The following is a 143402-nucleotide window of genomic DNA, read 5'->3' as shown; positions in this document are numbered from 1 at the left end:
CAATTGACTGGAGAATGGCTGAACAAATTGTAGTATATGATTTTGATAGAATGCTATTGTGCTATAAGAAATGAAGGGCAGGGTGGTCTCAGAAAAATCTGGGAAGACTCACATGAACTGATACAAAGAGAATTAAGAAGAACTAGGAGAACACTGTACACAGTAACAGTGATATTTTAAGATGATCCACTCTGAATGACTTAGCGGCCCTGATCAATAAAATAATCCAAGACAATACAAAAGGACCCATGATGGAAAATGCTATCCACCTCCACATAGAGAACTGATGAACTCTGAGTGCACATAAGAATTATCTGTTGAGTTTAATTAAATGACAGTGGATACAACTGTAGAAGAATTCATGAAGAATGAATGTACAGAGGGGAAAGAGAAGAGGGTGGAAGGTAGAAGAAATTTAACGCCTCTGGTCCTTCATTTCCTCCTCTTTCAAAGGAAGAAGATGGAAAAAATGCATCCTTTTATAAAAAGAAATGAAATTAATCTTTCCAATTAAAAGTTTATTTGACTAAATGGATTCTAAGATTCTTTCCCTCATAGTCTACTACCTCTAATGGAGTTTTCAGTAATACTCTCTGCCCAATTTAATGATTCTACAGTAAAATCAGTCTTCCCCAGGATGTCTCCTGGCCTCTAGGCAATTGACATTTATTTTTTTGTTAACCCATATCTTCCCTGTTAGAATCAATACTGTATATTGGTTCCAAGACAAAAGAGCAATAAGGTCTAGGCAATAAGGTTTAAAGTGACTTGCTAGGGTCACACAGCTAGGAAGTGTCTGAGGCCAGAATTGATCCAAGGACCTTTTGTCTTCAATCCTGGCTCTTAATCCACTGGGCCACTGGACTGATACCCCAATTGACCTTGGTATCTAGTATAGGGGAGAAGCAGAGACCCACCACTCCTAACTTGAATCCTGAGGGCAATACCACCAATCCCTCAACCTATATGCAAGTAGGTCTCTCTCCCATCCCAGAATGATTTTTCCTTACAGAGAGAGTGAGCCAATGACCTCAGAGACTCTTTCTCTCTTCCAAAGGACTCCCTCAATCTTCCTTTCTCTAGCAAAGTCCTTCCAACCCTTTTCTCTATACAGTTCTTCCCTATAAACTAGAAAGCAACAACATGATCCCTTCCCTCCATCTCTTCTCCCCTCCCCAGCTGGGAGCTTGGACATGAGGAGGAGGGAGGGGTGTTCTACATCTCATTTGTTCTTGGTTATCATGTTACCATTTGGTCTATTTGTTTGGGACCAAGAGGCTCTGGGCACTTAAAAGCAGATTAAGCAGCCAAGTTCTGGATAAGAAGCTAAGACCCCACAGGCTCCTGACCTGCCACTTCTGCCAAATGATTATTCTGTTTACTGAGTGGGGCAGTGAGAAGTGAGGAGGAGGGAGGGACACCCCATTCTGGATGTATATATATGAGAGTCCCCAGTCCCTTTTCTTTAGCTGGGAGTGGATCTCAGGAGCTTGTGACTGTTAGGAGTTAGTGGCTTGAAGAAGAAATCAGCCATGATGAAGTGGCTAATTATTGCCCTTGTCTGCCTCCAACTTGCAGAGGCACATATCATCAAGTAAGTCCTGGGGCTGAGGGTGCTGGTGTTTGGGGAAAACTGATGTCAGGGAAGAGGACAAAGGAGAAGGGAGAAGGAAGCACAATGTATGGGGAAGAGGCCTGAATTTGGTAAAGATATCTTAATTTTCAATGACATGTAATAGCAAATTTCCACCTAAGTTTTCCAAAATTATAGGATTCAGATTGTCTCTCTCCCTCCCATCCCTCCATCCTCCCGGGAAAGAGCCCTGATTTTGAAGTCAGCATAACCCTGGTTGACTTTGGTTGGTGGGGGCTTTGTGGTTGGATTGTGGGTGGGGTTGGTCGAGTCAGGGAGCAGTTGAGTCCTGGGACAATTCCACTGACAGCAGCTCCTGCTACCCCCTGCCAGGGTCCCTCTGAAGAGGTTCAAGTCCATGAAGCAGGTGATGAAGGAGAAAGGCGTGTGGCAAGACTTCCAGAAGAGCCACAAAATGGACCCTGCCACCAAGTACTTCAACCAGTTTGCTGCTGGCTATGAGCCCCTGGCCAACTACATGGATGTGAGTGAGCACCTTCTCCCTGCCCTCAGGCTCCAGGCTGAGCCCCTGCCCTCCTGGGCCCTTGGGATCCGCAGCTCAGTTTGTGACAGTCAGCTCGGATGGGCATCTCGTGGGGGCAGGGCCTGGATTAGAGAAAGAAGGAGAAATGCTGCCCAGGCCCAGGAAACTCCCATTTGGATGGGGAAGGACAAAGTCCTTGCCTGGAGACCCCTTCCATTGGAGTGGGGTTACTGTGCTGAGCCCCGGGATGGGCCCTGCAATGTCCCTGCATCAGCAGGTGGCACAAAGATAGGTGGGAGCGATGAAGAAGTAGGTCAGACGGCTGTATGGGGGGTCCAAGAGGGCTTGGCAGGCTAGAGCTCTGCGCTGAATCCAGCATGATGAAGCTGAATGGAGATGGATATGAAGTCTTAGCCTTGGGGGAAAACAAGAACTTGCTATTCCAGCTAGCTAAAGGGGCCTCCCGTTTCTGCCTCATTGGCAGAGCAAAGATCAGTGGTCGATACTTTGTGGAGGGCCTTTTCAGATGCTGCTTGGACTCGGGTCTCTGAAGACCCTTCCGTGGCTGGAGCTCATGGAGAAGGCCACTCAAAGGAGAGAGTGCAATGGTGCCCCAGCCAGCCCTGCCAGAGGCTGCTAGCCCTGACCTGGGGAGGGCATGGTTTGAGAGCTCAGGCTCACCAGCACTCATGGAGCAATTAGGATGGCAGCCACAGGGCAGGTCTGTGCGGATGCTGACCCAACCTTCCTCCCTAGATGTCCTACTATGGGGAGATCAGCATCGGGACCCCACCCCAGAACTTCCTGGTGCTCTTTGACACTGGCTCCTCCAACCTGTGGGTGGCCTCCATCTACTGCCAGAGCCAGGCCTGCAGTGAGTACCCAGCTGGTGGGAGAGGGGGGAGGGAGGAGGACAACACCCAAGGGCAGGAGATGGGAGACAAGGAGGGACTGCGGGGTCCCCGGGAGAGTCAGAAAGGACTAGCAGCTTCCTCAGGGTCACACAGCCTCGCCAAAGCAGAGCTGAGAGTCACTTTGCTCTCACTCTATTGCAGTCTGCACTCTATGTTTTTTAGATGCCTGCACTGTGGACCTTGGTGGGCGCACAGCAGGATGCAGGAGAAGGATAAGACCTGGTCCTGCCTCTTCCTTCTCCCCTTGTGGACAGGAAAGGCTGAACTGGCTAAATGCTTCTCTTGGTGCTCCCACAGACAGCCAGACTCTACACGAGTTCCTATTTGTCAGGTAGACAGAACAGGCAGAGGCCACTCTGGCTCTGGTCAGTGGCCATGGACTTGGGTGACTGTGGGAGAAGCAGGAAGCTGCAGAAAAGCCAGTTCAGGGGGAAGAGAAAGTGTGGGCAGGCATAATGGTGGCTGAGAATGGACAGAGGGGGCAAAGAGGAGGAAGCTGCTGCCCATCCCCACAAGGAGAGGGGATTCTGGATCAGTCCTTAGATCAGCCCAGTTCCCAAGGCTTCTGGGGAAGAATTTGGGCTTCTGGTTCATTCAGATTGTGCCACCACCAGCAAGTGACTCTCACTTTTTTAAACCTCTCCCTTGTGTCTTAGAATCAATACTGAGTCTTGATTCCAGGGCAGAAGAGTGGTGAGGGCTAGCCACTGGGAGTTAAGTGACTTGTCCAGGGTCATACAGAGGTAGAAGTGTCTGAGGGCACTTCTGAACCTTGGACTTTCCATGTCTTTGCTTGGCTCTCCATCATTTCATACTTTAACTGCTAAGAGGTTTCTCTTTTAGCCACTACTCAAGAAAGGGAGCACAGGGATTATTATCCTCATTTTATAGATGAGGAAACTGAGGCTTAGGAGCTTTCCTAGAGTCTTATGGCTAATGAATAGCAGAGATGAGACTTGTACCCACATCTTTGCATACCAAGGACACTCTTTCCATTGCACTATAATGCAGAGGAGTGGGAAAATGGGAAAAGGATTCATTGGCCTCCACTGACCCCCTCTTTTTGTCTGAGCAGCCAATCACCCCCAGTTCAACCCCAGCAAGTCTTCCACCTACTCCAGCAATGGACAGACCTTCTCCCTGCAGTATGGAACAGGCAGCCTCACTGGAGTCTTTGGTTATGACACTGTGACAGTGAGTGGTTATGGGGGTGAAGGGATAAAGGGGAGCATATGAGTGGATACCCAGTGGTGGTGGGGGGGTCCCCTTATGGCTGCTCCAGGCATGGAGCTTGGAACCTGGGAGCAGGGACAGGTGGGAGTCCAGCTGCTAGAAGCCACAAGCTGAGAGCTAAGGGGCCCTTCTAGTTTGCTGAGAGAGCAGCCATGAATGAGGGGAGGCTCTGCCTCCCTGCTTGTTCCTCCTTCTGCAGTGAGCTTAGTCTGACTTCAGGAGCCTCAGGGAGCATGAGGCATGTGAGGAGGGGGTTCAGAGCCATGCTGGTCTCTTGCAGAGAAGGCCTCAAGTCCCCCCAGGTTCTCTTCCCTCCCTAACCCCCTCCCACCACCATAGCTATTTCAGGATGGAGTTTGGGGGCATCCTGACCCTCTCCTCACTTGCCTCACTAAAGTGGGGAGACTGAGCTTATCTGTAGTCCTTGGGGAGGATTGTTTTTGCCCATCACCTTCTTGTGAGGTGGCCCTTCCTGATGGACTTCTTCTGACCCCCTCAGATCCAAGGCATCTCCATCACCAACCAGGAATTTGGCCTGAGTGAGACTGAACCTGGCACCAACTTTGTGTATGCCCAGTTTGATGGGATCCTGGGTCTGGCCTATCCTGCCATCAGCTCTGGTGGGGCCACCACTGTCATGCAGGGCTTCCTGCAAGAGAACCTGCTCAATTCCCCTGTCTTTGCCTTCTACCTTAGTGGGTAGGTGACTTGGTTGACCTCTTCTGCTCCCCTCAGCCACATTCTGACCTTATCCCTTTTCCTGGTTCCAGGGGGGTAAAACTCCCTTTGTCAGAACCTCTTAATCTGGGCTTTATGATTAGAAATGTGTATATACATATATACACATATATAAGCTTCATTTTCATGATAATCAAATTCTTTTGCAATCTTATCACATTTAATTACATGCATATAAAATAGGATTCTGTGAAAAGGTCATAGGCTTCACCAGATCTCCAAAGGGGCCTGTGCCACACAGAGAAAAGTTTCTTTCACTCTCTCCTTTTTCTTTGTTTGTTTGTTTGTTTTCTTATTTCTTTGTTTGTTTCTTCCTTCCTTCCTTCCTTCCTTCCTTCCTTCCTTCCTTCCTTCCTTCCTTCCTTCCTTCCTTCCTTCCTTCCTTCCTTCCTTCCTTCCTTCCTTCCTTCCTTCCTTTCTTCCTGTCTTTCTTCCTTTCTTTCTTCCTGTCTTTCTTCCTGTCTTTCTTTCTTCCTGTCTTTCTTTCTTCCTGTCTTTCTTTCTGTCTTTCTTTCTTCTCTAACCATCTGTTTTTATATCAATTCTAAATAAGAAGAGTGACAAAGGCTAGACAATCAGGGCTAAGTGACTTGCCTAGGGTCACACAGTTAGGTAGTGTCTGATGCCAGATTTCATCCCAAATCCTCCACACTCCAGGACTAGCACTTTATGCACTGTGGTATCTAGCTGCCCTTAAAGCTGATATTTTCCCATTACCCTTCAGCAATGAGAATTCCAACAATGGTGGTGAAGTTGTTTTTGGAGGAGTGGACACCAGCATGTACACTGGAGATATCTACTGGGCTCCTGTGACCGAAGAAGCTTACTGGCAGATTGCCATTAATGGGTATGTCTGGGCAGAATGGATATATTTTCCAAGATTATTCCTACACTCTGGAAAAAGGGGGACTTAGAGGATAGAAGCCCAAAATCTAGGGAGCTAAGTCATGGCTCATATGCACTGATATCCCAAGTCCTTATATAAAAGATATTTAACCCCATAGAGGCTTTGATCATTTCTGTAGGGACAAAGTTTATTATGAGTCCTTAAATAGGGAAGTTGAATGAGAGGAATGGAGATGCTGGACCCCTGTCTCTAATCTAGGAAGAAGACTGTCCTAAATTCTGCTTCATGCTGTGTGTGTGTGTGTGTGTGTGTGTGTGTGTGTGTGTGTGTGTTGGGAAGTGCAGTAGATAGAGATCTTTCGACTTGAGGCCCACCAAGATGTCCCAGGCTGGGAATTCCTTTCCCTGGGTTTCCTCTGAAATGAGTGGAGTGGTGTTTTCTCAGCCAAGGACAAACTGAGATGAATGTGGGGGAGAGATTCTTGAACCCAGGCCAGAGGAGGGAAGGCACATGACCACGACCTGCATTACATCAGGGACTGTCTTCTTACAGGTTCTCCATTGGGGGCCAGGCTACTGGCTGGTGCTCTGGAGGTTGCCAGGCTATTGTGGACACTGGCACTTCCCTCCTCACTGCCCCCCAGCAGATCTTCTCTGAGCTGATGCAGTACATTGGAGCCCAGCAGGATGAAAATGGATCTGTAAGGGAGCCTGGTCTTCCCTAACTTCCTAGGAGCAGGGAATGGAGGGGGCTGGAAGCTAGAGTGAATGACTACAGGGAAAAACATTGAACTTTTCAGGCCAGAAGTCAGAAGTCCTAGGTTCAATTCCCACTTTACCAATTGTGTGAACCTGAGACAACACACATAACCTCCCTAAACCTCAGTTTCCTCATCTGCAAAATGGGAATGCTATAATAACTCTTTGATTCACTAATTCACTGGGTGACTAGGAAGAAATCACTGTGTAAACCTTAAAATGCTATGTCAGTACGACTATCATCATCATTATTGGCTCCCCCAGAGAACCCTACTACTCTGATCCCTGTTTCAGATGATCAGGATCATATTCAGAATCAGGAGTCCTTTGGTTGGGGTAGGGTTTGATCAATGCACTGGGGCAGGTCTGATAGGGAGAGAGTGGAACATGGGAGGTAGAAACTGGGCCAGGAGGTCTTTCTTCTGGACATTCTCTGGAAGCTCTAGAGAATCTTGGTAAGATGGAGATCTCAAGTGCCTCTTCCCCACCCAATATCTATCTTTTTCCTCTAGTATTTGGTCAGTTGCAGCAATACTCAGAGCATGCCCACCATCACCTTCAACATCAATGGTGTGGACTTCCCTCTACCTCCCTCTGCCTATGTCCTTCCGGTGAGTTCCCTTCATTTCCCATTCTGTATATTCTTGCCTTAGTCAGGGGTGTCTCTTGAGCAGGGAATGTATAGGAGGGAGAAACTACTCTCCATTTTGGGAAGATGGTGAATAATTGAGTTGTAAGTTAGAGCAGGGACCTGAGGATTCCCTCAGAAATACCCTGTTCCCTGCACTCCAGGTTCCTTAGGATGACATTTTGAGGGGTTATGGGGACAGAGATTTGGGGAAATAGAGAAAACCCTTTATGTTGCTCTTCCAGGATTTCACCTGATAGAATCCCAGTAATGGAAGCGGCACCACTGATAATCTAGTCCACCTTCCACACAAAACAGGAATCCCTTTTGCGTTATTTCTGTGGAGTAATTGTCAATCATCACCTTGAATTCTCTCAGGGATGATGAGTTTCTTCTCTCATGGGGCAGCCTGTTCTATTGTCCAGGCCATAGACTTGAGGCCAAAACCAGAGAGAGATTTTTTTAGGGGTCATTCCTTTCCCGTATTCATATTCTGGGTTGCTCCTTCTTTAAGGCAGTTTCTTGACTTGACTCTTCTACCCCATTTTGCAAATTCTCTTGAAGAACTATAGGGGCCCAGAGCAAAAGTCTTTAGGTAGGTGGGAAAACAGTTAGGTCAAAAGACAGTGCCTTTATTATGTGCAAGACTCTTCTAAGAAGTTTTGTGTGGTTCTTGTGATGTGCTAGACTGTCAATAACAGACATATAATGAACTTATCATGGTGCTAGGCACAGTGTAGTCATATATTTGTATGTGTGTGTGGTAGGGGATGCAGAGAAGTGGGCTCTTTAGTATTTTCCAATCTAGGCAAAAAAAAATCTCACACAAAGAGAAAGGACATGAATACCAAGCAGTATTCACCAAGTAATATTCAGTTATTTCCTTCACTTTCCTTCCTAAGTCCTTAGTGGCTGTATTAGAACAAGGTACAGACAGGGGCCTGTGAGATGAAGTGGTCAATGAAAGTTTCCTAGAGGTAGGTTAGAACTTTCCCAACTAGAGAAAGAACCTGAAGCCTAAGGCAATTAACTCTTGCTCAATGAATTCCACATCTATACTGTCAAGACCAGCTTCTTGGAGCAAGTGGGTCATCATGAATTGATGAATTCATGTCCTCTTCTTTCTTCTTACCTCCAGAGCAACAGCAACTACTGCGAAGTCGGAATTATGCCCACTTACCTGCCTTCCCAGAATGGCCAGCCCCTCTGGATCCTTGGTGATGTCTTCCTCAGGAACTACTACTCTATCTATGACCTTGGCAACAACAGAGTGGGCTTTGCCAACCTGGCCTAAGCTCTCCTTCTAGCTTTTATCCATTTGCCTGGCTCTTGGGGTTGCTCTCAACTCTTCTTCCCTTCCTCCTTCCATTTGTCTTTCTGAATAGATTCTGGATTGTCAATGTCAGTTCTGGGAGTCTATAAATAAAAATTCTAAACCTTCTTTCATTTGTCCATTCATTCAACATGTAGCACACCCTTACTGCATGGGAAACCACAAACTAGATTTTGGAAGGGCTACCTCCAACAGTCAGACATTGCATGTTTTTACAGCCTTGTAGAGAGATGGAAACACCAACATTGGTAACCACATCATAAATTCATTAGAAAATTGCTTAACAAAATTTTATATGAAGTCCAAAGGGGGTGGGCATAAGAAAGAAGGTAATTACTCTTCATTGGACCAGTATTGCTTCCAAAAGCTCTTTGTAGGGTTTGAGGACCTGGGATTTTGGGGATAGGAAGCTTCAAGAGGTGGATTGGTGTTGGTTCCATTCTTTTGTAGAGTTTGGTTTTAGTGCCAAAAGCTTCAAATTGTGATTGCTTTATCCTGAACAGCTCCATCTACATATCATGATTTATCTTCTAAAGGAAGCTCACTTTTTTGTACTGGGAAGTCTATCAATCAATAAGTTAACAAGATTTTATTCAACACCTACTGTATGTACCAGGCACTGGGTCTCCTCAAACTGTTCCTGTATTTCTTACTCCCAGGCACATATTGCAAGTTCATCTTCAATTCTTTCTATTACCATTGTATTCTCTGCTTCATCAACCAAGCCTAACCAATCAATAGTCTTTAACTAACTCTTTGTCTTCCCCATATAACTCTTGGTCTTCCCACAATTTAATCTTCTCTGCCTCTACCAATCCTTCCTAGAATATGTCTACTGTTTTCTACCAATCCAAGACCCTCCCATCTCAAATATGAGGACCATATATTCCCTATTTCCCTGGGAGATTCTCAAGGGCAGATATTGTCTTCCTGTCTATCCAAATGGGAGGTCACCATGGAAAGGAGCTGTGACTGTTTATTCCATTTGGTAAGGAGCTTTGTAAGGACAAGAACCATGTCAGATCAAGTGAAGAAGTATTTCTTAAACTCCTATTATATTCTAGGTACTGTATGCAGTTCTGGGAATACGAAGAAAGGGAAAAATAATCCCTCATCATGGGATGGGATTGAATGGAAAAATATTTATTGAATGCTTATTGAGCACCAAACACTGTGCTGATGATGTAAATTAAAAATGGTGGCAGTCCTTGCTCCCAAAGAACTCTCATTTTAATTAGGGGAAATAATACATAGAGAAGATTTCAGCTGTAGTACAAAGACCCAGTGGTCCTTAGCATGCAATGGCAGAGCCAGGGACAAATTCTAGGATTGCTTGCATGTAGCTAGTATTCTTAGAGGGAGGAATCAATATCTTGACCCTAAGCACTTTTCCCACCATGATGCTTTTCTTTCAAAGTGTCAGCTTGGTGGTTCAATGGTTAGAACATCAGGATTGTAGGTCTTGGCTTCAGACAGTTCCTTGCTGTGCTATGACCCTGAATGAGTCACTCTGTCTTAACTGCCTAGTTTTTACTCTTCTTCTAGCTTAGGATAAATACTTAATATCAGCTTTAAGACAGAAGGTAAGAGCTGGAGGAAAAAAGCTTTATACGTCATTCTATAGTTACACAACACTTTCTTTGCATGTTTTCTTTTGGATTCACAACAAACATGTGAGATCAGAAATTAATGTACTTTTATCCCCATTTTGAGACTCAGAAATGTGAAGTGTCCACATGAGAAAGTGTTCTATTCCCATTTTACAATGGGAAGAACTGAAGTTCAGAGATGTTAAGTGACTTTCCTGAGATTCCACAGTGGAAGACTTAAATCCAGCTCATTTGACCTTTACTATTACACACACAATCAATGTCAAACAACCTCACATCGTTTCCCTCAAAGAACGTGGGAAGCATCATTTCTTTACAGCCATCCCATTTTAAAATCTGTGCCTTTGGCTATCCTTTTTGCCAGGCTTAGTCCAGAATGATATGAGAGACCACTACTGGTGGGAACTGTCCAGCAGCAATTCAGCTGATAGTCTGGAAGATGGTTCTAGTCTTAGGGAAAAGGGAATGAAAATACCCAGGCCTTATAAAAACACTTGATGAAACTCAAGCGTTTGCTTTTTGTTTTTCTATTGACCAAACCCTTTGTCCTGAGCCTCAGAGGGAAAAATCTCCTTCACACCCCTACTCTGAACTTTGCTTTGATTATAGTGGCAAAAGGTATCTCAACCATTCCATATTACAGGCAATTGACTCTTTGTATAAGCAATCCAATGCTTCTGGACCATTCTTGAGTGGGAATCTCCCAGCTGCCATCTTTCCTTTCTGCTCAGTCTGAGAGTTTTTGACCAGGGGGAAAGTCCAAGGAAAGTAGACAAGACTAGGAGGAGCTGTGCATGTCTGGAATAATGTTCCTCTTGTTGCCTTCAAGATGATTGGTCTGAGATTATTGGTGAGAAGGAGGATAGAAGATAAGGGAGCAAATGTCCCAGAAGTCAAGTGACTTGCCCAGGATCACATAGCTATAGTGGCAGAGGCTGGATTTGAACCTAGGTCTTTTTAACTCCAGATCTGACACTCTATCTACCACACCCACCTTGTTGCCTAGCTTTTAGGACATAAACTAAAACCATCTTCACTTGGGTCCCTTTGCCTATGTTCATCATGAGCCCTGCAAGGTGAATCAGACAACCAAGCATGCAACAAAAGGATATTTCTTGTTGGCCTTAGCTGTTGTTTGAAATTAGCTGCCCTAGCTTCTCTCAACACCTCTCCAAGGAGAGCCTGTGAGCTATCCTTCCAATAGCTGCCATTTCTTTCTCTCTTCTGGATTCAGGGGTAGCAAGAATGTGAATATAAATGCAGTACAGTTACTCTAATAAAATGTCAACATTAAGCATGGATCAAAGATGTCAACTATAGAATGCCAAAAGTCAAAGTAATATTTTAGACAGTCTAAAATCTGTGTAATTTTTAGCTCTCTACCTCTTTTCCTAATGCTTCCCTGCCTTCACCTTGGCAGCAGAAGGGAATCACCTAGGACTAAGGAAGATATCATGTTTTTCTGATTCATGAGTCATCATGGCCAACAAATTTGTCCTCTCTTATGAACCTATGGGTGTGTAGTCTCTGGGTTGTTCTCAAACAGTATATGGAGAGCAGAAGAGCACTCAAATCCTCTCCAGCTTGGGAAAACATTCCAGATCTTGCTTTTCTTGTGTGCAGGCTTCCAGAACCCAGAGCTATCTTTATGTTTCAGTCAGCCACTGGGCTGGGACACATGGTACACTGGAAATTACCCTGATTCTGGAATTACTGCTTAGCAGATTCTTTCCAAGAGGCAACTAGATGTTTCAGAGGATCGAGTGCTGAGCCTGGAGCTTGGAAGATCTGAGTTTGAATACAGCCTCAGACACTTAGGAGCTATGGAACCTTGAGCATCTCTGACTTTGCCTCAGTTTTCCCATCTATAAATTATGAATAATAATAGCACTCTTTCCCAGGTCATTATGAAAATAAATGAAATAATAATTATAAAGTGCTTAGAACAGTGCCTGACATAATAAATAGGAGCTTAATAAAAAAAAATTTGTCCTTCCTCACCAAGATCTCAGGTCATGAGAAGGAATGGCAAAATTGGAGACTAGAGCTTCATAAGAGTATAACATGTCAGAACTATAAAGAATGTTAGAGGGGGCAGCTGGGTAGCTCAGTGGATTGAGAGCCAGGCCTAGGGATGGGAGGTCCTGGGTTCAAATCTGGCCTCAGACACTTCCCAGTGTGAGATTTAAAGTAGTGAAGCCCATAAACTGTAGTGAGTTAAAATGGTGGAAGATATAAATTGTGATAGATATAAGAGAGGGTGAGTAAATTTGACTGCAGAAAATATGTTTCACTACAGTGTCTTGGTTTTTAAATTAAATATAAGGTGGGCACCAGGGAAATATTCCCAATTATTCAAATACCCAAGTCAACTGGGTTTTATAGAGATTTTAATTAATACAAATGTAGAATTAAAGAAAAGAGAGAAAGAGAGAAAAAGGAAATAAGTATGAAGGGCCTTAAGCCAACATGGCCTAGACCTGAGTCTTAAGAGAGAAAGATCAGTCAGTCTTTTAACACTCACTACAAGGTCTGCCTAAGCAAGGGTTCTAGTGACACCAGGCCAGCATCATCTCTTTAATGCTTTCACCAGCTCCCTCCTCCATCTGAATGTTTCAGAATCAGTCCTTCCTCAATCTGAATGTTTCAGAATGAGTCCTCCTCAATCTGAATGTTTCAGAATGACTTCTCCTCAATCTGAACTCTTATTTTTAAGGGCAAAATCTCCTATGTCACCTCCCCTAAGTTCTTCCATCTACCAATCACTGTAGATGTTTTCCAAAGGACAGCCCATTTTGAATTCACAGCTGAGTAGATTAATCTCTTTAGTAAGTCAGAAAAAAAATGCTGCTGTGTCAACTAATTTCATTAAGAGAAAACCTCTGAGTAAGTTTTCACCTTTTAGGTCTAAGTAGTTTACAAGTTGCCCCACCTTTATAGGCACTTAGCATCCCATTGTATCAATTCCAAAAACAGGCATGACTCAAAGAACTCCTTTCCTTTTGTAAACCTTAAAATTTCCCAGACCCTAACTTTATAAGATTGGATTAAGACCATTCCCCATTTGGGCAGAACTCTACTTAAAGCAGGAATGTGAGAATTCTACTTTACCTACTTGGGTCTGCCCTAGGGGAAGATAAAGTTGTAAACTCTTTTCTGAACAATGAAAAGTACTTAAACCCATACTTTTCTTAAGCTAAGTACCTATAAAGGTCAAGCAACTTGTGAATTTACAAGGAACAAAGAACTGGAAAACTTACTCAGAGCTTTCCTGGTGTGAATTACTCAAAAATCCACACCTTCTTAGGTGTGGACTAAGAATGGGTGGTTCTTTAGAAACATCTACAGTGATTGGTAGATGTAAGGACTTAGGGGAGGTGACAGAGAAGATTTTGCCCTTAAAAATAAGAGCTCAGGGAAGAGCTAGGAAGTCATTTCTGAAACATTCAGATTGGAGAGACTCATTCTGAGGAGACTGATTCTGAAACATTCAGATGGAGGAGGGAGCTGGTAAAAGCAGCTGAGATGCTGGAAGATTTAAAGAAAGAAATTGAAATGTTAAAGAGACAATTGAAAAATAAGGGAGAAACTATAGCCCCTTTGAGGGAATTCACAAATAAATCAATAACTTGCCACTTCTGTGAGAAGAAGGGCCACAAAATGATGGAATGTAGAACCTTTCTTAAGATGATTGGAAGGAATACTCAGTTTAATAATAGCTTTAGAAATAAGTATAGAAATGATGATAATGGTCATAGAAACCAGAATTTTAGAAATTCTAGAAATTATAATGATGATTATGGAAATAACTATAATGAACATAGAAATAAGAACTTTAGAAACCAGAATTATAGAAATAGGAACTGGGAAAATAATGACAATGCTCCAAATGAAGAAAATGATAATACTCAACAACAATATATGAGAAATGGCACTCGTCCAAAACATGCTCGAGGTGCTAATGAACCTCAGAGAGGTGCCCTTCAGGAGGGTGCCCAAGAAACTTCCCAATATAATGAAGATGATTCTTCTTAGATTGTATTGATTTTGTTGATGTTAATTAACCTTTTTCAGCTTTTTTTTCTCCACTCTAAATAGCAGGAAAGAATGAACAAAGAACTTAAAACTATGATTGGAAAATTATGCACTGAGACCCATTTAAAATGGCCTGAAATTCTCCCTCTGGCCCTATTTTATCTTAGAAGCAGGCCTAGAGGAGACTTACATATTTCACCATTTGAGATGCTTTTTGGACATCTGCCTATACAGGCTAAGACTTTCTCCCCGGCATATACCTCACTATTAGGGGGAGATATTACTATTGCTTCCTATATACAGGAGCTACAGCACAAACTACGTGAACTTCATGAATCCGGAGCTGCAGTACAAGCCAGACCACTAGACTTTTCTTTGCATGACCTGAATCCAGGAGATAAAGTTTATATTAAGAATTTCAAGCATACTGGAGCAACTCAGACTTCGTGGGAAGGACCATTCCAAATATTGTTAACTACTCCAACATCCATAAAGATTGGAGAGAAGGACTCTTGGATTCACTGCTCACATGTGAAGAAAGCATCTTCTGCTGAGACTGATTGACTGAAACCTATCACATGCATTGGAGATAATAATCCTTAGACAAGTGGATGCTGTTTTTTTTTTTTTGAAAACACATTGAATTACTGATTTTTCCTTATTTTTATTATTTCTTTTCTTTATTTTGATTAGAATATTTGATTTTTCTCATTTTTTGTACTGAAGATACACATAATTAATATTAATTTTTTTCCTGCAGTAATAGAAGTTAATATATTCTTGCTATAATATCAATATATACCTAAAAGCTTTAAACTATGGGAACCTGCCATTTATTGATAAAATATTATAGGACTGTGATTAATGTTTGAATCTGATTCCAGAAATAGGGATAAAAAACAAAGAGCACAGACTTAATCTGAATAGTGCCAAAAAAAGAGCACACAGGAAATACTAATGTGAGACTCGAGGTTGCAACGCTTGACATACGTTAAGTTGTAGGACTTCTTTGTATCTACACTCTTTACAAAGTACTCATACAAGTACAAAATTTGACTATCATGCTGGCTCCCTATATCCCTGAGAATGACAAAAAAAAAATCAGATGAGGGAATGACATTTCCCCATCAAAATAGAATTCTAATTCTTCTCTTCTTATATTATGGCAACTTCCTGTAGTCTTGGCTACAAATGGCTAAGTGAAATATTACTGCATTCTGTCCTACATACTTGTGGGGTAGAAATTACTTTAAACTGGACTTATACAAGGCCTTTTTTGAATTTTTTCTTATGTTTTTGATTATTTTTCTCTTCTTTTGATAATTGACTCATACACCCCCATAACTGAACATTGCATTCTGAGCTAAAACTTGATGTTTTTTAAAGCCTACTTCAGGGGGGATTGTATTTTAATTTAAAATCTAAGAATTTTTAATTTTTTGTTTGAGATTGTATTTTTATAAAAATCCAAGAATTTTGATTTTTTTTGTTTAAGATTGTACCTTTATAAAAATTCAAGATTTGATTTTGTTCGAGAAAAGATCTTCAAGAAAGAAGCTTGAAACTTTTATATCCAGAGAATGAACTGTTGCAGAAAGATACTGGAAAACCTACACTTCATCAAGAAGATCAAGAATGAACTTTGGATATGATTGATTGAACTGAACTTTGATTGAACATTTATTGTAAATGTACACATTTATGCCAAAAGGGACTGCCCCTGATTTGGCTTTCTGTCAATGCACCCAGCAAAACATTGGTTTTGCTTTCTTTTCTTTTCTATTTCCTCCCTCACTATTCTAATTTCTCTTAGAAAATTGAATATTGTGTATATCTATAGTTAGAAGTGCATTTAGAACTACAAAATGATTATGTTAAATGATCAATGGGGAGACTAGTCTCCCAATGATCATCGGGGGGATTGTAAACCTTAAAATTTCCCAGGCCCTACTTTATAAGATTGGATTAAGACCATTCCCCATTTGGGCAGTGAACTCTACTTAAAGCAGGAATGTGAGAATTCTACTTTACCTACTTGGGTCTGCCCTAGGGGAAGATAAAGTTGTAAACTCTTTTCTGAACAATGAAAAGTACTTAAACCCATACTTTTCTTAAGCTAAGTACCTATAAAGGTCAAGCAACTTGTGAATTTACAAGGAACAAAGAACTGGAAAACTTACTCAGAGCTTTCCTGGTGTGAATTACTCAAAAATCCATACCTTCTTAGGTGTGGACTAAGAATGGGCGGTCCTTTAGAAACATCTACAGTGATTGGTAGATGTAAGGACTTAGGGAAGGTGACAAAGGAGATTTTGCCCTTAAAAATAAGAGCTCAGGGAAGAGCTGGGAAGTCATTCTGAAACATTCAGATTGGAGAGACTCATTCTGAGGAGACTGATTCTGAAACATTCAGATGGAGGAGGGAGCTGGTGAAAGCAGCTGAGATGCTGCTGGCCTGGTGTCATTAGAAATCCTTACTTAGACAGATCTTATGGTGAGTTATAAAAAACTGACTGATTACTCTTTTGGGACTTAGGTCTAGGCCATATTGGCTTGAGGCCCTTCATACTTTTTCCTTACTCTCTCTCTCTATCTTTGATTACTCATTGTATTGTTAATTAAAATCTCTATAAAACCCAATTGACTTGGGTATTTGAATAATTGGGAATATTTCTCTGGTGACCACCTTATATTTGATTTTAAACCCAAGACACTGTAGTGAAACATATTTCTGCGGTCAAATTTTACTCACCCTCTCTTATATCTATCACAATTTATATCTTCCACTATTTTAACCACTACAGTTTAAGACCTCAACCATTTTAAATCTCACACTTTATAAGTATGGTTTTCAAGTACTTTCATTGTTTAGCAAGGAGTTTTCTGCCCTAAAGCAGTCTTAAGTAGGGGTGGAGTAGGGATACTCCCATAGCAAGGAGTTTTCACATTCAAGTAGAATTCTCACTATCTGGTAGGGAATTATTTCAAGTAGGGAATTGGAGGATTCCTCAATGTGGAGTAAAATTTTTAACATTCATAAGTCTGTGAAATTTTAAGGTTTACACCAGCTATGTGACCCTGGGCAAATCATTTGACCCCCATTGCCTAGCCCTTACCACTCTTCTGCCTTGGAGTCAATACACAGTATTGACTCCAAGACAGAAGGTAAGGGTTAAAAAAAAAAAAAAGAATGCTAGAGGCCCTCTAGCCCAACCCCTCAATTTGACAGAGATGGAAACAAGACCTCATGAAATGAGGCAATTATCAAAAGTACTCTAGAGATCTTCTGGAGAGACCAACATAGATGTGGTGCTCCATAGCACACTAAAGAGATGGATTCTCCAATCCCAGATGACTGGGACAGAAAATAGTGCCAAGATGCATCAAAAGCATCCTTCCCTGATCTCCTAAGCTTTGGGGAGGCTTACAGGAAGCTACTGGGGCTAGAGATAAGGAGATATGTGGGCACAGTCCAAAAAAGGACATGGCTCATTTTTGAAGGCAATTGACTGGGGAGTCCTAAATGTCCATCTGGGGGACATGAGGAAATGAGGCACTGAAGAGTGTGTTTTTGGAAAGGGCACAGGGAGAGAAGTGGTCCCCTTTGCACCTGGAAGTAGAAATCATGGTTGAAGAAGCCAATAATCAGCATTCATTGGGGGTTCTGAGTCTGAAGTGTTCACTGGCCTTCATTGATCATTAGGAGCAATGCAGTCTGAGGAAAAGAATACTAGCCACAGGGTTATGAGACTTGGGTTTGATTCCTGTCTCAGAAACTTAGCAAACTGTGGGGTGTTGGGATATCACTGAACCTCTCAGTCTGAGTCTCTTCATTTGGAATATAGGCAAAATGATGGCCTTTGAGGTCCCTCTGAGCTCTCAGTCAATGATCCCATGATCCCAGATCTGTTCTGCCCATCTCACAGATGTGTTGTAGAGAAGAGTTTTTTATACTTCAGGATCCACATTTTCTTGAGTTACATTAACTAGAGAGAATGTGGTATACTGCATTAAAGGAGCCAGACTTGGAGACAGGAAAACTTGGGTTCAAGTTCTGCTTCTGACACAACAAATTAGGTGATCACTCTGGGCAAGTCATTTAGCCTTTTTGGATCTTTGTCTACTCATCTGTAAAATGGAAGATGGGAAGAACTCTGAAGTGGAAGGAGTCTGGGTGGAAGGATAAGGAATTTGCACTTATGTGATAGGAACTGTGTTAAGTTCTTTTTCCAAATATTTCATTTAATCCTCACAAAAACCTTATACAGTATTATTCATGCCATTTTACAAATGAGACTGATAGCGATTAAGTGACTTGTCCAGGGTTATATAGCTAATCAGTGTCTAAGGTCAAATTTGAACTCGGTCTTCCCCACTCCAATTTCAGTTCTCTTGCCTTTGTACCGCCAACTGCCTCAGGAATTCCCATGATTCCACTCAGTGGCCCAGGGAATAATTCTCTAAAACTTTGAAGTTGTAAGGGGGATGCTGATCTACCTCAGTGGAGTGAGTTTCTGACTGGCACTTCCTACAGCATCAAGATCACAGGACTGGACCTGTGGGCTTTAAGAAGGTAAGATTTTTAGAAGCCAAGCTTTGGTAGATGGGAAGAATTTTGCCTCCAACATTGCCGCAGCCTACAATTGAGGATTACTGACCAAGAAAGTCTTTTAGGTTCCTTAATTTGTGTGTGTGTGTGTGTACACGTGTCAGCATAAGGGTAGATGTCATATTGGCCAATCTGCTAGGTGTGAGGTGGTACCTCAGAGGTGTTTTGATTTGCATTTCTTTAATTATGTTAAATGAAGTTTTGAAGGAGGAGACAGGGAAATTCCATTTCAGGCATAATGGATGTTGTTCTCAAAGGCAATGAAATGGCACTGGACAGGATTAAAGAGACAAATAGATGATAGTTCAGTTTGTCTAGAACATTGGTTCTCAACCTCTCAATTTGTAGCAATGAGAATACATAATGTATATCAGGTATTTACATTCCGAATCATAACTGTAGCAAAATTACAGTTTTGAAGTAGACACCAAAATAATTTTTTGGTTTGGGGTCACCGCAACATGAGGAACTGTATTGCGGGGTCACGGCATTAGAAAGGTTGAGAACCACTGGTCTAGAATATAGTGCAGAAACTTCTGAACCTGGAGTGAGGAAGACCTGAGTTCAAATCCAGCCTCAGACTTTGTGACCTTGGAAAAGTAATAGCCTCTGTCTGCCTCAGTTTTTCCAAGTGCAAAACAAGATAATAAAAAGCATCTACCTCCCAGGGTTGTTGTAAAGACTAAATGAGATAATATTGTAAAGAGCTTAGCACAATACCGGGCACACAGTAGGTGCTTAGTAAATACTTCTCCCTCAGTATTTAGTTCTTCTGACCCACTGGTCTCCCATTTCTCTTTATTGCCTTCTTTGTCCATCTGTACTTTTATTCTTGTCTTCCAGACATACTTTCCCTACCCCTTATTCTTGGGTCCTCTACCCCAACACCCACACCTGCTACCTGCTACCAATCAACTAGGGTAATCAAATGATGACTCAAAGTTTGATTGCGTGGCACAGGAGAGTTCTCCATTCTGGGGTTATAGGGTAAATGGAAAAACTACCCTCATGCCAACTCCCTCACCCCTGGACCCAGGAAATCAGAAAGAGATTTGCCAGGACATTGGGACCTAAGCCAGGGCCAGGACTGTCAGATATGGATGTAAACAAGACATTAGAGATTTTCCATGGAGGCTGTGACAATTTTCTCTTAAGTCAATGGTGTGCTGGGTCTCTTTTGCTCTGAGCCCTTGTCTGGGCATCCAAAACCCAGGTTCCAATCCCAACTCTATAACCATCAATTCCAGAAACTACAGAGAGCACAATTTGGGAAACATGGTTCCATGTTGTAAGAAGAATCACAGTTCTAGAGGTGAGCCAGGTATTTGCCTAGTGATCTATAGGGAGCCAGTTCTTTTAGATGAAGAAGAAGGGATTTTGGTGACCATCTCTGGAAAGCTTTGGTTAGTTTCTTTCACTAGTGTCAGTTTCCTATCTGATGATATTTGCTTTTGTCTGTATTTCAGAATTCCTCAAAAGTGGGAAATGGTCTGGTCATTTAAGAAATGTACAACTCTGCTTGTTAAAGCTTTGATAGGATGGTCTTTTTCAACAAAGTTTTGTACTTCCACTCATTTTGCACACCTTTCCTTGATTAAAAGTGGGCACCTCCTCCTTTGCCTCCTCCTCACCTGAAGAAACTTCTCCCTATTCCCCTTCACTAGTTGTTGCCACTCCCTGTGAAGTTCCTGCAACTTCTCAGTATTGAGTCCTTCTTTATGCCCTGGAACTAAGTCCATCATCACCATTGACTTCTAGAGACATGGCCTGGCCCAGAGTCCCAATATCCTCCCCCAGTACTCCCTCTAGTAATGGCTTAATTGGTGCTTCTTGAATTTAATTGAATAAAACAACTATTTATTAAGAACTGACTAGATATCAGGTTCTGTCTCAAAGCCTTCAAGGTCCTTTTGAGTTACAGCTTCTGGCCATAAATTCCTCCAGGGAGAGTTCATGGTCTTGTAAGAGACTCTTACCCCCCCCCCCACCCCCAGCTTTATCAATAAGACAAAGGTAGATGAGAGTCAAGTCTGAGACAAAAAAAATGTTTCAAAAATGTCACAAAAGCCACAAAAAATGAATACAAGATGGAGTCAGGTTCTCTACTGTGAAAGAGCTACACCAAGACTGATGTATGATCCTTTGTTTTGGCTAGAGTGGGCATATGCTTCCCTAGATTGAGTTGCCAACAAATTCTAGCAAGAGCATCGAGTTCCAGCAAATGTCAAATACCTCGATGATGTTTTCTCTTCAGAATGTGTGGAATGCCAAATTTAAGAAGTTCTGAAACTATCAAGTACCAAGATTTGGCTGTATACTCCAAAACTTATTAAAATGTGCATGCCTTTTGACTTGGTGATACCATTATTAGTCATATGATTATAATAATAGCTAGCATTTATATAGCACTGACTATGTGCTAGGCACTATATCATGCACTTTACAAATATTTTATTTGATCTTTACAACAAACCTAGGAAGTAGGTGTTATTATTATTCTCATTTTCAATTGAGGAAACTGCAGGAAACAGAGGTTAAGTGACTTGCCCCAGGTCATATAGCTAGTAAGTGTTTGAGGTCACATTTGAACTCCAGTCTTCTTGACTCCAGGTCCAGTGCTCAATCCACTATAATACCTAACTGACAAAGAAATCAAAGCAAGAGAGGAGCAGCTAAGTTAATCAGTAGATTGAGAGTTAAGCCTAGAGAAGAAGGTCCTGGGTTCAAATGTGACCTCGGGCACTTCCTGGTTGTATGACCCTGGGCAAGTCACTTAACACCCACTGCCTAGCCCTTACCACTCATCTGCCTTAGAACCAATACCCAGTATTGATTCTAAGATGGAAGGTAAGGGTTTAAAAAATAAAATAAAGGGGAAGGGGAAAAGTTTTTTTTTTTAATGCCTCCTATCTCCAGAAAGAGAAGTAATGAATTCTGAGTACAGTCTGAAGCATACTTTTTAAACTTTCTTAATTTTTCTGTTGTGTACATCTGTGTGTGTGTGTACATTTTCTTTTGCAATACAGCAAATATAGAAACATGTTTTGTATGATTTCATATGTATGATTGATATATTGCTCAACTCAGTGTAGGAGGGAGGGATGAGAGTAAGGGAGAGAAATTATAACTGGAAAATTTTTAAAAATGAATGTTAAAAAATTTACATGAACTGGGAAATATTGAATGAAATTAATCCATTACATTTAAAGAGTTCCTTACCCCATCAGTTATCATATGCCACATTTCCCAAAGGAGCATGGAGCTATAGTGAATTACTGACGTGTCTCACCCAGAGAAACTTTGTGCCATGTTCTTGCTCCAATTCCCCCCAAAGCTTTTCTTCTTCAAACACACAAGGATGCCCATGGTCTGGCCTCCTGAGTTCCCTAGAAGAAAAAGTCCAGCCTTGGCTCTGTCTTGTTTCTCGACTTCTTTGTTCTCTATTATCATTGATGTCCTTTGACCCCATTGCTTGTATTAAAAAGTCAACAAAATAGAAATTCCTTTCTGGAAATCATGCAAAGGGGAAAATTACACAGAAATAGTTGATATGGAAAGTACAAAATAGGGATTCGGAGGGCACACATACAAACAATTGGGGTGATGGGGTTAGAGAGAGGGTTAGAGCCTTAGCATATAAAAGGGGAAAGTCCATTTTGACTCTAGTAACCAAAGTAGCTTCTCTGCTGTGACGGATCATAAACCAGCACCATGAAGTGGCTTTTGTTGGTCCTGGTTTGCCTCCACCTCTCAGAGGGGATTCTCAGGTGGGTCATGAAACTTAATTGAGACAGAGAAGCAGTCCTGGGTCAAGAGACCAAGGTCACTTGGAAAGGGGGAAAACCTATATGTTCTCTTGGTAGGAAGATAGTGTATCATAATAGGCTGGGCTATTATGGGCTACAGGGGAAACAAAGGGTAATAGCACCTCACATTTCTATAATACAGAATTCTCTTAAGTTTAAAACCCTTTCCTCACAACCCTGTAAAATACAAGAATTCTTATGTCTCTTTTACAGAGGAGGAAAGAGATGAAGAATGTGAAAAGCTATGACCTCTTTTTAGTCCTAGCTAGTAAATGTTAGAGCTGAGAGCTGAACCTAGCTCTCCTAAATCCAAATTTAGTACAGTTTCCAAGGCACTGAACCAATTCTTGGAGGGAAGAGAAGACATGGTCTTTACCTTCATAATATCAGACAATTCTTATGCTTATGGAATTCTCAGTCTGGTGGGGGAGGCGCAGTCCATGTACTAAGTTCATGGTGACAAACCTATGGCACACATGCCAAACATGGCACTCAGAGACTTCTCTGTGGGCATATGCACCATCACTTGTCAGTACTAGAAAGGCAGAGAGAGGGACACCGGAGGAGGTACTTCCTTACTCCTCCCCACCATGCCTACCTTTCCCTCTGTACTTACTCCCTCCCATGAGTGGAGTGCTCAAGCCACTCCCTCCCTTTCTCCCTCTCCTGTCTGGGGTAAAGGGTATGGGGAGGTGTCACTGTCTCTGGTAGGGGGTGGGGCACTGCATGCAATCTGGGGTGGGGCAGGGCGTGGCACAAAGTCTGGGAAGGCATGGTATATGGTCTCTAAAAGGTTTGCCATCACTGTTCTAAGTAAACTCTAAATCCAATGGGAAAAACATAGTCCTTGTCCTCAGGAAGTTCCCAGTCTGATGGGAGAGTTCAGCTCTGTATATGTTCAGTTGTTTTTCAGTCGTGTCTGCCTCTTTGTCACTGAATTTGGAGTTTTCTTGTCAAAGATTCTGAAGTAGTTTGTAATTTTCTTTTCCAGTTCATTTTACAGATGAGGAAACTGAGGCGAACAGGGTGAAGTGACTTGGGCAGGATCACATGGTTAATAAGTGTCTGAGGATAGCCTTGAACTCATGAATATGAATCTTCCTGACACTGTGCCATTTCTCAGGCAGCCTATATGTATTCTAGTGGGGGAGATACCATCCTTGACCTCAGGAAATTCCCAATCTGATGGGGATGTGGAGAAGGAAAGCTATAGATCATGTATATGACTACTTCTTAAGTAACTCTGGCACCATAAGTCTTAGGGAGCAACCCCATTGGCAAAAGTAAGGGTCTTTCTTCTGAAAAAATTCATTTTTCATCCACCTGATACTAAGGGGTTGATTTCCAAGTCAATCTATTTCACTTACAAAAGAGAAGACAGAAATGCGGAGAAAGTGACTTAAGGAGCAGCTAAGTATCACACTGGATAGAGTGTCAGGCCTGGAGTTGGGAAGACTTAGGTTCAAACCCAGTCTCAGACACTTCCTAGTTGTGTGACTGAGCAAGTCACTTTACCCCCATTGCCTAGCCCTTGTCCTTCTGTCATAGAGTTGTTACTAGGACAGAGAAGGTGACACCCAAATTATGCCTCTGGTTAATGATAGAATCAGGATACCCCTAAAAGGTCTCTTCTAAAATACACATTCCCCTGAGAAGGCTAACACAAGTCCCTAATGCTTTAGTGGGAAGGAGATTATCACAAGATCCTTGTCAGGAGGCATCCGGGCAATAGAGGTAAAAGGTTCATCAGTGGTAGAAAACACAGAGGAGACAAGGTCCAGAAGGAATTCAGAGGGAGAAAGGATTTAATACCATACAGAGCTTGTCCACTTTGGCATTTGGAGAAAGGCTGGCATTAGAGATGAATCATGAACAGAATTTCCCAGGAAAGGAAGGACTTAGTCTATTAGTAAGTGCTTCTTGAAACCTTTGTTTTGGGAAAGGGTTCTAGACCAGCCTGGGAAAGCTAGGTGGTACAATACATAGAGTGCCAAGTCTGGAGTCAGGAAGACTCATCTTCCTGAGTTCAAATCTGGCCTCAGACTTTTACTAGCCATATAACCCTGGGCAAGTCACTTAATCCTGTTTGCTTCAGTTTCTTCATCTGTAAAATGAGTTGGAGAAGTAGATGGCCAATCTAGGATCTTTGCCAAGAAAACTCCAAATGGGGTCCTGAAGAGTTAGTTGGACATGACTAAAAATGACTGAACAATGAACTCAGGCCAGTTACCTTTGATTCTCCAGACATGGTTACCATACCACTGCCAGGGTGCCTTCCTCTTCTCCCCTTTTCAGTTTCCCTTTTTTGTTATCTTCTCTCCTTAGAATGAAATCTCCTTTGAGTAGAGATCGTCTTTTTGCCTATATATCTAACCTTAGTGCCTAGCATACTTTTATTGTTGTTCAATTATTTTGCTCACTTCTGATTCATGTTTCTTGGCAAAGATACTGGAGTGATTTGTCATTTCCTGCTCCAGTTCATTTGACAGATGGAGAATCCAAGGCAAATAGGGTAAAATGACTTGCCCAGGGTCACACAGTTAGTAATAATGTAGTAGATGAACTTTCTTGACTGCAAGCCCAGGGCTCTATCCATTGTATCACCTAGCTACCTATGCTTGGCACACATTAAATGCTTTATAAATACCCAACTGAATTTTTGCCCAACTGAATGGGTTAATATGGAGAGGAAAATTTCAGGCATTGAGGGAGAGGGAAAGATGACATCCTACCCTTCATTTACTAATTTCTGCAGAATTCCCTTGAAGAAGGGTAAGTCCATCCGGGAGACCATGAAGGAGAAGGGTGTTCTAGAGGAGTTCCTGAAGACCTACCACTATGACCCTGCAAAGAAATATGACTCCAGGGATTTCAGTGTGGCCTTCGAACCCATGGCTTACATGGATGTGAGTACTCCTTTCTCTGTAGGGACCCAGCTTTCCTGGGCAAAGTCTTCTCTCCGTGTTGTTATTTAGTTGCTCAATCATGTTCACCTTTTCATGATCCATGGACCATAGCTATCCATATAGTTTTCTTGGCAAGAAAATCCAAAATAAAAAAAGAAAATAATTCAGGGGCAATGAGGTGGCACAGTGGATTGAGATCAAGGCCTAGAGATAGAAGGTCCTAGGTTCAAATGTAGCCTCAGATACATCCTAGCTGTGTGACTCGGGGCAAGTCACTTGATCCCCATTGCCTAGCCCTTACCACTCTTCTGCTTTGGAGCCAATACACACTATTGACTCCAAGACAGAAGGTAAGGATTTTAATTAAAAAAAAAAAGACAGTCAACCTTAAGGCCTGTTATTCTGCTACAGAACCTTCCTAGCTCAGGGAAAAGGAAATTGATAAACTTTATCACTTAAGTTGTTGGGAAACTGATAAGAGCCTATCCAGGGGTATGTACATATTAAAAGAGGAACCTAGGCAATGATTAATCCTAAAGAAGTATCTTCAGTGGAACTGTTCTAGGTATGGTGGCATATGGGTAGTAGAGATGTTTAGGGGAAATGTCTTTCTCTTAAGTCTTTCCAACCATACTACTAGGCAACAACTTATTCCAACCAAGAAAAGTCTTCCTTCTAACAAGGATCCTTCAGAATTTCCCCAGTGATTTCCTCCCTCCATTATCTTATCTTGCCACTTGACTTCCATGATGATCCAGCCTATACTTTGCAATCTAGCTGTACTGGCTCCCAGTGCTTGCTCACAGTTATTGTTCTTGTGGTTCCATCATGTCCAACTTTTCATGACCTCATTTTGGGTTTTTTGGGGCAAAGATCCTGGGATGGTTTGCCATTTTCTTCTCCAGCTCATTTGATAATGAAGAAACTTGAGGCAAACAGGGTGAAGTGACTTGCCTGGGTTCACACAGCTATTAACTATTTGGATTTGAATACAGGTCTTCCTGACTCTAAAATGTGTGCTGTATCCACTGGGCCACTTAACTGCCCAACTGATTCTCAATACTCAATCCTTCTCTCTCCCTAATTTTAAGTTCTTGTTGGGTTGTTACACAAACTTGGCATAGCCCCTTTTCTTCTGATTGCTACTACTCCTTCCTACTGAAAGATTAGATCATCCTTCAAAAGGCTGCCTTCTCCACATAACTTTGCAAGAGTGACCTAGCTCATCCTTCAACCAGTCAGCATAATACTTGCCCCAGTCATTTCTACTTAAGGCTCTTTAAGAACTAATCTCCAAGGCAGAGATTCTTATCTTGACCTCTTAGTCTTTACTGCTCTTGCTTACACTGTCCTCCATTGCTAGAAAGCACTTACTTCTGCTGCTCACTCTCTACATACCCTCCATCTTTGCTCATTCATATTTCTCTCTTAAAAATCCAATTCAGGTTCTCCTTGTTTGTGAAATTTTCCTGAGAGCCATTCCACCTTCCCTCCCCCCCCCACCCCCACTTTCAGGTGCTAGTAATCTTATCACCAAACTTCTCATAGAATATTATGGTAAAGGTGAAAACTATTGTTTAGGAGCAAGTAGGTGACTCAGTGGATTGAGAATCTGGTCTAGAGATGGGAGGTTCTGGGTTCAAATGTGACCTCAGATACTTCCTAGTGGTGTGCAAGACTCTGGGCAAGTCATTTAATTCATACTGCCTAACTCTTAGTTTTTCTGCTTTAGAACTTTGTTCTAAGACAGAAAGTAAGGGTTTGAGAGAGAGAAACAGAGAAAAAAGAAAGAGAGAAAGACAGAGAGAAGAAGGAAAGAACAAAAGAGAAAGAGAAACAGAAAAAGAAGGAGAGAAAGGAGAAAGAAGGAAGGAGAGGGAAAGGAGGAAAAAGAAAGAGAAACAGAGAAAGAGAGAAAAAGAAAGAGAAAAAAGGAGAAGGATATAGAGAGAGAGAGAAAGAAAGAAGGAAAGAAAGAAAAGAAAGAGAAAGAAAGAAAGAAAGGAAGGAAGGAAGAAGGAAGGAAGGAAAAAAAGAAAGAAAGAAAGAAAGAAAGAAAGAAAGAAAGAAAGAAAGAAAGAAAGAAAGAAAGAAAGAAAGAAAGAAAGAAAAAGAAAGAGAAAGGAAGGAAGAAAAAGATTATCACTAGATATGGAGTCAGGAGAAGAGTTTAAATCCCAGCTCTGTCTCTTGCTACTTGTCTAATGTACTTCCCTTGTCACCACCCTCTCAGTTAAATCATATGCTATGTAAAGAGAGGGACCATATCTTATTTAATTTTTAACAGAATTGTTTTCAATTAGTAAGCATCCCCCCCCTCTTCTAGCTCCCCAACCCCAATGAGGAGAAAAATGGAAAAACAAAACTCATTTCATTTTGTATCTTTTCTATCATCTAATGATACAGTATCTTGCATGTAGTGCAAAATGAAATATTTGTTGAATTGTATGCCTGCTAATGTGAATACCCCTAATACTTTTGGATGGAGCAAGGTATGAGGGCAGTCAACAGAAGGCTTTCTATTGCCCCCTTTATTCAAGTTACATGGGTGAGCCAGGAGTTTAAGGAGTTTTAGTGCCTCTGGTAGGAGAGATTGCCAAGCCCCTTCAGAGTTCTTCATCCTCCTTTGGTGTCCACCTGTAACCCAGCTCTGCCTTGTGGCACCAAGATGCTGTAACATGTGCAGTGGCCACATCCTGGTAAAACTGTGTAGGCAGACAGGTTGAGGGCCTCAAATCTGTCAGTGAGTTGGGAGATGTGCACCCCAAGCATGTGAAGACATCCTCCAGGGGAATGAGTGGATATGAACAATTTGTTTCAAAGGCCAAAAGCATACACTGTAGAGCACTTAGAGTTTGATCAGACATCAAAGACTCCAATATTATCCATTGCGTCCCAGACCATCACCAGCCTTACTGACTTTTGTCTTGCCACTTGGCATTGATGACTCTGAAAGAGAGAATGAGGCTGACAACTTGGTACAAGTCTCCCTCACTTAAATCCAATTCACAAACAAGTTAAGCTATCACCCTTATGATGTCATTGGTCTTCTTTGAAATGAAGGACAAGGAGTTAGCTAGTTGACTCAATGGACTAAAAGCCAGGACTAAACTTTGGAGGTCTTGGGTTCAAATTTCATCTCAGAAACTTCCCATCTGTGTAACCCTGGGCAAGTCACTTAACTCCCATTGCCTAGGTTTGTTGTTGTTGTTTTTCTCTTCTGCCTTGGAAAATATACACAATATTGATTCTAAAATATAAGGTAAAGATAAAAAAAAAAGAAATGAACGAGCAACATGGGTCTACCAGGATCTTCTGATACTTGGCTTTGTTTAAAGAAATGAGATAAGCTAGGAAATAGAAAAGATCCAGTGCCAACAATCATATTTTTGGGGATGTGCTAAGTTAAGGGTGGGCAACACAAATTTACAACCAGCCCATTGTGGGTGGGAGCATTAATTGGTCTGAACAGGAATAATGGGGCCCTACTCTCTTCTCCAGTCTTCTTACTATGGGGAGATCAGCATCGGGACCCCACCCCAGAACTTCCTGGTGCTCTTTGACACTGGCTCCTCCAACCTGTGGGTGCCCTCCATCTACTGCCAGAGCCAGGCCTGCAGTGAGTACCCAGCTGGTGGGAGAGGGGGAAGGGAGAGGCAAGGTACTGAGGTGAAGAAGGCATGACCTCTATGTGTGAAGCAGGGGAAGACAACCAGAGGAATTTGAGACTCTGAGGGGGCAACTGACTTTCTTAAAATCAAATTGCTTAGCTGGAGCTGAGCCAAGAAGAATCAATCAATTTTATCTCATGCTAACGAACACCCTTCGACATATTTTTATGAAGCATTCATTGTATGCTTATGGGTGGGGAGGTGGGGAGAAGAAGATACAAGAGAGAGGTAAGATATGGTCCCTGCTCCACAGTCTCATTGGGGTATTACAGGTCCTATAAATGCTTGCTCTAGTCCTGGAAAAACCCTGGGTTTGGGGTCACTTTCCTGGAAATATTGGGAATCCAGAGAAAAGTTATCCAGCTTGGCTATTAAAGAGGGCGTGGAATAAGTGGAGGAAGCTGAAGAAAGTGAGTCTGAACCAGCCCTAAATCATCCCATTTCCTAAGGCCTCTGAGAGGACTAAGGTCTCTGTTTGTGGATGAATATTGTGCCAGCCTTGGAAAGATATGAATCTGGGGTCTTTGCCTATTACAAGAAGGAATGCTTAAGCACATGGCATTGTACTAGGAACCAGAAGCAAAGTTTAGCTAAGACTTGGTCCCTGCCGTCAGGGAGTTTTCAGTCTAATGGTGGGGAAAGATACCAACCTAGAAAATTAGAATATAGAATAATACATGATGAATTCATAAGAGAGATGCTATAAGGGTATTATGTATTTTCTTAGGTGAAGAAGTGTTTAAAAACAAAGAACTCTCTGGGCCATAATTCTGAGCTGAAGATCCAAACTTTAATTGCAGATTGGAGATCTTACCACATCTAGTTTGTGATAAGACCCCCTACAGATGCCCCACAGTATATTTTATAGGGTTTTGGATAGCTATTTAGCTTAAGTTGTTAATACAGAAGAATGTACAGAGGAGTTAAGAAACATGCAATGGTGCTTAATAACAAGGGTTTAAACATTCTTTTCCCTTATTAAACCTGAGTTGTCTGCTAGGAAGGCAGGTATCTTAGTTACCATTCTTAGCCCTGAATCTGTCATTTGGGATAGAGGAAGAGAGCAGAAGCCAAGAAAGCTGAGGAAGGAAGCTATTAGGAGCTTTTCTATGCCCCAGACCCTCTCTTCGAGCCTATGCTTCTTGGGTAATAGAAAGAGAACTGAACTTGGGGTCAGGAGAATTAAGCTAAAGGCCTGACTCTATTACTAAATAACTGTGTGGCCCTGGTCAAGTCACTTAATCTCTAGGGGCATCAGTTTCCATACCTGTAAGGCAAAGAAATTGGATGAGATGATCTTTAAAGCCCTTAGAATCTCTAAAGGACCCGAAGTCAAGAAAATCTGCTGTTAAATTAATATCTAAGATACTTAGAAACTGTGTGACCCTGGTTAAGTCACTTAACCTTTGTTTGCCTCAGTTCCTCATCTATAAAATGGCGATTGCATCTACCTTCTACAGTATTATCATGATCAAATAAGTCAACATGTATAAAGTTCTTTGCAAATCTTAATGCACCATATAAATGCTATTCCAGCTCTAACAGATTTTTAATATGAGTCCTCTGGGTTCCTTCTGTAGGTGGCCATGCCCGATTCAACCCCAGCCAATCTTCTACCTACTCCACCAATGGACAGACCTTCTCCCTGCAGTATGGCAGTGGTAGCCTCACTGGCTTTTTTGGTTATGACACCATGACAGTGAGTAACCATCTATCTTTTTCTTCCCCTTCTTCTCTTTCCGGCCTTTTTGAAAGGGCACAGACATACTCTATGACCTGGGACAATTTTATAGGAGGCTGAAAGAATGAAGATACTTGGCTTCAAAAAGAAAAGTCGACAAGGGGTGGAACATGATGGTCGCTTTCTAGTGTCTGAAGATACTGGTCATGTGGAAAAGGGATTAGATTGGATCTGCTTGGCCCCAGATGGCAGAACAAATAATTAATAGAAGGTATAGAGAGAGATTTAGGCTTGACCAAGAGTTGATCAAGGCTTTCCTCAGAAGGTAGTGAGTTCCTCATCACAGAATGTCTTCTGAATAGAGTCTGGATGATTATTTTTCAAGGATTTCTGTGGTTGGGGATGATTTCTTTTAGGGTATGGCTTAGAGTAGGGCTTCAGAGATATCTTCTAATTTTGAGATTCTTTGGCTATAGTATGGATACAGAATAAATGACAGAATCCCAGTGCTAGGAGAGTCAGCCATAGAAGGAAGGGACCTTGATGATTAAATGGGATTTGGAAGATCATAAGATTTAGAGTTGGAAGGAATGTAGGAATCATGCCACCTAACTCTCTCACTTTACAAATGAGGAAACAGAAGCTAGAGAGATCAGGGAGTACATTATGGCCAGGGGGTAAGTGTGAGGAGTGGGAAGGGGCAGATGCCACATGAGTGTGTCGGGGACTTTAGGGACCCTGGGACCTGGGTCCCTCAAAGATGCCCATCACAACTCTCTAAAGACCTTATCTGAATGATTATGCTTTCCCTCATCATCTCTCTTCTCCACTGTGCTTTCCTCCAGGTCCAGGGAATCCAGGTCCCCAACCAGGAGTTTGGCTTGAGTGAGAATGAGCCAGGCACCAATTTCATCTATGCTCAGTTTGATGGCATTATGGGCATGGCTTACCCTGCCCTGGCTGTTGGGGGGGCCACCACAGCCCTCCAGGGCATGCTGCAACAGAATGTCCTTACCAACCCCATCTTCAGCTTCTACCTCAGCAAGTAAGGAACCCAGAGGATACATGGTCCTGATTTCCCTTTCTCTGCTTCATCTAGATCTCTTTTCCAAATTTCTTCCTCCCACTCCCCTGTACTTCCCTCCATTCACATTTCTTTAAAGCTTCCAAAGTCCTCTCACCTTTTCTTTTTTTAAATCCTTACTTTGTTTTAGAATCAATACTGGTAAGGGCTAGGCAATGGGGATTAAGTGACTTGCCCAGCTAGGAAGTGTCTGAGGTCACATTTGAACCCAGGATCTCCTGTCTCTAGAACTGGCTCTCAATCCATTAAGCTGCTCACTCTTATCCTTTTTTATAAACCTTAAAGGACCCTAAAAATCTTAAACCTTAAAGAAATCCTTTGAAGTAGGTGCTGAAAGTATTATCATGCCCATTTTATAGATGAGGAAAGAGGTTCAGAGAGGTCAACTGGTTATAGAAATAGTAAATGTCAGAGCATGTGCCTCTTGACTTCAATTCCACTAATTATGTTTGTTGACTTCTTTTCTGTTGCTTTTTCTACCATTACCTAGAAGTTGGAGTTCCTTCTCGGAGTCTCCAATGTCCAGCCATTATGTACTTTCATCATCATGAGAACTACTGCCCAGCCTCACTATCATTTCTACCCCCTCCTTTTTTTTTTACCAAATTGTAAATTATTTTACTAACAGGCATTATAAACAGATACTAATATTCATTTTTAAAGACCATGAGTGCCATGCTGGTTAATATACGAACATGAATTTCTTAGAACGATTTCTCTTCCATTTTAGAGATCAACACATAGAATACTGAATATTCTGAAAACAGAAGCTATAATAATACATAAAATATATATCATATAAAATAATAAAATGTAACAAATATTATGTTGCATATGTAATACAACATAACACAATATAGTTATCATATGCATTGTTATAATAATTAACATATTAAAATTATACTATTATGCAATTATTTTATAAAATTACATATGAATATGAATTATTAAGAGGTAGCTGTAGATTAGTGGTTAGAGGACTGGACCTGGCATCAGGAAGACCTGAGCTCAAATCTGGCCTCAAATATTTCTGAGCTCTGTTACCTTGGGTAAGTCACTTCACCTCTGATTGCCTGACAAAAGGATCCACTGTATCCACTGGGGGGGAAAGTAGCAAATCATTCCAGTATCCTTATCAAGAAAATCCCATGGACAGTAGGGTCCACAGGGTCATGAGGAGTTGGACATAACTGAATTGAAGCAACAATATGAGTTAGTTTATTTTTCTTCTTTCTTTGCAACATGACTAATATGAAAATAAAACAGATATTATTCAACATATCCAAATAATATATTTAAGCACTGAACATATTATACATAGTAATAAAACATCATATAATAAGAAGTCAGGCAGTGAAATAATGAAAATATATTAAATAATCCGTATTTTTCTAAAATGTTATAAACAACATAATTAATACTCATTGTGCTTAATATATTTTAATGTGGAATTCCCATCATTCTTCCCTTTCCCCAAACACTGAATTGTGCCCTTTGTTCAAAATTAGTAGCTTTATCCTTAAATATCACATTCTATTTCATGACAAATTTAATAAATTGTTTACTAAAATATTTCATTCTTGTGTTCATCAAATATTTGCTGCTGCTAAATATAAATATATTAAAATATTTTATAGTGTATTCATCCTAGCCTGGCTATGGATGATTCTCTTTTGCTAACTCTGCCAAAGAGATATTTATTACTATTCAGAAGACATAGAGAAGTATCAGGTATGGACAGGATGACATTCAGGCCAGCTATCTTGGAACTGACAGAAACTTTCCTCTGGGAATGAGACAGTTCTGATTGAAGCTGACCAGTCTGTGCAATGCACAGAGCAGTTAGAAAGCCCTGTTCTAGGGGAAGCTACTCGGTGGATAGAGAACCAGGCCTGGAGATGAAAGGTCCTGGCTTCAAATCTGACCTCAGACACTTCCTGGATGTGTGACCCTGGGCAAAATCACTTAATCCCCATGGCCTAGTCCTTACTGCTCTTCTGCTTTGGAACCATTATTTAGTATTGTGGTTCAATCATTTCATTCATTTCTGATTCTTTGTGACCCCATTTGATTTTTTCCTTTTTTTAAGCTCTTACCTTCTGTCTTAAAATTGGGGTGGGTGATTGGAGTCAAGCAACTTGCTCAGGGTCACAGTTAGGATGTGTCTGAGGCTGGATTTGAACCTAGGATTTCCTGTCCTACTCTACCCATCAAGCCACCTAGCTGCCCTTCCCATTTGTGGTTTTCTCAGCAAAGATATTGGAGTAGTTTACCATTTCCTTCTCCAGCCCATTTTACAAATGAAGAAATTGAGGCCAGCAGGGTTAAGTGACTTGCACAGAATCTCACAGCTAGTAAGTATCAGAGGTTAGATTTGAATTCACATCTTCCTGACTGGCATTTTATCCACTGTGCCACCTAGTTTCCTTTTATTACATAGTTCTTTTTAGAGCAAGTCTTTAGTTACTCCATCACTATTGTGGTCCTCAAAAACAACACAGTTTCATTGTATAAAGTCACAGATTCCAAGCCAAAAGGGATCTGAGAGCCCATTCCCACTCCTACCCCTTTATTTTACAGATGAGGAAACTGAGGTCTCCCAATTGGGGGTGATTTGCTCTGGTTTACCTAGCTAGCAAGAATTAGCCATAGGATTTGAACCCAAGGCTCCCTGACTCCAGGACCATCGCTCTATCCTCCCTACCATGATGCTTTTCTCCATCACCCTCCTGGGACCTCACAGTTTCTCTTGCGGGTATCTGCAGCGAACCAGCAATAGATCTATCTGTTCCTCTCAGGTCTACTTCAACGCGCCTTGAAGTTTAGCTCTCATCCAGCAGATGGCGCCAATTTCCTTCTTTCCAAAAGATCAGCTTTGCAGCTGCTGATTAGGGTTGACAGTTTCTGGTTTTATCATTATTTATTTATTTTATTTTATTGATATATTTATATTATTAATTATAGTTTGTTATTTATTTTATTATTACATTTAGTGTTATTTATTATAGTTGGTATTGTTATTATTTGCCCTTACCTTCTGTCTTAGAATTCTTAAATACTAAGTATGGGTTTCAAGGGAGAAGAGTGTAAGGGCTAGGCAACTGGGGGGGAGGGGGGATGACTTGTTCAGGATCACCCAAATAGGAAGTATCTGCGGGAAGATTTGAATTCAGGACCTTCTAACTCCAGGGTCTATCCACGGAACCACCTAGATCTCTTTTTTGGTTTTTATTTTGAACAAACCCAGGATTCCACAGCCCCTGCCCTCTCACTGAGAAAAAAGGAAATTTCTTTCCTGTCCAGAGAGCTGATTATAAAATTTGCATTATGATTATTTGCATGTCCAAAATGAGCAAGTTACACACCAGGGCTTGATTTTGTTTTATTGATTGTCTAGACATAGGAGAGTGATAGAGAAAATGTTAATGATGCAGATTAAAATGAAAAATGTGCATGTGCATACATTTCCCCTAAGAGCTGGTTGTTAAACCTTTACCAGTAGTCCACTGCAGACTATGCACCTTATTGGACCAAGTCTGCATTTTATGGCTCCTGGTAAATCAGTCCCTTTTGCCTCCTCCCTTTCATATCTGCTGGCATGTCTCCTACTTATGTTAGCATTTCTCACTGAGTCTTGGGACTACCCAAAGCAATCTCTCCCATTCTGTATTTGTCTTACTCTTTAGCATCTTCCTCCAGGACTGCTGGAATAGAGAATGCAAATTACTTTAGGGCTGCTTCAAGAAACCCTACCAGAGGGCAGGAAAAGAGGAGCTGGGATTAAAGGGAAAAGGACAAACCATCTGGCATGGTGAAAAATTGGGTGTTGGCTTCCTACATCCACAGAGGCATAAAATACAAGGGAAGGTATGATGGGAGTAAAGGGAATATCTGGAGAAAGGACTTTAACAACATTGGAGGAAAGGAGATTACTTCTGATTTAAGGAAGAAAGATTCATGGAAGCAGTCCTCTGTTGCTTATCTCAGGATTTGGTCTTCCCTGATGCCCATTAACTCTGGTTTTGATTTTCTTGGTCATTTCCATGTCTGAGCAAAGCCATTAGCTTAGATAGAGAGATGGTGATAAGGACTTGCACAGAGAGAAAGCCCATCCATAGGGTGTATGGTGTAAACCTCAAAATTTCTTAGACTTATAAATGTTGGAAATTTCACCATTGGGAAATTTCATACTTGAAAAATTTCCTATTGATAGTGGGAACTCTATTGGAATGTGAACCCCATTGGCATGGGAGGTTCCTCCTCCTCCCTTCTTAAGATTACTTTAGGACAGAAACCTTTTGCTGAACAATGGAAAGGGCTTTGACCTATGCTTAAGCATAGAACAGGAAGTTCTTTGAGTCATGATTGATTTTAGAATTGATACAATAGAGATACTTGGAATGACAGAACCAGGTCTTGGAAAATACAATTTCCACCCCACTCAGCCCTAACAGGATTTAGGAAGGGCTGCAGCAAAGGATCAAGATTTAATTATTTGAGAATATGACCTTCAACAGACATGTGCAAGGCCACAAACCTCTGGGCGGTCCTGGGTTAAGCTAGAGCCACCATTGGCACAGGGAAGACATGGACAGTGATTGGTAGATGTGAGAACTGAGGGGAGGGAACTTGGATGGTTTCCTTAAAGAGAGAGGGGTCTGACAACTGAGGGTGGTTGGTTGGAGAGGTTTTTGCTCTGAGAGGTGGTGCTTTGAGAAGTTTGCTCTGAAGGAAGCTGGAGGGGGAGGCCCCTGAGACTGTTTCTCCATTTTGGTCACGTGAGTGATAGGGACTGATCTCTTTTCTTTGCCTCAGCTATCTAAGGGCTTGGGCCTTTTGGCCCAGCCTAAACAGAAGGGGTATTTAAGCCCTATTCTCTTCTCTCCCCTTTCTTTTTTTCTCTCTCTCTCTCCCTCTCTCTATCTCTAATACCTTTCTTCCTCCTGTTTGGAATTAAACTCCATAAAAGGTTGACTGCTGACTTGAGTTTTCATTTAGGAATTACATAGCTGAATTCCTTGGCGACCTTAAATTAATATATATCAGTCTTTTAAAGTGATTTCCTTGTCACAATGGGGTGTATGGGGTGCTCAGGGAGGAGTAATGTCTTTGGTATGGAGGGCATGTCGTGCCCTCCTAGGGCAGCTCTCCAGCCTCTGACCCTCACCTGATACCCAGCTCTCACTTGTGGCTCCTAGTAGCTGCTAGCATGCAGCAGCCGCCACACCCCGGGCAACAGCTTCATGCCACTGGACCCAAGCTTCCAATGCCGAGAGAGTGGGACTATCTCTGTGCATCTACTTTTCCACTTAAATCTTCATGCAAGTGAAGTGTCTTTGTGCACAAAAATGCACAAAGACAATTGTAATCCTCGGTTACCGAGAGACTACTACCAAAGGGCATTCATTTGGGGTTCAGTGACTAAGGTCATATTTGAACCCAGGACATTCCATCTCCAGGCCTGGAGTTCTAGTCACAGAGTCACCTTGCTACCCTGCCAGGTGTATATTTTAAAACATGATACTTAACCACTATTTTGAATTATCTGTTGACTTTCTATTATTTCCAGATTTTCAGGGATTACGTCCTGTCAGCTCTGGATATATCTTCATACCATCATTTACTTACATGTTGTCTTTTTTCTTTAATTTATTTTTAAACTTTTTCCCATGGTTATATGATTCTTGTTCTCTCCCTCCCCTTTTCCCTTACCCCCTCCAGGAGCTGACAAGCAATTCCACTGGGTTATGTATTACCTGCTGTCTTCTTCATTAGACTTTGACCTCCTTGAAGGCAGGGACCATGTTCTTGATTTTTCTGTGTATGTCTCACTCTTTGTGACCCCCTTTGGGGTTTTCTTGGCAAAAATATGGAGCAGTTTTTCTATTCCTTCTTCAGCTCATTTTATAGATGAGGAAACATAGATAAATGGGATATGAAATGACTTGCTCAGGGTCACACAGCTAGTAAGTGTTTGAGGCCAAATTTGAACTCAGGTCTTCCTGACTCTAAACCTAGCACTCTCTCCACTATACCATCTACATGCCCCCCTCCCCAAATGAAAGCTGCCTGATTGACTGATAGGTGTTGTCAGTCTTCTGAAGAGACAGAGGTTCAGGCGTTTTCCCTCCCTTCTGCCCCTCTGCCATGTCTCTGTAATTCCTTTCTCTCTTGCAGCAGCCAGCAGAGCTCTCAGAGTGGGGGCGAGGTTATCTTTGGAGGTGTCGACAACAACTTGTACAGTGGTCAGATCTACTGGGCACCTGTCACCCAGGAGCTCTACTGGCAGATTGGCATCCAGGAGTGAGTTGTGGAGGGGTTGGGTGTGAATGATGGTGGGGGGAGGGGAGCTGGTGAGTGAACATGTGGAGGATGAGAAGAGACTGAGCTCCCTAAGGATAGTGGGAGCTCCCTAAGGATTGAACCTCATATTCTCTACTTAATATTTCACACATCTGGGAAGTGGCAAGTGAAGGTACAGCCTGGCCAGGCAAGTGCACTTTAAAAAAAAAACAAACCCTTATCTTCTGTCTTATGATACTGTGTATCTGCTCTAAAGCAGAAGAGCAGTAAGGACTAGGCAATGGGATTATGTGACTTGCCCAGGGTCACATGGCTAGAAAGTATCTGAGATCACATTTGAACCCAGGACCTCCCAACTCCAAGCCTGGCTCTCTAGCCACTGTGCAATCTAGTGTTTATTGATGGGCCATTGTGTGTGAGTGGGGGTAGTGATAACAATAATTCAAAGTGATAAAGCTCTTTAAGGTGGTTCTGAGAGTAGCGTTAACATTATCCCCCTTTTATAGATTAATGAAGTAAGTTGCCCAAGAGTTACCCAGTAGTGTCAGAGTTGGGACTCAAACCCAGGAATGGGAAGAAAATTATCTCTGCCCTCTAAGAGGCTACAGAAACGGTTTTGACTCTGAAAAAGAACAGGCAGACAGGATTAAGGACAGACAGCAGGAAGAATGAATGTCTCCTATGCCCAGGATAGCATGACTGAGGCAGATGATGGGGATCATTCCCTCCCCCTGTTCTGTGGAAATCTTTTGAAGGAGATATCTGTCTGGACTGACTTGGAAAGAGGCCGTCTGCTAGGAAACAGAGAGGGACCAAGGTGATCTCTGGAGGGTCCTCTGAAGGGTGCTCTGGGATTAGAGGTTATTTTCGGTTTTTAAGTTATAATAAGGGTCTTTCATCAGAGTAGACAGGTTATAGTCTGGGAAGCTGCATAGAACCATAGTCCTGGGACTTCCCAATTGGAGTTGATTTTTAAGAGGTTAATCTTCAGTGGTGCGGGCTAGAACACTGGACCTATAATTAGGAAGACCCAAGTTCCAATCTTGCTTTAGGTATATACCTGCTGTTTGAGTCTCTTAATCTTTCTGTGTCTCAGTTTCCTTATCTGTAGTTCTAAATTCATGATCTTCTGGTGGGACACAGTGAGGCAGTATTAGCCTGGGCTGATCTTTTGCTCGTATAAGATGAGAGGGTTCAACTTAATGGCATCTAAGGTCCTATACAGCTATAGATCCATGATCTTGGTGGTTTTTTTTTGTTTTTTTTTATCCTCACCTTCTGTCTTAGAATCAGGATTGTGTATTGATTGGTTCTAAGGCAGAAGATCTGTTAGGGCTAGGCAATGGGGGTTAAGTGACTTGCCCAGGGTCACACAGCTAGGAAGTGCCTAAGGGCAGATTTGGACTCAGCACTCTCATCTTCAGGTCTGGCTCTGAATCCACTGAACCACCCAGCTGCCCTCATCAAGGGTCTTTTGGTGGACACTGGGAAGGGATTTGAAAGAGGAGTCATTTGCCCTTGTTCCTAAGCTCCTAGGGCTGAAGCTCCTCTTCCTTGGCTACTTCTAGGTTCTCCATTGGAGGTCAAGCTACTGGCTGGTGCTCCCAGGGTTGCCAGGCCATTGTGGACACTGGCACCTCCCTCCTCACTGTGCCCCAGCAGTACATGAGTGCTTTCCTTCAGGCAACAGGAGGACAGCAGGACCAGTATGGACAGGTATGTTTAATTTCAGTTCATATTTATTAAGTGCCTACTGTAAGCAAGTATGGTGTTAGGTGGGAGGGAAATGAAGATTTAAAAAAGCATGTTTCTTGTCCTCCATGAGGTTTCAGGCTCTGCTGGTGGTGAGTATGCCATGCATCCAGATAAGCCTAATGTAAGGTCTCCTGTGATGGGGGCAAAGGAAAGACCTATATATCTTGCTGGCTACTTATCTCAGGTTGGAGTATCTCCTCCTTTCACTTCTGTCACTCATTATACCTGGGAGATGAAGGCCCCAGGGAGCTGGTTACAGGATGTCTGGATGTCTGGGTTCTACGAACAGTTTTTTTTTTCTTTTTTAGAAATAAGAAATTTCATTTATTTTGAAAATTACATGTAGTTTAAATATATGTCATAACAAATTTCTACATAATTTTTCTGAAGTTATCTGATCCAAATTGTCTCTCTCCCTCCCTTCACTCTTTCCTCCCGGAGCTGGTAAGCAATTCAGTCTGGGTTATACATAAACATGTTTCCATATTATTCATTTTTTGTAAGTGAATAGTCTTATCAAACTCCAAATCCCAAACATATATCCAAATAATCAAGTGATCAGTCATCTGCTTTCATCTGCATTCTGACTCCCACAGTTCTTTCTCTGGAGGCGGAGAGCATTCTTTGTCATAAGTCCTTCAGAATTGTCCTGGGTCATTGTATTACCGAGAGTAGCCAAGTCTATCATAGTTGGTCATCCCACAATATTGCTGTCACTGTGTATAGTGTTTGCCTGGTTCCGCTTTATAGGTCTTTTCAGCTCTTTCTGAAATCAGAAAATCAATTCTAATATGTGCTAGCAAGTCACTTTATCTCTCCAATTCTCAGTTTCCTCATCTGTCCTATAAGGAAGTGTCACTAGATGACCTCTAAGTTCCCCCTAGCCTTAAATTTGACGATCCTGAGAAACAAATAGCTAGAGATATATATGTGTATATATGTATGTGTAAGGGGGGGAGTCAAAGAAAGACATAGACAGACAGACAGACAGACAGACAGAGGAAGGAGAGTGGGTGAGAGGAGAGACACAGAGAGAGAGAGAGAAAGAGAGAGAGAGAGAGAGAAAGAGAGAGAGAGAGAGAGAGAGGGAGGGAGGGAGGGAGGGAGGGAGGGAGAGGAATGGGAAATATTATTATTATTACTATTGCTAATAATTATGTTACTCCTCCCAGGAATCTGGGCAATTTAAAAGAGAACACCCAGAGCTTAGTAATAAGGGTTAATTTTGTAGCCCTCGAGTCTCAGAAGAGAATTTTGCAAATTTCCACTCAGTCTCCTGGGTAGTTGATTACCTGCTCTTTCTACTCTTATTTAAAAAAAAAAAAAGATTTTTATTGGCATTTATTTTTTTACATCACTTACATTTCTTAATATATCCCTTCCCAGAGAGAAATCATTCAAAGAACAGAAAAGAAGGGGGGAAAAGTTTTTGTTATAGTTATAGAAAAGTCTGACATCATATGTAATGTTCCATCTATAGCTCTTCATTTCTAATTAAAAAAAAATTTTAAACCCTTACCTTCTGTTTTAGAATCAATATTCTATATTGGTTCTAAGGCAGAAGAGTGGTAAGGGCTAGTGTAACCATGAAAATGTGGTTTCCCAAGACTGTGAATTGACAAAACTGTAAAGGTTTTGGTCAAACTGTAAAGATAATTTTTAGTGTCTTGATTTTAAAATCTAAAATTGTGGTCACCATGGGAAAATTCCCAAATATGAAAATGCCCAAGTCAGCTGGGTTTTATGAAGATTTTAATTAATACAAATGAAGGAATTAAGGGAAGGTGAGAGAGAGAGAGAGAGAGAAAGAGAAAATAGTAGAAAGGGACTAGGCCAAATGGCCTAGGCCTGAGCCTAAGGGAGAGCAAGTCAGTCTTTATCACTCACCACAAGATCATCTTCAAGCAGGCCCCAAACCTCTGAACTCCAACTCCAACTAACTTCCAATCCAAAAAACTAACTGAACTCCAACTAACTCAATTTTGAACTCCCCTTCCTTTTAAAGAAATTTTCTCTTGAGTCACCTCCCCTAAATTTTCACATCTACCAATCACAGTAGACACTTTTTCCCAGGACTGACCATTCTTAGTTCATATCTTATTTTGTTCTCACCTTCTCTGGTTAGGTAAAATCTACTGAGTACTTCACACCTCTTTTTGTTAAGCTTGCCTTTTGTAAGTTGCTTGACCTTTTAGTGATTAATTTAACCTTTATAGGTATTTAGCACCTTTTTGTATTAGATCTAAAAATAGACCTAGCTTAAGGTTTTAGCTTCACTATAAGTATAAGTTAGGGATTTTCATTGTTCAATCAGGAGTTTTCAACTTTATCTTCCCCTAAGGCATTGTCTGAGTAGGGTGGAGTAATTTTAAAAGTTCTCAATACATTCCTGATCAAGTACCTCCATTGTTAAAAAAGGGGAATAGCTTAATCAAATCTTCTGAAGTAGAGTCTGAGCAGTTTTAAGATTCACACTAGGCAATGGGGGGTAAGTGACTTGCCCAGGGTCACACAGCTGGGAAGTGTCTGAGGCCAGATTTGAACCCAGGAGTTCTTGTCTCTAGGCCTGGCTCTCCATCTACTGAGCCACCCAGCTGCCCCCTTACCTCTAATTTTTAGAATCAGATTGAGGCATCTTCTTAGATTTCTTCTATGGGATCAGGCTTGGTCATTATAATTTCATGGCATTACTCTTTTTTAAAACTCATATATTTTATTAATTATGTGCAATAACAATTCTCAACATGTATTTTCCTAAATTATAAGATCCAAATCATTTCCCTTCTTTTCTTCTCTCCCCCCTTTCCTGGAGATGGTAAGTAATTTGATCTGATTTATACATGTAGTATCATATAAAATGTACTTTCACATTGGCCATCACTCTTTAAGAGACTATTCATATAAAACCCAAATTCTAAAATAAAACCATAAATAAACTAAAGTGAAAAATTACATGCTTTGATCTGCATTCTGACTCTAACAGTTCTTTCTCTGGAGGTGGATAGCATTCAACTGATCAGTAAACAATGATCCATCTACTCTGAGGGTGGGGAAAGGGCTGGAAAAGGCCAGGATCAGGATGGATGTGGGACCCATACCCTGGGCTTGCCATCTCTGGGAAAGGTGGGAGAGAAGAAAAGGGGGAGGGTCTGAGCCCAAGCTAGGGCTCTCTCTGAGGTGTTTTCTCAATGGCGACTGAGAAGATGGAATGACATCATGTTTTTATCTCTCCTATTTCTCTCTCTAGTATGTGGTAGACTGCAATAGCATTCAGAACCTCCCCACCATCTCCTTCCTCATCAATGGGGTGCAATTCCCTCTGTCACCATCTGCCTACATCCTCAATGTAAGTAGTCTACCCATGATCTCAACTAATTTGGGGAAGGAGAGAAAAAGGAGTGGAGAAAGGGAGTGAGAAGGGCTTATCATTTTTCAAGGAGTCAGCAAGGCACAGTAGAAAATACTACCCCTAGAGTCAGGGGACCGGAGTTCAAATTTTGACTTTGACACTTCCCGCCTCCATAGCCTTGAGCAAGTCAGTTTGTTTCCCTGGGCCTCAGTTTCTTCATGTATAAAATAGTAGTGGTGGTAGAAAAATTATCCGTATAGTTCCTTTCAGCTCTAAACATATGAAACTCTTATCTTGTACTTTGTTACTTCTTATGATTTTTCTTCTCTATCTCCCATGCTTCAAACCTCCTATCCCAGAAAACAATAAAAGCTAGCCCTAAGATAGCAGAAGGAATAAGAAAAGGAGAAGTCACCCTGTGAGACAGTGAAGCAGGCTTCCAGGGCTCCTGGGTATCAAGGGAAGGGTCAGAGTTCTGAAGAGGACAACTTTGGGCCACACCAGTCAACCTCTCTGCTGTTACCCCTCTGCAGGTTCAGCATGGCTGACTCTCTGCTCTCTTCCACAGAATAATGGCTACTGCACTGTGGGGATCGAGCCCACCTACCTGGCCTCCCAGAATGGCCAGCCCCTCTGGATCCTTGGAGATGTCTTCCTCAGGTCATACTATTCTGTCTATGACATGGGCAACAATAGGGTGGGCTTTGCTACAGCTGCCTAGACTGACTGGCTGGCTGCCCAAAAATCCTCCTTCTCCACTTCTTTCCCCTTTACAGTCCCAACACCACGACACCAGCAAGAAGTTCTCACCCTCTTTCTCTTCCCTGGGCTGAGCCCTCCTCTCTACTGCCTCCTCAGTAGCCCCTCTCTGACTTTGTCTAATAATAAATGAATCCTCAAAATGCTTTTTGTCCAGCTTGCTCTTTTCCAAGCGGGAGCCCCAGCAACCAATACATAGTCTGCCAAGAGCATCAGTTTGATTGGATCCAACCCAAATTTATTAAGTCATGCGAAGTGCTTCAAAGATAGATGAGACTGGGGGTAGCTAGGTAGCCCAGTGTACTAGCTCTAGAGTAAAAGGTCCTGGGTTCAAATTCTGATCTAGAGAAGAGAAGTTCTGGTTCAAATCTGACCTCAGACACATCCTAACTATGCCATCTGGGCAAATCACTTAATTCCCATTGCCTAGTCTTAAATGTTCCTGTGCCTTGGAACTAATATTATATTTGTTCTCCTATTGTATTGATTCTAAGACAAAAGGTAAAAATTAGGGGGGGAAATATAGATGAGACCCAAATTTTGTTTTCTTGGAGGTTATCATCTAATAGCAAGAAGTTTCCCCCAGTCCACTAAAAGAACCAAACTATAAAACAAAGAAGAGCAAGATAACAACAGCAGACTTTTACTAAACACCTACCATGTGCAGAAACCAATACCCCCAAAATTTAGACAAGAAATGGTCTTTGCCCTCAGTGTTTATAATCTAGTAGAAAATAAAAGGAGGAATGATATTTCAGAAGGTAAAGGATCCAGGACTACAATCAAGAAAAACCTACTGAGTAACTCTTCATAAGGAAAAAAAATGGATTTTTAATGAAATGGAAGACTTCTGAGCATTCCTGATGAAAAGACCAGAGCTGAGTAGAAAATCTGACATACAAGCACCAGAGTCAAGAGAAGCAGCCTATAAACATGAGTGAAAAGCCATAAAGGGATTAAACAAAGCTAAACTTTACATTCTTATATGGGGAACTGATACATGGAGCTCCTCAAAACTTCATCATCACAGGTGGCTTGGTGGATAGAGCTCCAGGCCTGGAGATGGGAGGTCCTGGGCCCAAATCTATCTTTAGACACTTCCTAGTTGTGTGACCCTGGACAAGTCAATTAACCCCAGTTGCCTAGCCTTTACCACTCTTCTGCCTTGGAACTGACACTTAGTATTGATTTTAAAACATGAAGTAATGGTTTAAAAAAATTTAAAAGAACTTTATCATCAGCAGGGATCAGAATCATTTGACAGAGGTTCTGGGTGTGATTCTGTTGTATTCAGATGATTTGAAAAGGAGATCAGGATGGATGGGGAAGAGAATTCCCTGGGAAAGATGGGAAGAAGGAAGAAGAATGGGGAAAATTATCTGACAAATAGTATGAGCAAAAAGAGTTTAAGCAATAAGAAGGCAGTGGGAAAGGGGAGAGTGGCAGATGTTTAAACTTCACTCTCATCTGAAAAATAGTTCATAGAAGGAAAAATACACATACGTACACAGATGGGTACAGAAATACATTTTACCCAATACCACATACCCAATATGTGACCCTGGGCAAGTCACTTAATTCTAATTATCTAGCCCTTACCATTCTTTTGCCTTAGAACCAGTACATGGCATTGATTCTAAAGTGGAAGGTAAAGGTTTAAAAAAAATGATAAAGAGATAAAGATGGGGAAGGAAAGCATTCCAGGCTATGAAAAATGAGAGGAGGAAGAGTTTATTTTTACTTGGAAGGCAGAGGAAGAGGTTCAGGAAAAATTACACAAAATAAGTAGCATCTGTAAGAGAAGAAAAGGTCTTCAACAAATTGAAAATGGGGTGCATTCCAGGCAGGGGTGTGGGACACAAGCAAAGAGTTACAGAATTTTGAATGGAAAGGGACCTTAGAGACAAGCTAGTACAATTCCCTTCATTTTGAAGATGAAAAAACAGAGGCCTAAAATTATTAAATGACTCACCAAATGATCGCACTGCTAGTAAATAGCAGAGCCAGGATGCTCACTCACATCTGGCACAAAATCCTGGTATTCTTTCCCTGTTACATCATATTATCTGAGGGTATGCCAAGACCTAGTTGAGAAAGGACAGGATGGATAAGTGAGACAGAAGTGCAGTTTGATTAGATGTGAATAACACAAAAGGGAGTAGCATGCATATGACACGAAACTGGATTCTGCAGTCACAGAGAAGTAAGTGACTTGTCAAGGTTACACAGCTAATGTGTGTCTAAGGCTGGATTTTGGTAACATTGATGGATTTGATCTGAGGTAATCACTTATTCCTTCATGTAATCAAGGGCAGAGGTTTTCTTTTCTTTAAAAGTTTTTAAATCTTAACCTTCTGACTTAGTGTCAATTCTTCACCCCCTCCCCCCCAAAAACCCTTTTATCCTGTGTTTCAGAATTAATACTGTGGGGGCAGCTGAGTGGCTTAGTGAATAAAGAGTCAGGTCTACAGATGCAAGGTCCTAGGTTCAAATCTGTCCTCAGCCTCTTCCTAGTTGTGTGACCCTTACCTTCTCTCTTAGAATCAGCACTGTGTATTGGTTCCAAGGTAGAAGAGCAGTAAGAACTAGGCAATGGGAGTTAAGAGACTTGCCTAGGGCCACACAGCTAGCAAGTATCTGAGTTCACATTTGAATCCATGACTTCTCATCTCTAGATCTAGTGCTTTATCTACTGTGCCACTTAGCTACCCTAGGGCCAGATTTTTCAAGATGGAAATTGGCCATTGGGGGACAGAATTCAGTAAATTGAGTTATTGGATTCATAGAATTGAGAGCTGGAAGATAGTTCTTTGGTCTAGGTACTTTATTATGAGAATGAAAAAAAAAATTTCCAGTCTAGAGAAGAGATTTACCAAAAGTCACAAAAGAGAATGGAGCTGGGTTTTGAACCAAGCCTCCCAATCCAGTGCACTTTCTATTTTATAACACCAGGGGCAGTAGATTGAGTGTCAAGTCTGGAGTGAGGAAGAATCAAAGTTCAAATATAGCCTCAGATACTTCCTAGCTATGTGAACCTGGACAAGTCACTTCACCCCATTTACCTCAGTTTCCTCAACTGTAAAATGAGCTGGAAAAGGAAATGGCAAACCACCTCCAGTATTTCTGCCAAGAAAACCCAAATTCAGGTCAAGAAGAGTCAGACACAATTAAAACGAGAAAACAACATTAGCATCTTGTCCTAACTACTTGAGCTTATTAGCCACAGATATAAGGACACACGGGCACACACAGATTTTTAACCCACTTCTTGGGAAGGCCAGAACATGCATGATTCCTGGCTTACTCAGAATCTCAGGGAAGAGGGGGGAAGACCATGACCATTTAGAAAGGAGTATCATTGCCTTTCTTCATCATCTCCCTCCCAAATCCAATTTGGATTGTGAAATGACTAAGGACAGAATAGGAAGTATCTCCTCATTTGGAGACCCAGCTAGAACTAATTTGGGACTGGAAGAGAAAGACTTTTTGCCCCAGAGGCTGCAGAAAAGAACAGAGAATCCTGGACATAAAAAACCTGGTGGTAATCTCAGAGAAAATTGGGGAGTCAGAAGACCTAGGTTCAAGTTTTGATTTTGCCACATACTAGCTACGTAAACTTGAGTAATTCACTTCAAGTCCTTCCAGTTTCAGTTTATTCCTTTGTAAAAATTAAAAAAAAGGTCACAATATTGATACAACCTACTTCACAGGGTCATTGTGAGAAACAGATGAATAAAATTTGTCAGACACGGAAAGTACCAAGGCTCCAGCTTATGTGATGGTTGGCCTTGGGCAAGTCTTTCCAGCTCTCTTTAAGATGGTATAGTAGAGAGGCAGCTAGGAAGCACAATGGACATAGTGCCAAGCCTGGGTACAAATCTGACCTCAAACATTTCCTATGTGTGATATTTCCTGTGTGATCCTCAATGAGTCACTTAATACCAATTCCCTACCCCAGGGATGGCAAACCTTTTAGAGACTGTATGCCCAAACAGCCTGGCTTTCTAGTAACAAACTCTGGCAAACTGAATTCTATGCTGGGGCCATGGCTCGGGTGCCCACAGAGAGAACTTTGAGTGCCCCCTCTGGCATGTGTGCCATAGGTTTGTCAACACAAGCCCAGCCCTTATCTCTCTTCTGCCTTAGAATCTATGCTTAGTATCAATTCTAAAACAAAAGATGAAGGTTTTTTTAATTGAAAAATTTTATTTAATTTAGAATATTTTTCCATGGTTACATGATTCATGTTCTTTCCTTCACCCCTCACCCCCATCCCACCCCCAGCTGAAACGCGATTCTACTGGGTTTTACTTATGTCATTGATCAAGATCCATTTCCATATTATTGATAATATTTACACTAGGGAGATTGTTTAGAGTCTACATCCCCAATCATATCCCCACCAAACCATGTGATCAAGGAAATGTTTTTCTTCTGTGTTTCTGGATGTTGATAGCATTTTTTCTCATAAGTCTCTCAGAATTGTTCTGGATCATTACATTGCTGCTAGTAGAGAAATATATTATATTCAATTGTGCCACAGTGTATCCATCTCTCTGTATAATGTTTTGGTTCTGCTCCTTTCACTCTGCATCAATTCCTGGAGGTCATTCCAGTTCACATGGAATTCTTCCAGTTCATTATTCCTTTGGGCACAATAATATTCCATCACCAACATATACCACAATTTGTTCAGCCATTCCCCAACTAAAGGGCATCTCCTTATTTTCAAGAGTTTTTTTTTTAAAAGAAAAATGGTGTAAAAGAAAAAATTATGGATTTGGAGTCAATAAACTTGGAGGCTGGGGAGCATGTATTTCATGACCAAGACCCTCAACCTACAGGTTCTCTCTCCCAGAGACCTCATGAGTAATAATTATCATTCTGTTTTATTTAATAACCAGGTGTAAGGATCCATGCCAGGACCCAGACAAAAACCAAAATAGCACCTGCCTTCAGGGACCTTACATTCTAATAGGGGGTGGGATATAATACAAAAAAAATTAAATATAAAAAATATGTAAAATATAAAAGTTATTTCAAGTATTTAAAAAAAGTAGAGAGCCAGTGGGTCTAGGAGGAGAAGTAAAGAGGGTGTAGGTGATGCTTTGAAGGAAGCTGGGAATTTTCAGGGGACAGCTGGGTGGTGTAATGGATAGAAATCCAAGTTAGAAGTCAGGAAAACTTATCTTCCTGAGTTCAAATTTGACTTCAGACACTTACTAGCTGCATGACCCTGGGCAAATCACTTAACCTTGCTTGCTTCAATTTCCTCATCTGTCAAATGAGCTGGAGGAGGAAATGGTAAACTACTCTGGTATCTTTGCCAAGGAAACCCCAGATGGGGTCACAAAGATTAAGATTGAAACCAATGAACAACAATGGATTCTCAGAGATGGAGATGAGGAAAGAGTGCCTCCCAGCCGATAGTTCAAATACAGAGAGATGGGGGTTTGTTAAGAGAGAACACAAATTCTTGAAGAGGTCTAATAGGAACTCAAATGACATGGGAAGGAGGGAGCCAGATTGTGAAGGCTTTAACAGACAGGCTGAGGATTTTGTACTTTGTTCTAGAGGCAATAAAGAGCTATCCACGTTGTTTTTTTCCTTTTTTTTGGTAGATGGGAGAAGAAAGCAGGTGACAATACATGTAACATTTATGAAGTTACACAACAACCTCACACAACAACCCAGAAAGGGAAGTAGTACAAGTCAGAACTAATCTCTTAGGTTTCTAAAATGTAGGTAGTAGAGGTCATCGAATCTCATTTAAAATTAAGACCCAGAGAGGTTCATGACTTGTGTGAGATCTCACCTCTAGTTAAAGGCAAAGCTAGGTAGCTCAGTGGATAGAGCACCAGACCTGGATGTCTTGGGTTCAAATCTGGCCTCAGACACATCCTAGTTGTGTGACCCTGTGCCTTAGTCACTTAACTCCCATCACCTAACCTTTATATAGAAGGGAAGGGTTTAAAAAAAAAAGGGAAAACAAGAGTGGGAACAAATGACTTGTGGCCACTGGTAGTGTAATAGAGACAGGAGTCCGCAAAGCTCTATCAGCCCCTTTGATTCCTAAAACGTTGCACAGGAAGAGAAATTTGGATGCAAAATCCTGGTTCCTCTGAATTAGACAAGGATTTAGTAGGATATGTGGCTGGTTGGGGCTGGTGTGATAGGCTAGAGAAAATACTTCTCCATTGGAGGCTGATACATAGTTCGAGGGCCTGGGTGGAGCAGTCAGTAGAGCAGTAGTCCTAGAATCAAGAATACTTAAGTTCAAATCTTATTAAAAACTTACTGGCTGTGTGACTTTCAGGGAGTCATGTGTCCTCTCTGCCTCAGTTTCCCCTCCACAAAATGGAAGAAATAATAGTACTGAAGTGCTGTTGTGAGTCTATCAGATAACACAAGTGAAGTGCTGGCTGTTATTATTAGTCTGCAGGCAAAAGTATGTAGCATAGGAAGACATGGGTTCAAATCCCACTTCCACTCTTTCCTAACAATAATTTTGGGCAAGTCACTGTCCCTTTCTGGACCTCTGGGTCTGAGATATCTAAGATTCCTTCCATGTTTAAAAATCACTTATTTCTTAAGTTACAATGCACATAGCACATCGTTCTTCTGGGATCCAAACTCAAGTATCCCACAAGGGAATGGACTACAACTCCCAATATGCCCTGCGGAGGCTGACCTCAAAGTCTGACTACAGGCTCAGGAGGACTACGATTCCCAGACTGCAAAGGGGGCGGGGCGGATCAGAAGAGGCCGAGGGGGCGGGTGCTGCCCTCTGCCGGGAGCGGCGGGAAGTGGGCTAGAAGGTGACAGCCGGAGCCCGGGCGCCGGGGTTCGGGGTGACAGCAGCAGCGGCAGCGGCGGCAGCGACGGCGGAAGGGAGAAAAGCGGGAGACTGCAGAAGACCTGAAGGAGGTGCGGCTTCGGGGTTCCCAACGGTAGAGCAGGAGGAAGAGCCGCCGCTGTAGCCGTAGCAGCAGTAGCAGCGGCGGCGGCAGCGGCGGCGGCGGCAGGGCAACCAGTGGACGGGGCGAGCCGCCTGGGCAGCAGCGCCGAGCCCGGAGGAGGCCCCGGCGGGGCGGGGCGGGGCGCGCGCCAGCTCCCAACCCGGGCACCTGAACTTGGACAAGTTGTCGGAGCCACTCGGACCGATTGACCTTCAGGTCGAGGTGAGTGGGGCCGAAGGAGAAAGGGGAGGGGGGTAGGGCTAGGACCTCAGACTCCGGATCGGGGGCCCGCGGAATCGGGACTCCGATTCCTGGCTATCGCATTGGACAGGAGTGTTTCCTGCCTTCCGAGGGTACCGGAGACAGGTGGCTGGAGCTGGGGCAGAGAGGGAAACGAGTTGGATCGGGCGAGAGCGAGGAGGAGACAGGGAATCCCCCTACCCGGTCCGGACCAGGCGAGGTCCCCTCTGTCCCAGTGGGGCTGGCGCTGTCCCGCAGACCAGGGGTAGGGTGGGCGCTCTGGCCTCTCCCCCGGGGCTCGAACAGGGCGGGGGTGGGGTGGGGGGCGGCCGCGCCGGGACCTTATGTAACCAAGCGGGAGGGGCCCGGGGAGCTGCGGGGTGTAAGGGGCGGGAGGCGTGGGAGTGAACTTGGGATGAGTTAGTGGGACTAGACGGGAAAAGACGGTGGCCCAGCTCTCTTCCTCTCCCTCCCCCACACCGCCCCTCCACCCCACCCGCGACCCAGCTGGGGCTGAAGGGGCGGGCGGGGCGCGGGAAGGGGGGCCTGGGGAGGTGTGCGGGGGCTGTGTCCGGCCCGGGCCAGGCTCCGCCTGATGGTCCGGGGAGAGGGGGCGGGCCCAAAGTAGCGTCCCGCCCACCCGGGGGGCCGGGCTCGCAAGGAAGGGACTACCCCAATCCCTTCGCCTTTCCACCCCATCTCCCCTCACCCCAAGCTGGGACAAGTTTTCCTCACTGGTTGCTCCCTTTCCCCAGAGAGTAGCTTTCTTGTCTTCTCCCTCTTTCCCAATGCATCTCGTTTAGTCTTGTCTCCAAAGGGTGCCAGCATGGGAAGTCTGACGAATGCACCCGTCGTCCTCTCCCTCGGAGGGTTCTCTTTCTCTGCTAAGCCCGGAATAACAAGTAGCTAGCCCGCCCGCCCGCCTACCGGCCCAGCGCCTCCGCTTCCCGGAGTCTTGGCTGCTCCGCCCCTAAATCAGTGCGCCCCTACTTCGCTGCCAAGGCCTCAGATTCCGGATACCAGGCTTCCCCAGGGGCCGAGATTCGCCCACTCTCCTGCCACTGTCCCCCGGGCCGATGACAGGAGCTCAGTCCGACCCGAGGCCCTTCTGCCCCACCCCTCTCGCCTCCCCAGACCCAGGCTTTCTATGGCTTTCCGCTCGGCCGCCCCGGGGCCGCTTAGGGCTGTGCGAGCAGGTTCCCGCTGCTGTCTCCCGGCCCGCCCTGGCCGCTGAGTACCTTTTCTTGGGGGCGGGGCAAAGCCCTAAAGAGCTTCAGACCCTACGTCAGCCCCCCGACCTGGCCTTAGTTCCGATCCCTACTCCAGGACCTCTCTGCAACAACCCTCTCACTCCCTGGCTTTTCGTACTCCCTCTCCTTACTCCTTACAAGTCACACTTTCCGGCGCCACCTAACTACTTCTCGGGTCTCTGAGTGAGCCACCCTTTCCTCTGTCTTCAGCGGTATATCTAGGATGTACCTAGATATCACTCCCTCTCGGCCCCTCATTTTGTCTCTAGGGTGTCTGAATTCATACTTGTCTCTTCCAATTTCTGGACTTCCTTTCTGGTCCCTTTCCTCATCGAGGGCTTAGAGGACAGTCTCTGAGGTTCCTCTCCATCTGCAGCAGGAGCTTGGGTCTACAGGTGTTTGGAGAAAAGGGAGAGATAGAAAAGGAAAGAGCAACCTGGGCCCAGGTGCATGCTGGTCTCTGTGACCAGGTCAGCCTGGAGGTTACTATTCCCCTAGCCTCTATCCTCAGGGTGATAGATCTCCTGTTTGCAGCTTTTCAGGCTGCTCCTATGGGGCAAAGATCCCAGAATCGCTAGGACTCGGGGTGGAGACTCCGACTTTAGAGATAGTAGCTCAGTGGATAAAGGGCCTCAGACACTTCCTAGCGGTGTCACCCCGGGCAAGTCACTTAACCCCAATTTCCTTGCCCTTCTGTCTTAAAATTATTACTAGGATAGAAAGTAGGGGCTATCTATAAAAATAAAAAAGAGATGTGTGGTCTGGTACATCTCCTTCATTTTAGAGTTGAAACTAAAGAAAGGCCCAGAGTGGGGAAATACCTTCCATAAACTCACATAGAGAGTTAGTAGGAGAACCTGGACTGGAACCCAGGTCTCCCAACTCCCAGCTCTTTTTACTACCCCAGGCCTAAGGCACTCCCTCTCCTGGTGGCTGTTTTCCTATCAGAACATGAGCCTTCTGGCTGAAGCTAGCTTGATACCTGGTGGCACCAGCTGCCAGAAAGAATGCTTGCACAAAGTAAAACTTAATAAATACTTTTTCATTCATTCATTGATTCATGCTTTATCTTCAGGCAGGCAGGAGGGACAGTGTAACAACTGACATGATGGGGTGATGTTTAGTTAATTGTTTTTCAGTTGTGTCTGACCTCATGACTATTGGGGGGGGGGGTTCTTGGCAAAAATATTAGAATGGTTTGCCATTTCCTTCTCCAGATCATTTGAGAAGTAGAGAGACTGAGTCAAACAGAGTTAAGGGACCTTCACAGGGTCACACAGTAAATAATTAGGTCAGATTTTTACTTGATCTATTTACTGCTAAACTTAACTGCTGTTTGTTGTTGTTGAGTCCTATCTAACTATTTGTGAACCCCCAAACTTTCTTGGCATGGATCCTGGAGCAGTTTGCCATTTCCTTCTCCAATGGATCCAGTGAATCCTTTTGTCAGACCATCAAAGGTTTTGCCCAGGGTCACACAGCTAGATAGTGCCTAAGACCAGATGTGTGTGTGTATGTTTGTGTGTGTACAAATAACTAGGTGACCCAGTGCTGGACCTGGAGTCAAGAAGCCATTGATGTTTTTGAGTCATTTCAGTCCTATCCAATTCTTTGTTGACCCCATTTGGGTTTTTTTGGCAAAGATACTGGAGTAGTTTACTATTTTCTTTTCCAGCTCATTTGACAGATGAGGAAACTGAGGCAATTGGTCAGGGCCACATAGCTAGCAAGTGTCTGAGTACAGATTTAAACTTAGGTCTTCCTGGTTCCAGGGGCAGCACTCTATCCATTATGCTACCTAGTGGCTCATAGAGTCAGGAGTTCAATTTTGGCCTCATACACTGGCTAGTAGGGTGATTCTAGGCAAGTCACAATTTATAATCCCCATAAGGGACCAACCCTCCTCCTTTTACAAATAAGATAACTGAGCCCCAGGATGGGGAAATCACTGACTCAAGAATATAATAGGCAATGTTATAATGAAGGCTCAGATTCAGGTCCTTTGCTGCCAAATCCAGTGCTCCTTTTACCACTCCATGTCACTGTCTCCTTCCTTCCCTGCTCTGGAGGCCCTTCCAGCCTTATGCCACTGCAGTTGAGCAGGAAAATAGATCTATTAGTCAATCAGCCAGTTTTTACTGAGTGCCCAGCATGGTGCTGAGTATGATGGGGGATACAAGACAATCTGAAAGACATTTACTAGCTACAGGAATTTACAGTCTAGTTGGGAGAAAAAAGATCCACAAACAAGAAAAAAAAAGTTGAGATCTGTACTCTCTCTCTTCCTCCTCCCCTCTCCCTTTTTCCTTTTCTCTCTCCTTTCCTCCCTCCTTCTCTCTTTTTTCTTCCCTCCCCCACATCCTTCCTCCTTTTCTCTCATTCCCTCTCCTCTCTCTGTCTCTTTCTTGCTCTCTCTGTCTCTCTCTGCCTCTCTGTCTCTGCCCCTATCTCTCTGTCTCTGTCTGTCTGTCTCACACACACTTACTCAATAGAAAGGCATATTCAAATCCCTTCCCCCACTATTCTCAGTGCCTTAAACACTTGGTTGTTGTTCAGTGTGTGAAGATGGGATTAACTCTCCCATCTTCACTTGCTTCTGGACTCTTGCTTCTGGAGATACAAGTCCCTTTAGTAAGTAGTTTGCGGACTTTCCCTACTTTAGGGTTAAGTAAAGGTGTAGATGATTTTTGATGGTTAAATTTAAAAGTAGGCAAGGGGAGAGTTAATAAGAGAATTTAATTTAAAATCTGGAGTACCAGTACATTATTTTCTCTAAGCCATTAGAGTTCCCTAGAAATTGTGCTAACCTGGGAATACAAACAGCTATGATTTGTATTGATATCCCATCATTTTTGTTTCTGAATAGACACTTTCCCCCTCCTCTCCTTATCCCATGTATCAAATAATTTTTACAAGGAGAATAAAAGTAGTTCCCCCAAAGCACCAGCACATCATGCAAATCTGACAGAATATTCAGTATTTCTCATTCCTTGTTGCCTACCACCTTGGTAGAGCAGCTCTTCTCTTTTAAGTCCCTTTGGGGCAAGGTGTGTTCAGGCTCTCTGATGAGAGCCTCTGCCTCCTGTAGGCCATTCCAGGTCCCTCCCCATGCCACTGTTCAATGAAGTATACCAATCCTCTGAGCTGAGATAGATCTGTAGGTGAAGAACATGACTCTCTGTGATAGGGCAGAAGCTCAAGATTTATCTTACCCACAGAAATGAATGAAAACACATTTAGTAGGTACTTCCTGCCTGTGCTAAGCCCTGGGGATATACAGAAGGAATGTAAGATAGCCCTACTCTCTTGGAGATCTCATTCTAAAGGGTGAACACATATAGAGGTTGTGAGTCAGATGAAAAGGTCTCATGGTCCTTAGGTACAGTGGAGAAGTCAATGGTAATGGCTCTTCTTTAATGCTATGTTCCCTGCTGAAATCAGATCACCTGACAGTAGCAAGGAATTCGGAGGTAAGAAGTTTCTGTTCTCAGACTTCAGCTGCTGAAGCAGTTGGGGGGATGGGGGGGAGGCTGCATCTCCATGGGAGTTGCTTCTCATATCTGACCATTACAATGGCTGGGGTGGACGTAGAACCTGCCTTCTAAGGGATTCTATCAGTCCCAGGGCTCTTGTGTTCATTGGTGGGGATCAGTCAACAATTTGTGTAGGTGGTAGCAATAAAAATAGACTATTTCTATCAATTGCTCCCCTCATCAGTGGCTCTGGGGGACAGATTGGAAACAAGGTCAGTGGTGCAGAGCACATTGCCATGTCCAAGGTTCTTGGGGCCACTCCCTTGGGCTGTACCCATTGGCATCTGAGGGGAGGTAGTAGTTGAGGTGGTAGTGTTGGTTTGGTTCATCTTGTGGATGCCACATTCTGCCTCTCCCCAGGATGCTTTGCTGTTTTAGCTAAATTGGCTTGTCTTGGTGGTGGTTGGTCATGTCTAACTGTGGGATTGGGAGAAAATTTTGAAGTCCTATCTCTAACCACAGCTAAAGTTAAAAATAGTTAGATAAGGAGATGAATATATCTCTAGCTAGAAGAGAGATATGATAGAGAGAAGATAAGTTGATAGAAGATAGATAAATAAATAGAAATAGAAGACAGATGACAAATAGTTAAGAAGATAGATAGAACATTTATTAAGTGCTTACTTAATAGGTAGGAAAGGTTTCTGATCATTTTCCTTGGTGGAATTTAAGCCTGGTCAGAATAAGGAGAAGGGAACATAGGATTTACAGCTTCGAAACCGTCTAATCCAGCTCCCTTGTTTTATCAGTGAGGAGGCAGATCTGAGATGGGAAGTAATTTGTACAAGGTCACACTGGGAGTTAATGGCAGAATCAGGATTAGAACTCAGATCCTCTGACTATGAATCTAACTCTCCCACCATATTAGGCTACTCATGACTGTTGGATTGGGACAGTATGGGCATAGGAGAGGGGAGAAGATAGAGCAGTGAGGATAGGAAGAGGAGACATTTTATATACAAAAGCACCTTGGGAGAACAGAAGTCTGGGGATATTTCAGATGAGGACCTTATCAGGCTTCAGCCCCCATGATCAAGGTAGGTCCAAGAGCCTTAGTTTTCCAATGTTTAGGACCATAAAAGCCAACAATTTAGAGCTGGAAGTGACTTTAGAGGTCATCTGGTCCATCCCCTTCTTTTACAAAAGGAGAAGCAGAGGCTCAGGAAGGAGGAATGATTTGCCCCGAGGTTACACAGGGCAGTATGAGGCAGAGCTGGGATTTGAACCTGCGTCCTAATATACAGTGATAGCAGCACCAGAGGTCAGTCTAAACATCAGATTTTAAAATCTGCCTCTTCCTTACACCCTGTTTGACTTTGGATAGTTCATACCACCTCTCGGTTTCTCCATCTGCAAAGTGGGAGAAGGATTGGACTATATGTTCTCAAGACCCATTCCAACTCTTAAGTGGAAGGATTCTGTGCCTGAGGAAAAAATGCCTATGAATGTTTGGCCATCCTGGGATCCTGAGTGTAGTTAAGAAGAAAGGGGAGCCTTGTGATACCATGGAAAGAAGAAGGGGAAGCTAGGGAGCACAATATAGAGAGAGCGCCAGGCCTAGAGTCAGTAGGACCTGGGTTCAGATTTGACCTCAGAAGGTAAGGGTTTTTGAGGGGGAAAAAAGAAGAAAATATATTGGCTTTGGAATCAGAGGACTTGAGTTCAAACCCTCTCTCTCTTGCCTACTATTTGGGTGACCTTTTATCCCCCCACATCATTCATTTTTAAAAATAGGATAATTTTTTAAAACCAAAACTTTGGGTGACCTTTCAACAAGTCTCTTTATCTTTACTGGACTTCAGCTTCCCATTCTGTAAGATGAGGCAGTTAGACGCTGACTTCTGAAGGCTCTTGCAGCTCTAGAAATCCGATTCCACTTGCTAAGATTTCTGATTCTGATTGGGGACTGTGCTATCTTGGGAAATATGGAGGAAAGGAACCCCAAAAGTGAATGGGTCATGTGGGCTTCTCCAGATCTGAAAAGTACTTTCTCTACTTCAGCATCCCTCAATCAAGTCCTACTACTGTGTGTCCTGCTCTGTACTCGGCACCGTAGGAGCTAAATAGAAGGCATACGAGATAGAGCCCTTGCCCTTAAAGAACTCAAAATCCACCTGCAAAATCACAAGAAATAGAATAAAGATATGTTGATTTTAGAGTCCAAAGTCCTGGGTTCTCATCCTGGCTTTGCCACCTGTGGGGCAGATACCTAAATTTCTCTGGGCCTCAGTTTCCTCATCTGTAAAATGTTGTGGGAGATAAACTACATGGATTCTGAGGTCCTTTCTCTCCGTCCTCAGGTTGCATTTATCCCTGCCTTCCCTTTCCCATCCTTTCTCTTCCCTGTGTTGCTATGAGGTGTGTATTGGTGGAGATGTTCTAGGGAGGGAGTTGGGGGAGGGGGAAGAGTGATGACAGGCTTGTTTTCTCCTGCTGAAGGAGTGAAGTCACAGCCTGTCCTTTGACTTGTTTATTATGGGTTCAGAAACAACAGCTGCTGCAGCTCCTGGTGGTCCCTGTAGGGAGAAGTGTGGCCAGGGAGGTGATACATTATCCTGCCCACTTCAGAACACCAGCCCCAGGGCCTGGCTGCTGCCCTTCTTCCCTTCCTGGGCTTTCTGATGACCTTCAGCTGGCCCTTACCAGGATGGGGTCTCTGGCTGTAATAGCTCTGGGGACTGATTCCCTTGGAGGGCAGAGGAGAGAGATTCATTCCTTTTTGGCATCTATTTTCCTGTCAAGAAAGCTGAAGCTCAAGAGAGGTGGGGCAACTTGTACAAGGTCCCCCTAGAACCAGCTCTCTCTCCAATTTCTGCCCAGTGTTCTTTCCAAAACACCAGATTGCCTTTGTTCTGTTCAATTGCATTAAATAAATATTACAGAGCACCTGCATAGCCAATGTCTATGCCTGGCTTCTAGAGAAGAAAATTAGACTGGGCCGAGGTCAGGAGACCTGAGTTCTAATCTCTCCACTAATGCTTCCCAATTGGGATTGACTATGGACAAGGGACTTCATTCATCCTCAGTTTCCCCACTTAAAAAATGGAGATAATATTTGGATTCCTTCTCTTTGTTTGGGTTGTGGTTTTCCAAGTAGGAGATGAAGGCCAAGTTCATTAGAAGTGGTTTGGAACCAGTTTTATAAAAAGAAAGATGAGTTGTCATTAAATGAGAAAAAACAGAGCTCCCTGGCCTCTAAGAGCTGGATGTCTTGTTGGGCCAACTAGATTAGGATGTCTGAAAAATATATGGAATTTTGTAGGAATATGAAAAATTGAATGGAATCCTCTAGAGAAAAGAGCATGGGCTTTGGATCCAGAGAACCTGGGTTCAAATTCCACTCTAGCATTGACTAGCTTTGTTTAACCATGGTTGGAAAAGTCACTTTTGTGTCAGACTAAGTTTCCTCATCTTTGGATAAGATGGATTCTGATATCCCTTCCAGTTCTTGTAACCCTCTTTCAACTTCAACAGGGGTCAGAAGGGCCCCATCTCCCCACTGCTTGGGATTATCTCAAATTGTAGGCCTGAATTGGCTTGAAAGGCAGCTTTGATTTCATCACATGTTCTCAACTTTAGGCCCAAGATGTGTCTGTCACTTAGCTTAAAGGCTTTAGAGTTTAGGTAGAGCTCTAGAACCCCTGGCTTGGAGTCAAGAAGACCTAAATTCAAGTCTGGCCTTAGATACTTTTTAGCTGTATGACCATAGCCAAGTCATTTAACCCGATTTGCCTCAGTTTTCTAATCTGTAAAATACTATGGAGAAGGAATGACAAACTACTCCGGTATCTTTGTCACAAAAACTCCAAATGGGGTCACAAAGAGTCATTGAACTCAATTTAGCACAAGCATCCCAGGTACATGGCCACAGAGACATCAATAAGCAGAGGTGGATCAGAGGCCATGGAGGACATGACTGAAAAACACCTGAACTGGAACAAAAAAAGAACTCCACTAGATTTGTAGTTAGAGGACCTAGGTTCAAGTACCTGTTACCTATGTGACCTTGGGCAAGGTAATTTATCTCAGTGGGTCTCAATTGTCTCAGTTATCAAAGGAGAGGAATTGGGCTTGATGGCCCTTAAGATTCCTTTCAGCTCTAAATCTATGACCCTTTCATTCCATGAACTCTACAATCCATTGTGAGTTCTGCAGATTACTCTTCTGTCTTCCTCTCTCCTCCATCCTCAAATACCTTCTCTTCCTTTGTGTTGGGGATTGAGGCTGAGAAACAAAGGGCACAGAGAAATGGGCTTGGGAATCCCTCTCCCTTTGGGAACTCTGGAAGCCACCATGGCCTCTGATCCATCTGCCTGCTTATTGGTGTCTTTGTGGCCATGTGCCTGGGATGCCTGTGCTAAATTAAGTTCAATGACTCAGGCATCCTTAGGCTTGGCCAATCATGATCTACTGTCCTGCCCAGCTCCCATCTCTGACCTACTACATCCTTAAAGGACAGCTCTGAGAACACCCACCCTGCTCAAGATCAACTTACTCTTTCCGCCACTCTCCCATTTTTCCTTTTCCCTATATGCCTCAGTCCTGCTCTCTTCCCTTCTTCACTGCAACCCCCTTCTAACTCTCTTTGTATCTTCCTCTTTAAAAAAACAAACAAACAATTTTTAGGAAACTTTTGTTTTTACATCTTCTAAATTTCCCCTAAATCCTTGGGTTCCAGAGAGTCATTCCTTAAAACATCTCTCTTTTTAAATCTTCCTCTCTTCTCCTTCCATTTTCCCCTTTTCCCTCAATCTTCTCCTTTGTCCTTCTCTTCCTCTTCTCCCTCAACCGCCCTCTCCATGTCCCCCTATTTTCCCCAAGTCTCCATTTTCTTCCTTTCTCTGTTTCTTTTCCCCCTCCCCCATGGCCCCTTTCTTCCTGCCCCCACTCCCTTTGCCTCCTCTCTCCTTTGGCCCCTGTCTTCCTCTTTTCTATAGTTCCCCTCTCCTTCAGATTCACTTTGTTTTTTTGTGGCAGAATCTCACCCTGGCCCCATGACTTGTTTAGGAGACTGCTGGAGATTCCTAGAAGTATAGTATCTAAGCCCTATATCTACCAGTTCTCTTTCTCTCAGATCTCCTCATCTCTGCAGTTATCCTTCATGGTTCCAGAATCCCTTGGAACTGTCTTGTCTGCCTATGGCCCGCAGTTACCTCTGCCCTTATCCATTCATTCAATCCTTCGTTCATTCACTCACTCAACGGCAGACATTTACTGAACACCTGTTATGTGTAAAGCTCTGTCCTAGATGCTCTCTACCAGTCCCAAATGGGCTATTGAGTCACCAAAGGCCTGAAACTGTTCTCCAAGCTAAGGATAACCCCTTTGGATTCTTGCTTAGGGGGCAACTAATACTGCTGCCAACCACTGCCTCATATGCCTTCATCAAAACCGTCAGCTCCTCATGTCATACTTTTGACATGCATTGACCTCCCAGGAACCCTAACCCCAGGCTGTGGACCACCTCCTGGGAATGGAATGCCCTGGGACTCTGCACATTGCTAACCTAATCTTCCAACCAGGTGGTGCCAAGAGCCACAGTGAAATAGTCCTGAGGATATTGTAGATAGGAGGGAGTACGTGTGTATGTGTAAGCTCATGTGTGGCACTGGGCAGGAGGTGTACAGGGCCTAATTTTAGGGTACAGTTTTAAAGACTGACTCAGAGCCTCTTGATCAGGTAGGGATGTATGTCTATACATAGAATCTTCAGATTTAGAGCTGAGAGAACTTAGAGATCGTCTAGCTTAGCTCCCTTATTTATTTTATTTTTTAAAAACTCTTTTGCCTTCCATCTTAGAACCAATACTGAGTTTTGGTTCCAAGGCAGTGAGGGCTAGGCAATGAGGGTTAAGGGATTTGCCCAGGGTAACACAGCTGGCAAGTGTCTGAGACCAGATTTGAACCAAGAATCTCCTTCTCTAGACCTGGCTCTCAAGCTACCAAGTCACTTAGCTGCCTTTTCTCTTATTTTATAAAGGAAGAAAGTGAGCCTCAAACAGAGTAAAGGTATTTGACCACAGTCTGTCAGATAACAAGTATCAGAGCCAGAATTTGGACTCTGATCATAGCCTTAGAGTCAGAAAGAACCTTGGAAGTCATCTAAGCCAACTCCTTTATTTTACAGGTGAAGAAACAAAGATTTAGAGGGGTTAAATTAAGATATTCAGATATTATGTATCAGGGCCTGGTTCTGAACCCAGGTCCTCAGACTCACAATCTAGTATTTTATTACTATTATTATTTTTTTACACAATTGACTCCAAACCCAGTGTCCTTTTCACTGTTCTGGTGGTGGTGAGGATGGAGCATTGCTCTGAGGGAGTCCTTCCAGCTTTGGTTTCCCCTTTCAGCTCTGTAAGACCTCAGGGGAGGAGATTCAGGGTTGCTGGCCAAGGTCTGTGATGGTGATGGAGAGGCTGCCCTCACTATCTCCCTACAGCATGTCCAGGGACAAAACTCTGTTTACCCTTGGCTGGTGAGAGATCTGGGGCCTGAGGTAGAATTCTCTCAGCTAGGAATTGACCTTCTGAGATACAGTGTCATCAGTGGGGTAGGATTCCTTCCTGAAGGGCCTGGCATAAACCATCAGAGGAGAGCATTTTTGCTCTAATGGAAGATATCCCATAGGAAGTTTGAGGTTCCCCTGCCTAAAAATGCAGTCTTAGTTGGGGTGGGGATTGAGGAAATACAAGGAGACTCAGAAGACCATGTATTCATGAGTGAGCATTTATTAAATGCCTACCATTGGGACAGCTAGTTGAGAGAGTACCGGGCTTGGAGTTAGGAGTCAAATTTGGCCTCAGACACGTCCTGGCTTTGTGACCCTGGGCAAGTCACTGAACCCCAATTGCCTAGCCCTTTCCACGTTTCTGTCTTAGAAGTGATACTAAGACAGAAAGCAAGTTTTAAAAAAAATTATTTTCTTATGCCTACTATGTTCTCGATACTCTGGCTCTAAAGACAAAAGTATTCATTTTTACCTCTAAGGAAGCTTGAATTCTATTAGGAAATATAGTCTCCCTAGTTAATTATATATATAACAAAATTTTAAGGTAAAACAAAATTTTGATGGGGAAGGAAAGGGACACTAGAACCTGGGAGAACTAGGAGCGACCTCAAGTATAGTTTCTCCCTGATTCCCACCCTGCTAGTCACCCCAATGCAGTTCAGAGAAAAGTATACTGACTCTAAAGTTAGAGGATATGCGTTCAAATTCTGCTTCTGATTCTTCCAACCTATGTGACTTTCAGGCATGTTACTTAAACCTCCTTTGGGACTCCCCATTTGTAAAATAAGAGGTTTGGATTGGAGGGCCTCTGAGGTCTCAGCTATAGATGTATTTGGTCTGATGACCTTTCCAGTTTTGAGGTGGCACGAGCCTAGCCCTGCATCCTGCAGGTCAGCACTGGGCTCTGCCACCAGCTCCCCTTGTAGCCTTTGAGAATGAGTCACTTATGTTTCTAGGCCTCAGTTTCCTCATTTAAAACAGGGATAATAAAACCAGCCCCACCTCTCTTTAGGGGGTTGTTGTGAGGATGAAATGAAATAATGGGTACCTTGAAAAATGGGATACAAGAATAGAAAGGTATCATTATTGCCATTATGTCTTGAGGGGAGGGAAGGGCTTTCAGCAATGGGAGGGAGCTCTCCCCTGCCTCTTTCCCCATGGTCCCAGGGCTCCGACCATAGGTCAAGCCCAGCTTGAGGAGTCAGGTGACTCTGGGCTTCAGACTCAGCAGTTTGCATAGGCTCCAGTCTAGGCTAAGAGGCAGAGGGAGAGGCATCTTGCTGCCTAGAGGGAAGTGAGATGGCCAAGTTCAGAGGGCCCTTTATGCCTCTTGGCCCTTTGGTGAAGACTCTTGAAGTGAGGGGCTCTGAGGAAAGCTCAGGGTTGGAGCAAACCACATCTGACTTTGTTCCTTGGACTAAGGCTTGATAAAATGGAGTGATAAACCAGCCTTATTATGCCCCTTATCTGGGGCCCCTTTGCCAGCCTCTGTCCTGTTCTTCCCTAGATTAGTAATTGGGAAACAGAGGGCAAGAAACCCAGAACCCCTTCCACCCCGTCAAGCCCTTCTCAGACAATGTACCTTGGTCCTAGAGTGAGGGGTGAGGGGAGATGGGCAGCCTCGACTGTGACACATTCTTTGTGCCTTTAAGAAGGCCCACTCTCCCCAGGAAGTGTGCAGAATGGCATATTGAAAAAGAACTTTGGTTCTGAGTCCCAGAAGCTGGCTTGGAAACCTGACTCTGCTACTTACTACCTTTGTGACCTTGAGCAAATGACTTCCCCTCTCTGGGCCCCAATTTCCTCATCTGTAAAATGAGAGGGCTGGGCCAGATGATCTCTAAGGTCCCCTTTCAGTTCTAGTCCTAGTGCCCTCCTGGTAGTAGGTGGGTCTCTTCTAGGTCCCCACCCTTCCCATTTTGCTTCTTTTACCCTGACCCCTCTTTACTGATAGAAGATAAGAGAAACCTAATGCATTCCTCTCTTCTATCTAAGTCTGTTATCAGGAAAGAATCTTCTAGATTCATTCATTCTGAGATAAGTGATTGGTAATGGTTCCTTCTATGACCCATCTCAGGAGTTTCTGCTTTTAATTGAGGGAAATTTTTTTGAGCCAAAAGTAATGAGGTTTTCTTTTGAAATCAGATTTGTTTGGGGTTTTTTTCTCAAAGAGGGGGAGACCTCTGTGCCTCCAAAATAATTCTATAGGCAGTATCTTAATTCATTTATTTTGGCCCATAGGGTCAATTGTGACAGGAGTCCTTACTTTTTCAGGTTGGGCAAATCATTTGAATTCCCTGTGCCTCAATATTCTTGTCTATAAAATGAGGGGGTTCAATTAGATGACTTTGGAGATCCCTTCCAGCTCTAGATCAATGAGCATATGTGATTGAAAGAACTAGAGATTCTTATCCTGGAGAAGAGAAAGCATAAGGAGGACATACTGACTCTTTCCATATTTGCTGAGCTGCCCTATAGAAGAGGGATTAGAGTTGGTCAGCTTGGCCTCAGAGAATGGAACTAGAAGTTTCCAGTAGGAAGATTTAAATTCAACATAAGGAAGTTTCCAAATAGAACTATAAAAAAGTGGGATGGGCTGTTTTAGGAGACAGCAAATTTTTAATGACTTGAGGGCTTTAGACAACTACGTAGATAAAGCATTTATTAAGTACTTGCTATCTGCCAGGCTCTGCACAAACTAAAAAAGGATAGTTCCTGCCTCCAAGATACTTACATCCTGTGGCAAAATTGGGACACTAATGCATTGTTGGTGGAGTTGTGAACTGATTCAACCATTCTGGAAGACAATTTGGAACTATGATCAAAGGGCTATAAAACTGTACATACCCTTTGATCTTGTAACACCACTACTGGGTCTCTGTCAAAAAGATCATAAAAAAAGGGGAAAGAACCTACTTTAACAAAAATATTTATAGCAATTCTTTTTGTGGTGACAAAGAATATAAATTGAGGGAATGCTCATCAATTGAGGAATGACTGAACAAATTGTGGTATATGATGGTGATGCTATACTATTGTACTATAAGAAATGATGAACAGTATGATTTCAGAAAGTGCTGGAAAAACCTACAAGAACTGATACAGAATGAAATAAGCAGAACCAAGAGAACATTGTACACAGTAAGATTATAAGATGAAAGATTGAGCTACTCTCAGCAATACACTGATCTAGGACAATTCTGAAGGATTTATGACAAAGAATGCTATTCACCTCTAGAGGAAGACCTGGTGGAGTCAGAATACAGATCAAAACCATACTATTTTTTCACTTTAGTTTATTTGTGTCTTTATTTGGGGGCTTTGGTTTTATATGAGTATCCTCTTACAACAGTGACCAATATGGAAATATGTTTTACATGATAATACTTGTATAACCTAGATCAAATTGCTTACCATCTCCAGGAGGAGGGAAGGAAGGAGGGGGGAGACAATTTTGATCTTATCATTCCAGAAAATGTTATTGTATATAATTGGAAAAATAAAATATCTAAAAAAAAATGCATCCTAATGGGGGAAGACAAATTATAAATGGAGCTGAAAAGGGGGTAGAATATGTTGAAATATCTTGGAATAGGCTTTGAACTGAAGGAGAGGCCATGTACCCCATTAAGATAAGGTCAAAATTGACCTATCAGAGCCCAAGGACACAGGGGAGGTGCCTCAATTACCAAAAGGAAGGAGATCAAAGTGGTCTGCATAGAGGAAGCATGGTAAGGACAGAGCCAGGAAGTGGCTCTGAGGCCACAGAAGTGAAAGGCTATTGTCAAGAGGAATCTGGTTCAGATACACATTGAACTAAATGACTCTTCCAACTTGGAATTTTTTTTTGCCTCCATCTTTTTTAAATTAAAAATGTTTATTGTTGTCTTTTGTTTTTAAGATTAGATTATTTAGTTTTCAATTAATTTTAATCTGTATTTCCACAGACCTTTATTTAAATATAATTTTATTGTATTATTATCCAAAAAGGAAGCATTTAATATTTCTGCTTTTTCTGCATTTGACTATAAAGTTTTTCTGCCTTAATGCATGATCAGTTTTTGTAAAGGTGTCATGTACCACCAAGAAAAAGGTATATTCCTTTCCATTTCTGTTCAGTTCTCTCCAGATGCCCACTCTTACAGTTTTGCTATCTATTTCCACCTGTAATTCCTTTACCTTTTCCTTTATAAATTTGGATGCTATAGCATTTGGTATATGTATTTTTAGTATTGCTATTACTTTGTTACCTATGATACCTTTTAACAGAATGTGGTTTCCCTGTTTATCTCTTTTAATTAAATCTATTTCATCTTTAACCTTGTCTGAGGTTATGATTGCTACCCATGCTTTTTTTTTTTTACGTCAGCTAAACCATACAAATTCTACTCCAACCTTTTATTTTTACTCTATTCATGTCTTTCTCATTTTAAGATGTATTTCTTATAAACAATGTATTGTTGGATTCTGGGTTTTGATCCATTCTGCTATCCTTTTCTGTCTTATGGATAAGTTCATCCCATCCACATTTAGATTTATAATATTAATTATAGATTTCCCTCTGTACTATTTCCCCCCATTCTTTTTTATTTTTAAACCCTTACCTTCTGTCTTGGAGTCAATACAGTGTATTGGCTCCAAGGAAGAAGAGTGGTAAGGGCTAGGCAATGGGGGTTAAGTGACTTGCCCAAGGTCACACAGCTGGGAAGTGTCTGAGGCCATATTTGAACCTCTGATCCTCCATCTCTAGGCTTGGCTCTCAGTCCACTGAGCCACCCAGCTGCCCCCTCCCCCCATTCTTAATCCTTTTCTCTCTCTCTTTACCTTATTCCTTTTCAAGTTTAACTCAAGTTTAACTCAGAAGTTTAACTCACTTCTGACTTGCTATTTGTTGACTTGGTGGTATCTGTACTTCACTCCTCTTCAGACCACCAACTTGGTAGCTTAGTTCTTTCCAAACATCCTTCTAAGTTATTTTAGTCCAGACAACTGCTTTACTCTGACTTTTTATTGTTTTTACCAGTCTAAAATTTAATTTGAAGTGTTGTTTAAAGTTATTTGGAGGGAAGTTTGGGAAAGTCAGGCAATTTATTGTCTTATTCCTCCATTTTCCCCACAATCCTTCTTCATCTTTTGTTTTTCAAATATACATTGGACTAAATGACTCTTCAAAACCTGATACTCTTTGTTTTTTTTTTAAACCCTTACCTTCCACCTTAGAATCAATTCTATGTATTTGTTTCAAGAAAGAAGAGTAGCAAGGGCTAGGCAATGGTGGTTAAGTGACTTGCCCAGGGTCACACAGATAAGATGTGTCTGAAGTCAAATTTGAATCTAGGACCTCCTATCTCTAGGTCTGGTTCTCAATCCACTGAGCTGCCGAGCTGTGCCCTACCCCGACCCCCAATCTTTTTAAATTTAAAAATTTTATTGTTGTCTTTTGCTTTTATGCCACCTTTATTTCTGAATATGTTCCCCCTTCCCCTCCTTGGTGAGCTACTCACAGTCCTTATAACAAAGAAGAAAAAATAAAGAAGAAAAAAAACCAACAACAAAAACCTCAATTCAGCAAAAGCAGTGTAACTGTCTATCAGTACATGGATTAGTTGGTTGTTAAGAGTTTGCAAATTTTTTGAGGACTCTTTTGATCATATCCATTGGAGAATAGTTCTTAGTCTTATAGATTTGTGTTACTTCTCTCGATATGTTATTTTTATCCTTCCTTTTTGAAGAGGACCAATGACATCACAGGTAGGTGGCAAAGGGAATAAAGTGCTAGACATGGAGTCAGGAAGACTTATCTTCCTGAGTTCAAATCTGGCCTGAGACACTGACTAGATGGGCTTAATGCTTAATGCTGTTTGCCTCAGTTTCCTCATTTATAAAAGGAGCTGGAGAAGGAAATGGTAAACTATTCCAGTATCTTTGCTAAGAAAATCCCATGGAGAGTTGGACACCACTGAAAAATAACTAAAGAACAAAGACATCATGATGTTGAGGTCAAGGTACAGTGTGTTTGGCTGTGACTGACCAGACCAATACAAATTTGGAAAGCTGTCCCATCTGGAAGAGAAATGTCTCTGGGTTTTCACAGTTCACTTTCCCCTTGTGTTACTGAGGTCTCCCCCCCATTTTCTATATTGTTTAATTAAAATAATTTTAATAATAGCTGACACATATAACACTTTGCAATTCACTTGATCCTTGTGAGAGAAGACTGCTACTGAGATTTTGCTTTGCTGATAGGCTATAGCACCTTCTTATATATATATATATATATATGCTATCAAATTCTATCAGAGATAATTGATGCGAGTTTTTCTCCCCAACTGACAATTTCTCTTCTCCTCCTGGATAGATTTTTTGCTTGCAAAAGCCTTTTGATTTTGAATGATTAAAATGATGCTTTTTCATCTTTTGTGATGGCCTGTATTCATTATCTGATTAATTTTATGATCTCATATGAAGCAATGTTCCATGGAAAGAATGCTTGAATTGAAAAACCTAGATTCAAATCCAGGAGCTGACCCTTAGCTATGTGACCATTAGGGAGTTAGTAAAAAAAAATTTTTTTTGGCTTCAGTTTCCTCATCTCTACTTTCATACATTTGCGAATCTATGATTTCTTCCCCCAGGAATTCAGCTGACAACCTAGTCATGCTCTTCTCTCTTGAGTGACTCTTACCTTTTTCTTCCCCTGAATCTGGTAGACCCCTCATTGTTCAGGTTAACAGCTGTTCTCTAGATCAATGGACATTGTATGGATACCAGAAACCAGAAGTGATGGGATCTTGAAATATCCCTCCCTTCCAGGCTGTATGACAGGGCAGATGTGCTCTGCTGGAGAACATTTGCAAAAACTAGTTCCCTTATCTTATCTTCACCATGATGGTGTCTAGATTATTTCCATTAAAATTTTGCAGAGAGTACAACTCCCTCCTTTCTTCTTCTTTCCTTTTCTTCCGTCTTAGAAAGGATACAAAGTTTAAATATCGTTTTTAAGGCACAAGAGTGGAAGGGCTCTGCAACTGAGGATAAATGACTTACCCAGAATCACATAGCTAGGAAGTGTCTGAGGCTAGATTTGAACCCAAGACCTTCAACCAAGACTTCAGGCCTGGTGATCTACCCACTGTCCTATCTATCAAACCCTAATTCCTTCCCTTCTTAGAGATGAAGGGAATCATGGATACAAAAATGAACTCCTTCCCTCCTTAGAGAGGAGGGGAATAATGGATACAAAATGTCATCTACACTTTACAAAAAAAAAAACCAAAAGATAACCTTTGTTTCTAGACACATCTCTTTCTCCTTCTATAGTCTTTCAAGAGAAGCATCCCCGGTAACAGTAACAAAAGAGTAAGAAGAAAAAAAGTCTAGTCAAGCCAGGACAGAAATTCCTAAACCCCCTCCTCTCTAGGTTTGTTGTGAGGATCAAATGAGACAATTTTTTTTTTTGTATCCACTGTGCCTGGCATATAATAAGAACTTAATAAATGTTTATTGATTGATTATTATTATAATTTTTTTTAGGATTTCTTGAAGACAGAAATTATTTCCCTATCTGAAAAATGGCATTAATAATAACTCTGCTCCACTCTCCAGGCCACTCCCTTGAGGTGGGGTTCAAATGAAATTGTTTTGCAAATCACTTTGCAAACCTTAAAGCCCTATAAAATGACTATTGTTAAGCTCCTCTAGGGTAGGAACTGTTGTCTCTTTTTGTACCCCCCTTTAAATGTTTATTGGTTCTTACTGATGTTATGAATGTCAAGATTGTTCAAGATTTCTTGAAGATGGTAATGATTTCCTCATCTGTAAAATGGGAATAATAAAAGCAGTAACTACTTCTTGGGAGTTGGCTCATGATAGTCAAAAGAAGAGGCCGCCTTCCAAGTTCAGAAAGAGCTGGGATTGGAGTCTTGCAAGTCATTTGATATCTCAGTGACGCCAGGCAACTCTTTAAGACTAGAAATTCTGGAGGAATTGCTGATCTGCGACTGTGAAGGGAGTTTCCACACAGAGAGGCCAGAAAATTGATGATTTGTACTAAAAATGAGACCCTGGCTCAACTGCTACCTCTTAGGATTGTTGTGATGATTAAATGAGGTAATGTAGGTAAAGTGCTTTGCAAACCTTTGCAACCTAAGCACTATATACATTCCAGATCTTACTTTTATTATTATTTTATGATACCCAAGGCCCAATTCTTGGTGGCAGATTCTCAGTCTTGGTCACCTGGATTTGGTGCTGGGAGATGAGGGGAGTGTGGCTCTGTCTGAAGAAGGACCAGTGAGTGGGAAAACTGGTCCTATGGTTTGATCAGACTCTGGCCAAGGAACTGACTTAAGCTAAACTCTTATCTCTCTATTCCTGGAGCCTCAGTTTCCATTCATTTTCTGAGCAATGGGAGTCAAGGGACACTCAGGCAGGGCCTCTGGAGGTACCAACATTGAGAGCCACAAAAGTACAGAGCAGGGTGTTCAAATGGTTACTTCGGCCAGAGTATTGGATGAAGAGGATTTAAGGCTGTCTTCTGGATAGGACTTGGCATTGGGATTGAGGGTACCTCTTGCAAGTGGTCCCTGGGGCCCGTTGGAGCTGGCAAGATTTGAATTCAGGGCCAATGAGTATTCAAAGTCTTCCAGGCTTGTGGCTCAGGCTGCCCAGTTAGTAATCTGTGGTCACATTTGTAGCTTGAAACAGCTTGTGCAACTTCCTGTCTTGATGGAGCCAGTAGAGGGTGGGTGAGAAATAGCACCCTGAGAAAAATGAGGAAACTCTGGGCCCCCAGGGAGGGCCTTGAGGGATGTCTGGGCATTGAGTGGGGCTGCTGACCTTGGGCTCCAGAGCCTCATAGACTTGAGCATTCTGGACATCCCCATCCAGGGTATCCCTTTCCCTGTCTGGTGGGCCAGGGAGGGGACATAAGGTACATAGTACTGCCATTGGTCAGTAGGGGAGGGATGGTGTGAAAGAGATAGGAGCCTTGACCAACTAAATGGACTCTGGGATTTCCCTAGATGGCAAAGTGGGGGTTAAGGGAGACCTGGTAAAGAGAATTAAGGCTAGGGAGAGCCTGGGCAAAGGGTGGAGAACTATGGCTTGGGGTACTGTGCCAGAGATGAACCAGCACTGGTTTTAGTGGAGAGAGGAAGTCAAGAGAGAGGCATCAGGCTTATCACCAGCCCCAGCCCTCAGTGACCAAATCTTGGCTTGGATACTGCTTACCACTGATTTTTGAATACACTTGGGAGATTGGAAGGAAGGGTAGTGCTTAGCCTAGAGTAAATATGAGGGTTAGAGAATTAATGTAACTATAACAGGAAGGTGCCTTACAGATCAAAGACTCTTTCTCTGATCTAGGTTTAAAAGGGACCTCAGAAGCCACTGGGGGCCATTCCCTTCATTTTACAGATAAGGAAGCTGAGGCCCAAGGAAGCTCAGGGACTTGCCCAGGATCACATAAGTCGAGAAGGTGGCAGTGTCTTTTCTCTGTATCAGTCTTGATCATAGGATTTGCTTCTGTAAGAGACCTTATAGATTATTTGGATTAGAAGTTCTTTTTTTTTTTTAGACCAGAGGTTCTTAACCTAAACTCTGTGAACTTATATTATTTTTAAAAACCTTTTGGAGGGAATAACTATTTCATTATAATTGTTTTCCTTTCTAATCCTACATATTTTCTTTTTATTCATTTAAAAATATTATTCTACATGAACTGATCGATTTCTATAAGAACTGGAAAGACCTGCATGAACTGATGCAAAGTGAAATAATCAGAACCAGGAGAACATTATACACAGTAACTGAAACATTGTGGAACAATCAAATGTGATAGACTTTACTACTAACAACAGTACAATGATCCAGGACAATTCTGAGGGATTTAAGAGAAAGAATGCTATCCAAATCCAGAGGAAGAACTGTGGGAGTAGAAATCCAGAAGAAAATATATGATTTATCACATGATTATATGGGTAAAGGATTTGAAGTTTGAGTTTTATAAGATGACTCTCTTAAAAAATGAATAATATGGAAATAGGTTTTGAGTGATAATAAATGTATAACCCTGAAAAAAACAAACATTATCCTAAGAAGGATTCTATAGGCTTTACCAGTATGCCAAAGGGAACTGTCACACAAAAAGAGATTAAGAACCCCAATCTCCTCTGTATTTTGCAGATGGGAAATTTAGGCTGGGAAAGGGTAATTGAGTTGCCTAAGCTCACACAGCTAACAGAAACAGGATTCAAATCCAGGTTTTCTGACTTAAAATCTAAGGTTCTTTCCATTGGACAGTGTGGCCTGTCTATCAACAGACACTTCTTAGGGGCTTGCTGTCTCCAAGAAATGAAGCTGGACTGAGTTGGAGCACAAGGAAATGTCAGACACAGCCCCTGCCTCTAAAAATGAGTTTACTGTCTTTGGGGGTAGGGGGAGTAAGACAGGTGAGGCCCTGCCTGCTTCCCATGGACAACTAATGAGCCTAGGTGATGTTGTCTCAGTGTCTAAGGATGTGATCTAATGTCTAATTACTCCTAAGGAGCGCTACAAATGTTCAAGGATGGAAGAGATGCTTTCAACCCGGGATTCGGAGGAGAGGCCTCAGGGAAGGCTTCCAGGAGGATTTGGCATCTGAACTAGGAAAGATAGTCAGGGGAGAAGACAGATTGAAGAGGATTCTGGGATGGGACTGTATGGTCCTTTCCTGGGGGCCAGAAACTGGAGCAGCAGAAGAGTTGTTTTAGGGACAGTGTAATACTATCCCTGACCTGGCCTCCTCAGCATTGTGGATCAGCAGCAATTGCTTTCCTCCCAGAGTAGTGGGATGAGACCTGGGACTGATTCCTCTCCTTCCCTTCTGGACAGGGAGACTAATATCACTGGGTGCCCATTGACTATGGGCAAAGCTAAGGACCTTGTGGTTTGAGCCCCAGTTTTAATAATAATAAGCCTGACCTAAAGTAGACAACTTCATCTCCCCGAGCCTCAGTTTTCTCTCTGTAAAATGGGGGGTGATTATACTCACCCTGCCTGTTTCACAGGCTTTTAATTAGTTACTTTATTTTTGGACTGGATTTGTGATTCCACTGGTACAGGGAACTCCCAATGAGGAAACTCCCTCTCTCAATGCAACTTGGCACCCAGTCTACAACTTATATAGCCTGAGAGTTGCCAGGGAAATGACTTGCCCAGGGTTACATGGACAATCTGTGTCAGAGATGGGACTGGAGCTCGAGTCTTCCTGAGAGAGACTGCCTCTCTAGCCACTCTACCACACTGACTGTCAAAAGAAGCCTCAGAGGGTTGTTATGATGATGAAATAATATACAAATAAAGGCTTTGTAACTCTAAAGCACTATAGATATGTTACTATTGTAGGCAAGTTGCTTGACTCCACTGAAACTCAATTTCCTTGACTGTAACAAGGAGCAAATAAAAAAATCAAAATATAGTGCTTTGCAAACCTTAATAATGATGATGATGATGGAGTTGGACTCAGTGGCAGTTCTTGATCTATGAGCTATGATTTTCTCCCCCAAGGCCATTGGGAGGAAAGTATTTGGGAGACATTATAGCCTTCTAGAAATGGGAGCTATAGTTCTATATTAGGGGAGCCTTGGATTTGGGGGAGGCTTTATAGATTGCTTTCTTTCTTACTTATTCTTTCCTAGGTTTCCATTCAGCTCCAGAGTTCTCTTTGCCTGATTTCCCCAGAAGCAGCCTAGACTCTGAGACTTGTGGCTATGTATGTGAATAAAGATGGAAGGACTGGGGCAAGTCATGGGGAGATCAGCTGCCTTGGCTCAGCCTTCTCTTCTCAACCCCATGACTAGAGTGGTTAGAAGAGTGACAGAGAGAGAGGTCAGGCCCACAATGGGTGGAGAATGCTTTGAAGTCACCCCTGCTTTGTCACTGCTGCAGAGGGAAATACCCCAGCCTCTCTTTGGGCTAAGAGGAAAGAAAGTCATGTTGGAAACTCAATGGTTGGATCTTTCCCAAGAAGGAGAACTTCTGAGTTTGGTTCCTAGGATCCTCCAAGAGCCTCCTAAGCCCTTCCTGTCATCTGGGGCTGGAGGGTTAGCAAGTGAGCCATTTCTGGGCTCCAAAAACCAAGCTTCAGGCAGCCAGAGGACCAAGCCCTGGACCTTGGTGAAGGCTCAGCCAACAGATCCAAGCTATGGTGGATCTGATCAAAGCTCTGATTGTTGGGCCAGTGATGTCTGTATCTTCCAGTGGAATGTAAGCTCTTTGAGGACAGGGATGGTCACACTTTTGTATTTGTATCTCCAGTAACCAGGTCACATAAGCATATGTTTTTTGATTGACTGGTTGATTGGAGGGAGTATTCACATGGAGGAAATCACAGATGCTGGAAGCAAGCATTATACTAGGCAGTGGGGATACAAAGACACAACAAGACTAGCCCTGTCTTCAAGGAGGACAGCTAAGTGGTGCAGTGAATAGAGTATCAGGTCTGGAGTCAGGAAGACTCATCTCCCTGAGTTCACATGTGACCTCTGACACTTAGTAGCTGTGTGACCATGGGCATGTCATTTAAACCCACTTTTCCTCAGTTTCCTCAGCAGACAAAGGAAAAGTATCTCCATTATCTTTGCCAAGAAAATCCCAAATGAGGTCAAGAAGAGTCAGACACAAGTGAAAAATGACTCCACAATAACAAAAAAGTCTTCAAGGAAGCTAGAGGGACCCCCTGCTAAGTTGCCATTGCCTGGGTCCAGTAGAGGTTATCAGTGTCTAGTTTCTAAATTCTAGTGTAGGTACTCTTGCCCTCAGGAAGGCTTTCCCACCACACTGAGTCAAGGAGCATACTTTTCATATGATGGCAGCTAGCTGGTTGGAGAGAAAGGATATCATTCAAAGCTGTGTTTCAGACCTTCTCTGGGATGGTTTCCATATTCTCTGCATCATGGATGGAGTACTAGGTCGAGAACTAGAAAAACCCAAGTTCAAATTCAATCTCAGACATGTATTAACTCTGTGATCCTAGGTAAGTCACTTAACCTCTCTGTCTACCTCATTTTCCTTTACTGTGCAATGGGGAAAGCAATAGTACCACCCTGTCAGGATTATTATAAGGATCAAATAAGAGAACATTTGTAAAATGCTTAATATAGTGCATAACACATATTTTGTATGATCCCATTTAGGGTTTCCTTGGTGGAGATACTGGTGTGATTTGCCATTTCCTTCTTTAGATCATTTTACAGATTAGGAAACTGAGGCAAACAAGGTTAAATGACTTGCTATGGGTCATGGAGCTAGCCTCTGAGGCCAGATTTGAACTCAAGAAGAGGAATTTTCCTAGCACTTTATTCACTGTACCACTTACCTGCCCTGTGCTTAATAAATGTTTATTCCCTTCCATCCTTCTTTTCTTCAGTCCTTTGGACACGAGATCCTCTATATTTCCTGTCATTAGATATGAAGAATTGGATCCAAAACCCAGGACAGACTGGAATCTAATGGATCCCGTTTCTCTGTTAGAAAACAGAGCATATTCAGAAGGACCAGCACTAGATGAGGCTTGTTAGAACTTTAAGAGACTTAGAATTTTGGTGGCATTGTGACCCTAGGCAAGTCACCTAACCCCAATTACCTAGCCCTTGCTACTCTTCTGCCTTATAACTGATACTTAGTATTGATTCTAAAATGGAAAGTAAGGATTAAAAAAAAAACACTCCGAGCCACCCCCACCCCCCGAAAAAGAATCCTAGAACTTTGGAACTGGGAAGGCATTCTAGAAATGGCCTTGATCTTCCCCCTTCATTTTAAGAAAAGTGTGATGGAAAGTCTCAGGACCTAATCCTAGGTTTGCCCTTTGCTACCTGGGTGACCTTGAGCAAAATAATTTCTCTATCTAGACCTTAGTTTCCTCATCTCTACAGCAGAGGCCAGACTAGATGACCTCTCAGTTCCTTTTAGAACTTTGAGTTCTAGATCGCTGACCCTATGAATCATGGTTGAGGAGACTTGGGCTTCAAGAGTGGAGACGACATGCTCAAGGTCACATACTAAGTTTTGGTCTCCAGCCTCCAGTCATTAGCTCTCTGCATTCCCACACACTCCTCTCACTTCCTTCCCCTTCTTACTTTGTCTGGGTTTGTTGCCAATGTTGTCCCGTCCCCCCAGACCTTTCCTTCATCCCCTTGTCCCATTGCATCCCAGCTGTCTGCCATAGAACTCAGGAGCGGATGCTGCTGAGACAAACCCTGACGAGGCAGTCTGGGCATACAGGCACTCTCAGGGAGTGTTTGATGAATGAAAATTAGGAGAAGCATATAGTTGCTTTTGTCCTTTGGAGACAGATTGGAGAGCTAGAAGGGACATTCAAGGATGTCCAATGTCCTCATTTTGTAGATGAGAGAAAAGAAGTCAGCAAGTCAACAAGTCAGCAAGTGCCCATAGATAGAAAGAAAAGCAAAAAAGGCCCTTCCCTCCAGGAACTTACAGTCCAAAGAGAAAGACAATATGCAAACACTTGTGCTCATTGTCTAGAGATAAACTGGAGCTCATCTCAGAGGGAAGGGGGGCTAGTATTAATGGGGTGGGGGAGTGGGATAATGCTTTTTAATTTTACCCTCTTACCTTCTGTCTTAGTATCAATTCTAAAATGGAAGAGCAACAAGGGCTAAACAATCAGGGTTAAGTGACTTGCCCAGGATCACATAGCAAGGAGGTGTCTGAGGCAGATTTGAACCCAGGATCTCCTAACTCCAAACCTGGTGATCTATCCACTGTGCTACCTAGCTGTCTCAAGTTTCCTTATTTGTGAAATTAAAGGAGTTGGATAATTTGCAAGGTCCTTTCCGGCTTTAATCCAACAGTCCTATGATATTAATCTCAGGACACCCCCAAAGAGGGCAAATTCTAGGACAGTAAAAACCTCTTATAAGCATGTTCTTATATGATCATAGATTTAGAGCTGAAAAGGGACCCCCTTTCACCTCCCCCCCATTTTATTGATGAGAATTTTGAGTCTCAGACATATAACTTACCCAATATCACCCAGCTAACATATGGGAGGTTTGGCATTTGAACCCAAGTCTTCTAATTCCATTATAGTGCTTTTCCCATTGAGCTGCCTCTGAGATCTGATTTTTATCTTTATATAGTGTATATATGAATATATTATAAAATATATATTTATATAGCATATGTATTTATATTCTATATTGTTATATCTTTATACAGTATAATCATTTTTTAACCTTCTTTACCCTTGCCTTCTGTCTTAGAATCAATACTGTGTATTGGTTCTAAGGCAGAAGAGTGATAAGGGCTAGGCAATGGGGGTTAAATGACTTGCCCAGGGTCACACAGCTGGGAAGTGTCTGAGTCCAAATTTGAACCCAGGACCTCCCATCTCTGGGCCTGGCTCTTAATCCACTGTGCTACCCAGCTTCCCCCTTGACATTAGTTCTAAGACAGAACAGTGCCAAGGACTAGGCAATAGGGGGTAAGTGATTTGCCCAGGATCACACAGCTAGGAAGTTTTGGAGGACAGATTTGAACCCAGATCCTCCCGAGTTCAGGCCTGGCCTTCTATCCACTGTACTCCTTAGCTGCCCTTCTTTTTGGTATAATTTGAAGCAAATCACTGCTAAATGTTCTCTGAGTCTCAGGTTCCTCCAGCAGCCCACAAGGTAGGATAGAGGGCAGCATCCCTGATCGTCCCATGACACAGAACTCAGGTGCTAGAATGTGCTGCCTCCTCCTCTGGTCCTCTGGCATCCCTCCTCCATACAATGACTCTTTCCCAACTCCTGGATCCTCCTAACCTGGGGCTTTGGGCCGCCTGGCTCATGTGGCAGGAATGTGTGTCACCCTGTGAGCTGGGCTGGTGTTTCTGTCATGGCTCACAATTGGGTATAAATATCCCCCATGCTCAGAGGGCTTTGGAGTGTGAAAGACTGAGTGAGGTGGGCAGAGGCAGAGAGGGTGGAGGCAGGGCCTTTCCTGGCAGGAATCTGGCCCCTTCATCGGGCCATTTGCTGGAGCTATTCATAGAGATGCCTCATTACTGGCTCTATTTTTAACTCCGCTTTTAAATTTTGCCAGCACCTGGTCTGGTGCTCTCTGAAGAGGGGTGGGAAAGGGGTGGGAGGATGAGAGGGTATTGTGGTGCTGGCCAAGGAGCCTGGGTGGGAAGGAAATCAGGAGTGTCTTCTGCTTATGAAACGAACACTAGATTTGAAGACAGAAGACATGAGTTCAAATCCTGGCTTTGCTATTTATTAACTGTGTGACATCTGGCAAGTTATTTAAACTTTATGGGCCTTGGTATCTTCACCTGTAAAATGAAAGGTTGAATCAGATGATCTCAAAGCTCTCTTCCATTTCTACAATCTCTCTTTTTACCTTCTGTTTTAGAATCCACAAGAACTGTTGGTTCCAAGGCAGAACAATGGTAAGGGTTAGGCAATTGGGATTAAGTGACTTGCCCTAAGAATATATATGTCTGAGGTCATATTTGAACCCAGGACCTCCTGTCTAACTGTCTATCAACTGAGTCACCTAGCTGTCCCTCTAAAATCTCTTGATCTTCATCCTAGAACCATAGGCAATTCCCTTAAATGAAATTCAGTGGTGTAGGTTCAGATCTAGCCTCAGACACTTTGTAGCTGTGTGACCCTGGGCAACAGATTCTTTTTTTTCTTTTTATTTTTCTTTCTTTATTATTTATTTTCCCTTGCCAGTTAGGTCTTTATTTAATTCCAGTAACAAAGTGACACATAAATTTTCCAAAGTTATATGATTCATGTCATCTCCCTACCCACTGCCAGAGTTGAAAAGCAGTTCCACTCAGGATAGACTCTAAAGCAGAAGGTAGGGGTTTTAAAATTCAGTGGCTGCTGTGATCATCTTCAAGTCCTATCTTTGGTCTTAGTTTATTATTGTTATTTCAGTTTCCTAATTTGCAAAGTGGGAATTCATTGTCATAATTATTTGTGCTTTAGGGTTTTCAGATCACTTTGAATCTGAGCCTCATAACCACTCTGAGACAATTGCTACAGGAATTGAAATCTATGTTTTTACAGATGGAGAAACTGAGCCTCAGAGAGAGGTTATATGACTTGCCATTATATCACAAAGCCAGGAAGTATTGGAGGTAGGATTTAAACTCAAGTCTTCCTTGCTCTGAATCTAACTTTTTGTCTCCTATATCAATATATTCTGCCCTGACCACCATCCAGGGGAATTCTAAGGAGCAAGTGAAATGACTTTTGGACAGAGTGTTCTAAAGTCTTAGTGCTGTTCTAAGCTTTGTTAACTCTCACCAAGACTTTGGGATACCTTGTATAAGGCACTTTATCAATCAGAAAGAAGAGGGGCAGTTGGGTGGTTCAGTGGATTGAGAGCCAGGCCTAGAGACAGAAGGTCCTGATTTCAAATCTGGCCTCATACACTTCCTAGATGTGTGACCCTGGGCAAGTCACTTAACCCCCACTGTCTAGTCCTTATCACTCTTCTGCCTTAGAAACAATACACAGTAATGATTATAAGTTGGGTACTTCCACTCGGACCCTAACAAAGGGTTTTTTTAAATCATAGAACATTTGAGAAGGAGGATGACACAGGGTGATGGATCATTGATGGGTTCATAACAGAAGCTTGGTGGAGAATGAATTATTTAGTTGATGGAGGACTTGTCTCTTCCAGCCACAGATCTGAGTATTGAGTCATCATGCCTGTGCATGGGAATGGCCCAGGAGTGATTGTTTACTGGCCAAGAGGCATTCTGACCATCCAGAAAGTCAGTGGATCATGTTCTAGGCCTGGCCATTTTTATCCAACAGCTACCCCTCCCAACCCTACTAGGCATGCTCTTCCCCAAGCCTTTCCTCTTACACCTTTGTACAGGATGTTCTCCATGTTTGGCATGCACTTCCTTCTCATCCCCACCCCTGAGAACCTTGAGCCTCCTTCCCAACTCAGCTTCAGCGCCACCTCCTAATGAGGCCTTCCCTGATTCCTCCAGTTAGCATAGGGTCCTCTCCTCTAATTGTTTTGCATTATTTTAATATATGTTTGTATTTCTTCTCAGGTTATGCTGTTTCTGGGTATATGACTCTTTTATTTCTGCCCCTGAATCCCCTGAGCCTGGTGCCTCAAAGAAGGTGCTTAATGAATGCTCAGAACTTAATAAATGTTTGGAATTTAGTTGACCGTCCTCCTGAGGCAACTCCAGTCTTCTTCCAGACCTGGGCCCTGGCAATGCAATAGCTGCAGAGGAAAGGAATCGAACACATGCGGATTGTTTAGAAAGGCAGAAATATGACAGCTGAAGAAGGATGGGGAGGAAGAAGGGCTCCTGGGTGCTTTCCCTCTTGGCACCCACAACCTAGCATTACAGGACAGTTCTGCAGAAACACTAATGCTTGTGCATAGGGGATATACATATATGTGTATGGGAGCCCAATTGCACAGGTGGAGACATGAGGGCCATTTCCCTTCAAGAAACATTACTGTGAGTCATTGATTGAGCATCTCCTGCGTGCAATCAGTAAAGCAGCAGCAATCCATGAAGCACCTGCTATGGGCCACAAACTGGCTTAGATGCTGGGGATGCAACAAGTACAAAAGTGAGATATCCCCTTCTTTCAGTGAGCTTGTACTCTGTTAGGGAAAACGAGATGACAAAATAGAGAAAATGAAAATTCAAAGGAATTTGGAGAGAACCAGCAGCTGAGAGAATCAGGAAAAGCCTCAAATGGAAGATAATAGAAGAGCTGAATTTTGCTAGAAGCCACGGAGTTAAAAGAGATGGGTGAAAGGAGGGAGCACATTCTAGGTATGTTAGACAACCTGTGCAAAGATGTGGAGGCGTGAAATGGACTAAATCTTTTGAAGAATAGTGAGTAGGCTAGATGGAGAATTCATGAAGTGAAGTAATATGCAATAAACCTTGAAAAGCAGACTAGGGTCTTATTTTGTATATGTGCTGCCAAAGCAAGCATTGGAGTCTTATTTTGAGGGGCTTTAAATATCAAAGAAAAGAATTAAGGTTTTATCTTAGAGGTAAAAGGGACCTGGGTAACTTTTTGAGTTGGGGAATGACATGGTCAAACTTATGCTTTAAGAATATATCACTTTCTCAGGAGCCTGCATAGAGCTTTTATTCTACTTGGAGAATAATACCTATACACAAATAAGTATAATATAAGGAAAATTGAGGCAGAACTGCATGTTAACAATTGGGTGAGAACCAAGGAAAGCTTCATGGAAGAGATGCATCTGAACTGAATCTCAACAGAGAATTCCTTCCTTCCTTCCTTCCTTCCTTCCTTCCTTCCTTCCTTCCTTCCTTCCTTCCTTCCTTCCTTCCTTCCTTCCTTCCTTCCTTCCTTCCTTCCTTCCTTCCTTCCTTCCTTCCTTCCTTCCTTCCTTCCTTCCTTCCTTCCTTCCTTCCTTCCTTCCTTCCTTCCTTCCTTCCTTCCTTCCTTCCTTCCTCCCTCCCTCCCTCCCTCCCTTCCTTCCTCCCTTCCTTCCTTCCTTCCTTCCTTCCTTCCTTCCTTCCTTCCTTCCTTCCTTCCTTCCTTCCTTCCTTCCTTCCTTCCTTCCTTCCTTCTTTCCTTCCTCCCTTCCTCCCTCCCTTCCTCCCTCCCTTCCTTCCTTCCTTCCTTCCTTCCTTCCTTCCTTCCTTCCTTCCTTCCTTCCTTCCTTCCTTCCTTCCTTCCTTCCTTCCTTCCTTCCTTCCTTCCTTCCTTCCTTCCTTCCTTCCTTCCTCCCTCCCTCCCTCCCTCCCTCCCTCCCTCCCTCCCTCCCTCCCTCCCTCCCTCCCTTCCTTCCTTCCTTCCTTCCTCCCTCCCTCCCTCCCTCCCTCCCTCCCTCCCTCCCTCCCTCCCTCCCTCCCTCCCTCCCTCCCTCCCTCCCTCCCTCCCTCCCTCCCTCCCTCCCTTCCTTCCTTCCTTCCTCCCTCCCTCCCTCCCTCCCTCCCTCCCTCCCTCCCTCCCTCCCTCCCTCCCTCCCTCCCTCCCTCCCTTCCTTCCTTCCTTCCTTCCTTCCTTCCTTCCTTCCTTCCTTCCTTCCTCCCTCCCTCCCTCCCTCCCTCCCTCCCTCCCTCCCTCCCTCCCTCCCTCCCTCCCTTCCTTCCTTCCTTCCTTCCTTCCTTCCTTCCTTCCTTCCTTCCTTCCTTCCTTCCTTCCTTCCTTCCTTCCTTCCTTCCTTCCTTCCTTCCTTCCTTCCTTCCTTCCTCCCTCCCTCCCTCCCTCCCTCCCTCCCTCCCTCCCTCCCTCCCTCCCTCCCTCCCTTCCTTCCTTCCTTCCTCCCTCCCTCCCTTCCTTCCTTCCTTCCTTCCTTCCTTCCTTCCTTCCTTCCTTCCTTCCTTCCTTCCTTCCTTCCTTCCTCCCTTCCTTTCTTCCTTCCTCCCTCTCTTTCTTTCTCCCTCCCTCCCTTCCTTCCTCCTTTGGATAATTCTGAATTTTCCAAAGGCTGGTTCTTGTTTGGATCATTTGTTATTTCCTGATATATACCAGTTTCCACCCACTCAATTTCATTTTGTTTATCCAAATTGCCTCACAAATTAAGGGCTATTGATCATATATAAGGTCCATATTTTCTTTTTCCTTTGAGGAATGGAAGTTATCTCAGAAAAATTGCTTATTCATTCAACAAATATTACGCACTTACTCTATGCAGAGCGCCATTAGGTATGACAATATCTCTGTCCTCATGGAGCTTATGGTGGGAGAAGACCCATGTACAGACCACTGCAGTAGTATAAGATATAGGTACAATGAAGAGATGCTAAAAATCAGTATCAGACTAGAGTTGGGAAAAGCTTATTACTCAAGAGGTAGGCAGGGCTCTAAGAAGCCTTTCTGCAGGAGGAGATGACATTTGAGTTTGTTTTTCTAGAATTGGTAGGAATTCAACTTGGCAAATAAAGGGAAGGGACAGGGCAAAGGGAACAGCATAAGCAAAGGCCCAGAGAACCTAGAGGCTGGAGTTGTAGTCAAGGCTAGAAAAGGAATGGAGGTAGGAAGGGTGCAAGGCCAGAGAGTGATCTGGGTTTGAGTGGGATGGGATTTCTTACTCTTGAAGTACTTACTAGCACAAAGTTGTTGTTGTTGTTGGTGGTGGTGGTGGTGGTGGTGGGGCAAAAATCAGAGAAATAACAACCATTCACACTTATATTTGGCTTACAGTGGTGCCCAGAAATGTTCCTTACAACAAACCTATGAGGTATCAGTATTTTTGGATGAATTTACAGGTGAATATGGAAATATAAGGAGATTGAGGAATCTGCCCAATCATGAAACTAGGGACCCAGATCTGATTCCAAATCCCATGCTTTTCCTACTGCACTCATAAAGAGGTGGGAGTGATTGGAAAAGGAATAAAACTTGAGAGGAAAGAGTTACCAAAAAATACCAAAAGCAAACCAAGAGAATCAGTCAAAAATCATTTATTTGTAACTGTTGTTCAGTTGTTTCAGTTGTATCCAACTCTTCGTGGCCCCTTCTAGGGTTTTCTTGGCAAAGATACTAGAGTGGTTTGCCATTTCCTTCTCCATTTCATTTTACAGATGATGAACTGAGGTGAAGTGACTTGCCTAGAGTCTCACAGCTAGTCAGTGTCTAAGGCCAGATTTGAACTCAGATTTTCCTGTTCCCAGGCCCAGCTCTCTATCTACTGTGCTACCTAGCTGCCCAAACATTTATTAAGTGCCTACTATGTGCCAGGAACTGTGCTAAGTTTTAGGGATACAAAGTGGGCAAAAGATAGTCCCTGCCCTCAAGGAACTTACAATCTAATGGGGGAGACAATGTGCAAACAAATCTATACCAGGAAAGCTACAAAACAGGATAAATAGAGAATAATTAACTGAAGGAAGAAACTGGAATTAAGAAGGGTTGAAGAAGGCTTTCTAATATAGAGAAGTAAAGAGAAGATGACCTGGATACAAGATGGCTTGACCTTATCTTTCAAGGCTAATTTCAGATCATTCACCCTTATTCACATTTCATTCCAGCCAAACTGGCTTCCTTGTTTTCTGTATACAACATTCCACCTCCCACCTTGGTGCCTTTGCATGGGCATGCCTAGAATGTTCTCCCTTTTTACTTCCACCTTTTGGAATTCTTAGTTTCCATTGAGTCTCAGCTCGGGTGCTACTCTTATTCTTTCCTCATTCTCCCTAACAAGTGGCCACCCAGTTTTTGCTTGTAGACTTTTAGAGATAGGGAGCTCATGACCTCTCAAGGAAACCCACTATTTTTTTTGGACAGCTCTAATTGTTAGAAGGGCAGTTAGGTGGTATAGTGGCTAGAGCCCTGGGCTTGGAATCCTGAAGGTTCATCTTCATGAGTTCAAATCAAGCTTGAATGCTAGGTGATCCTGGGCAAATCACTTAACCCTGTTTGCCTCAATTCCTCATGTGTCAAATGAGCTAAAGAAGGAAATAGCAAACCACTAATAACTTTGCCTGGAAAATCCTGAAATGGGGTCATGGATAGTTCAGACATGATTGAAAATGACTGAAAAACAAATAATTAGAAAGACATTCCTTATGTTGAATTGAAATCTTCTTTATAATTTCCATCTATTGGTCCTAATTTTGCCTTTTAGTACAGCCCAAGAACCCACTAGTTTTTTGGTTGCCATGGCACCCTAGTGATCCCAGCATTCATCCCACCCTGCTAGAAAAAAAATGACTGTATTTATTTTGTCTACACACAGGGGTAGCATGATGCCTTGGCTAGAAGCTGGCCCTAGGGCTAGGTCTCTAATACAAACTGGTTATTCGACCTTGAGGAATGTCACTTAACACCTCATTGCCCTAGACAGCTCTCTACGGCTCTAAGTTGCAGAAAAGTTACTGACCTGAGCTGAAGTGTCTTTCCTCACCAAGAATTCCCTCATTATTCTTATCTTATATTTTGTGATTTACTTATTTGGTTTCCCCACAGTAGATAGAGTATCGACTCCTTGAGGGCGGATGCTTTTTCTGACTCTAGCTCAATGACTGGCATATACTAATTGTAATAAACACTTTTTTGTATTGAATTAAATTGAATATTGAGCTGGGAATAAGCAAACTTGCATTCCTGACCTGACACTGCTATTAACTCATTGCATGATGGTGGACAATTTCTTCCTCTGTAAAGTGAATCAGTTGGACTCTAGTCAATCAGTTGGACAACAGTCATTTATTAGACACTGGTTATATGCCAGATATTGTGCTAGACACTAGAGATGCCAAGACAGAAATGACACCGCTCTGGCTCTCAAAGAGCTTGTATTCTCTGATGTCCCTTTGGTGGATTTGTTTTCTTTGTTCTAAAGTCCTTTCCAGCTACGACAGTTTGTGCTCTGTGTTCTGACTGACATTCAGTGTTCTAAGGTCTAACATTCTATAGTTCGTTTGCTAGCATTCTTTGTTTTAAAGTTCCATCTAGCCCCGACATTCTAGGTAGATGGGATGAGATGTACTCATGGGAGTATGGGAGAGTCTGGGGACCTGTTCCACTTTCTCTGAGATGCACCTGTGCCTTCTGGCCCCGGGTAGGCTTCCCTGAGTGTTTCTATGTAAGACTTAGCGACATGTGCAATATACATCTCCTGGTGACTGGGTGTGTCTGAGGGTAGGCTTTCGGGCATAACTAATTTTTTGGACTTGGGGTCGAGTGTAGGAGGCAGGTGTTCTTGATTGCCAAACATGCCTGTTTACTCTATTTTGCATGGAGCTGTGGTGGATATAGTTGTGACCAGCCTCCCACTAATTTGGGAGGCAACTTGTGGGTATGAGTTTTGTGTCAGGATTCTTGGCTTTAGTTTCTTTTGCAGAGAATAGGATTCATCAGAAGCATGTGACTGCTCTTCATGTTCCTTCAGCTTTTTCTTTTACGAGGATCAAAGAATCAGAGTCTTAGAACCAGAAGGGACCTCAGAAGTCCAATCTGTCCCTGAATAGCAGCAATCTCTTGTACAACTTCCCTAATCTATGTTTGCCCAGCTTTTGCATGAAGACTTTCAGAGGCAGGGAGCTCATGACCTACCCTAAGGCAGCTTACTTTGGTTTTAGACAGCCTTAATTGTTATAAAGTCATCCCTTTTAGGGGCAGCTAGGTAACACAATAGATAGAGTGCCAGACTTTGAGTCAGAAGGATCTGGGTTCAGATGTGACTTCAGATACTTCCTAGCTTCTTGACCAAAGTCTAACATTCTGTAAAACTGAAAAAGAGAAGTTTGTATTCACTGATAATCTGTTCTTTAGTGATTGATTCTTTCTCCTTCCTGGTTCCCAGAGCCCTTGGAACCTTTAATTTCTTTCTTTCTTCCTTCTATCAATACCCTCTCTCAATTCTGTTATTTACACCTAAGAGCCCAGAAAAGGGTGGAAGATTCACTCATTTTAGAACTGGAAGAGACCTTAGAAGATAGTAAATAGATCTATGGCCTTAGAGTCAAAAACTCTGGGTGCCAGGGCAATTAGGTAGTTCAATGGATAGAGTGCCAGGCCTGGAGTTGGGAGAACCTGGGTTCAAATTGATCTCAGACCCTGCTTAGCTGTGTGATCCTGGACAAGCCACTAAAACTCTGTTTGCCTGCCCTTTACTACTCTTCCTTGGAACTGATACTTAGTATCATTTTTAAGGCAGAAAGCAATGGTTTAAAAGAAAAAAAAAAAGAATGCTAGATTCAAACCTTATTCTAGGCGCTTAGTGGGCAAATGGGCAAATCCTCAGATAGTCAATAAACATTTTATTTTATTTTATTTTATTTTTAAAAAAATCTTATCTTCCATCTTGGAATCAATACTGTGCATTGGTTCCAAGGCAGAAGAGTGGTAAGGGCTAGGCAACGGGGGTCAAGTGACTTGCCCAGGGTCGCACAGCTAGGAAGTATCTGAGGCCAAATTTGAACCTAGGACCTCTTGTCTCTAGGCCTGATTCTCAATCCACTGATTGAGAGGCACCCAGCTGCCCCCTCAATAAACATTTTAAAGCACCATCTTGGTTCTGGCTATTATACTAAGTGCTGGGGGTACAAAGAAAGGCAAAAGGCAGTTCCTAAAAATCTCATAGAGAAGACTGCATAGAAACAATGATGTATCATGAAAATATGTACAGGATGAATTAAAGATATTCAGTAGAGACAAGTAGAATTAAAGGGGATTGGGAAAGGTTTCTCGTAGAAGGAGAGATTTTTAGCTAGGACTTGAAGGAAGTCAAGGAAGCCAGGAGAAGAAGAGAGGGAACACTCTAGGCGTGGGGGCCAGGCAGTGAAAATGCCTGGAGTCAAAAAATGGAGGATCTTAATTGAGAAATAACAAGGAGGCCAATGTCACTGGATCAAAGAGTACTTAGAGAGTGAAGAGTAAAGTATAAAAAAGACCAGAAGATTTCTTCATCTGTAAAACAGGGATAACAAGCCTGGCATTACTTACCTCATAGAGTAGTTGTGTGGAAAATGCCTTGCCATCCTGAAAGCACAATGTACAAATCAGTAGTTATTATTTGGTTCATTTCCTCCCATTTTACAGATGGGGAAACTGAGGTCCAGAGAGATGTGACCAAAACCATATCAAGGATAAATAGTGGAAACAGGATTGAGCTGAGGTTCTATGATCCTAAACCCCTCCACTCTTATTATGTTGCCCTGGGATAGTATTTCTCCCTGGGATATTTCTATTTAAAAAAAAACAAAACAATACCAGACATTTATTTAATATAATAGTTCTTTACCCCTCTTGTGTAATGGATCCCTTTGGCAGCTTGGTGAAGTTTTGTCCGAATACTATTTTTAAATGAGTAAAATAAAATACCTATGGGGCAACTGGGTGCCTCAGTGTATTAAGAGCCAGGCCTAGAGACAGGAGGTCCTAGGTTCAAATTTGTCCTCAGACACTTCCTAGCTGTGTGACCCTGGGCAAGTAATTTCACCTCCATTGCCTAGCCCATACCATTCTTCTGCCTTAGAACCAATACACAGTATTGATTCTAAGGTGGAAGATGAGGGTTTAAAAAAATAAAAAGAAAGAAAAAAGAAAAGAAAATACCCAGGATCAAGGTGACTCAATGGATAGAGAGCCAGGGCTAGAGACTGGGAGGTCCTGGGTTCAAATCTGTACCAAGACACTTTCTAGTGGTGTGAATCTGGGCAAGTCACTTAATCGCCATCACCTAGCCCTTACCACTCTTCTGACTTGGAACTAATATACAGTACTGATTCTAGGAAAGAAGATAAGGGCTTTAAAAAAATACATAGGATTGGAAAGGGAATTAATTATTTTGAAATCATAATTATTGAAAAAACCTTTTTAACCAGTTCACAGATTCCAGGTAAAGAATGCTTGGTCTCCAGAATGCTTTATATACATTATCTCATTTGATTCTTATAAATTGTTATCCCCAAATGTGTCATTATTATCTCCATTTTTATGGTTAAGAAAACTAAGACTCCAGGTATCTGACTAGTAAATAACAAATGTAGGATTTGAACTAAGATCTTCCTGATTCTAGGTCGAAGATAAGTGTTCCACTCTATCCACTGTATAGTCTTAAACAAATATAAAAGTCTTAAACCAAAGAGACGCCATGCTTGAGCTTCTTTGCCTGAGCCAACAAACAGATAGAAGGGGATATCTGTATTTTTTAAACCCTTATCATCCGTCTAAGAATCAATACTGTGTATTCCAGCTCCCTGAAATCATTCCATAGAGGGAGTCACTCCAACTAAGGGTGAGGCGGCCTCTCTGGGCATGGCCCCCACTTGGTCCCTTTGTGACAGGCCAGGGAGGGCTCCCCTTTGGAGGGTCAGCCCCAGCTACCCCATCACAGTGGATGTCCTGGGATTGGGATATCTGCCAGGGAAGGGGGAGGAGAGATTCTCCTTGTCCACCCTCTGGATAGGCCGAGTTGCTGCCAGGGCCGGTGACTCATCCCCTGGGAAACTCCACCTGTCACAGAGCAAAGCCCATCTTGGCTTAGCCCCAGAACTTGCCGGTGGCCTGAGAAGCTGCCAGGCCAGGATGGTGCCCAACCATCCTTCTAGCGTCTGTCCATTCCATAGAAGAAACATGGTAGACCCTGACCTCTACCCTGGCCTGGCAGGCCTGTGTTAAGGATGGAGAAGAATGTTGTTTCTATGATGATTTATGGTTTGTGAAGTGATGCCATGGACATCATTCTTCACTGTGAGGCAGGAAGGTGGCTGGTATGGCTCCAGTTTTATAGATGAGGACAAAGAGGTTTAGGGAGGATTGATGACTTACCCAGAGTCCTAGGACTCAAATCGTGGGAGCCTGGGCTTGTGACTCCAACCCCAGTGGACTCTTCCTGACTCTGCTGCCTCTCAAGATCACTGGATGCTGAGCCAAGGGGTTTAGTGGGTCCAAATATGGGAGCAATACAAGGAATTCCCTTGCACTTTTCCCTATGTTGCAGCCCTTCCTGGGATCAGAATAAGAGGTTTTGATCTTGGGAGCTTACTTTAGGCAATTGAAATCAAAGAATAGATAATAGGGCACATAACCCAGGATCAATAATAAGTCACCTTAGGGAGCTGCTGGGTAACTCAGTGGATGGAGAGCCAGGCCTAGAGATGGGAAGTCCTGTGTTCAAATCTGGCCTCAGACACTTCCTAGCTGTGTGACCCTGGGCAAGTCACTTCTCCCCCATTGCCTAGCCCTTACTGCTCTTCTGCCTTAGAACCAATATACAGTATTGACTTTAAAACGGGAGGTAAGGGTTTAAAAATAATAAAAATAATCAGTCGCCTTAGATAACATCTAGCTGTGTGACCCCAGGAAAGTCACTTAACCTTGATTGCTGCTTTTTAAAATGATCATTTATTTATTTATTTGATTTAGAGTATTTTCCCATATTTACATGAATCATGTTCTTTCCCTCCCCTCCTCCCACCCCCCTCCTGTAGCTGGACACACAATTCCACTGGGTTTTACATGTGCCATTTGATCAAGACCTGTTTCCATATTATTGATATTTGCACTAGGGTGATCGTTTATGGTCTACATTCCCAGTCATATCCCCATTGACCCATGTGATCAAGCAGTTGTTTTTCTTCTGTGTTTCTACTCCCACAGTTCTTCCTCTGGATGCGGATAGCGTTCTTTCTCATAAGTTCCTCAGAATTCTCCTGGATCATTGCATTGCTGCCAGTAGAAAAGTTCATTACATTCCGTTGTGCCACAGTGTATTAGTCTCTGTGTACAATGTTCTCCTGGTTCTGCTCCTCTCGCTCTGCATCACTTCCTGGAGGTTGTTCCAGTCTCCATGGAATTCCTCCACTTTATTATTCCTTTGAGCACAATAGTATTCCATCACCAACATATACCACAATTTGTTCAGCCATTCCCCAATTGAAGGGCATCCCCTTATTTTCCAATTTTTGGCCACCACAAAGAGTGATTGCTGCTTTTCTTAGAACTGACATTAAGACAGAAGGCAAGGGTTTAGGGGGAAAAAAATCAATCCATCAATAAACATTTATTAAGTGCTTACTATATACTAAGTGCTGGGAGTAAAAAGGGGTAAAAGACTGTCAGTCCCTTCCCTCAAAGACCTCAAAGGTCTAATAGGGGAGACAACATGCAAGCAAATATGCACAAAGCAAGCTATCTACAGGATAAATAGGAAATAATTAATAGAGAGAAGGCAGGAGAATGAAGAAGGACTGGGGAAGGCCAGTAAAAGATGGAATTTTAGTTGGGGCTTAAAGGAAGTCAGGGAGGTCAGGAGGCAGAGCAGAAGAGAGCTCTTTCCAGGAAAGGAGGTTACATTTCACAGGTCAGAGAGTCTGAAGGACAACAGATGAACTAGATCAATGGAACATAACCTTCTTTGGTCGAGAGACACCTTTTGTAATCTGGGGGAGCCTAGAGACCCCTTTTTTGAAAAATATTTTTAAATCCCTAAAATAAAATACCTAGGATTACAAAGGAGACCAGTTATATTGGAATACAATTCTCAAACTATTTAAAAAACAAATTCATAGATCTCCTGAAATCTAGCCATAGATTTGTGGGAGTTTATGAACCTCAGATTAAGAACCAAGGTCTACTTATTTTAGAGAGGAGTAAACTGAGGCCCAGAAAAGTGGATTAACTTGCTTGAGGTCACTCAGCTAGTAAATGACAGAGATGGGATTTGGGCCCAGACCCCTTTCCAGTTCCCACCATCAGAACATATTGTTACTTTCAATAGAAGTGGGGATGCAGGGGCAGCTAGGTAGCACAGTGGATAGGACATCAGGCCTGGAGGTGGGAGAACCTGGGTTCAAATCTGACCTCAGACACATCCTAGCTGTTTGACTGTGGGCAAGTCATTTAACCCATTTTGCCAAGCCTTTGCCTTTCTGTCTTAGAGTTGTTACCAAGACAGAAAATAAAGGTAAACAAAAAAAAGTTGGGATATATGGGCAGCTGGGTAGCACATTGAATAGAGTACCAGGCTTGGAGTTGGGAGGACCTGGGTTCGAATTTGGCCTCAGACATGTACTAGCTGCTTGATTCTGGGTAAGTCACCTAATCCCATATGTTTTGACTTTGTCTTTTTGTCTTAGAGTTGTTACCAAGACAGAAAATAAGTCAGGAAATAATAATTATAAATAATAAGAAATTATAATAATAATTAATAAGTCAAGAAAAATTGGGGATGCATTTGAGGGTGTGGATGTTGGTAGGTTAGGGTGGTCAGTGGGTGCCATGACTGGTCCCCTTCCTGGGGAGGATGCTGCTGCTTGTGCTGGGATGAGTTGAGCAGTGGAGAAGGAATAGTGACCCTCTCTATGGGGGTGGGGGTGGCTCTCTCCAGGGAACTGAATTCCTGGCCTGACCCCAAGCACTGAGCTGCCTAGTTCCTCTCCTTGGTAGTGCTGGGCTGCACACACAGCACCATTGTGCGCCTGGGCCCTCTGCCCACTGCCGGGGCTGGCACTCAGTCACATCAGCAGCAGCAGCAGGAGTGGCCACTCGGTCCCTTCCCCACCCCCTCTCCTTCCACTCTGCAGAGACAGAACCCTCGGACCCACCACAATGGAGGGAGTTGGGGAGGGAGGGAAGGCCAGATGGGCCCTGCAGATCAGAGATGCCCTAACCTGTCCGTCCTCTTCTGCTCTACCCTAGAGACCTAGGAAATATTTCCAGGAGATGCCCAGAACCATGAGGGAATTCTGGGAGATTCTGAGGGATTCTGGGAGAACGAGGGCAAGGCTATCCCCAGGCAGGATAGTATATGGTTCTTGAGCTCTTGTGTGTCTGCCGTGCCTCATTTTCCCTTGACGTGCAGTATCTCTACCATCCTTTCTTCTGGGATCTTCAGGGGGAAGCGGGCAGGTGGGTCTGAAAAGCCCAGAGACTTTGTATCTCATGGAATGTCAGATGTGGATGTTATCTTAGACAAGAGCTTGCCTCACTTCTCAGGAAGACACTGCCCAAGGTCATGCTGTGTCTGAGTGGAAGAGCCAGGACTAGAACTCAAGCCTCCCCATTCTCCAGTCCTGGGTCCTGTACGCTAGCCCAAGCTGCCTCTCCCTCCAGAGGAATTCTGAGTCTCTGTGCGGACGCCAGGCCAGACCTGGGGCATCTGAGGATAGGGCCCCACCTGCAGCTCCCAGGAGGCCCTGGTGGCAGGGCCTCCAGGGCATTGATGCTGAGAAGATTCCTCCCTGGCTTAACCATCCTGCTCCAGGGACCAGGCTGTGGGGAATAGCTTTAGGAAATGACCCATCTGGGATCCTCCACTGCCCTGGTTTGTTCTGAGAAGCAGCCATGGTGTTTGGAGCACTGGAGCAGGGGGAGAATATAAATCCAAATACTGCCTTGGATGTTAGCTGTGTGACCTTGAGTGAGTCACTTAACTGAGCCCCCCATTTCCAGTAAAATGGAGATAATAATAGTGCTTCCCTCCCAGGGTTGTTGTGAGGTTCCAGGAAACTGAAGTGCATAAGAACTTTGCAGACCTTTAACCTGGTATGAATCAAGTGAATCAAGTTAAATCAGCAAGCATTTTTTTGGAGCAGCTGGGTGGCTCCATGGATTGAGAGCCAGTTCCAGAGACAGAGACAGGGTTCAAATCTGGCCTCAGACACTTCCTAGCTGGGTGGCCCTGGGCCCATTGCCTAGCCCTTGCCCTTATGGCTCTTCTGCCTTGGAAACAGCACACAGTAGTGATTCTAGGGTTTAAAAAACAAAAACCAAACAAAGAGGTGTTGGGATGCAGATACAAAGGAGGGACAGTCTCTGCCCTCAGGAAGCTTATGTTTTGGGGGAGTGACATGGTCAGAGGTTACTAAATCCTGCATTGTCATTGTTGTACTGCTTTCCTCGTAGGGTTGTCATCAGAGACAGATGGGAGAAACAGAACTGCAAAGTATTTTGCAATCACAAAGCATCAACCCATTTGAACTGTTATTTCAGCAGCGTCGTGACTGGCACGGGGCAAACAGGACTTTATCCCTGGGTGCCAGCACAGAGAGTGAACGGCTCCTCTCAGAGACCTCCGTGGTTTCTGTCTTGTGGCACATTCACCACCAGCAGGCATCTGGTATAGGATAAGAACCCTGGATGTGGAGCTAAGAAGAGCTGAGTTCAAAATCTGCCTCAGATGCTTATTAGCTGTGTCACTCTGGGCAGGTCATTTAATCTCTCTTAGTCTATAAAATGAGGATAATAATAGTTCCTACTCCCCAGGGTTGTTTTGAGGATCAAATCAGAAAACACATAGAAAGACATGAATTCTAATTATAGTGCTCTTACAGCAATGACCAACATGGAAGCTTGTTTTGCATGGCAATAAAAAAATGAAAAAAAAATTATGACCTTGAGGCGGTTTTGGGTGTCTCAGTGGATAGAAAGCTGGCCCTGGAGACAAGGAAGCCTTGAGTTCATATCTGGCCCCAGACACTGGCTGGCTGTAAGACCCTGGGCTAGTCACTGAACTTCTATCTGCCTCCATTTCCTCAATTGTATAATGAGGATAATAGTAGCATCTACCTCAAAAGGTTGTTGTGAAGCTTAATATTTAGAAAGGGTTTTGCAGTCTTTGGCACATAGGAGGTATAGTTCAGTCATTTCAATAGTATCCAACTCTTCAAGATGCCATTTGGAATTTTCTTGGTCAAGATACTAGGGTGGTTTGCCATTTTCTTCTCCAGCTCATTTTATAGATGAGGAAACTGAGGCAAACAAGGTTAAGTGACTTGCCCAGGGTCACACAGCTAGTGAATCTCTGAGGCTAGATTTGAACTTGGGTCTTTTTGATTCTAGATCTGGCGCTCTATCCACTGTGCCACCTAGCTGCCCTGACACATAAGTACTTTATATAAATGTGTTTTTCTTTTCTTTCCTTCCTATAACTTCTCTCTAGTAGCTATCTTCCACAAATCATTCACAAAACACATTACCAGTCATCTGTGTGGAGTACAAAGTCACTAAAGGAAGAAATCTCAGCATATTTCTCTTTTTGTCTCTGGTTCTGCCTGTCTGTCTGTCTCTGTTTTATATTTTTACTGCCCCTATAATTCCATAGATGTAGGGACCTGGAGGGGAGGGATGTTGAGACTCCCACTGCAACTTTGCTTTGGAGAGTTTCCTGGGAGAACCGAGAGGTGAAGTGACTTGGATCACACAGACAGCAAGCATAGGGAGACTTGAACTCAGGCCTTCCTGACCCTGAGACGAACTATTTCTCCATTATATCTTGATGATTCCCAGTAACAAACTAAAAAGAGGCTTGTAATTTAAAGGTACACAACTGAGTCATTGAATTCAGCTTGACTCAGCCCTTCACAATCAAAACCCAACAAAACCCCCTTTATTTATGCTCCCTCTCTCTCTCTCTCCCTCTCTCTCTCAATATATATATATATATAATTTATTATTTATTACATTTATTTTTAAGATATATATTTAAAGCCCTTACCCTTCTGCTTTGAGTTGATTTTAAGCATTATTTTTAAGGCAGAAGAGAGGTAAGGGATAGGTTATTGGGATTAAGCTAGGAAGTTTCTGAAGTCATATTTGAACCCAGCTCTTCCTAACTTCAGGCCTGGCTTTCTATCCACTGAGCCACTTAGCTGCCCCTTCCTTCTAGGTCTTCAAGTAAAATACCCACACTTTGTTTTCTGTTTGTTAGAGTAAGGTAAGTGGCCCAGTATATAAACAGGGGAGCTTAGAGTCAGAAAGTTTGTTGTTGTTCAGTGATTTCACTTGTGTCTGACTCTTCAAATGACCTCTCATTTGGGGCTTTTTTTGCCAAGATGCTGGAGTGGCTTGCCATTTCCTTCTCCAGATCATTTTACAGACAGAGAAACTGAGCCCAACAGGGTGAAGTGACTTGCCCTTAGTCACACAGTTAGGAAGTGTCTGAGGCCACATTTGAACTCAGGTCTTCCTGATTCCAGGTCTAACATTCTATCCACTGTGCCACCTGATTTTCTATCCATTGCATCACCTAGCTGCCCACATATACATACATACATACTAGACGGATAGACAGATAGATAGAAATAGACAGATAGATATATAGATAGATAGATGGATGGATAGATGGGTAGATGGATGGATGGATGGATGGATGGATGGATGGGTAGACAGATGGAAAGCTGGAGTAGACAGACAGATAGATAGATAGATAGATAGATAGATAGATAGATAGATAGATAGATAGATAGATAGATGGATGGATGGGTGGACAGCTGGGTGGGTAGACAGACAGACAGAGAGAAATAGATGGATGGATAGATGGGTAGATGGATGGATGGGTGGACATATAGACAGATGGAAGGATAGACAGACAGACAGACAAACAGATAGATAGATATAGATGGATAGATAGATGGATGGATAGATAGACAGACAGACAAAGTAATTGAGGAGGGGAGAAAACTCTATAAATCAAGAGCCTCAGGAGGGGGAGCTCTTTCACCCGTGTCACAGCTCATGCCATTCTCTAAGTCTAGGATACCTGTTCACCTTCATACACAATATTTATTTAATTAATGTCAGTTGTTTAGTGAATGTTTGTTGGCTTAATCCTAAGGCATTGTTGTCAGGATCAAATAAGAAAATGCGTGTAAAGTTCTTAGCAAAATTTGAAGTCTTGTATAAATACTAATTATTATTGCTGTCTTGATTAAATTCTTCAGACCCTTCCCCTTCCACTCCCTTCCTCTTTCCCTCTTTCCCCTATACCCCTCTACTTTCCATTCCTAGATAGAGGAAGCTGTTGTGGAATTGGTGGTCTGGGAATGATGGAAGATTGGAGAGAGGCAAATAGAGGGATATGGTCAAGGCCCTTCTTTTAGAGTTTACTCAGAAAAGCTCCAAGGCCAGTGTTAGGGCATCCAATACCACATTTTTTCTCTATATATGCTTTTCCTCTTGATCTCTGCATTCCAGAAGTAGGGCTGGCACAGGGCGAGAGGCTGTGAATCATTCCAGCATCTGAATCTGGGGCTGTTGTCACCTTTAGTAACCTTCATTAATCCTTGAGGTTCCTACCTTCATTGACTAAAGAACTATGACTCACTCAGACTTAACATGGCAATTAGTGGCAAAGTGAATCGGAATTCCCATCTCCTAACATTTCTCCATTCTTTAAATAATTCCCTCCCACGTAGAATGAAGCATTGCTTCAATGAATACATTCAACATTTATCAAGCATGCTATATGCAATACAAAATAGCAACATGATATTTATTCATTCACTCATCCAACAAATATTAATTAAATGCCTACTATGTTCTCAAGTGATTTGAGAGGTTGGAGGAGAAAGAGGCCATTTTTCAGTTGGAGGATCTGGGAAGTCATCATGGAGGTGGTGACATTTGAGAATGTTTTAATATTTAAGAATGAGGAATGTTTCAGCTAGTGAAGGTGGGCAAACATTCTAGACTTGGGGAATGGTGTGAGCTGTGATGTTGAAGTTAAAAAGCTTCTACTTTTTGTTGTTTAAAAAAAAACTCTTTCCTTCCATCTTAGAATCAATACTGTGTATTAGTTCCAAGGCAAAGGAATGGTGAGGGCTGAGCCACCTAACTGCCCCCAGACAGTCTTTTAATTTAATTCTATGTGTCTTGACGAAGGCAGAACATATTATATCTAGAAAATCTTGGGCAATACCAAGACCACTATTTCATAACAGAAAAAAAAAGAGTAAGATTGTTTGGGTGAGAAGTCTTTTTTTGATTTTCATAATAAAGTCATGTGTGGGTGGGGGAGTGAGGGTGGTAAAATTCTCAGCAGGTGCATAGGGTACCTTACAGTTTACAAAGGCTTTAAAAAAATAGGTAGCTTTAAGTGATTTAAGAACCAGGCCTAAGGATTGGGAGGTCCTGGGTTCAAATCTGGTCTCAGACACTTCCTAGCTGTGCCATGTCACTGGGCAAGTCACTTAACTCTCATTGCCTAGCCCTTACCTCTCTTCTGCCTTGGTAGTGCTACTTAGCTTCAACTCTAAGACAGAAGGTAAGAGTTTTTTTTTAAAAGGCATACAGCCCAGGCAGCTAGGTAGTACAGTGGACAGAGGGCCAGGCCTGGAGTCAGGAGGACTTGGGTCCCAAAGTGGCCACAACCATTTCCTAGCTGTGGGACTTGGGCCAAGTCACGGACTATGGAGTCCTTGTGCTCTTCTACCTTAGAACTGATACTAAGTCAGAAGGTAAAGATTTAGGAAAAAAGCTCATACTGTGCATAAATGGTGTTGGTTGGGCTTGGAATGAGGTTCTGGTACCAGGACTCTGAACTTTGTAGGATCTTTCTCCTCTAGAAAAATCCAGGAGGGAGGACTGTTTTTCTGGTATTTTCTCTCTGTGTCAGTGTCTGTATGTGCCTGTGTGTGTGTGTGTGTGTGTGTGTGTGTGTGTGTGTGTGTGTCTGTCTTTGGTGTCTGTGTGTCTTTGTGTGCTTGTGTCAGTGTCTGGGTGTATGTCTGGGTGTCTGGCAGCGGGCCAGGAGAGGAGTAGCCTCTGCAGAGCTCTGGGGCAGTGGTGCTGATTGAGACTAGGCAGGCAGTTATGCCCTGTTTTCCCCTCCTCATGGCTCAGCCAGACTCGTGTTTGTCAGTCTCTTCTCGCTGAGGGAGAGAAGAAACAGAAATGCGGGGGTGGAGCTGGCCCCCAGACGCTGCCTGGGTCCCAGGGAAGCATGGGGTCAGGGCTGATTTTGGAGGTGCTCTGTGGGTCCCCCTAGAACTTTGGGTCTGAGGGGAAATGGAAGGGAGAAGGAAGTTCGGTTGGCTTGACTGGGGGGCAGAGAGAAGGGGATAGTTGGGGCAGGGGGCAGGGTCCAAGCTGCTCTGCCTCTGGGGATGACTTTGAGGGTGGCCTCTGCCTGGGGCTGGACCCTGCCGCCTGCAGACCCCAGAGTCACCTCCTTGGGGCCGGCTGCCGTAAGAAGTGGGGGGAATGAGTCAGACTGAAAGCAGAAGCTGCCAAACATTACACAGGGTGAAACCAAGCAGAACCATGTGAGCTATTTTGGAACTCAGCTAATTCCCCCTCTTGGCTCTCCCCCCACCCCAGTCCTCCGTTACAGGACTGGTGCAGATTCACTTCAGCCAGCCTTCCTTTCCTCCTCCTCTCACCGGGCGGGGGAGCGGGAAGGGAGACTGGGTTTTCCTTTAAGTGAAATGGCCCCATCTTGTTGGGGCATCTCCTTGTGAGGCCAAGGAGACGGGCTGGGCCTTGGAAAGCTTCTCTTCGGTTACTGTCCCCCTCTCTCCTCAGCAGCAACAGCTCCCCTCCACCCTTCCTATCTAGCCTACTGTCAGCCAGGCTGTCAACTAACCCCTCCAAAGTGTGAGCTGACAAGGGTTCAGCGGCTGTCCCCTCCCCTCCCCTCGGCCTCAGGAGCACAGAGGGGGGCTCTCCTTGCACTCCCAAGCAAGAAGAGGGCTTCCCAGCAGGACTGGCAGCAGGTTTCAGAGACGACCTAAAAGTTGTCTAATCTAACCTTCTCATGTTTTATTTTGTTTTGTTTTGTTTTATTTTATTTTATTTAAAACCCTTCCCTTCCATCTTGGATTAATACTGTGCATTGCTTCCAAGGCAGAAGAGTGGTAAGGACTAGGCAATGGGGGTCAAGTGACTTGCCCAGAGTCACACAGCTGGGAAGTGTCCGAGGCCAGATTTGACCCCCCCCCTCATTTTTTAAGGAGCAAACTTAGGTCCAGAAAAGGGGAAGTGTTATCCCCAAGGTCCCAGCGGTCGTCAAGAACAGAGCTGGGCCTGGAACGGAAGGCCTCTGACCCTCTGAGGGTTGTGGTGCCGGCTGCCAGCACTGAGGTGTGTAAAAAGGGAAGTTCTACCTCCCCGCCCCCAATTCCAATGTTGAATGAACCGGCCTTGGGATGCCATTAGCCCTGGCCAGAGATAATCTCCTGATTCATCCATCATCTGTGGCAAATAGCGGCTATACCAGACACTCTTCCAACGGTCAGAGGTGGGGGTGTCCACAGGCTGGAATATGGGGCCCAGGGTGGGGCTTCAGGGGAGCAGGATGTGCTCTGGGGGGTCCTGGGCCTGCCTAGCTCGACGGAGGACTGTGATTATCTCGTAGGGCCAGGGAACTTGTGAGGGAAAGCAAGATCCTTGTGCTGACGGGGCTACAGATCTATGTATGTGTTTGGGGCTACATCCTGCCTTCAGGAGCTTATATAGGGTGTATGAGGTTGTAGGGGCTCTCTTAAGAGTGTAGTGATCTAAGAGGTCCTAGATATATGTAGGCAACTTGGGTTTCCGGGGGACAGAGCTCCGGACTCAGATTCAGGAAGACCTGAGTTAAAATCTGACCTCATTGCCAAGAAAACTGCAAAAGGGGTCACAAAGAGTCAGAACTGATTGAAAAATGATGAAACAACAACAATACTTAAAAGGATCAATGAGGAGCAGCTGGGTGGTTCAGTGGATAGCGAGCCAGGCTTAGAGATGAAAGATCCTGGGTTCAAATCTCGCCTCAGACACTGCCTAGCTGTGTGACCCTGGGCAAATCACTTAACTCCTGTTGCCTAGCCCTTACCACTCTTCTGCCTTATAACCAATATACAATCTTGATTTTAAGATGGAAGGTAAGGGTTTAAAAAAATGAAAGAAAAAGACATTGACAAAATGGAAAGCATTCAGAGGATAAGAAGATCAGATACAGGTACTTAGGTGGCTCGGTGGATAGAGAGCCAGACCTGTAGGTGGCAGGTCCTGGGTTCGAATCTCACCTCAGACACTTCCTAGCGCTGTGACCCTGGGCAAGTCACTTAATCCCCATTGCCTAGCCCTTACCTCTCTTCTGCTTTGGAACTGGTACACAGTATTGTGGTAAAAAAAAAAAAGGATCTATGATCTCAATCCAAGGGGTTATCCTTTCATGAGTGGCAGGAGTGAAGCACTGTCCATATTTCAAAAGTAGTATACAGTATAGGTTCCTCAGGAGTGTCCTGGTAAATATTTAACAACCAGTTCTGAAAAAATATATGTGGGTTACACTTTTAAGTACAATCTGCATTATTAACATTTTTTCTATCACTTCCATAAGACAATCAAAAAATAATAAATCAGTCCTTGAGTTGTAAAAAAAAATTAAAAATAAAATTTGACCTCAGATATTTTCCAGCTAGTGATGCTGGATAAGACACTAACCTTAGTTTCCTCATCTGCAAAATTGGGATTATTTTAGCACCTATTTTCTGGGATTCTTTTGAAAATCAAATAATTGGAAAGCCATTTGCAAACCTTAGAGTACTATTTAAGAACTAGCTGTAGTGGTAGTATTAGTAGGAAGAGGAGGAGGAGATAGAGAAGGAACAGCAGCAGCAGCAGCAGTAGTAGTGTAGTAGTAGTAGTAGTAGTAGTAGTAGTAGTAGTAGTAGTAGTAGTAGTAGTAGTAGTAGTAGTAGTAATGATGTGGAGGTTTGTATAAACATCTGATGTTGGGTTGTGTCAGCATGTGTAATAGTCTGGGAACTGTATATGCATGTGTAATTGTGTGGAGGCTGTGTCTGTGGGTGAATGTGTGTATAAATAGTGGGATGTGGGTAGTATATGTTTTTATAGTGGTATATAACAGTTGTATATTTGTGTTGTGGGGGTGACATTTGCAGAAGAGAGAACACATAGGGCAGAATGTGTACATGGCTCAAAAAGTCTCTGGGATGGTAAACAGGGCATTGGTTTAGGTGGCTAAGTGGACAGAGCACCAGGCTTGGAGGCAGGAGGTCCTGGGTTCCAATTTGACCTCAGACACTTCCTAACTGAGTGACCCTGGTCAAGTCACTTAATTCCCATTGCTTAGACCTCACTGCTCTTCTGCCTTGGAACTAATACACAGTACTGGTTCTAAGGTGGAAGGTAAGGGTTTAAAAAATAAATAAAAAGAGCAAACTTAAATATCACAGATTTAGACCTCAATGAGTACAGCACCCTCATTTTACAGTTAGGGAAACTGAGGCACAGGGAAGCCAGGTGATTTGTCTAGGGTAACACAGCTAGAAAGTTTCTGAGGTGGGAATTGAATCCTGACTTCAATTCTACTAGCCTATCCACCATGCCATCTCCCTCCTCTGAACTCTGTACTTTGTATCTCTTTCTACTTATCAGAGCCTAATTTGTATTACATTTATTTGGAATAGTCTGTTCTCTCTTGCCAAACTGAAAACCCTTTAACTCAAGAACTGTTTGTCTTTTTTTTTTCCAATTGCCCTTAGGGCCTACCTAGAATAAGGATGGAGGAATAAGAGGATGAATGTGACTGACTTTAGGAAAGAGATTGAGACCCAGACCTGGGTGTGGGAAAAGGAAGACCAGGAATGAGATGGTCCAGAGGCAGCGAGGAAATGTTGGTTGAGCTGAGAACCCAGCAGAGAACTATAGGTGAACACAGACAGCCACCTGGGCTTTGAAGGATGGGTAGGAGAAGGATGGGAGGAGAGAGGGAATTGGGGGGGGGGGGCATAGTTATGAGCAAAGGTGCAGAGGCTGGATTCCAGGATGATGTGAGCAGATGGTGCCAAGGCCACCGGAGTATATAGAGGGGCAGGAGGAACTGGGACAGGACTAGAGCTTATAATTATTGGGTCCCTTGACTCCTCCTCAGAGTTGATCCTCAAAACAAACACAAATGAATATAACCAAAAGCCACCCCAAAGCCCAACACACACACATCCCTCTCCTTGGGGCCTTTCCCAGCAGACCCGGGAGAGGAGAAAACACCCTAAGATCCCAGATTTAGAGCTAGAAAAGACCTTAGTCTCATCTGTGGAGCCCAACACCCTTATTTTACAGATAAACCTAGAGATTTTAATGAACTTCCCAAGGGTTATGAGGCTAGTAAGTATCTGAGGCAGGATTTGAACTCTGTCTTCTTGATTCCCAGTCCAGCATCTTGGAATTTGGGGGATGGTAAGGGACTCCTTGGAGAATTGAGGTGGAAAGAGTTGTTTCTGCAAGAGTCAGTGAGGTAGCTCAGTAAACAGAATGCTGAGCTTGGATTCAGGAAGATCTCAGTTCAAATTTGACCCTTTACTAGATGTGTGACTTTGGACAAGTCATTTAATCTCTCTTTGCCTTAATCCACTGGAGAAGGAAATGGCAAACCAGGCTTGTCTCTGCCAAGAAAACCCCAGAGACTGCATGGTCTACAGAAAGAGTCAGACAAGACTTGACAACAAAAAAATAGGTAGTCTCTCCTCCTCTTGCCCATTTTCTTCCTGGATAGTACATAGGAGAGAAGGAATGAGTGATTTATCACCATACCATAATAAACATAGTTTCTCTCTCAGAGGGATAAAACCTTCCCAAGGAGCCCCCATTGGACTTTGAGTCCATTCCCTTCCCCACACACATCTGACTAGGCACATCTGGCTATACACAGAAGCAACCCCTGATGCTGTACTGGGGCACAATGGAAAGAATGCTGACTTTGGAGTCAGTGCACCTGGGTTCCCATCCATGACTGGCTACTAAGTACTGATGTGACTTTGCACAAGCCACAAATCCTCTGAGCCTTGGGTTCCTTATCTGTAGAACAAGGGTAATGGATGAGATGACCACTGAGGCCCCTTCCACCTCTGGAGTGATGATCCTTGACCTTATGATCTTCTAACCTCTCTTGTGTATTTAGGATTTGGGGAATCATGGATTTGGATCTGAAAGGGACTGAGGAATCTGGAAGAAAAATCATCTAGTCCAGCATCCTCATTTTATAGATCTAGCTAGCTAGCTACTTATCTTTCTCCTCTGTCTTCCTCTTTCCTCCTTTCTCCTCTTTCTTTGTTTCTGTTTTGTTCTTCTTTCTCTTCTTCCTTCCTTCCTTCCTTCCTTCCTTCCTTCCTTCCTTCCTTCCTTCCTTCCTTCCTTCCTTCCTTCCTTCCTTCCTTCCTTCCTTGCCCAATATCACCCAAGTAGTGTTAGACCCAGAATGTGGAATCAGGTCATTGGTCTCCCAAATCTAGCCCTCTCCATTTCTCAAGGGCCATCCCTGATGGAAGGCTTTTTCATAGGTGTGTGTATACTGGTTCATGGAACAGCTGTGTAACTCAATGGATAAAGTGCCAGGTCTGAAACCTCAGATATTTCTGGATAAGTCACTTCACCCTGTTTGCCTCAGTTTCCTCATCTGTCAAATGAGCTGGAGAAGGAAATGGCAAAACCACTTCATTGTTTTTGTCAAGTCATGGGGTCAGGAGGAGTCAGACATGACTGAAAAGACCGAATAACAACAAATGCAGGTCTGCACAAAACCTTCACTGCGGAGGGGAGTGGAAAGGAGGGGGCAAACCCCCAAAACCAAAACAATAAACTTGAAGCCCATCCAAGCTCTGCCTGTTCCCTTCCTCCTACCTCCTGCCACCCCCATATCTGCTGTGCTCAGTTGACTAGGCTATAGGTAGAAGGGCCTCCCCCCCCAACCTATTCACATTCTTTCTCTCTTTTAAATGCAAGCACCACCTCTGCAGTCCAGGGCTCAATCTTTGATCCATGTAATTGTACTGTTGTCTGACCAGCTTGATTTAATTCTCCCCGGAGGCACTCTCATGGTATGATGTTAGCGCCTCAGTGAGAGCCAGATGTATTGTCTCCTCCAGCCCCTCATCCTTCCCCTGAGCTGGACGCTGCCCATAGGCTTTTTACTAGTAAGGTGGAAAAAAAGAATGAGAATTCAGGATCAGGCTGGGCCTAGGCTGCTGGGCTTCCTTGGGAAATTGGGCTGGAAAGAACTGCCTCTCCACTTGCCTGCTATGGGGGAGGGCCTTCTGCCTGGACCCAGAATGGATGAACAAGCGAACAAGCATTAAGTTCCTACTATGGGGCCAGGCTCTGTGTGGTTAGGCCCTGCAGACACAAAGACAACTGTGAGACAGCCCACATCTTCTGGCCTTCGGATTCTAATGCTGCGTCTGGGGCCAGGAAAGGGAGTTTGGGTCCGAGGTGTCACTGGGATTGTGAGAGGAGCCAAGTGACAACTTTTCCATTGATTTTATTATTATTTTATATTTTATTATTATTATTTCTATATAAATATATGGTATATTATTCTATAATATATTATTATATTCTTTGTATTATTTATTATTAGTAATATATACTTGTAAATTATTATATTATTTATACATAAATATATTATATTATATATTACCATATTCTCTACATATTTTAAGAAGTATTATTATATAATTTATAATTATTTATACATAAATAAGTTATATCATCAAATATTACAATATACTTTGTATAATTATGATTAGTATTATATAATTCATAACTATTTACATATAAATGTTATATTATAGTGTTATGTGATTTATTATAATTAGTATTATTACAGAATTTATTGTTATAATTTATTGATATGTTATATTATTATATATTACTATATTCATTGTGTGATTTTTTATTATTAGCATTATTCTATTATTTATTGATAAATATAGGTTATATAGTATTATATTACTTTGTAATAATCTATTATAATTAATAGTATTACATAATTTATTATTTAAAAGTATAGATCATTATATATTGCTATAATATAATCTATTATAATTAGTATTATATAATTTATAATTTTATTATTATTCACAAAACCAGAGCAAAGGATGGAAAAAGGATGTGAGAGTGGGTAAAAGGGCCTGAGCTACCTGTGGGCAGGGCAGATAGCAAGGTGCCTTCAGTGGGCAGATCTCATTTTCCAGGTGAATGGCTTGTTGGAAAGTGGAGCCTGGTATTGAATTTGGCTAAATCAGAATGGGGAATACAGGGACATCTTTAACAGAGGGCAGGGGGCAGCTGGCTGGCTCAGTAGACTGAAAGACAAGCCTGGAGATAAGAGGTCCTGGGTTCAAATGTGGCCTTAGACACTTCCTAGCTGCATGACCTTGGGTGAATCCCTTAACCCCTATTGCTTATATCTTATTGCTCTTCTGCCTTAAAAACCAATCCTTAGTATCAATTCTAAGATAGAAGGTAAGGATTTTTAAGAATTAAAATTTAAAAATTTAAAAAGGGCAGAGATTAAGAATTGAGAAAGGAAAATTTATCAGTCATATTAGGGAAAGCATTAGTGGAATGATATCTCTTCTCCCTGGGTCAGGGGTGTTCTGGGCCTGATTGTAGGAGTCTCTGCCTGTATTACTTAGAGAAACTGTCTCTATGAGAGATTGACTATGGAAGGGAGCTCATGCTGAGTCCCTGTCCCAACTTTTATTCCTTCATTCAAAAAAGCATTTCTATGGGTGCTGGTGAGCCAATGTGGCTGGAGGGAGATTACTGGAATAGATTAGTGCCAGGCAGCCTGGGTTCAAATCCCAGTTTAACATACTTAACTTATGGTGGGACCACAGGCTGGTCATTTAAAACTCTGTGAGCCTTTGACAAGGCTCCCAATACATAAAGCACCCAACGTCTCAGAGTTGATCACATTCTTTTCCCCCAAATTAATTAAACTATCCGTTGATAAGCATTTATTTTCTCACCCTCCCTCCGCCATTGTAACAAATATACTTAATCAAGCAAAACAAATTCCCACATGGACCGTTTCCAGCATGCATCCAGTCCGTGACTCCTCCGTCGGGGGCAGGCAGCAGGCTTCATCATTGGCCCTATGGACTTGTGGTTGCTTATTGCACTGAACAGAGTTCTTAAGTATTTGAGTTGTTTGTCTTTATGACCACACAGTGATTTTGTAGACCTTAAAGGGCGAGAGAGATGTGACTAATTGTTCTTTATTGGCAGCAGAGTGGGAGGCTATGATTTTCCTGTTGAGCCAGGGAAATCAAGTATACAGCCTTGGAACCAGAAAACTATTAGAGATAGGTGTGGACGAGTGCCAAGAGACCTGCTGGAAAGGGGATCCAGAGGGGAGGGTGCTGGAGGCAGGCAAGGAAGGAAGGTATGAAGATAGAATTAACTCAAACCTAACTGTATTTCTTACAGAGTCATCCTAGGGGTCTTGGATGGCCAAGGGGGCAGGATGTGGGGGCCACAGGGGATTGGCAAGATTCCCAGGGAAGGAATTTCCAAACATCAGAATGCAATTGTTGGGGTGTAGAATTTTGAAATGCTTTTCAAAGGGCATCTGTGTGTGAAAGATAGAGAGGCTTGTGTGTATCTCACTGTGTATGCAGTGGACTTGTGTGTGTGTGTGTGTGTGCGTGTGCGTGAGTCTGAGTGAGGCACTAGCGTCTCCCTGTGTGTGAATGGGGCATCTGTGAGCCTGAGGGGCTTGTGGGAATCTGAGGGAAATGGAGACTCCAGTTAACTCTGTGCCATAAGGCACTGTGCTTTACTGTGTGCCCAATGGATTTCTGTGTATCTCTGGGGGTTATGGATTTCTGTGTGGCCTCGTGTGTACATGGTAGACGGAGGGATCAGTGTGCACCTGTGTTTGTGTGTGAGATGGATTTGATGTGGAATTGGATGTGAATGAAACATCTGTCTGTGAGGAGGAGGGATTTGTCTGTAAGATCTGTATGTGTGAGGGCCTTTGTGTGAGTGTGTATAGTGCTTATATCTATATGAAAAGGCTGTTTGGCATTGTTGATAGAATACCAGATATGAAACCAAGAACACTAGTCTCAAATACTGATTGTATGGCCCTGGGCAAGTCCTTTAACCTCTAGGAGCCTCTGTTTCTTCATCTGCAAATAATGATAGCTAGGTGGTGCAGTGGAGAGAACATTGGGCCTTATAAAGCCTTATCCTGAACTCAAATCCAGCCTCACTCAATAGCTGTGTGAACCTTGACAAATCATTGCAGCCTGCTTGCTTCAGTTACCTGATCTGTCAAATGAACTGGAGAAGGAAATGGCAAACCACTCTGGTATCCTTGATGGGAAAACCCTAAATGGGATCATGAAGAGTCAGACATGATTGAACAGCAACAACAAATAATAAATATTTGCAAACCTTAAGGACTGTGTACATGTTAACAATTATTAACAGTTATGTAAGATGGAAGGAGTTTTGTGTATCTTTGTGTATTTGAGGGACTATGTATCAAGAAAAGAAACACTGTAGGTGATTAAAAGTTTGTGTGTGAGACAGAGAAAGAGACAGACAGGAGAGAGACAGAGAAAAGAGAGGGAGGGAGGGAGGGGGAAAGAGAAAGAGGGGAAAGGAAGGAATTGGGGAAGAGAGAGGAGGAAGGGGTGAGACAGAGATAGAAAAGAGGGATGAAGGGAGGGAGGGGGAAAGAGAAGAAAGTGGGGGAAGAGAAAGACATAGGAGACAGAGAAAGAGGGAGGGTGGGAATGGAAAGAGGAAGGAGGAAGGGGGAGACAGAGAAAGAGAGGGAAGAAGGGAGGTTGGGGTATGTGAATGAGGAAAATGGAATATTTGGTTTCATGATTGGTATAACACTGCATATGTCATGTGCAGTTCTATATGTGGCAGGAGAAGTGAAGAAGTGTTAAGTGGATGTTTGCCTGGTGAGACAACTTGGGGCATTTGATAATTTTTTCTGTTTTCCCAGGGCTCTTGCAGCCCTGGGGTCATCCCACCCCTTTGTGCCCTTCAGGATGAGGGAAGCAGCATGTTTTTTTCTCTTCCTAGTTTCCAACCTGCCTCCTGCTCCCTGGGCTCAGATGCCTGCTGTCTTTCCATTCACTACCTCCCATCTCCAACCCTCATGTCCCATGGGATGTCTGCTTTGTGGGTTGGCATCTGCCTGATCTCCATGGAACTCTTCACCAGTCTTCAATAGCTCTTTGAAGCCTTCCCAACCCTCGCCACAGGACTGCCTTGACTTGCTCAGGGCTAGAAATCCCAGCCCTACCAGGCGCCAACTTTAACAGCACTTTCCCTGGGATGTGGGGAGCAAGCATGCTGGGGCATGGGATGGTGTGCTTGACCTCTGGGAATTTCAGGTGGGGCAGGAACCAAGCCTGGAGAGCAGCAGACACTTGTCCCTCCTGTTTGCCTTCCTTCACCCAGCTCTCTACTAAGATGGCCAGCCCCAAAACGATTAGCTTGGCTAGGGTCATCATCTCTACCCAGAAGGATGGAAGGAATTTAGAGATGTTGAAAAATTGCCTCTTCAGGGTCTAGCTCTTTAGCCACTAGGATGCCCTCTTGTTTTTTTTTCCCTTGTAGCCTCTCCAGATGAATATTAACAGGAAGGATGTGCCTTCTCTTTGATGTCCCCATGGGAATTCAAGAAGCATGACTTACCCTCTATAAATCTCACAGAATCTCAAGGGTTGGAAGGGACCTCAGAAACCATCTAGTACAGTTTATAAAATACCAGGACTCCCTTTCGACATCATCCCCAGAAAGGGGACATCTAGCTTTTGCTAGAAAAACTCCAGTGAGGGAGAAACCATGATTCCTCAAGGCAGCTCATACCAATTTGTGTTATTCAGTTGTGTTCAACTCTTTGTGACCTCATTTGGGGTTTGGTTTGCCATTTCCTTCTCCAGATTATTTTATAGATGAGGAAACTGAGGCCAACAGGGTGAAGTGACTTGCTCAGGAACACACAGCTAGGAAGTGTCAGGAGGCTAGATTTGAACTCAGGAAGAGGAATTTTTGTGAACCCAGACCCAGTGTTCTCACTATCGCACCACCTAGCTGCCCCTACTTCACTTTTAGACACCTCTAAGTTTATAGGGAGACTTTTCTTACATGAAACCTCCTGTTGCCTCTTTGCATCTGCTACCCATTCATCCTCTTTCTGTCTTCTGGGTCAAGTAGAATCAATCTGGCTACTCTTCCTTCTTCCCAGCCTTTCAGGTATTTGAAAGTAACTATTAGGCCCTCCAAGTCTTCCTTTTTCAAGGTTAAACATCCTCAGTTCCTTGGATTCTTTTTCATCTCTCGTAATCTTTCTTTTTCTTTTTTCCCCTCAAACCTTTAAAATACCTCCTTTCTGCCTTGAATTGATACTGTAAGGGAGTTTTGATAAAATAAAAGAGCAGCTTTTAATAACTTAAGTTTTAATGAGAATATAGTAGAGTTATAAATTAATACTATCCCTTTAAGCCAGAGAAAAGAAAACTTCTAGCAGTTTTTAACAATTTAGTTTTATTAAAATAGAGATAGTAAAAATATAGTAAAAGAGGGAAATATAGGAAAGAGGTAGAGAAAGAAATTTTCCTAATGTCTAATAACCACCCCACAAAGATCCAACCCAATCCACCACCAATCAAAACCAACTCAAAGAGTGTTTAATCCAACTCCAATTAGGTCTGTCAACGAAGACCACCTCCCAAAAAGTTCAAGAAAGAAAAAAACCTAACAGCCCAAACCAAAAGCCCCAAACCCCAAAAGGCAAAAGTCCTTTTAAAAGCTATAAAGCCCTCTCAGTAAGCTCAGGTCTGCCTTTATATTCCAGCAACTAAATGCCAACTACCAACCCAACACACACCCAGCAGCCAACTTCCCTGCAACTGCTAGCACCCAACTGTCAGCAACTGACCCTCCCTTCCCCCCTCCACCAACTGATGCTGGCCCCTTTTATAACCCCTTCTTACCTCATTTCCTGTCTCTCCAGTTTCTGCTTCCTTTCACTGTGGGCTGGTTAATCCCTACATATCTCTATGGTAAGAGGACCTCCAGGTCCCTCATCAAATTAGAGAAAAGGAATAAAGAATTCCTTTTTTACAATACTAAGTATCAATTCCAAGACAGAAGAGCAGTAAAGGCTAGGCCATGGGGTTTAAGTGACTTGCCCAGGGTCATACACTGAGGTCACATTTGAACCCAGGACCTGCCATCTCAGGCCTGACTCTTTATCTACCAAGCCACCTAAGTGTCCCCATCCATTATAATCTTAAGACCCTTTGCCATACTCTGAATGCTTTTCATTTTGTCAATGTCCTTTTCTTTTTTTTAAACCCTTACTTTTTATCTTAGAATCAATACTGGTATATTGGTTCCAAAGCAGAAGAGCAGTAAGGATAGGCAATGGGGGGTTAAGTGACTTGCCCAGGGTCACACAACTGGGAGGTTTCTGAGGTCAAATTTGAATCCAGGACCATCTCCAGGGCTGTCTCTCAATCCACTGAGGCACTCAGCTGCTCCCTCAGTTGTGCGCAGTATTGAACCTGATATTCTTGGTATGGTCTAACTAGAGCAAACTAAAGCTGGACTCTCACCTCCTGTTTTAACAGTCTATGATAATATTAGCTTTATTGGCTGCTATATATCATAGTTGACTCATCTTGAATTTTCAGTGAGGCATGCTCCTGTAATCCCCTGCTAGTGAGGAAGCCAAGGCTGATGGGCCACTTGAGCTCTGGAGTTCCAAGCTGTATCGAGCCAGGCTGATGAGATAGCTTCACTAAGTTTGGCACCAATATGGGGAGCCTTTGGGAGCAGGGAACCACCGGGCTGTCTTAGGGGGCAACTTGATGGTGCAGTCAACAGAGCGCTGGGTCTGGAGTCAAGAAGACCTGGGTTCAAATCCAACCTCATTCACTTACTACTTGTGGGTCAATGGGCAAGCCATTTAACCTGTCTGTTTCTTCAACTGTAAAATGTGAATAATAATAGTATCTACTTTGCAGGGTTTGTGAGAATCAAAGGATGTAATATTTGTACAGCACTTAGCACAATGCCTGGCACATAGTAGAGATCATATAAATACTTTTTTCATTTCCCTGTCTAAGGAGAGGCAAACCGAAACAGAACAGGTCAGGGCACCTAGGCAGCTCAGGAGAGAGCCAGGCCTGGAGATAGGATGTCCTGGGTTCAAATTTGTCCTCAAATACTTCCTAGCTATGTGACCCTGGGCAAGTCACTTAACTCCACTTACCTAGCCCTTGCCACTCTCCTGCCTTGGAACAAATACTTAGTGGCAATTCTAAGACAGAAACCAAGTGAAGAGAGGAGGGGGGAAGGAAGGAAGGGATAGAATAGGTCAAAGCTCATCAGTAGTTGTTTTAGTACCATAAGTAGCCATTATCCTTCTAGTCAGAGAGTGATAGGGAGATCCAGGCTCAAAAAAACCCCAGAAAGAACAAAAAATTGCAGTCCATTAAGTGTCCCCTCTTTTCCCTCACCATCTTTTCCAAATAAAATGGAATTTAGTCATATTTTGCCCATAATGCATAAAATTGATCTTTCCAGCCAATTCTCTATTCAGTTTTATCTTTTTTAGATTTGGCCTAGGGTTCAAGATCTTTTGGGATCCTGAGTGTCATCAAAGGCATGAGTTATCCCTCCCCACTTTGTGTTAGATGTCATTGTGATGGCACCTTTATCCCAAATCAATGCTAACAATGTCAGCTAAAACCAGGCCCCACACAGAGCTGGGGGGGAATCCATTAATCAAAATGGCAACTCAGGGGCTGGCCAGCTGTGAATCCTCAGCTACATATTTGTCTAATGCATCTCTCTCCATCTTTTCTGTAAGAGCATGAGATTTTGTCAGGTGCTTTGCTAAAATCTAGGTAAACAATATATACAGCAATTTCCAGAGTGACCCAGGTGATAATACTGCCAAAAAGGAAATAAGTTCTATCTTGAATGACCTATTTTTTTTTATACCCTTATCTTCCATCTTGGAATCAATACTGTGTATGAGTTCTAAGACAGAAGAGTAGAAAGGGCTAGGCAATGGGGGTTAAGGGACTTGCCTAGGGTCACACAGCTGGGAAGTGTCTGAGGTCAGATTTGAATGCAGGACCTCCCCTTTCTAGGTCTGGCTCTCAATCCACTGAGCCACCCACTCGTATAATATATTATTGATGGAGAAGGGGATAAGCATTTAAATAGTGCTTGCTATATGCCAGGCACTATGCTAAGGGTTTTACAAATATTATCTCATCTGATCCTCACAATAACCCTAAGAGATAGGAATTAGTATCATCCTCATTTAACAGTTGAGGCGTTTAAGAGATTAGGTTACTTGCCCAGGGTTATACAACTAGTAAATGTCTGAGGCTGGATTTGAACTCAGGTCTTCCTGATTCTAGGTCCAGGACTATATCCATAGCGCTACCTAGCTTGCCTTATTGATGAAATCTTGTTGGCCCTTTGGGATCACCACTTCCTTTTCCAGATGTTCACTATCTCTTTATTACTGTGCTCTAGATTTTTATTCAGAACCAAAGTTCACCTCACTTTTTTGTTTGTAGATTCCATTTTTTAGGAGGTAGTTCATAGAGGCCTGATAACTTGAACTCTTCAGGAGCAGCTAGGTGCTCTCTTTCTGTCTCCTTAGACTTACCTTGGGTTTCAGCTCCATAGTAGACTTTTTAGAATAGTAGACATAGTAGAATTTTTGTTCTGTCCTTTCTAGTCCAAAAATAATTCTCCTTGACAAAGAAAACAGAAACAAAGTGGGAGGAGAGCAGACCTGCCTGTGACTATGTACTCAAGTAGTGATTCTGTCCCTTCTTAGATCTTCCTGCCCCAAAAGAACTAACGTATAACATAACTTCTTCTGTCAAACCAGCAACTTGGATTCGATAGATGGTGTCTTCGGCTGCTTCCAGCACCGACATTCTATCTTTGTGTCCTAACATTTCTAACCACCTTAGCAGGTGGACTAAACTAGATTGAGGCCAATCAGGAGGTCTCTGGTCTGTCAGTGAGTGAGAGGATGTCTACCCCAAGCATGCAAAGACTTCCTCTGGCAGAAAGGGCAGATGAGAACAATTTGTTCCAACAGCTGTGAAGGCAGTGAAAGCAGGCATTGTGGAGCCTTTAGCACTTGGGGAAACTTCCAAGAAGCCAAAATTATCCACTACATCTCTAGGCATCATTAGTTGGCTTGACTTTTTGTCTTGCCACTGGACTTCTATGATTCTAGAAGAGAAAAGAAGGCCAATCACTTTGCACAGCTTTGCTTCTCTTAAATGCAATTTGTGCATGAATAAAAAATTATCACCCAGTGGTGCCATTTTAGTACAGAGGAAGCCTGCCCACCAACCAGTGTTGTTCCATGTTCTATGTTCTAAGACCTTCTCCAGTTCTGACATTCTATCATCCAAGGCTCCTTCTAGCCCTAACCTTCTATGTTCTAAGGCCCTGTCCAGTCCTGACATTCTGTGTTCTGTGTTGGATTCAGCTTAACAAGGATAGTTTAAACTGTTATTACTTACCCATCAATCAATCCATCAATAAGCATTTATTTAGCACCTTCTAAGTGCCAGTTACTGGCATAGCAGATGATACAAAGATGAAAACGAAGTTATCTTTCTCCTCAAGAAGCTCTGATTCTATCAGGGAAGATTACATGTACCTATAGAGGTCTACTGGAAATATATACAAAGTTAATGCTAAGTTAATGGGGAGGAACAGCTAGGTGGCTCAGTAGATCGATGTCAGGTCTGGAGACAGGAGTTCCTGGGTTCAAATCTGGGCAAGTCACTTAAACCCAATTGCTTAACCCTTACCACCCTTCTGTTTTGGAACCAGTACTTAGTATTCATTCTAAGATGGAAGGAAAGGATTAAAAAAAATTAAGGGGGATACTAGCAACTAAGGAGGGTTGGGGAAGGCTTCATGTGAAAGCTGGAGCTAGAGCTGAACTTTCAAGGAATTGAGGGGCTTTAAGAGGTGCAGGTTAGGAGGAAGTCTGCTTCTGGCATGAGGGACAGCCTGTGATGGAATGTCATGTGTGAGGAACAGCCAGAGAGCCAATTTGGCTGGAGTACAGAGTAAGTGAAGGGAGTCAGGTGCAATTAACCTGGAAAAGGATGGTTGGAGCCAGATTGTGAAGGACTTTACTTTCCATAGAGAGGAGGGTAAATTTTATTCAAGATGCCATTGGAAGGCACAGAAGTATCTTTCATGGGAGTGACATGGTCAAACCTGTATCAGAGAAAATGTAATTATTTAAGAATGTCTCTTCAGCAGATATGGAGGATGGATGGGAGAGAGGAACTGGGAGTGGGGAGAGGCGGGACTCAATTTGGACACTATTGCACTAGTCCAGTTGAGAGAAGTGATGAGGCTGTGAAGTAGGACTTACTGAATACTGAGCCACTCCAAGCTCACTAGATGACACAGTAGCCAATGGGACTCAAGTTCAAATCCAGTCTTAGACATTTACTAGCTGTGTGACTGGGCAAGGCACCTCACCTCTGACTGCCTTAGTTTTCTCATCTATAAAATGTGAATAATAATAGCACCTACCTCCCAGGGTTGTTGTGAGGATCAAATGAGATAATAATTATAAAGCCCTTCTCATAGTGCCTGGCACATAGTAGGTGTTATAAAACTGTTCATTATGATTATTGTTGCTGTCATTCTCTTTGATGGTTGTTATATTGCTGTAGTCATTTTGTCTGTTGTTTTCTTGGTTCTTTATTTCACATTCTGTCACTTGATGTGCGAGTTTTCATGCTTCTATGTGGGCATCATGGTCGTCGTTTCTTACAGCACAGTAATCTTCCCTGTTTATTATTACAATATCCTGGCCTAGTGAATGGCAAAGGAGCTCAGTCAAGTCCTGACTCAGCCATTTACTGTGTAACCTTGAACAGGATAAATATTGGCTTTAGTTTTTGGCTTGCCCATAAAATGAGGATCTCTAAGGGTCCCTTCCAGTTCTCAGTCTTTTATTCTACTGCTCTTATGCTGGAAGGAGAAAAGGAGACAAAATGGGAAATTCAAGTCAACTCACTGCAGGTGCGGATTCTTCAGTAAATCTTTTCTCTTTCTCCCAGCCCAGGCCAATGGGTTGTTTTGGCCATCTTCCTGCTTCATCCTTCTTTAGGGTCCTGCATTTTCTTCCTGGAGTCAATCAAAGAGTACTAATTAAAGGGTAGCTAGATAGCTCAGTGGATAGAACATTGAGCCTAGAGTTAGGAAGTTGGTATTCAGTTGTTTTAGTCATATCTGACAGTTTGCGATTCGCTCAACAATTTCTTGGTAAAGATACTAGAATGGTTTGCCATTTCCTTCTCCAGTTTATTTTATAGATGAGGAAACTGAGGTAGAGTGAAGGGTCACATAGTATTGGGGAAAACCTGAATTCTAATCCAACTTCAGTCACTTACTAGCCCTGTGACTTGAGCATATTACTTAACTTCTGTCTGCCACAGTTTCCTCATCTATAAAATGGGGATAAATAATAATAGCACCTACTTCCTAAGGCAGAAAAGTGGTAAGACTAGGCAATGGGAGCTAAGTGACTTGCCCAGGGTCACAACAATGAGGAAGCATCTGAGGCCAGATCTGAACCCAGAACCTCCCTTCTCTAGGTTTGGTTCTCAATCCATTGAGCCACTCAGCTGCCCCCTCTATCATTTACTTTTGGGATGTACTTGGGCAAGCCACCCCATTTTTCTCTGGGTCCCAGTTTCCACTGTAAGATGAGGAGAGTGATGATATAAAATGAGGATTGGCTGGCCTCTAAGACTTTCCAGTTCTGAATCTAGGAATCTCTGTTCACCAGGTTTACTGATCCTCTTAGTCTGCAGGCAGAGGGTAGTCCAGAGGCAAGGTCAGCATGAAAGTCACTGCCTTGGAGCATCTCCTTCTGAGAGCCACTTGATTTCTGATTTCTCAGTGGTTAGTTTGGTATTATGGATTAGTGGATAAAGAGTCAAGCTGCAGATTTAGAAGGCCCTGGGTTCTTTTCGTCTTCTAATAATAGAGGTCACTCTTCTAGACAATTCTCTAAGACTAAGTTGCAGGATCTGCACTGATAGAGGTAGCTTCTTCCTCCAAAAGGAATTTTGTTTTTTTTTAGTCATGTCTGACTCTTTGTGACCTTCAATTGGGGTTTTCTCGGCAAAGGTCCTGGAGTGGTTTGCCATTTCCTTCTCCAGCTCTTTTAACAGATGAGGAAACTGAGGCTAACATGGCGAGGTGACTTGCCCAGGGTCACAGTCAATGTCTGAAACCAGATTTGAACTCGGGAAGATGAGTCTTTCTGACTCCAGGCCTGCTGCTCTATCCAATTTTTCACCTTGTTGCAAATACACAGGTCCAGTTCCTATTTTGATCTCTTCTTTGAGAGAGCTCTAAGTGTAAGAATGAGAGTCTGGAGACTTAGAACACTTAGGTTCTAGCTCCGACTCTTAACCAACAAGCTGTGTAAAGCTATAAGACATTTATCTTCCTTTTCCTCATCAGTCTAGGGAGATAATTTGCTTATTTCTCCCTGACATAGATAAAATGATGGATGGGAAAGGGATGAGGAAGAAGCTTGCAATGCTCTATAAATGCAGGGGAATTTTGTTAGGCACATAAGGGATCCTCTAGGAGTAGTAGGGAGCTCAGTGAGCCACTTCTCCCTCCTTTCTCACAGGCATTGTGGTCTAATGGACAGGGCACTGCTTCTGGAGTCGCAGAGGGCCTGGCTTCATATCTCTCCTCTATTTAAAGGAGAAGTCATTTAACTCTCCTGATTGTCAGGTCCCCTCCCTCATCTGTAAAATGGACTAGATGGCCTGTGAGATCCTTCCAGCTCCAAATTTATGATCCCTCAGCCAGAGTCAGCTAGCCTCTGGGGAGCCTCATCCTGTGAAGGATCAGTGATAGCGGTCACCTTTGAAGGATACCACCTGGCTCAGCATTTCCTCAGCAAAATGATGAAGTCGTACAGGAAGTGCCCTCTGGCTTTCTCTTTCAATGGCCATCTCCTTACCCTGCTCAATCCATTTCGACAAGCACTGCAAAATGCCTACTGCTGTAGGGGGGCACTGGGCTGGCTTCTGGAGATCCTAAGACAAAGATCAAAGAGTTCCTGTCCCCAACTAGCTTCCATTCTACTAAGGAAACAATATGTTCCCTGAAAAGAAAATACCAAGTATATCCAAAGGCATTTCTGGGAGGAAACTTCCCATAATGAAGGAGGAAGGGAACTTTTATTAGGTAGCCTGCAGCAGGGAATCACTGGGGCTATAGATAGCCACAGGCCAGTAGATTGTCACTCCCAACATAGAATTAATTTGATTATTAGTTTCCCGGCCATTGTTGGGATTAAGACAGTGGAGGGCTCAGTTGGCCAGATGATGAATGAGTTCCTGGTCCTGCCTGGTAGTCAAGGCAGGGGTGCAGCCTGACTGGTTCTAGAGAGGAGAACAATGTTTGTGATCTACATGCTGGGGAATAAAGGTTGCCATTTCCTTTTCCAGCACAACAGATGAGGAAACTGAGGCTAACAGAGTGAAGTGACTTGCCCAGGATCACACAGTTATTAAGTTTCTGAGGCCAGATTTGATTCCAATAACACTTCATTTATTGGTCAGGTCAGCTCTGCTCTACCACTGGAGTCAGGAATTCCTGAGTTCAAATTAAGGTTAAGTCACTTCATCCTGTTGGCCTCAGTTTCTTCACCTATAAAATGAACTGGGGAAAGAAATGGCAAACCACTCCAATTCCAATATATTTGCCAAGAAAATCCCATAGACAGCATTGGTAGGCTATGGTCCAAGGGATCACAAAGAGTCAGACACGACTAAACACCATCACCAACAAAAAATGGCCATCTCTTGCTTCCTTGCCTTTCCATAGGCCACCCACCATACCTGGAATGCCCTCCCCTTCTTCATCTCAACCTTTTGGGATCCCCAGATCTTTCCTCAGTTCATGTGACCACCACTTGTACCTTTCTGAAGTCCCCAAGTAATTGCAACTTTCTGCAACTCCTAGGATGAAATGATTTTATATTTCCTTTGCATGTTATTATTTAGTCATGCCTGATTCTTTTTTACCCCATTTGGGTTTTTTCTTGGTAAAAATTCTGGTTTGCCATTTGCTTCTTCAGCTCATTTTACAGATGAGGAAACTGAGGCAAACAGGGTAAAGTGACTTGCCCAAGGTCACACAGCTAGTGTGTGAAACTAGATTAGAACTCAGGTCTTCCTGACTCTCAGCCAAGAACTTTATCCATTGTTCCACCTATTTCCCCCATATACTACTCCTTTGCATATATTTTGTATATATGTCTCCTGGATAGGTGTGGTTCCCCCAGTAGCATCTGAACTAGAGCCCAGGAATTGTATTGGGTTTGTATCCCTAAAGCCTTAGCCAGTTGAATTCCCTCAGGGTCTTTGCCTCTGCTCCCTTTCTCTGAAAAAAATGGGCTAGATGAACTTTCTTTCTGCTCAGTGGCTTCCTATTGCTTCCAGGAGTAGCTAGAAAACACTCTGTTTGGCATTCAAAGCCTTTCGTACCTAGCCCCCTCCTACCTTTCCACTCTTTTTACACCTTACTCCCCAGCTCCGGAGACACTGTCCTGGCTGTTCCACAAACAAGATGGCCCATCTCTTACCTCTGGCCTTCTCTCTTGGCTGTCCCCCATGCCCCAGTGCTCTCCATCCTCCACTCTCCACCCTCCAGAGCTCCTTTAAATCTCAGCTAAAACCCCACCTCCTACAGGAAGCCTTTTCCAACCCTTCTTAGCCTCATTCTTCCTTTTGTTAATCATCCCCTATTTATCTGGTCTGTTTTGTATATATTTGTTTGCCCATTGTTTCTCCCTTTAGACTGTAAGCTCCTTGAGGGCTGGGACGGTCTTTTGCCTCTTTTGGTATCTCCAGCCCCTGGCCCTTAGTCTTCTGTCTTAGTATTTGTTCTAAGACTGAAGTAGCTTGGGCTAGGCCATCAGGAATAAGTGACTTGCCCAGGATCACACAGTCAGGCAATGTCTGAGGTCATATTTGAACTCAGGTCTTCTTGACTCCAGGACTGGCACATGTTATTTTTCAGTTGTGTCCCACTCTTTGTGACCTCATGGATGATAGCATACCAAGCCCTTCTATCTGGTCTAAGTTCCTGCTTATTGTTTCCATGACACTGTCTATCCATCTCAGCTGCCCCCTTTTCCTTTTGCTTTCAGTCTTTCCCAACATCAGGGTCTTTTTCAGTATGTTCTGTTTCCTTATTATGTGGCCAAGTATTTAAGCTTCAGCTTCAGTGTTTGGTCTTCTTTGGAATAGTTTAAATTATTTTTTTAATTGACTGATTTGGATCTCCATGTTGTTCTAAGGGATTCTTCAAAGTCCTCTGTTGTTGTTCAGTCATTTTTCAGTTATGTCTGACTCCTCGTGACCCTATTTGGGGGTTTCTCTTCCTCTGTTTTTAAAAATCCTTACCTTCCATATTAGAATCAATATTGTGTATTGGTTCCAAGGCAGAAGAGTGGTAAGGGCTAGGCAATGGAGGTTAAGGGACTTGCCCAAGGTCACACAGCTGGGAAGTGTTCTAGATCAGAGTCAAATCCAGGACCTCCCATCTCTGGGCTTGGCTTTCCATCTACTGAACCATCCAGTGGCCCCTCATTCAGGGGTTTCTTAGCAAAGACACTGGAGTGATTACCTTCTCCCATTCATTCAACAAATGAGGAAATTAAAGTCAACAAGGAGAAGTGACTTACTCAGGGTCACACAACTAGTTAAGCGTCTGAGGCTGGATTTGAACTTAGGTCTTTCTGACTCTAGCCTGGCACTCTATCCACTGCCCCAATCCTCTCTAGTAGTACAGTTATAAAACCTTGACTCTGAAGTGCTCAGCTTTCCTAAGTCTCTCAGCCCCTCTGTTGCTACTGGCACATAGTAGGTGCTTAATAAATGTTTATTGAATTGAATTTGTTGGTTACAGTGGAAGTCATGCCTGTGTGGAGTCAGAGGATCAGCCCTGCAGCTTCCCTGTGACCTTGGGCAAGTCCTTTAGCCTCTCCTCAGTTTTCTTTGTAAAAAGAAGGAGTCGGACCAATGGCCTCTGAGGTCCTATCTAACTCTGACTCTCTTCTCATTCTGTCCCGGTCATGGCGCCCCCTCCCCCCACCTTCCTACTCCAGATGTGCTGGCTCTCTGCAGATGTGGCCCCGTGTAGGTGCTAGGTAAGGCTCTTTCCAGAGCAGCCCATTCCAGCAGTGCCAGCTTTGCCTTTTCTGCCCCATAATTGGCGCCTAGTCCCTTTGTGAAGAAGAACAAGAAGCCCTGTCAGTGTCCTGCCATCCTCCACCTCTCCCACCCCCAACGCCGGCTGGTGCTGCCAGGCCCCTTGGACTAGCCCCTCACCAGCCTCTCCTCCCACACTAATCACACTGTGTCTGTCGGCTGCACCCGGGGAAGGGGTGGAGGAGGGGGAGGCCAGTGCCCAGGGGGAGGCTTGGGTCCTGAGGTGCGGGGGTTCCGGGACCGTGGTGGTGAGGGAAGCTCTGGCACCAGCAGCCCCCTAACTCACCAGCCCCCTCCCCGTCCTCCTCCCTAGAAGGAATATGGTGGAGGGGCAAGATGGGGGCTGAAACAGGCTCCTAGCCCCAGCTGAACCGGAGGGGACAGGATTTAGAGAAAGCTGCTAATGAGATTAGCTGCCCGCCCCAGGTTCCCCTCCTCTCCTCCCCTCCCTGGGGTACTGCCAGATCTTCCCGGGGCTGGGGTTGGAGGAGCCCTTCCGGATTCCGCCCAAGCTGGGGAAGGGCTGGGGAGGGAGGGAAGGCCCCCATGGCTCCTCCCCATCCCCCCCAGTCCCAGACTAGTGGGTAGATTATTCTCCTCAGGCTCGGGCCAGCATCCTGGTCAGCCGTGCCAGAGCTCTTGTCTCAAAAATACTTTGCAAGTGATCTGGCATCTACCTTGTCTATGAATCAAGAGGCACAGAAATTCCTCCCCCTCCCCAGTGGATCCAGTCTGGAAAAACAGCTCATCCAGCTCCCTGGCCTTTCCTGGGATGGGGGTGGGGTGGGGTAGGGGAAAGACTGGTGCCGTGCCTGCCCTTCCTGCTCTCCCTCCCCACCCTGTCTTCTCCCTCTTCCACTCCCTCCTTTTCTACTTCCCTCTTCCTGGGAAAGAGGCTCTCTGGAACACCCCCTTCTCTCCCAGCTCCCATGGTCTACCTTCCCCGCGCCAGAGGTGAGGAGTGCCCTCGGGGGATGGGAAAGTGGGGGGGAGCTGCTGTGAGGGTATGGGGCAGGGGGACACCCCGGAATGAGGGCTGAACTGAGAGTACCCGTCTACTCATTAGCCGGAGGACCTTGGGCAAGTCACCTTCTAAGTCCATTTTCTCATCCATCAAATGTCTATAATAGCATCTACCTCCTTGTTTATAAACAAAGGCTGTTGCCCCATCCCTCAAAGAGACCGAATGGGCATTTGTCTAGACCCAAATGAAAATCCAGTCTTCTAAGAACCAGCTGTATGACCCTGGGCTAGTCATTTAATACTAGAATTTATCTCCTCCGGTTTGTAAAATGAGTGGGTTGGTCTAGATTGCCCCTGAGGTTCCTCGCATCTCTTATTTATGATCCAGTGGGAGCTATGTCATATAACTGTTAAATGAAAATTAGATTTTTAAAAAAATTGTTTTGTTTCTTTTTTTTAATGGCCATTATTTTTGTTTTTATTCAGTTATGATTCTGTAGGCAATACTGTTCAGGTAGTTTTGTTGGCAAGATACTGAAGTGGTTTGCCTTTTCCTTCTCCAGGAGATTAAGGGAAACAGGCTACCTGACTTGCTTAGGGTCCCATAGCTGGTAAGTATCTGAGGCTGAATTTGAACTCAGGTTTTCCTGATTCCAGTCTTGCCCATTGCTCTACCCACTGAGCCACCTAAGCTGCCCCATTATTTTTACTCCTTGGCAAAACCAGGGACTCAGCAATGTGATTTTAAAAAGGGAAGAGCAATGGGTTTGGGTCTCAGGATGTGGGCTTGAGTACTGACTTTGTTTCCTATGTGTTGATATGCATAGTTGAAAGAGAACCAGATTAGAAATAATAGGGCTCTAGGGGGCAGCTGGGTGGCTCAGTGGATAGAGAGCCAGGCCTAGAGACAGGAGGTCCTGGGTTCAAATGTGACCCTAAGGTCAGATACTGTATGTCTGTGTGATCCTTCTGTGATTATGTATATCTGTGTGACCCTAGGCAAGTCTCCTAGCCCTTATCACTCTTCTGCCTTAGAACTAATACACAGTATTGATTCTAAGATGGAAGGTAAAGAGAAAGAAAGAAAGAAAGAAAGAAAGAAAGAAAGAAAGAGAGAGAGAGAGAGAGAGAGAGAGAGAGAGAGAGAGAGAGAGAGAGAGAGAGAGAGAGAGAGAGAGAGAGAGAGAGAGAGGGAGGGAGGGAGGGAGGGAAGGAGGGAGGGAAGGAGGAAGAAAAATAGGGCTCTGATTTAAATCTCACCTCTGATTTTTACTATGATATGACCTTAGGTAAAGTCACTTACTGGGTCCTTCTGGATCTCAGTTTACTCATTTGTAAAATCAGAGGGTGGTACTAGGTGGTTTCTAAGATTTCTTTCAGCTCTTGTAAATCAAACTATAAGCATTTATTGATTGCTTACAGTAGAGGCTCAGTGGAGCCTCTGTGGAGCACCAGGCTTGGAGTCAAGAAGACTCATCTTCCTGATTTCAAATGCAGTCTTAGACACATTCTAGCTGTGTGACCTTGGTAAATTCACTTCACTCTGTTGGCCTCAGTTTCCCCATCTGTCAAAGGAGCTAGAGAAGGCAATGGCAAATAACTCCAGCAGCTTTTGCCAAGAAAACCCCAAATGGTGACAAAGAGAGTCTGACTTGACTGAAATGACTGAATGACAAAAATAAATGCAATGTTCAAAGCACTGTGGCTAAAATCTGGGACACGAAGAAAGGAATATAAAAAATAATCCTTGCTTTCAGAGAGCTTACATTCTTTTTAGATTATTTAATTAATTGATTTAGAATATTTTTCCATGGTTGCAAGATTTATGTTCTTTCCCTCCCCTCCCCCCACCCCTTCCCATAAGTGACACAAAATTCCACTGGATTTTACATGTGTCATTGATCAAGACCTATTTCCATATTATTGATATTTGCACTAGGGTGATCGTTTATGGTCTACATTCCCAGTCATATCCCCAATGAACTATGTGATCAAGCAGTTGTTTTTCTTCTGGGTTTCTGCTCTCACAGTTCTTTCTCTGAATGTGGATATGTATATGTCCTTTCTCATAAGTCCCTCTGAATTGTTCTGGATCATTGCATTGCTGCTAGTAGAGGAGTCCATTATGTTCGCTTGTGCCACAGTGTATCCATCTCTGTGTATAAGGTTCTCCTGGTTCTGCTCCCTTTGGAGAGCTTCCATTCTAGTGGGGGACACCTGTAAATAGAGAGATCCCTGAAGTGTGGAAGGAAGATAATTATAGAGAGGAAAGCCCCAAGTGCTGGGGAGGCTGGACTGTCGAGGAGACTATGGCAGTTGTCCAGGTGAAAGGTAACGAAGGTCTGGGAGCTAGTCAGATTGAGATGGTTGATTTAGTTGACCTGTGAGGGCTCTTCCTAGCTTTACATCCTGGAATCAGCTGATAGGAGACCTCATTAGATGGGTCTGGGGGAGATAGTGCGAGAAAGTTTCGATACCTTATGTCCTAGTGCATAGTGACAACGAGGAATCCCTGTGGCGAGATCACATTATTTAAATTCACATTGCCTGTTTCTGTTGGGTTGAAACCGTTGACCATCAACTTTTATGCCATTTTCATTGTGAGTAGTGCAAATTTGAATATTTATTACATAAATACATTTAATACATTCAACCACTTCCATGATTCACACTCATTGGGACCTAGCTGTGCTTAGTAAAATTCTGCACATGTGTGCATTTTGATATTAACTTGGAAAAACATTTGAAATGTGCTAACGTGCCTTTCACAGCCAATTCTTTCCCTTGAGTTTACAAGCAGAATTTTTATTTTTTGGCAGTTTGCAGAGTTAAACAGGCTTTGGTCTATCACAGGAAGAAGTATATACTAAAATGTGCTATGAAGATAAGATGCTTCCCTTCTTATTTCTTGGAGCTGGCATGAGGGTCAAATGAGAGAAAGGATATGAGAATGCTTAATATCTATGGCCCAGTGTCTAGAGCACTGACCCTGACTGGAAGAAGACTCATCTTCCTGAATTCAAATCCTGCCTCAGATATTTAGTAGTTGTGTGTGACCCCAGGCAAGTTATTAAGCCTATTTGCCTCAGTTTCCTCATCTGTCAAGTGAACTGGAGAAGAACATTATCTTTGTCAGGTAAACCTCAATTGGGGTCATGAAGAGTCAGACATGAGCAAAATGACTCAACAACAAATATCTATGTATACATGTCTACACACATATGTAAAAGATCATATAATAAAAATGAGTATGATTTTTGCTAGGTACAATCACTCTTAGCCTCAGTTTCTCATCTGTTATATGGGGACAATAACAACACTTACCTCCTAAGGCTACAGTGAGGATGACAAGATCCTATTTTTAAAGCACTTGGCTATTCTAAAAAGCTTCCATCGATGCTAACTAGAATTGTTATTCCTAGCGCCTGGTTCAGTGCTCAGCACACGTTAAGTATTTTATAAATGTTTGTTCAATTGAACCAAATTGCCTAGGTTGTCTTTCCTGATTGATTTGTTTAAATGAAACCTTTTGCAACTTAAAGAGGGACCAGCAGCTAGCCCCTCTGGCCAGGTTAAACATTATCCCCTCGTTAAGCACTCTGGTGTGTTTGTGTTCATAATGTGCTTCATGGTAGTAGGCAGAGAAATGAGTCGGAGGGGACCTCAGGGGTCGTCCTTTCCAAGCCCTTATTTTATAGAAGAGGAAACTGAAGCCATGGGTAGTGAGGGACCCAAGGTCATGCAGGGGGAGACTTGAACTCAGGACCTCTCATTCTAGCCCTACTGCTCTTTCCACTGGATCAAATTGCCTCTTCTTGACTGCTGAACTTAGAATTAGAAAGGCCAAGTTCTGGGGCAGCTTGATGGTGCTTTGGATAGGGATGGACTTGGATTTGAGAGGTCCTGAATTTGAATCCAACCGTAGACATTTACTCTTTATGTGACCCTGGACCAGTCAATTAGACTCTGTTAAGTAGAATCTATTTTTTCATTTGTAAAAGGAGAATTCCTGGAGGGCAACTAGGTGGCTCAGTGGATTGCGCACCAGGCCTGGCGTTGGGAGAACCTGGGTTCAAATCTTAACCCCTCATCACCAAACCCTTGCCACTCTTCTGCCTTAGAACCAATATACAGGATTGATCCCAAGACAGAAGATAAGGGTTAAAAAAAGAGAGAGAGGATTCAGAAGGCTATTCTGAAACCCTAATGAGGGAGAGTGGTAAAGTACTTTGTAAAGTCCTTTTTAAATGAGAATTATTTTGGTGTTGCCTGTTAGGGCAAGCATGAGCTCCAGTGGTCCTTTGCTTCTCCCACAGTGATCCAGCTTGCCTTCAGGCTCCTCCAGCCAGCCACCATGGCATCCCGCATCGGCCTTCGGATGCAGCTCATGAGGGAGCAGGCCCAACAGGAGGAACAGCGGGAGCGGATGCAGCAGCAGGCTGTGATGCACTACATGCAGCAGCAGCAGCAGCAACAACAGCAGCAGCTACCAGGGCCTCCCACCCCGGCCATCAATACACCAGTTCACTTCCAGCCCCCACCTCCTGTGCCAGGAGAAATCCTGAAGGTACTGCCCCTCTTGGTCAAATCCCTCCTGCCCTGGGAATACGGCTGCCCCCCTTCCCCCTCTGGAGGTACCATCTTCATCTCTCTGTTTGGGGTTGTAGGTGCAGTCGTACCTGGAGAATCCCACCTCCTACCATCTGCAGCAGTCCCGAGACCAGAAGGTGCGGGAGTATTTGTCGGAGACCTATGGGAACAAGTTTGCTGCTCACATCAGCCCTGCCCAGAGCTCCCCAAAGCCACCCCCAGCTGCTTCTCCCGGGGTCCGGGCCAGCCATGTGCTCTCTTCCTCTGCAGGCAACAGTGCCCCCAACAGCCCTATGGCCATGCTTAATATTGGCTCGAATCCAGAGCGGGAGGTGAGTCAGGCCACGTGCTACTTCCATGAACTGATTGGCTGCCAGGCCAGTCTAGGACTCCCTGGGAGCATGAGGAAAGCTGGTCTGATAGAGTCACAAAGCCTACCCTCAGGGAGCTTCCAGACTGATAGGAGAGATGTATCCTCTGGCTTCAGGGGCCCATAATCTGATGGAGGAAGACTTAGTCCCTGTCCTTGAGTAGTCCTTATTTTGGTGGGAGAAACACCTCATAGACTCTCCTGATAAAGGACAGTAGACAACACAGAGAGATATGATAAATGCATGCTTCAGTGTATTGGGTGGATGGAGGTAAATAAATGGTTGAGGATCATTAAGGAAAGTATGAAAATGGAGTCCCTTTAAGACCTTCTGAATGCCATGATTATAAGAATAAAGGGGGTTTCCTAGCTGGGTGACCCTGGGCAAGTCCCTTAACCTCAACTGCCTAGCCCTTATCACTCTTCTGCCATGGAACCAATACACAGTATTGATTCTAAGATGGAAGGTAGGGGTTTAAGAAAAAAATGAAAAGGGGGAGGGGATGTTAGATTCACCTGGCTACCCATGAGGGCACTGTTGTGATAATGACATGATGGTGGCATCAGACCCACCAGAAGAAGAATCCTAGCACTGGAAGGGACCTCAGAGGTTATCTAGTCCAACCTGGGCTTCAACAGGAATATTGCTAACAAGTGGCCAACTGAGTTCTCTCTGGAGACCTCAGTGATAGGGCGCCCATATCTATTAAGGGAACTCATTCCACCTTTGGACAACTCTGGCTTTAGGAACATCTTCCTGATATTGATAAACAGCATCCCCTTGACTTGGAATTCCCATAGGTTCAGCAGATATTAGGCAGAAACCTGCCTCAGTACCCATTGCTCCTTCTCATGCTAAATAAAACATATTCATTCTCATGCTAAAATGATCTAAAGTTATCTCTAGTCTCTGTTTCTCTAGTATAGCTCCTAAGATAACTTTCTCTTTTTCTCTCCCTTCCTTCCTTCTTTCTTTCTTCCCTCCCTCTCTTTGTCTCTCTTTCTTTCTCTCTTTTCCTCTTTCTCTCTTGCCCAGGGACTTGCCCAGGGTCACATAGCTTGGAAATGTGTGTCTGAGACAAGATTTGAACCCAGGACCTCCTGTCTCCAGGCCTGGCTCTTTATCCACCGAGCCACCTAGCTGTCCCATTTTTATTTTCTTTTTTTTGTTTCTTTAATTTTATTTTTATTGTCATGCAAAGCATACTTCCATATTAATCATTGTTGTGAGAACACACTCACATAGCCAGAACCCCAAAATAAAAATCCAAGAAATACTGATGTGAAAGACCACTCCCACTGTTCTTTTTCTGGAGGTGGAGAGCATTCCCCATCATAAGTCATTCGGGATTGTTCCAGTTCAGTGCATTGCTGAGAGGAGCCAAGTTTTCACAGTTAATCATCATACAGCATTGCTGCCACTGTGTACAATGTTCTTCCAGTTCTGCTTATTTTGCTCTGCATCAGTTCATATAGATCTTCCCAGCTTTTTCTGAAATCACTGGGCTCAGCATTTCTTTTTTTTTTTTAACCCTTACCTTCTGTCTTGGAGTCAATACTGTGTATTGGCTCCAAGGCAGAAGAGTGGTAAGGGCTAGGCAATGGGGGTCAAGTGACTTGCCCAGGGTCACACGGCTAGGAAGTGGCTGAGGCCAGATTTGAACCTAGGACCTCCCATCTCTAGGCCTGGCTCTCAATCCACTGAGCTACCCAGCTGCCCCCAGGGCTCAGCATTTCTTACAGCACAATAGTATTCTATGACCAACATGTACCACGATTTGTTCAGCCATTCCCCAATGGATGAACACCCCTCAATTTCCAATTCTTTACCACCACAAAAAGAGCTGCTATAAATATTTTTGTACAAGCACGTCTTTCCCCCCACCCTTTTAAAAAAAATCTCTTTGGGATATAGACCCAGTAGTGGTTTTACCAGATCAAAGGGTATGCACAATTTTAGAGCTCTTTGGACCTAGTTCCAAATTGCCCTCCCCATTCTAACTTTTCAGGCTAAATAAACATCTCCAGTTTTTCTTGGGGATTCCACTCTAGCCAGATTTTAAGTCCCCTTACTGTCCTAGTCACCTTTCTCTGAATAAACTTAAGCTTGTCAAATGCCCTTAAAATGTGGTGCTCTAAACCAGACAATTGCTATGACCTGACTTGGACAAAGTCCAATAGGATTCTTTGGTCTCATCCTTTGGATGTTGGGTTTCCACTAATGCAGCCTTGGAGCCCATCATCTTGTAGGACTGCTGAGTCACACTATTGAGGTGGAAATCATGACCCCCCCCCCCCAGTTCAACTTAACGAACAATCATGAAGCACTTATGTGCCTTGCCCTCATTGAGCTGACAGTCTCCTTGGAGGTGTTAATCAGGATTCCTAGGGATTTGAAGTTGGCTGCCATACCTCTAGACTCCCCAAATCTGTGCCTGTCCCTCCCTCTGGAGTTCCTTTGCTTTGGAGGCTGGATGGAAGAAGGCACCATGTAAGAGGCCTGTTGCTCTCCCTCTACCCTTGTTCTCTGCCCTCATGGCCGTTCTCATCCCTTCCACTCCTTCTCCCATCTGTCTCCCTCCCATCAATAGGAGATGCCAAGGACATATGATTTACATATGTCTTTTTTCTTCCAGCTCGATGACGTTATTGACAACATCATGCGCCTGGATGACGTCCTGGGATACATCAATCCAGAGATTCAGATGCCCAATACGGTATTGACAGCCAGGGTGGAGGGGGGCTAGGGCAAAAAGTGAGTAGGTACTAGATATTTGGGTGGGTGGGGGGATATGGGAGCTAGATAAGACATAGCCACTAAGCACAGAGTGTTTCTTCTCACTGAGGAGGAGACAGGCGTAGAATTTCCCAACTGGAAGGCACCTTAGATTTCATCTGGTTCAACCTGTTCATTTTATGGAGGAGGAGACTAAGGTCTAAAGAGGGCTGTGACTTCCCTAAGGTCATACAGATAATAAGTGGCCAGTGTGCTTCCTACCACTCTATTTGCCACTCGTGGCATAAGACAAACAGAGAAAAAGTCAAGATATAATTAAGTGGCTGATTGTATGGCACGAACTCTATGAATTAAGAGAAGAGAGAACTCCATGAATGCTGGAGGAGATCAGAAAGAGGCCTTCCTGGAGGAGGTAGGATTTGAGTGGATTCTTGAAGAAGAAATTGGGTTTGGATAGTCGGTGAGGATGTGGAGAGGGGAGAGAAATGGTGGTAGAGGGGAACAGTGTGAACAAAGACAAAGAGGCAGGATTAAGAGGTGTGTTTTAGTGGAATGGAGAGGACTGACCTAGCTGGGTTTTTGGATGGGGTTAGATCTCTTCTTGGCCTAGTAGATGGGTGGGTGGGTGCTCTTCTCTTTGAAGGAGGAGATGGGCATGGGTCTGGCCAGTCTCATGGGGACAGACCATCAGGCAGCTAAACTGGTGTCTTAAGGACATCTTATAGATACATAGGAGGCATTGTAGTGGGGTAAGACTGAGAAAAATCCTAGTTTAGGATTTAAGAGACTTGAGTTTTAGTCCCAGTTTGTCCCAGCTTGGCCACTAGTTCCTTCTGTGACCCTGGACAAGTGACTCTTTGTAACTCAATTTTCTTATCTGTAAAATGGCCGTAAATCATATCAGCTTGCCTAGCCTACCCCCACAGGGTGTTTGTGAATCTCAAAATAGATAGGCTTTGAAAGGGTTTGATAAAATAGCAACCGCCTTCAGATGAGGTTTATGGGTTCTTCCCTTCCTGGAGAAGTATCCCTGCCCCTCCTTCACGGGTCTCCTCATCTTATTCTGCTGTCCAAGCTTTGGGCACCTGGTTGAACTGGTTGTCCCCAGGCTTCCTGGCCCTTGGCCCATGCCAGTGAAGGGAAAATCTCAGATTTCTTCTGGAAGTAGTCAGGCTCAGTAGGTTAGCAGCCCAGAGCTGGCTTGGGCTGGTTTGGTCCTGAGCTGAAAACTAGCCCTTTGAGGAGGCCAGAGAGTGAGGGAATGTGTGTACATGTATATGCATGTGTACATTTATACTGTTCTGTGTCCCTGGCTGAACGTGTCTGCCTACCTGTGAACTGGGTCTAACCCTAAGGGGTTAAAGGAAAGGCTAAAAATCCAGTAAGAGGCTAACAGACATGGAATTCTTTTTTTAAAATTTATTTTACACCAAGTACTTCCTGCTCTACCTTCCTTCCTGGTGAGCACACACACACACACACACACACACACACACACACACACACACACACACACACACACACACACACACACAGGCAACCTGAAGATTTTAGAACTGAGTGCCTGGAAAGTGAACCAGGAATGTTCCCACCCTTTGGCCCAGTGCTTCCATTACTGGGCATCAATGACAGGGAGGTCAAACACAGAAATAAAGTTTCCCACGAACTCACTCTTGTAGAAAAGGAAAAATAGTTACGCTAAACCTATTGACATAGCAGAGGTGCCTGTGGGCAATATTTGCAATGTCCTGTGCCTATCGTTCCTCACCTCCTTCACAAGAGAAGTGTGCTTCCCTTTTGGCTCTTCAGGATCCACACTGGGTGTTGCATTTAAGCTGAGTTCTGCTGCCTTTTAGTGTTATTTTCTGTTTGTGATGATTAACATCATGCATATTTTTGGCCTTATCTTTTCTACCGAAGTTCATATGTTTCTTCCCATTTTTTCTCTGAATTCTCCTTATTTTTCTTTCTTTATGGAGCCATAAGTTCCTTTGTATTCAGGTACCACAATTTATTCAGACATTTTCCAGTCAGAGCACCTAGTTTGTATCCAGGTTTTTGCTACCACAAAAAGGGCTGTTATGAATACTTTGGAGTACATGAGACCTCTATTTCTATCTCTGAACTCTTGGTCATTGATGCCTAGTAATGGAAGCACTGGGTCAAAGGGTATGAATAGTTTGTTCACCTTCCAGGCACTAAATAATGAAATCTTAGAGTCTTAAGAAAGACTGAGACCCAGGTTCTAATTGTGATTTTTCCTTGAAATGATCTTATCTTACTCCTTTCTCTCTCTGTCTCTGTTTCTGTTTCTGTCTCTCCCTTTCTCTCAAAATACCTTTTTGATCTTCCTTCCTTCCTTCCTTCCTTCCTTCCTTCCTTCCTTCCTTCCTTCCTTCCTTCCTTCCTTCCTTCCTTCCTTCCTTCCTTCCTTCCTTCCTTCCTTCCTTCCTTCCTTCCTTCCTTCCTTCCTTCCTTCCTTCCTTCCTTTCTTTCTTTCTTTCTTTCTTTCTTTCTTTCTTTCTTTCTTTCTTTCTTTCTTTCTTTCTTTCTTTCTTTCTTTCTTTCTTTCTTTCTTTCTTTCTTTCTTTCTTTCTTTCTTTCTTTCTTTCCATCTTTCCATCTTTCCATCTTTCCATCTTTCCTTCCTTCCTCTCCACCTCTCTTCATCTCCTTCTTTCTTTCTCATTGGCCCTTTCCAATGGCTTTCCTTCCTTCATCTAGATCCTTTCCCTGTAATACATGAGTATAGTTAAGTAAAAATAAATCAACACATTGGTCATGTCTGAAAATGTACACCTCATTTCATACCTATAGTCTGTCACCTCTCTGCTGAGGAACCATGATTTTCATTGTCAGTTCTCTTAAGTCATCCCCTGTCCCTCCCCCAGGCTTGGATGAGGGAGGTTCTCATCCAGATCTTTCTTTAATTCCACAGCTGCCTTTGTCCAGCAGCCACCTGACAGTATACAGTGGAGACCCCCAGGTCACAGCCTCCCTCATAGGTGTCACTAGCAGCTCCTGCCCAGCTGACTTGGCCCAGAAGAGAGAGCTCACAGGTTTGAGATCCATTCTGCCCCCTAAATCTCTTTCCTACCTTGTCTTCCTTCCTTCCCTCTCTTGTCCCCAAGGTCAGTGTTTGCTCCTGATTGTTGTTGTCTCTTCTTTCCCATCTGGTTCTAGATGCTGAGAGCAGGGCCTTGGCCAAGGAACGTCAGAAGAAAGACAATCACAACCTTAGTGAGTCCTGCTGACCCCTTCTGTGCCCTCCCAGCCCCATTTCTTTCCCCATTCATCAAGCCAGATGCCCGTATCCCTTCTTCCTGACCTTACTTCTGGATATATCCATCTGTCCTGTGGTGGAAGGCCTCATATGTTCTCCAAGCAGGCTTATAAAATCATCGGATTGTACAAAGGTCTAAGAGCTGGAAAGGTCTCAGAAGCTAGCTAGCCCAACTTCCCTCATTTTACAGATGAGGAAACAGTCCCAGGAAGGATCCGTGATTCACCCAAGGCTACCCAGCTAGGGAGCATCCTCTAACTCAAGAGTTCCTTTTCTGTGTGATCCTTGGTTTGCTTTGTATAAAAACAAAAGGAAGCTCCCTTCCCCACCCCCCTCGATTTCCCCCCTCCCTGCCAAGTCTTCCTTCCATGGAGGCCTGAAATATGAATTTTTCAACACAATTTTTGGGCAAAGCATTATTCCCTCTCTCTGGCTTCATTTTTTTTGTTTTGTTTTTAAGGCTGATGTTCCCTTGAGGTGTGATAACTTAAAGCTTTTTTGCTGTAGTTTGAATTAAAGCATTAGATGACTTCCTTCTCTCTTAGAGGATAGAAAAGAGACCATAAGATGAACATCCTGGGTTCTTGCTGTAGAGGGAGTTTCTAATTCCATCTCTGCAACTGATTACCTGTATGACCTTGGGCCAGTCACTGGCCCCTCATGGAATTCACATATATAAAGAGGGGTTTGGACCAGAAGATTTTCAAGTCCTCCTTTAGCTCTGTTATTCTATGAGTCTATGCTGAAAGGGGAAGAAAATTTTCTTTCTGAAGTTCTTATTGAGGGATGGGAGCACAGGGGGTCGTGGAAGATAATTCTGCTACTCCACAGCCTTCCTAGGGTCAGCCCTGTTTCTATATGCCACCTACCTGTCCTTCCTTTCCCCAACTGCCTGCTCCAATAGCCTAGACTGAGCCTCTTTGTCCATCTAACTCCCTTGTTCCCCATCCCCTCCCTTTGTGGAGATATTTGCTGTGGGATTGGAGCAATGTCATGGGATATGACTCCACTCTGAACTGTGGTCTCTTCCTTACTTTCACCTCTACTAGACTTAAGCCCTAGTTGGAAACCAAGGGGAGGAAAGAAAGAATATTTCAGTTCAGATCAGTGGATGCAAAAACTTCTAACTGCCAAAAGAGGACGTGGCTACTTCTGTCTAATGGTGATGAGTTCCCTAACTCAGGAGTATACTAGGAAAGGAACACTGGATTTAGAAGCAGAGATCCTAAGTTCCAATCCCACTTTGGACGGTCGTTACTTGTGTGACCTTGGGCAAGTCACAACCTCCCAGAGCCCCAGTTTCCAAATCTGCAAAATGAAGGAGTTGGACCAGATAATAGCTGTTGGGGCTTCTTTCAGTTTTAGAACTAAAGCCCTATGGTCCTAGAGTTCTGGATTTGGCTCCCACCTGAGTTCAAATTCTGCCTCAAACATTGGCTAGCTGTGGGACTCTGAGCAAGTTCCTTCACCCCTCTCAGGCCCTGTTTCCCATCAAATGAGAGTATTGGACTCATCAGCCAGCTCCGAATCTGTGATCCTATTATCTGAGGGATGGAGCTTGGCTCTCTCTCATCTGGCCATCAGGGCTCTCCTTCCCCTCCGGCTTTAGGAATTCCCACAGTCAGATCCCGAGGCCCCAAGGTGAAGGCAGGTGCCCCGATTCTCCCTGACAGCTTGTCTCCCCCCTCCTCCCCCAAATCTCATTCTTAGTCGAAAGAAGACGAAGATTCAACATCAACGACCGAATCAAAGAGCTGGGCATGCTGATTCCCAAGGCCAATGACCTGTGAGTTCAGACCGTGGGCATCAGGAGTGGGCTTTGGGAAGTTAGGCATTAAGAGGGCATCTGCTCCTCAGGAGTGTCGGACCTGCCTAGACCGAGGGCTCGATCTCGTGTGGTTGCTGTGTGAGATAGAGGACTTGGCCTCAGGCTCTGACTTCTGATCCTCGCCCTGCCTAGGACTAGCTTCATACGGAACCTTCGCTAAACCATTTTCTCTTTCCCAGCCTCAGTTTCCATTTTTGTCAAATGAAGACAATATGGTCTTCTTGCTGTAGGGGAAGTATTTCATAAATGGGAAAATCCACCCAAAAAAAAAAAAAACCCAAATCAAGACATCTTGAAAATCTTGTAAAAAGACTAAAAGCCCAAATATGAGTGGGCCAGGCAGAGTCCGGGTTAGAATTTTTAAAAAGATGATAATGACCATCAACAGTGTGTGTCGTTTGAGTGTGAGCCTACTATTATCATGCCAGTGAGACAGAGATATATATTAATTCATTCCACCAACATGGATGAAGCAAGGACAGCAGAGGGCAGGGGCCTGATGATGGGGGATACAATGATGAAGAAGGTAGTCTCTGCCCTCACAGTGCTGCAGTTTGGGTGGGAGAGCCACGACTTGCTACAGATTCCAACCATCCATCCGCTCCCACTAGGCAGGTCAAGCTCAGTGTCTAGACCATGGATGTCTGAAGTCTGGAAGACCTGAGTTCCAAATTTGGCATCAGACCCTTAACTAGCTGTATGACCCTAGATAAGTCATTTAACCTGTTTATTTCAGTTTTATCACTTGAAAAATGGGGATAATGATAGCACCTACCTCCCAGGGTGGTTGTGAGAATGAAATTAGATAATATATTATGATAATATTGTTATAATAGTTATTCTAATATAATATAATAAACAATATAATATATAATAAAATATAATAATGTAATATAAGAGTCATAATAGCTATTAAAATGCTTAGCAGAGTGCCTGGCACATAGTGAGCATATAGAAATGTTAGTTATTCTTTTTTAAAACCCATATCTTATTATTATTATTATTTTTTAACATCATAGATATTTTCATTTATTTTTGTTGATTACTTAATATCTACATCTGGCCAATGAAATATTTGATATGACACTTAAATATTCTTACTTGATCTTTCAACTAATATAGAAAATTATAACATAGAGAATATTAGATTTGGCATTGAATATAACTGGAAAGTGGAGAGAGATCCATCCTATGTTATTTTTTTTTATTATTTTTTTAAAACCCTTACCATCTTAGAATCAATACTGTATATTGGTTCCAAGGCAGAAGAGTGGTAAGGGCTAGGCAATGGGGTTAAGGGACTTTCCCAGGATCACCCAGCTAGGAAGTGTCTGAGCCCAGATTTGAACCTAGGAAAACCCCTCACCTTCTGTCTTATAATCAATACAGTGTATTGGCTCCAAGGTAGAAGAGCAGTGAGGGGTAAGCAATAGGGTTAAGTGACTTGCCCAGGGTCACCCAGCTAGAAGTGTCTGAAGTCATCCCATCTAAGCCTGACTCTCAATCCACTGAGCCAGTTTGCTGTCCCCAGTGCTAGTTATTATGGTCAGCTAAAGCAGCTGGCTATCATGCCAGAGTTCAAATCCAGCCTCAGACACTTCCTAGCTAGATGACCCTGGGCAAGTCACTTAATCTTTTTGACTCAGTTTTTCTTGTTTATAAAATGAGCTGGAGAAGGAAAAGGCCAACCATTCCAGTATCTTTGCCAAGAAAACCTTAGACGGGGTCTTAAAGACACGACTGAACAACAACATTATTAGGGTCACAGGAGGGAGAAATTTGGGGGTAGTCAAGGAAGGCTTCCTGGAAGGGATAGGACTTGGAGGAATGGCAGGAGTTAGGGCAGGAGGGGCCAGAATGTGCAAAGGCTGAGTAAGAAATGGAGAGAAAGACTGGAGATGCTCTTGAATGCCTGACTGAAGAATCTGGCTTTGATCAGTCAGTGGGATTTTGATGGAGGGCCTGATGACTTCAGAGATGCTCTCTGGAGACTATTGAGGAGGGGGTGAGGGGTAGGTGGTGGGGCCTGGAAGCCAGGGATAGGAATATCTGCTAGAGCCAGGGGGGACAAAAGCTGTGGTGCATGACCGTCTCCGTCTCCCGTTTCAGGGATGTGCGCTGGAACAAGGGAACCATCCTGAAGGCCTCGGTGGATTATATTCGTCGGATGCAGAAGGATCTGCAGAAATCCAGGGACCTGGAGAACCATTCTCGGCGCCTGGAGATGACAAACAAGCAGTTGTGGCTTCGCATCCAGGTCTGACCTCCCAATCCTTCACCCTGAGGTGGAGAAGCTCAAAAATGTGGACCTTTGGCATTCTGGGAGACCCCCTGGGAGCTGGGGAGGCAGGTCTGGAATTTGGAGATGCCCATGACCTGGCTTTGGTGCTTTGTGGCCGTGTCGCCCGGGGGCAAATCGCTTCCTTTCTGGAACTCTGTTTTCTTGTAGTCAAACCAGGATGCCACCGCTAGAGGTGGAAGGGATGTCAGAAACTCTCATTTTACAGATGAGGAGGCTCAGGGGGGCCCAGGGTAACTGCTGACTTGTCCAAGACCACACAGATGGGATTTGAATCCATTTCCTGGGACCTCAGAGGCTGCCCTTTCCATTGTACCCATCCTAAGTCCCCTTCTGTGGTCTTGGTGTGGAAGGCAGGACTGGGGTCCTGGGTGGGCTCCCCCAAACCCATTGTGCTTTCTCATTTCTCACAGGAGCTAGAGATGCAGGCCAGAGTCCACGGCTTACCCACAGCTTCTCCCTCTGGAGTTAACATGGCCGAATTGGCCCAGCAGGTGGTGAAACAAGAGCTCCCCAGTGAGGAGGGTTTGGGGGAGCCCTTGCTCCCCACAGCTGAGCTCCCCGACCAAGAGCCCTCCCTGACCCTGCCTCCTCAGCCGCCACCCCCACCGCCACCCCCACCCCTGCCACCGCCGCAGTCTCCGTACCAACTGGACTTCAGCCACAACATGAGTTTTGGTGGGGGCGAGGGGCCCCAGGGTTTCCCTGACTCCCTGGGGCCCGAGCATGGCTCCCTCTTCCCCTCCTTGTCCAAGAAGGAGCTGGACCATCTGATGCTTCTGGACGACACCATGTTGCCCCTGGCCTCTGATCCCCTCTTCTCTACCATGTCACCCGAGGCCTCCAAGGCCAGCAGCCGGCGAAGCAGTTTCAGCATGGAGGAAGGGGACATGCTGTGACCCCAGCCACCCCCTCCCACCCCCCAGAGCTGGGGAGGAGGGACAAGCCCCGGGGGTTGGGAGTTGGGGATGCGTGATGGGCCGTCATCCCTTCCTCTCACCTCCCTCCAATCTGCACTCGTGTGTGATTAGCGACCTGTGTGGACACTGGCTCCCCCACTCCCGCCTCTCTCACTCTTCCTAACCCTGCTCCCACCTCTAGGCCTCCCAGCCCAGCCAGGACCCTGACATGCAGGACGTGCTTCAAGGGACTGGGAGCTGGAGCTCTCATAGGGTGCCAGAGGTCTCCTGGGGAGCCAGCCTTGCTCAGCCCGGGCCTTGGGCCCCTGGGGACCCCATAGTTCCCCACAGCCCTCCTCCCTGCTCTCTCTCTGGGGACAGGGTGGGCAGCAGTGGACAGAGAGGCCAGAAGGGCTAGCTCTTGGACCGGGTCTAGTGTGGGAGAAGAGGCCCAGATTATGCCAGGGGGCAGCAGACCAAGCGTCCTGGAGGGGCTTCTCGATCCTACCCCAGCCCTTTCCCCCTAGCCTACCGTAGGGGGAGCGAGCCTATAGAGAGGGACAAGAGCAGAAGCATCTTCCAGGAGGGTCTGGGTTAGGGTGTCCCTGTTCCCCACCCTTAGTCCCACCAGCAATGTCCTGGTTCCACGGAGATCAGTGTCTTGGGACCCCAGTAGAGAGGGCCAGGAGCCCAGAGCTCCCCTCCCCTCTCGATACAGACCTGGAGTGGCCTCCACTTTGGTGCTAACTGCCCCCTTTCCCGGGACCCTGCAAGGGCGGGGCCACACCGGACGCCGGTGGCTGCACCTTTGCAGGGGCCGCTCCTTCACTGGGGCTGGTGCCAGGGCAGGGGGTGGGGATGGGTCGAGGGCGCGCTGCCAGGGAGGGCAGCCAGACTCTGGCCTCCCCCGCCTTGTGCCTTAGTAAACACTTTGCTTTGTATATCCCCTGTGTGTTGTGTCTCTGGGGTCCGGGCCGCAGGGGTGCTAGCTTGTCTTGTCTCTCTGGGGTTGGGCTGGGGCTTGAGAAAACTGACCAGAGGGGAGGGCGGGGAAGACATTTGGAATTCCCCCTTCTAGGTCTTCTTGGACTTCAAAAACTTGTATTTATGAAAATGGAGGTGGAGGAAGAAGTCCCCCGACGGCAAAATGCGACTCTCCCCTGGTCGGATTTTTTCCCATCCTCATTCCTCACGGATAGAATTTGAGAAGAGTGGGTGCTTTCTCCCAATATGGTCACAAGATGGCGCTGCTTCTGCTAGTCTTGCAAATCCAGATGTTGCTGGAGGGGATAAAAAAGGAAACAGGATGGAGGGGGGGAGGCAGTGCGGGCAGGTGGGGACCCGGCTAAACTAATTCGACCCTCTGATACTCCTTTACTGGGAAATCACTGACCTAGCCTAGTTCATCTTATTGGGGAAGGGGGTGGGGCGAGGAAGGAAATCTCCCACTAAACCCCTTCCCCAAAGGGGGAGGGAGTAGACTGCATTACCCTGGGACCAATCCCCATGTGGAAATCCAAGGTTTTCAACCTATTTGAGATTCTCCTCTCTGCCCCACTCCCCAAATAAAGATCATTCTTGGCTTTCCCCACTGCACTTCTCCCCCTCCCCACCCCAAATGGGACTTTGGTATAAACACTTCTGGAGGAGATTTGGATCCACTTCCACTCTCTACATTCTCTTTCCTGGAGAAGAATCCTTGTTCTTCCTCCTAAAATAACCCCCTTCCTCACTCGTCCATTATCTCAGAAACAAGGGAGCTGCCTTGATTCCCCTGAGGAATTGGGGACAAGATTATTTGGGTAGGAAATAATTTGGGTCTGAGAAGCGCGGACTGTGGAGACTTGACCTCGTCCTGGATATTATGGGGAACCTTCAGGGCATATTTGCGGAGGGGTGAGATGCCTAGGGTCTCCCTCACTCCGTTCAACATTATTCACGCAAAGATCAAAATGGTTTCCTCCCTAAAAACTGCATACATCTCCATCACCACCACCACCGTGTCCCCTACCCCCACCCCTCCCCAAGCTGGGCCCTGAGAGGCTAAGGGGCCTAATTAAAAAAACAGGAGGAAAATGGAGCAAGATGACAATTTCCTCTGTGTGGAATAGGGAGATCAAATCAACGTCGAGCAATTAATGTGCACGGGGAGAGAAGAAAAGGGGGCGCGAGGCGGGGGTGGAGGGGTGGGGTGAGGAGGGGGAGAGCTGGCGGAGCCTGTGCTAATGACGGCTCGGTCGGGCGGAGGCTCTGAGGATTAGTCTGAAGGTCAGATGGAGATGAGGATGACCTTGTGGAGCCAGAATGAGGGAGCCGAAGCCTCCCAATTAGCGGTCCCGGCCCAGGCCCCACCCGCACCTGCTGCCGGGGTCCTGTCCCTAGGAGCCAGGCCTCCCGGAGGCTGGAGCGGTCCCATTCAGGGATATGGCTCAGGCTCGGAGGCTGAGCCACTGAGTTGGGACAGGTGCATTTGCGTGAGGACTAAAGGGGGTGGATCACCTTTAGACGTCCTGCATCTGCTTTCCTGCTCTTTTAACAATCTCTAAAGCTCGTAGGGCTCTCCCTACCGCTTTCTGTGTCTGTCCTTGCTTCGGTTTCTGAGTTCACTCTCTTTCTCTCCGAGCTTGCCCTGGTGCCGGCACGGTTCGATAGATAGCCTCCTGGAAAGAATTTGAGCTGAGGAGGGCTTTAGTGCCTGTGACAGAGAGAGGAGATGGTCCCAGAAAAAGGGATTCGTTTAAGGACACGCAGGGTTAGTGGGAAGGCAGTTTGGTCCTAGAGAAGGAACTTGGGACCAAGGTACCAGGGTCCATCACTAACTTTGTGTGCCCTTGAGCAAGTTACTGGCGTTCTCTGGGTCCCAACTATCGAATGAAGAGATTAAATTAGATAATCCTAGTTTGACCACAGTCTCCGTTCCCCAATCCCCTGCCAAGCTCTTATATTCTAGGATTCAGTAGCTCCCATCTCACCCTGATTCACCACCCCTCACCACTCTTTCCTTTCTCTCCCGGCCCTGGAGCATCCTCCCTAATGGGGTCCTTGCAGGATAATCTGACCCTGTCCTGTGCCTACCTAGGGTTTCAACTCTGAGTTCTGAGGGGGGGGAGATTCTAAAAAGGGGAGGGGGCAGAATGTGGGGCCCTGGGAAGTCTTAATGCTCGGGATGAGGGACCTAGCTGGAGTGAGTAGTGTAAGATCCTCCCCCCAGGAGGGTGCTGCCGCTTCCTGATCATCGTATGAAATAGGGCAGAATGAAGAAGCAAAACTACGAGGAAGCAAGTCTTGGCAAAAAACGAGGGAGTCTGAGTTGCAGTTCCCCCGCGACTCCAGCAGGGGGAAGCAGGAGCCAAAGTAATAAACCAAGCAAAGGTGGGCTAAGTAGTAGGGAAAGCCCAGTTCTGTCTCCTCTTTCCTGCCATCTCCCCTTCGTCGCTTCAGTCCACTTCTTTTCTATCAATGGATATGCCCCTCACCTCTGTGTATCTTCTACTCCAAGGGACCTGGGATCTTAGCCAAGCTGTCAGTTTAGAAGTAGAAACTGGGTTCTTTTATATATATATTAAAATAGGTAATTTTATATTTTATTTATATATAATATCTAATATGAACATTTCTATTTTTATTCAAGACAACTGGTCTGAAAAAATAGGTTGAGAGAGAACCTAAGATTCATCAGATTACCTGAAAACCGTAACCATTCGAAACAAAAAACCTAACAACAAATCTAGATGGCACTTTTCTTTTTCTGGGTTCTACGCTTCACCCTGTTGGATACCTCACAGTGTGGCCTTTGGCAAATCCATCCCCCTCTCTGGGCTCCCATTTCTTTAGGAGGACGGGCCCTACGTTCTTTAAGGTCCCTCTAAGCTCTAACATTCTAGGTCCCATCCCCAGGAAGTGAGGTCAACCTCTTGACCCCAAACATACATACTTGTCTCTTCGGCAGCTCATCACGGCTCTCCTGGGTCATAATTTCACAAGGTGGTGGGCAAGGATGAGAGCCCAGAAGTCTGTCAGTGGCCTTGTGTCATCGCAGCTCCAGTGAAAACCTAATGGGGCTGAAATGAGATGTTCACATTTGCTGAGTCCCTTCAGTGGGTTAAGCTGATCTGTCCCTGTTGGGGTTGTTCCATTTAAATAGGGGACACTCCAACAAGTCAAGTTTAATAACTAGTCCTCATAAAGATGTGTGTATACACATGTACATCTGCATCCACGTGTACACACAGACATGATATGAATATTATACAATCTACTTCCTGTGACATTCGATTACATATGACACTTTAAGGTTTAGTCTGCTTTATGAACATTTTCTCTATCCCTTTAAGTCTAGAACATCAACAAAGCCACAAATCAGCTGAGACTTGTAGATTTCTGAGGTAGAAGTGCTCACCCTGAAAACGTGACAATCAGCTCTCCTGGTGGGCTGAGCTGCCTCCAAGGTGCCCCTCAAGGACAGAGGGAGGGCAGTGGCTAATCCCCTCCCTCCAGAGGGGTCCCAGTCTTCAGTGTGGGCCCTGCTCCTTCCTCCAACCCCATCTCCCCCCATGGGTTGGAGGGGGAACCGAACCCCCCACTCGAAGCACAAGTCTCTTTTGCAGCCTCCCCAGGAAGGGGTCATCTAGGATGGAGCCAGAAGAGGTCTCAGAAGCCATTCAGGCCAAACTTTACTGAGGAGGAAGCTGAAGCTCAGACAAATAAAGTGACCTTCCCAGGGTCAAACGTGTAGTGAAAGGGAAGGGCTAGGGGGATTCTGCCCTCCACCGAGGCAGGTTGGCCCCTTAGAGTCTTTGTTTCCTAGAGCACTGGCTTGGGATCATAGGTACAGTCAATGTGAGCCAATCAGAACCTGAACCCAGATCTTTCTGGCTCTGAAGCCGGAGCTCCAGCGATGAGAATAGGGCCTGTCTGACCCTTTCCCCCAGGCCCAGCTTTCCAAACCCCTCCACTCATCCCTTTCTTCCCGTGCCCTCTCTCCAAACCCTTTTCAACCAACTCTTTTCAGCCTCCAAATCTCTGCTTCATTTTCCCAGAGCAGTCCTCGGGGAGCACGATCCCCTCCTGGGTAGGGAGAGAGAATCCCCTTCACCCCCCCCCCCCCCATCTGGCCTTCCCCAGAGGCGGACGCAGCCTCATCTCCCTGCTTGCCCCCTCCCCCGCAGGCCGGGCTCCTTGCGCCTCTCTTTTTCTTTGCTCTCTTTTCCAAGGGGGCAGTGGAATTTATACAATATTTAAGCAGCCAAAGCCGAGTCCGGGAAGATATTATTAATGTAAAAGGGACGGGCTGAAAATGCACTTGAACCTGGTTACAATTAGAGGGTGATTTTTCTAAAGGTCAATGAATTCAGATAATATCCACAGGGGGGAGAGAAATTTAATACCTTTTTAGTGAATTAATTAATTATAATATTATATCGGCTTGGGGTTCTTTTCCAGAGTGATTAAGGGAGCGATCTGTCTTCGGAGAGGCCAGGGGGAGCTGGCGCCTGGGAGCCAGCCTGACACCAAGCCGGG

The 143402-nt window shown here is 43.8% G+C and overlaps 3 protein-coding genes across 4 annotated transcripts; all 3 read left to right on the top strand.

Annotated features, from left to right (window-relative positions):
* The first annotated feature begins 1260 nt into the window (after positions 1-1260).
* On the top strand, positions 1261-8670 carry LOC100027345 (gastricsin-like). The gene is made up of 9 exons (XM_001370398.4): positions 1261-1594; positions 1967-2117; positions 2874-2991; positions 4107-4225; positions 4764-4963; positions 5727-5849; positions 6402-6549; positions 7120-7218; positions 8374-8670. The coding sequence occupies exons 1-9, from the start codon at positions 1533-1535 to the stop codon at positions 8527-8529; spliced, it is 1176 nt and encodes a 391-aa protein (XP_001370435.2). The 5' UTR covers positions 1261-1532; the 3' UTR covers positions 8530-8670.
* Positions 8671-22499: 13829 nt separating this feature from the next.
* On the top strand, positions 22500-44279 carry LOC100027327 (gastricsin). The gene is made up of 9 exons (XM_007483867.3): positions 22500-22589; positions 25384-25534; positions 29036-29153; positions 30786-30904; positions 31732-31931; positions 38148-38273; positions 39842-39989; positions 43276-43374; positions 43946-44279. Exons 1-9 carry the CDS (start codon positions 22534-22536, stop codon positions 44096-44098), a joined length of 1170 nt encoding a protein of 389 aa, XP_007483929.1. The 5' UTR covers positions 22500-22533; the 3' UTR covers positions 44099-44279.
* A 6642-nt stretch (positions 44280-50921) lies between these two features.
* On the top strand, positions 50922-138823 carry TFEB (transcription factor EB). 2 transcript variants are annotated; one of them, XM_056818212.1, is made up of 9 exons: positions 50922-51317; positions 126193-126443; positions 126544-126798; positions 129473-129553; positions 132512-132632; positions 132757-132813; positions 134567-134642; positions 136794-136941; positions 137397-138823. In XM_056818212.1, exons 2-9 carry the CDS (start codon positions 126231-126233, stop codon positions 137880-137882), a joined length of 1437 nt encoding a protein of 478 aa, XP_056674190.1. In that variant the 5' UTR covers positions 50922-51317; positions 126193-126230; the 3' UTR covers positions 137883-138823. The 2 variants fall into 2 exon arrangements, with proteins under 2 accessions (XP_056674190.1, XP_056674189.1); XM_056818211.1 differs by lacking the exon at positions 50922-51317 and adding an exon at positions 121467-121867.
* Positions 138824-143402: the final 4579 nt, after the last annotated feature.

This window comes from Monodelphis domestica, chromosome 2 (genome assembly GCF_027887165.1).
Source record: "Monodelphis domestica isolate mMonDom1 chromosome 2, mMonDom1.pri, whole genome shotgun sequence".
Classification (NCBI taxonomy): domain Eukaryota; kingdom Metazoa; phylum Chordata; class Mammalia; order Didelphimorphia; family Didelphidae; genus Monodelphis; species Monodelphis domestica.
Note: the sequence above shows the minus strand (reverse complement) of the source record. Positions and strands in the feature narration are given on the sequence as shown.

Coding starts and splice junctions, on each gene's coding strand:
- LOC100027345 (XM_001370398.4), top strand. CDS start 1,533: ATGATGAAGTGGCTAATTATTGCCCTTGTCTGCCTCCAACTTGCAGAG. Junction 1,595..1,966: donor GCAGAGGCACATATCATCAA/GTAAGTCCTGGG, acceptor ACCCCCTGCCAG/GGTCCCTCTGAAGAGGTTCA. Junction 5,850..6,401: donor TGGCAGATTGCCATTAATGG/GTATGTCTGGGC, acceptor GTCTTCTTACAG/GTTCTCCATTGGGGGCCAGG.
- TFEB (XM_056818211.1), top strand. CDS start 121,843: ATGGTCTACCTTCCCCGCGCCAGAG. Junction 126,444..126,543: donor TGCCAGGAGAAATCCTGAAG/GTACTGCCCCTC, acceptor TTGGGGTTGTAG/GTGCAGTCGTACCTGGAGAA. Junction 132,814..134,566: donor GAAAGACAATCACAACCTTA/GTGAGTCCTGCT, acceptor TCTCATTCTTAG/TCGAAAGAAGACGAAGATTC.
- LOC100027327 (XM_007483867.3), top strand. CDS start 22,534: ATGAAGTGGCTTTTGTTGGTCCTGGTTTGCCTCCACCTCTCAGAGGGG. Junction 39,990..43,275: donor AGCAGGACCAGTATGGACAG/GTATGTTTAATT, acceptor TTCTCTCTCTAG/TATGTGGTAGACTGCAATAG. Junction 43,375..43,945: donor CATCTGCCTACATCCTCAAT/GTAAGTAGTCTA, acceptor TCTCTTCCACAG/AATAATGGCTACTGCACTGT.